This window comes from Sarcophilus harrisii, chromosome 3 (assembly GCF_902635505.1).
Source record: "Sarcophilus harrisii chromosome 3, mSarHar1.11, whole genome shotgun sequence".
NCBI lineage: Eukaryota > Metazoa > Chordata > Mammalia > Dasyuromorphia > Dasyuridae > Sarcophilus > Sarcophilus harrisii.
The window spans coordinates 262261448-262405626 of NC_045428.1; the positions used below are offsets into that span (position 1 = coordinate 262261448).

General features: G+C 32.8%; 1 protein-coding gene across 5 annotated transcripts; it reads right to left on the minus strand.

Moving 5' to 3' along the window:
• Nucleotides 1-37682: 37682 nt before the first annotated feature.
• GK (glycerol kinase) lies at nucleotides 37683-110934 on the minus strand. 5 transcript variants are annotated; one of them, XM_031959454.1, is made up of 21 exons: nucleotides 110599-110934; nucleotides 93360-93433; nucleotides 89411-89517; nucleotides 86722-86799; nucleotides 77356-77432; nucleotides 75122-75259; nucleotides 63152-63261; nucleotides 62183-62249; nucleotides 58723-58740; nucleotides 57134-57169; nucleotides 56764-56831; nucleotides 53703-53745; nucleotides 53289-53369; nucleotides 49026-49104; nucleotides 47664-47760; nucleotides 47064-47148; nucleotides 46472-46592; nucleotides 46202-46345; nucleotides 45598-45678; nucleotides 41676-41762; nucleotides 37683-39979 (listed from the first exon to the last, which is right to left on the minus strand). In XM_031959454.1, exons 1-21 carry the CDS (start codon nucleotides 110674-110676, stop codon nucleotides 39969-39971), a joined length of 1680 nt encoding a protein of 559 aa, XP_031815314.1. In that variant the 5' UTR covers nucleotides 110677-110934; the 3' UTR covers nucleotides 37683-39968. The 5 variants fall into 5 exon arrangements, with proteins under 5 accessions (XP_031815314.1, XP_031815313.1, XP_031815316.1 ...); XM_031959453.1 differs by having other exon boundaries at nucleotides 41676-41765; XM_031959456.1 differs by lacking the exon at nucleotides 58723-58740 and having other exon boundaries at nucleotides 110599-110933.
• Nucleotides 110935-144179: the final 33245 nt, after the last annotated feature.

Sequence of the window (144179 nt, forward strand, 5' to 3'; positions counted from 1 at the left end):
AGTTCAAAACAGGCTTTAACAAAGGTTTTTAAAAAAAAAGACTGATCATAGAACAAGTCATAGTAGGAATGTCTAAAACCATGAACTAAATTTTTAAGGGAGATGTCCATGTCTCAAGGCAACTAAGAAAACTCAACATAGATACTTGTGAAGTAAAAGACCAAAGTGATACTAACATCAACTCAACTAGTTTCCCAATAATCTGTTTCCAATGTCCACTTCCAATGTCATGGATCCATTTCATATTGGATCTACATGTCCTACTTAATAATTTGGTCTAGGAACATCTCTTAAATATCCTGGAAGTCCTCAGGATAGCTCTAAAGTGATCTCCCTGTTAGTAGATATGATTCTCTGGTTCCATATTATTTATAGAAATTCTTAGATGTTCTTGCTAGAGTCTTTATATTATAAAACAGATTTCAATAAAATTTAGTAGAGTCTCTTAAACATTATTTTTTCAATAATTAGTTAAACCCAACTTAAACCTTGTGGTTCTGATACTAAATTACAAACCCAGCACTCATTTGAAACTTCAGAGCATTTCAGTTTTTAAATACCTCTTGTTCTTTACTATCCTTGTTTAGACCTTGTACCCATCATAAACATTGCTATAACAGGTACTTAAAAAACTTATGAGAATCTGACTTAAGACTTAAAAGTTACCAAGGTTAGACATAAAAACTAAAGCTAAAGGTACTTTTATAAATTAGCATTGAATCTATTTTCATTTGTTTTTACAGTATAAATTAGCAAACTATTACTTTGAAAGATTTAAGAAATTCAGATACAAACAAATCAAAAGCTAAATTTAAAATATCACAGAAGGTAAATTCTTAGAACTTTTAAAATTACAAACAAATTTGATCTTGTTTTCTCACTTTAAAAATATTTTTATTTTTCCCAGTTACATTTAAAACAATTTTTTTTAACATTTGTTTTTAAAACTTGAGTTCTAGATTCTCTTATCCCCACTTCCAGCCCCCATTAAGAAAGCGTATATGAAGTTCTGCAGAACATTTTCATAAAAGTAATGTGAAAGAAAATGTAGATCTTCTCCCCGCCCCCCAAAAAAAAACTTCCAAGAAGTAGAGAGTATGCTTCAATCACTAGTCAGACACAATCGATTCTTTCTATGGGTATGGATAGGATTTTTCATAAGTCCTTCAAAGTAGTCATGGATCATGGTACTGCTGTTTCTCAAGATTTTTATTCATTTTTTTACATATTAATTATTTAGGACTCCAATTTTAAATATTACTTAATTTCAGTGAAGTACAGTTCAATTTCAATTTGATTAATTTTAATTCTCCCCATAAGAGAAGTAGAGACTAATAAGGATTTAATCCTTATATTAAAACATAAGTAACAACACCTTTCATAAGATCTCTAATATTACAAAATTAACATCATTTGTAGCAAAAAAAAAAAAAAAAAAAAAAATCCTGGGGTGGAATGTGTAAATATACTAAGTATTTAAATGCAAGATAACCTACATGTCAAATAAGTTGTTTATAGTAAAATATATTTGCATCACAGGATATGCTCTACAAAAAGGTGTTAATCCCAAACTAAAAATAATAAACCTAAATAAAATACTTTTTCTTTGAGGTATTACAAGATATTCTATTACTCTCCTCTAAAAATAAAATTGAACTTAAATTTTCATCCATTTTCTGATTTTTAACCTGAACTTATTAGATTTATATTTTAGTCCAACAAACTCCTACATCAGTGTCTAATCTGAAAAATTTAAGGATTTTTTCCAACACACAAATATAAACAGGTATGATTTAACAATGGACATATTCTACATAAAAGTCACAACTTAACCTGCCTTTGTTAGAGAGCTTTGCCATGAGAGGAAGAAGCAGAGATATGATTATAACAGCATTAATGCTTGTCCCCCAAGCCCACTCTCGAATGATTTAGGACATATATAACATGGTTAAATACCTTCAATTCCATTCAGTTTCAGGTAAAATAATAATATATGCAGTCAAGTGGTTGAAGGCATACCATATCCAAACTCAGAATTAACCAGGTAGAAAAAGTCTTGTATAAGAAACTAAGTCAGGAGAGCCTTATCTGAGTCTTCCTAAGGTCACTCTCCTAACTTTATTACTAGGGACAAATATCTATTGGCTTTAAGATCTCAGAAATCATTCCCATCAAGCTGCTGAATTTTTCCTTGAAGTGATGAAACAATGGAACAAGGGACACAACAAACCTGGAGAAAAAAAAGCTGAAAAAGAAAATTCAAGAACCCAAAAGATTTCACTTCACATAATACTCTCTTGAATCACAGTAGGGCTAGAAAAAATTGTTAAAACACTGAAGTTATTACAGGAAATTAGCTAGCAAAGAAAAATAATATCAGGTCTTCTAAAAATACCTAACATTCTTTCCTCCTATTTTCCTTTTTTCAAAAACAGCTTAAAACTCATCCTGATGTAAAAAGCCCATAATTAAAACTTAATATATTGTATTTAATCCTTTTAAACCAAAAAGTAAGCATCAAAACTGGAGTCTGCTAAGTTGGTTTAAGATGTTACTTCAGTACAGATATAACTTCATAATTCACATAATCACAAATCAGCACATAAAATATAACTAAATTATAGATACACATAAAAATATTTCCCTTTATTCAAGGAGTGTTTATTTTAGGGGAATAGGGGATCCTATTCTTCAATCTTTCACATAGGTGATGATGATTTATGACCTTGATGAAGCTGGAAGGTTTACAAATGAAATTTTTTAAAAATAAGATCTGTCTCCCACTTTCCTAATAAGCAAAATGCTTATTAGATCAATTATTATTGCTCCTTTTAAAAATATGCCCAATTAAATACTTAATGGGTTTGTAATTAACATTGGTCTCCAACAACTTCCAGTATTCAAATTAAAAAGAATTAAAATCTTCAGTGTTAAAAAATTATCAATTATCATTTCCTTAACATACAATAGTATGTTATACAATTGTGTATCAGAATTCACAACACAGGAAAATTTAGAAATACAATACAGGAATTTAAAATATGAAATAAAACTCCATACTAACTCGATATTAATTCAGTAAAATGAATTTCCAAATTATCTTCATACAAAAAAATCATAGCTGATCACAAGTAGTTTTTGAAATCATACTCATCATATGTTAGAAAGGCATTAGTACAAAAATACATTTCATCAAAGACCCAATTATCAAAAGGTGATTTCATAGATATTCAAATATGTATGTGTCACATATATATGTGATATATACATCTGTATTCCAAATGAAATCACATAAACTGAATAAAACTTTGATTTAAATTCAGTATAAGATTAATTCAAAATATATGTTAGGCTAAAGAGTATATATAAACTATTAAGTATATATAAACTATTAAATAACTTACTCCAGGGGGCAACTAGGTGGCACAGTAGATAGAGCATTGGCCCTGAAGTCAGGAGGACCTGAGTTTAAATCCATCTTCAAACACTTAATACTTGCTAATTGTGTGATCCTGGGCAAGTCACTTAACTCAGCCAAAAATAAATAAATAAAATACTCCATTTGCAGATAGATAAGATTTCATTCAGATCTTCACTACACAGATGAGTACTTTTCAATGCACTCTGCAAGGTCAGTTAAATTTATTGAAGCAAGAATAGTGGTTTTTTTTTTTTTTTATTTTAACCCATTACCAACTAGCTAATAATCTCTGAATTAAGTTCAGAGACAAAGAGCCATGACTTAAGCAGTTACAGAACAAAAGCAATTTTAGGACAAAAATCAATTAAATTTAAATAACATTAAGAAAATGATACAGGATTGATCTCAATCTCCTCAGAGTTGTAGATCATTGTATTGATCATAGTAGTTATATCTTTCACAGTTGATTCTCATTACAATATTGCTATTGGTGTATGCAATATTTTCCTAATTCTGTTCCCTTTTTACTTTGCATCAGTTATACATAAATCTTCCCAGGATTTTTGATCATTTCCTATAGCATAATATCACAATATAACTTGTTCAGATATTGCCCAATGATGGGAATCTCCTCAATTTTCAAATTTTTTGATAGATAGTTCTAGATTTGAGGAAGGAAGTAATAGCGGTTGTTTCCATGATGAAGCAGCAATGACAAGAAGCTGGGATTAATATTGAGAAATCTGCACATCCTCCTATAATGACATTAGTCATTGTGTGAAAAAATAGTTGCTGGTACCTGGAAAGACTCATCACATTGTCTTTACTTGGATGTATTTCCAAGTGTTTTAGACTTTTTGCAGAGACAATAACATTGTTGTGAGAGATTTTGAATGAATGAAAAAGCATTGATTAGGCACTTACCATGTGTCAGTCATCATCCATAAACATTAGGGATACAAATGTTGAACGACATTTCCCTGCTCTCAAGGAACCTTAGATTTTCATTGAGGAGAATCTTGAATTGTCCAGGACAAAAACATTGTGACTGTTGGACAATTCAAACTACAGAAAAGTTATTCTACATGTTCTTCAATCTTCAAACCAATGTGATGGTTTAGTACTATTGTAAAGATTATTTAAAGTATACAGTTTTGGGTCAGGATACACTTAAAAATTTGAGGCAGTTTAATGTGAAAATAAGTTCTACATTGACCCAGGTTTGCCATCATGATCTTGTATTCTTCTTCTGGAAACAAACATCATTTCTTCATTTGGATTAGTGGATATCTGAACTTCTACATGAACCAGAAAATTGGAGATGATATGAAGAAAATTAAATACTAAAAAAAAAAAAAAAAAAAAAAATCCTAAAATCAGATCTATCTTGGTAATTTTTTTACATTCCCTTGGTCAATCAAATAATTAAACAACCAGAAGTCATTAGATTGTAATATTGTAATATTTTATAGTATCACATGTTGAAAATTAATCTCTCACATATAATTGTTACAAACCAGAATGTACTTTATGGTATATGAGAAGCAGTGCTATGTAGTGGACAGGGAGTCAAGAAGACCCAAAGTTCAAAGCTTCCTCTCTTACACATATTTGTTATGTGAGCCTGGGCAAATCACTTAACCTCTCAGTGTTTTGGGCATCTCTTAAAAATCAAAAGTTGTGGAGAAGGTGCTGATCTGCTTTGTATAGGAGTCTCCTTATCCAGGAACTCCCTATAATAATGAAATCACAGGTCCAATCCCTGTCTCTCCATGATTTTTAAGGAATCATTTCTTTCCCCATGTGGTAAATGGAGATATGTAAATAAATTAACTCTGCAAATATCTTTTAATGTTTGCATTCAGATTTTTGTCACCTAAATAGTGCATGAATAGAAGAATTCCATATTTATTGTTTACACTCTTCTATTCTTCATAACTATAATAAACACTTAGCTTTTAATTTACTTTTTTTTTAATGAGGATAGACAAAATGCTCTTTCCAGCTTCAAATCCTGGGATCCAGAATGATAGAATGTTACCAAGCACAAGGTGACTGTAAATTGTAAACAATGGGGGAGACTGCTTAAGGTTTCATATTTACTCAATTGAGAGTAGGGAGTGGCCCTAGTGCAGGAAACATCAAGGAGAAAACACTGCAAACATTGGTTTTCTTTAAGGAAAAAGGAGGAAGATCAAATCCTATGAATGTTTAGGCCTTAGTTATTGATAGCAACTAATCTTAGGGACTACCTGAAAAAAGGAAATGTTATTGAACGTGTTGTAAGGTTTAGGCGTTCGTGCTGGCCATGAGAACAAGAAAATAGTCTGTTGACCAAAAAAGTGATCACAGATATTGCATTAAAGATTTATAAAGTGCTTAGCATTGTACTTGGCACATATTAGGTGCTAAACAAATTGTGAGTTCTCTTCTCCTTTTCTTGTATAAAAATGTAAGGTTAATTAATGTCATTCTTGGCTATTCATACCACTATCATTTCCTCTTATATCTTTAGAACAGTGACAGATTGATGCCACTGGTAAAGATACATGGAGAAGTATGTGTATATAATTATCTTCAGTTTTTATATGTTGACAATGATGATAAACTGCTACAAAGACAAATGGACCTTGATGATATGCAGCTGACAAATATATATGTTGTGTCTCCCACTAGAAAGTGAGATGTGTGAGAGTATTTCCAACATTTAGCACAGTGCTTAAGTACTTAGTAAGATTAATATTCATTAAAATGATTCAAATGAGAAATAGTCCATTTTAATTCCATGTGATCATTGTCTTAGTATTGGTCCTTACAACATCACTAAACCAAAGATTTATTATGTTAACTGTATTGAGCAGGATTGAGGTTTGTTCTTCACATTCTCATGTCTCAGGATTTTCTAAACGCTTTCTTATATTGCAGTTGTTCCTAGGCAGATGAACCATTTGTACATAAAAATTCATTTCTTTGAAACATTTAAGGGTATGTGGGGTACTTTAAACCAGAGCAGACTCATTGGATTTTGAACTGCAGATATTATGATAAATGTTCCTGGAATGCTGAGGTTAAACATGCACTTATGGTTTCAAGTAGAGATGTTTATATACCTTCCAAATACACTCCAAGAACTTTTGTTTTGGGGCCTCATATTTCTTTGTTGGGTAGGTTTCAGCAAAACCTAGAAGACCCAAGCCCCAATACCTAGAAGGCCAAAAAAGTCCTTGCCCCAGAAATTTTGAGAGTAAATGTTTCAAGTTGAATAGGAACATAAATTTAGGGGCCCACTGAGTCCAGTGTCATTTCACAGATAAGGAAAATGAGACTTAAGAACTTTTTTAACTGTAAGGAAGCATCTTGCCCAGAGCCACATAGTTAATAAATATCTGAGGCAAGATTTGAACCCATGTCCTCTTCAATATAAAATCATTATAGAAGTCAGTAAGAATATAAAATTTGGGTTCTAAATGACAAGAGAGGAAGCTTGTCTATTCCTTTTCTCTCTTTGACCGCATAAATACCAAAACTACTATTTCCTTTTGCAAGGGTTACAACTCTTTCTCATCTTTTTAGGAAAATCAGATTCTCAAGTCTTCTTTTACAAACTCTGTAATACTTCCCCCATTATAAAGGAATTAATACTGCCACTATCTTTCCTCTTAAAAAAAAAAATGGTACCTCAGTAAGGTCTCTTTGGAGCAATTGAGAAGAAGGGACCCTTGAGCCCATGGGGTAGACTGAAGACTGAATGACCCCCCAGAAATCTCCAGTTCTGAGATTTTAACCCATAAGTACAACAGAAACTTACTTTTCCCCTATTGACCTCAATTTAATGATTTCTTGCATTTACACCTGAATGTCAAAACTGGATATGTTTTACTGCTTGCCCCAGGCACCAAAATTGCTAGTTACTGCTCTGGGTTTCAGGCAATGTCAAATTGAGGAACTTTGAGTGAAATAAAAGGTAATAGTGAGTGATAAATATATAGAAGACACTAAATTGTATGCCTAGCATTTAGGCAGCGAAGGAGACAATGATGGTGTGATATTGGAGGAGTTAGGGAAGGGGAAAAAACTTTTATAGGGACTGATTAATTTGTACTATTGCATACTCAGAAGATACAGATATGCTCATGTAGATTCAATACCCTACAAAGAAGAAGAATCCACTATTGTATCTGCTTCCTCCTTCCTGTTTAACATAGGTTATAAATTTCTAAGGAAAAGCATATATAATTCCTTTTATCCAACCATAACCTGAGGACAAAATGTTGCTTGAGGAAGGCTAGGAACTGAGACTGAAACTAAAACCTCAAGAGTTTTATACTTGATAAAAATTACTAAGTCCTCTATACAAAGGACCCATCTAGTTGGTGAGTACCAGATGAAAATTTAGAAAATGATACAGCTTCAAGGCAAGACTGCTTGTGTGCAGTGTAGAAGCATAGTCCATAAGACACACATCTGTAAGTACTACTATCATCAGCCCTGAATCCAGTACTGACCAGACCCCTAGAAATGAGTTGCTAAATCTAACTACAGGTGGATAAAAGACAGCTGGTAGTTAATTGGATCAGAGTAGCCTCAGAATCCCCTATGATGTGCCAATAAATATAGACTCAGAACTATTATTGGTATCTGAGGAAGTGGTCTGTTTTCTCTATATCCCATGACAGAGTCCTCTACGGCAAGAGTGCTATATTTCTGAATTGACCTATTTACTCTTACTTAGTCTATTTTCTATTAAGGATTCAGGCCATTAGCCTTTTCCTCTGAGAAGCTTATAAAACCAAGACTGCAGCTAGACTTCTACTTGGTCCAAATCTTCCTGTTTTTTTCTGTTTCTCTTTAGCTTTCTCAGTTATAGTAGTCCTATGCTCTGTCATAGAGCACTATACAGATGAAAGTGGTTTGAGGTCAGAAGATTTACCAAGCGATCAAATAGGATTGATATTTTCTTAAGGCCAAGAACTGGAGAAAGGTCTTGAAGGGTTCCTAGTCCTATCCTTAGGAGCAATAAGAGGAAACTTGAGTCCCCCAGGATAGCTCCTAGGTTCTAGTTCCACAGAACGACAGAGCAGTTCCCTTTTGATTCCCTTTAAATTCAAAGCAGTGGAAATTCTTAATTGACTCTTGAAGAGGAGAATGGGAGACAAGAAGATTCTGTACTGGAATGACTTAGGGAAAAAGACTCAGTAATCTTAACCTTGCTAGTGATACATGCTAAAGAGCAAGAAATTCTCAAGGTGGAAAAAAAAACCAAACTAATAACCTCTTTAAATAAGAGATAACAGCATTTTATACTTTGAGGACATAAGGGGTTGGCAAGCTGCCTATAGGGCAGGAATAATACATTCAACTACCAAATGAAATAAACATTCCAACAGTTAAGTTATAAGCAGTTGTGATTTTTTTTTTTGCATTGCACATAAAAGTTATGGGTAATTTTATTCACATGGTCAATAATTCTTAATAGAATATAGACAAAAAAGTATTAGATATATATCTTATCAATATATCTATGATTTCTATGTTAGGAAAACTGCTAGATTTCTCAGTCTGTTCCTTTGATTACTTCTAAGACCCTGGGCAGTAGTATAAGGCAGAGTTTGTTTTCAGATTATTTTTTCAGGTTGGTTCTGGCCATTCTGGATGTCCCTTTATCGGGGAGGTCTTATTACTTGCCTCTGTTTATCATGCTTTCTGGGAGTATATCATATTCTGATATTAGCATTCTCACATAAGATTCTTGATCACAGAGGCTTCCAAATATTGAAGGATGCGGTGTAGAACTTAGTCACATAATTATTGCTTTCCTTTTGCTGCTAGACATTTTAATCTCTGCCATCTGTATTCTTGCTGAGCAAATTTCCTCTACTGATTAGTTTAGTATTATTTAGAAAAGAATTCAAATTAAAAAAAAAAGTTTCCTTTGGGGTTGCTCTCAAAGGAAACTATTTAATACTCTCCAGACTCCAAAATATTGATCTGAATTCTATATCCTAACAGAAGAAGAAATCTAGCTTTAAAATAATAAATTTTTTATAAGGCAGTGTGCTCAGAGATGTGGCTAACAAAATAACATTCACATTAAAAGATTGTTTGGTAGATGTGATCTAGAGTGGGACAGGATCTCATTTGGTCTTTTGTCAAGAGAAATACTGAGTCTGATGCTGAAAGGATACAAGGGAATAACAAACTCCTTAAGAGGAGCAAAAAATTCTATTATTAATAGAGCTAAAAGTCAAAACTGTTTTTATCCCATTTACCAAGAGTCCATCCATAGTTTAAGGGTCACCTTTTGTACCTCTATTTATACCAACTGGCCCCTTTTTATAACAGATAATTGATGGTCCATGTTGTCTTGGTGACTGCATGCTGCATGTCCTATGTGTCATCTGATAACCTATGTATGGTCTGATACTAAGGGTCTATCTTGCTATATGTTTTCCTTAATGCCAAAACCCAGTCCTCTCAGAAGTTATTTCTGTGGGGAAAAAAATCTGCTTATTTTTGTGTTCTTTTTTTTCTACTGGTATATTTACTTCTTTAAGTCTCAACTAAAGTAAGAAAACTTCTAGCCCATTTGGAAATGGACTTTTCAGTTTTGAGACATTTGAAATACCCTGGTGCCTGTTCTTTTTGTAGCTTCTAATGGTGAAAGACATTTTGGGATTGGGAAGAATGAAGGTTCACCAGGCATGATTATTTAGGGGATAGAAAAGAGAAAATAGGGTGATTTAGACTAGGGTCTAGCTGATCTGTAGTATTTCTTTGCCCTGGTTTTATGATAATCTAACTAACAACTGTTGAGAGAGAAAAAACATAAATATTGTCTTCTGCATTTAAAGTATGTCTTGCCAAAAACAATTTTATTTATTCTAAAATTATTACAAATCTAAGTATTTCTATTTTCTAGAATTGACCAAATAAGCATAGATGAGTTTCCTAAGTTGCATTCCTTGAGAATCCAGGAACAAACTCACCCTAGAAAGGATCAAATAAAATGAGTAGCCAAATCAGAAGGAAAAATAATATATTCACTGGGAAAGATTCTCCTCAGACTTAACAGCTTTAACCTTTTAAGGTACAGATTAAGTTTTTTGAAGTATTTTAGGTTGTTGTGGAATACACGACCAATCAGTGGCATTCTATGGCAGAAAAAAAATGGGGGAAGTGAGCAAACCCTGGAATCACAGGATTTGCTAAAGGTCAGATTTGTTCCTGTTGGAAAATGTATTTTCCCATGCTTAGTGTTATCAGAAAATCTTGTATTGCCAGTAAACCTCTTAAGATAGTGGAGGTCTTTTTTGAGATAGAATCAGTTTGGCTCATTCTATTGTCACCAGTTAAGATGGGAAGCAAAGTATAAACCCCAGATTTCTATTTCCTTGGCCTCAGAAATTACTTTATCTGGAGGGAAGATGTTTTACCAAAACTTATAAGATTAATGTCTATTTCCTCCACAGAGATCTAACTAATCTAAAATCATATTTATTTTCTAACCTTTCCAGTTGAACTAAAAATGGAGGATTTTTTATATGCTTCAACATTTCTGATGTCCTATAAGGATTGTCACATAATTCTCTATAATCACAAAATGAAATTTTGCCCTTAATTTGCAAATACAGGAAAATCCTTTGGGGAGGGCATCAATATTGGAGTCTGAGGAAAATCCCACCAAGATCATTTTGTAAGATCCATGTTACAACTGGTTTTATGTAATTTCTTATTCAGAGACATATGCTTGTTTTTTCTGTACATGACTAATGTAGGGAATTGTTTTGCTATATTTGTTATGAATGTTTGTTTTCCAGTTGACTCGAGAATACAACAAAGAAAAGGGCAGGAAAGAAGGCTATGCTTTGAGATAGACCAAAATAACTAGCTGGAGCTGGGTCACCCTTTCCTTGGCAAACTCCTATGGGCAAGTAGGCAGGGAAGCCTACAAGGAGTACACCAAACCTCCCCTGCTGTTTCCTCCTTCCTCACTTGAACCCCCCACAGTCAAGTCACACACTGTCCTAGTTCAAATTCAGATTCGTTTTATCAAGTGGGAGGCAAATTTTCCTCTCAAACTCACGTTCTCTGTCACATTCTGAAAACTTTGTTACACTTATTTCATGTAGACAGTCAAATTCAGTGGGAGAGAGAAAGAATAACTACTTGTAATAGTGAATGAATAAATGTAAAAAAGAAAACTTGGATTTAGAGAATCTACAGAAAGATGTTCTTGCATAAGAAATGACAGAATGATAAAGAGTTTCTAATTCCTCCAAAAATGCTTCAGGAAGGACAGTTCTAGTATTTACTTTTTCAATCTTGACTTTTCTTAGTCACTTAGTCCATTAGCAGGGGAAGTAGATGGTTATGAGGATGGAATAAAAAGAAAAGGCCCTTTAATATGTCATGATCAGCTTGACCTATTGTATTAGGTTATATGAGAAATCTAAGCACTTAGCAGTGGTCCAGAATATGAATGGAAAAAAAAGCAGGATGAAACAAAGTGTCTTGGTAACATTTTTCCCCCCTCAGGGGAGGGGATGGGATAGAGAAAGAGTATGCAGGAATAATATGTCTATAGAACTTACATTACTTTATTAACATAATGTTTTCTTTTTTTAATTTGTATTTGATTCATTTAAATAAAGTTTAAAAACCAAAAGAAACTACATGCACTATATAACTTAAAAGCAAATTAAAATGCAATCTATACATTTTATGGCACCAGATTTATTAAAATTCAAATACTGCTAGTAGAGATAGCATCAATTTATCAAAATAATTTTGCCTAAATTTAATAAATATTTAGGTTTACATATCGAAAACACTTCAAAAGTAACTAAAATGTTAATCAATTTAGTGGTTTTGAAATCTAATTTATAAATATAAGCCTTTTGATTAAAAAAACATACAATATATTTTATATACATATTTATACACACAATATATATTAAAACCTACTACAACATATTTTCTAATGCATTGGACTTTTTACACTTATTATATATTTAATGGAAAATTTTTACATATTATTAAGAGTTTTCTTAAATTCTGTAAAATTTGTAAAACCACATCTCTAAAAAGTTAAGACCTTTGGTTTTTAATCATTTTAAATGGGTCCCTTTTAACATCTATCTTTTTGAATACTTTTTGTCAGGATTCTCATCCAATTATCTGCTCCTGACCCCATTATCCTCAGAAACAATGTGATTAGACAGAACTCACATCAGAACATCAGGAAGCCTGGGTTCTAACCATTTCTCTTTTACTTATTAATCATGTGGCCTTTGGAAAGTCACTTAACCACTTTAAATATTAATATCCTATATCTGATTCTTAATTCTATTACTAGACATATTTATGATAGTGAGAAAATTGCTCAGCCTCTCTGTGCCTCAGTTGCCTTATTTATAGCCTAAAAAACTTATCACTACCTGACCCAAAAACTTTTACAAAAATATGTTTAAAAGTATAATTATAGACATGTGGTTATATTGAATCTGATAGTTTTTCCTATTTATTAAATGGTGATAATAGTAATAGTCAATATGTGCCATGGCTTCCTTGTATGGATCTGATGAAGCAATAAATAGAAATTGCTTTAAAAACTAAGGTGTCTTGTAGTAGTTTTCCTATCTTAGTTTCATTGAGAGCCCACAGAAAATCTCATCTCTCCTACATCACAAACAACCCTATTAGATTTCTAAGGCTGGGTTTTTTTAAATAGAGTGGCTAAACTGAAAGGAAAAGAAACTTATTAAAATGCTAAGGAAGACTGCTCTGCCTGGTTGCTGCTTCAAATTCTTTTTAGAATTCTAAAATTCTAAGAATTCTTAAAAAAGCTAAAATTCATAGCTTTTTTTTTAGGCAAGTTTAGAATATGTAGCTAACCAAAGCTATCCACAACAGAAATGAAATGGGGCTTGTGGGTGAGGTAGGGGTGGGTCATGAAGGCTCATCATCATAGGATTTGATTAAAGATCAGGTTTGTTCCTGTGAGAAAGTACATTTCTCTTTGATCCGTAATCTCTAAACTAGCAGAGGTCACGACCTTCCAGATGGTCTAGCTCATTCTATTGTTTGCCAATAAGAAGAGGAATAAAACATAGCCTGACATAAAAATCCTATATAGCTCCTTTTCTTTGGCTTCAGAAATTTTTCTGTGTGAGATGTATTCCCAAACTCACAAGACTCACATTTACCCTTCTCCTGTACAGGTGCTTGGCCAACATAAGGTATTATTTTGTTCAAACCCTGCTCCTTATTTCAACATATATGGTTGTTCCCATGTGTGGTCTCTTCTTCAGCAGTAGCCTTAGTCCAGGTCCTTCTCCAAAGCTTTCATCACCGGGCTGTGTCAGTCACTGTTCCTCCAACATTTGGTTTCCATTGGATGGTTTATACATCCAGACAATAGCTATGACCTTTTTTGTGATTTGTGTCCTGAGTTCCAGGAAGGCAATTGTTCTGCAATTTATAGTCTTAGAGAGTTACTTTGGGCCCTGAGAAATGAAATTACTTACCTAGGGTCACACAACAAGTATGTATCAGAGGTAGGACTTGAACCCAGTTATTTCAGACTCTGAGCAGGATTGAGGCAAAATGCCTCAGGTTGGGCAAGATTTGGTGACTATCGAGGATTGGGCATGACCCATCAGGTGAGTGCCCCAGTGAGGCTGAGGGAAATCATAGATAAAAAAAGGCTGAAAATGAAGGCCTCCTTTGGGTGGAACAACTGAACAAGATTCCCTCCATTCTTTTTAGAACCATGCAAAGATGAAGGCATGGCTAACAATTGTGCCTGAAAAGGACATTCCCTTCCCCAAATTTAGGGCAATCATTTGGGATCCAGGAGGCACTAAATAAACTGACTACATAACTAGTTGATATGTATTGATCCTCTGCCAGAGAATATGTTTACAAATAAGATTTTCTAACTTTTTCATTTAGTGACAAAACTGATTTTTACAACTGCTTGCCATTTACAATTGTTGTTACCCCTCCCCAATGATATATGAGTTGATGTCTTTTAAACACCATAAAACTTCTTTATTCTGCATGGTGTGGGTCTAGTGTTGAAACCAAAATGGAGCCTCATTTTAGTGGTCAGAGATCAGTGCAGACTCAGCCTGGCAACCGGAGCTCATTAGGACCTCAGCATAGTGACTTGGACCTAATAGAAGCATGGTTCTGTTGTATTAGTTTGGTGGAACTGTTGCCCAACATTCCAAACTAGTTGGATGTGTGCTCTGAGCTTCTTTGTACCTTTAGATTTTTGCCCGGTAATCTACATCAGGGAAAGGTTGTGAGAGAGCCATGGGGGTCTAGTGCAGGACTCAGTAATGCTCAAGAGCTGGGTACGGCCCCAGTTGCTCATTGGTCTAAGGGCCAAGGGGAGTTAGAGCTGGTGAAAGTTTGGCCCAGAAATGGGGACCTGAGTAACTATGATGAGTTTGTAAAGGAAGCATCTAGGTGTGGCTTGAATTTCAGAATCCCAAATAGCCTTCCTGGTGGTCCAGGCCCAATGGAGATGTGGTCCTGGGATTTGAAGTTCTTAGTAGCTTAATGTTTGAAACCTAGTGAAGATGAGGTCTAGAAGACCCTCTGCAGATTTTAACCAGTGCTTAATGATGGGTACCCAAAAGAGTAGTAGAATAGTAGTCACACCCAAAAATGAAATTTACTCCATTGTAGAGCCTATTATTTTTAATAGCTGGGCTTCAAAGGCCATTGTATGCTATGTCCAAAGGAGATGGGAGCTAATGGTCAAGGCCTAGTATGTCCTTAGGGCAGTGCTATCAACCTATATTGGGTTTAACCTGATGGTTGTGCTATAGAAGATTTATTATCCTAGTATTCAAATTTAGGTGTCATCCCTTTAGGTATTGATACTGACAAGTCCTGGAAGGTCAATGCCAGTTAAAACTTGTGACCATTCACTTGTAGTCTCATTATTTAGAATTGTTATATGAGCTTATTGTTGTACCTGGTACAATTAAAAAACTTAGTGAGTCCTAAGTGTCTTTAAAATTGGAACAAGAGCCTGCTAGAGCCTCCATTATAACTATAGTTGGTACTTGTGAAAGGTACCAAAATGATTGATTATAGGGGAAAGAACCTATGGAAAAGAGAGGACGAGAGAGAAAGGCAGAACAATAGACAGAAGATGACAGAAAAAGATGGACCAAGAGAGAAAGACAAAACAATGGAAGTTAAAGTCAGGCAAAAAGCAGATATATTTAGTTGTTCTAATATATATGCAGATTAGAAGCAATAATAAACCTAGCATTTTTTAGAAACTCCAAAAAAGATAGCCCACAGACATGATAAGTCCTGTACAAGTCATTTTATTTTTCTTCAACCTTCAGTTTCCTTATCTGTAAAAGGAAGACTTTATAATCTAAATTATTTGCTTTATAGGGACTGTTGTGAAGCTCAAATGAAACAGTATATATATATATATATATAATTTTGCAAACTTTTAAGATACTATATAAATGCCAGTCTTTGCTACTATACTATAGATTAGAAGTTATTAAACCATTTTAATATCATGGACCCCCTTTGTTAAGACTGGAGAAGTCTATGGACAACTCTTTTGGGGGGGTATGGTAGAGTGTTGGGGTGTTTGCTTTCAAATATATGAAATAAAATACTTGGAAACTAAGTATATTGAGTTTTCAAAATACATAAAAACAAAAAAACAAGCTTATTGATTCTAAGCTAAAAATTGCAGTAAAGATTATTTTAGAAGGAAGAAAAGATTAATGGTAATGAATTAAGATGAAGACATTATCTCTTGAAAAAGGTTGCGTCCAGTGAATATCTTTTAAATCAAGAGAATGGATAAAGTGAAGATAGGGCAAACTCTCTTAGTACCTTACTCTTAGTATTCTTTTATAAGTTATAAAAGGGAAGAAAGAATTGAAGAATCAAACTGGTTATGGTGTACAAAGTACTGTAACAAGCACAAGCACTAAAGATACAAATATAAAGCAAGACAGGCCCTGATTTTAAGCAGCTCCCATTCTAATAGAGTGAGATAATACATATGAAGGTGCAGTTGCAGGCCAGATGGAAAGATACAGTATTCTTGTGGTAGAGAAACAAGGTAGATTATCCATCTGCTTTAGTGTTTACATTGATAAAATCCTGTCTGTTTCTGATGATGAACTATTTTACAATTTCAATGAGAGCTTTCTTTTTAGGGTTTTTAGAAACTGTTATAGTTACTGACAAGATCAGAGCTAAAGCAATTAGGAAAGTAGTTGTCCAGTTATATTTCCAATTAGGAAAATAGTTGTGCAGTTGCATTTCTACAAAAATTGTTCTCCTGACTGAATCCTGCCCTGGAAGAGGAGTCTGTTGTCTGGGGCCAACGAGAAGAGAGAAAAATGGAAAGATTGGAGGAAAAGAGAGATCAGAGGAAAGTAGAAGAGGGAAAGAGTGGAGAGGACAGGGAGGAAAAGAGATTATAAAATATGCAGTGATAAAAGTAATATTGGACAGATTAGCCTTATATATTTAATATATGCAAGAAAGTTATTCATGGCAAGAAACCAGAATGGGATTAATGGAAGAAAAAATGGCAGAGAAGAAATTCTGGTGTAAAGGAGGCAGGGAAAACAACAAAATACTTTAATGGAAGAAAATCTAACAAAGCAAATGGATAAAAATTCCCAATAAAAATAATTTGTTGCATACAATAAAAAAAATTACAACCCAGACACAGAAGATTAAATGATGTAATATTAAAATGACTAATCTTAAGTGATTTAAAAACTTCAAAAGTTGTAAACAAATTTTAGATAAAAGATAATTACTGATAATGTCAAGAGGGAAGTTATATTATATGCTTAAAGACAACATAGATACTGAAAAAACAATTTATGTGCATGTGCCTCATTTGGCATAGTTTCCAAATTATTAAAGCCAACTGAACAGAAGAAAAATAATAGTAATACTATATAATAGGAGATTTTACTATTTTCTCTAAATTAGATAAGTCCAAAATAAACATGTCCAAGAAGGAAAATAGAAATGAACTGATTTTGAAAAAAAAATATTTGGATTATCTGTGATAATTTCTGAATGGGAATATTAAAGCACATGTATATTTCTCTGTACCACATACCTTTACAATAATCTGTCATGTTAGAACATAATCTTTACCCCTTGAAAAATATTGCTTCATTCTTTCTATTTAACTTTCCAATGCTTTTGTTGATTGATTAATGTACTAAAGCATAAAGAAATTGATACTAAAATAAAAAGGCAGAAATAGTATAAAAATAAACATTGATAAACAAAATAAAAGCAAAAGTTAAATGTAAATTGAAATTGAAATGACATTTTTATACTAAGTGGGTCATAGGAAAAAAATATAAACTATGTTCAAGAAAATTTTAACAATAAGACAACATAAGAAAACTTCCAAGATGTTTGTAATACAATCCTCAAAGCAAAACTTATCTCTGAAAATATATGTAAGTAGAATAAAAAATAAAGGATTAATAAAATGAGCATGCAATTAGAAATACTAGAAAATAAATTAGCAAACCTAAAACAAACAAACAAAAAATAGGAACAAATGTGGAAATTAGATAAATAGAAAAAATTGAAAATTGAAAATTTTGGAATCTGATAAAAGTAAAACATGTTATTTTAAAAGTCTTTAACAAAATTAACAATCTAATCAGAAAAAGATTGAAATCAAATTACCTAAAAATAAGGTTATTTCACAATAGTAAATAAAAAATATTAGACATTATTATACAGAATTGCATACTAGCAAAACTTGACACTTCTTATAGAAGTGGATAATACATGCCAAAAACACAAAATATTCAAAGAAAATTTTAAAAAACAAGATCTTAAATTTCCTAGTCTCGGAGAAATTGAACTATTCCTAAATAACTGATAGAAGTTGAATTTGGCTCACAGGAAAGGATGACTTCTTCAAATAGATTTACAAGTGAATTATATTATACATTTAAAGAGCAGTTTCTATACTATAAAAATTTCCTCCCAAATAGAGAAGGTAATTAGCAAACTTATTTTATGAGACAAATATATGTACCTGTTATCTAGCCATGGAGAAGCAAAGCAGAAAGAGAACTACAATCCAATTTTACTATGAAAACTTTTTTTTCTGCAGCAATATTATTAATAAAATATAAGCAAAGAGATTACAGAAATATAAATAATAACATACAATTACCAGGGTGTTTAATGCCAATGACTCAAGGACAGATTAAAAAAAATTAAGAAAAATCATCTAAACTATAGATACTAATATTTCAAAAAGGTTGAAAAATTCCTTTTAACAAAACACAACCTATTTTATTTTTGTTAAAACCTTAAAAAATAGGCATTAAACTGCTCCCCTTACATGATCAGTTCAACACACACACAAATAACATAGCTAGCATTATTTACAGTGGAGAAACACTCAGAATAAATCAAAATCCCCATTTTCATTATTTGATAGTTCTAAAATTATTAGCTATAGCCCAAAAAACTACAAAATCAAATATATAAACTTTGGCAAAGAGGAGGCAAAAATGAAACTATTCCTATTCTCATGGAACTTAGATTTTATTAAGAAGAGATATTTCTTATATTGAAGTGACATCAATGCCATAATTTGATTTTAAACAGTTGAGTCCCTCTGGATATAGATTGACTACTCCTTGAATGACTTTTCTTCTCTTAAGTAAACACTAGATAAATATTTATAAATTGGTAAAATCTGACAGATGTGGCATAGCCTGTAGAATCCACAAACATAACATCACAATAAGACTTAGTGGAGGCATTGTTCTGTAAGAGATAGAAAATATATAGGATATTATATGAACAGGGATATTCTCTCTCTCTTTCTTTCTTTCTCTCTCTCTCTCTCTCTCTCTCTGTCTGTCTCTCTTCTTCCCCCTCCCCCCCCACCCCCCATAGCTCTCCATTGCCTTTGGGAATAATGCTATTTAGCATTCAAAACCTTTCATAATCCAGTCTTCTACATTTTCAGTCTTCTTATACTTTATTCTCTAACACATTCTCTTTGATAAGTGGAACTAGCCTCCTGGCTATTCCATGAACAAGACACTCCCATCTCTCAATTCTGGCATTCTTTCTGGCTGAACTCCAGATAACTGGAATGGTCTTCTCTGCTCTGCCTGCTGATCTTCCTGGCTTCTTTTAGAGACCAACAAAATTTTGTCTTCTACAGAATGTCTTCTCAATTTTTCTTAATTTTAAGGTTGATCTATATTTATTAGAATGCCTATTCTATATCTTCTCCATTGAGAAGCAGGGACTTATCTTTTGTCTCTTTTTGTATCTGGGGTTTAGCACAAAGTCTAACAACATATAGGTGCGTAATTATTATGATTCATTGATTGATTTCTCAGAGCTGTAAGAATGGCTAAGTCATTGTAGGTAAAGAATCATTATTAAGGTCTCCAGATGATATAAATGTGTTCCCTTTTAATTTTGTAACCATCTTCAGCGTTAGAGAACAGTAAAAATGGGGCTTCAAATAAGAGATATAGCAGTTGTAGATATTAAGAGAGTTCAAGGAAAACCTGAGTCATCAGAAAAAAATAAAAAAAAGTAAGAATAGTGGCCATTTAGGGACAAGAAAGTGATATATATGAAGCTCAGTTTTAAGCTCTCCCTATTCTCCACTCATAAGGCTTTGCTCTGGGCTCTTCTGACTGCTGATTTAAGTCACTTGTCATTTTTAATTGCAATGAAAACAGATGTGAAATTAAAACATTTAGTCCATTTTTATTTTTTTACTAGAGTATATTATAGTGGCAACATTCCAACTGATCATCCTTGATCTGAGAGGAACAAAGACTGCTTCCAACCTTGATTGGAGACAAAACACAAGACAGTGATTAAGAACTACAAGAAAAATATAATCATTCCAGGCCCTCAGAATAAAAAGAATTGAAAATAGAAAGAATGCTTACTACAAGCATGTCACAAGGAGGGGGCAGGTGGAATTTACAAAGAAGGATGAAGACCAACAAAATCTGAGAAGAGGCATTCAAAGAAGAATCTCAAATCTCTCTCATGTTTTCTGACAAAATTTAATCAAAATGCTCTGAGGAAAAAAGTTTAAGGGTCCTTTAACAATGGAACAATTCTAAGAACTGCCAAAATGGTTTAAAGAGCAATCAAAGAATTAAGTGAAAATATCAATGAAATAGTTGTAAATTTGATATATTCAAAGAAGTTATTAGCAAGTATAACCAAGATTAGAGTATTTAGGACAAAAGAAGATATTCGTCATAAAAATAGATTCTCTGAAAAAGAGGATAATCAATCATTGTAAGGTAGAAATGTAGATGAAGGAAGATTCATGGAATAAAATAGAAAAAGAAAATGGCTGAAAGAACACATGAGAACTCTACATTATGAAAGAATTTTTGAACTTTAAAGAAAGGATATGAAAAAATGGCTTATGTTTTATCAGTTTTCCAGGAAAATTCCAGGAAAAAAAAATTCAAGAAAAAAAATATAAATATAAAATTGGAAATCATATCACCCTCCCCACCCCATATCCAATTTGTTGCTAAGGTCTATTGATTTCCCCTTTTCAAAGTCTGTTGATTTCCCTGTTTCACCTCTCCTTTCTCTTCTCTGACAATACCACCATTCTAGTGCAGAACCTCATTACCTCATGCCTGAACTATTGATGGGTGTGCCTGACTCAAGTATTTGCCCACTCCAATCAGACTTCAATTAACCACCAAATTTATTTTTCTAAAGCATAGTGTCACACCACCATGTTTGGCTCATCCTTTCCATCCCCCACTTAATAAATGTCAGTGACTCTCTATTGCTCCCAGAACAAATACAAAAATGCTAAGGTTAGCATGCAGTCATTCCTACCCTAACCCCTTCCTACCCTTTCAGTCTTCTTGCACATTACTCCCCACCCTGACACTGGTTTCCTTGATATTCCCAAAACAAAACATTTCATCTCTTTTAACCCCACATATTTTTCTTTGTTTGTCTCCCTCATGAATATAATGATATATCTATCCTTATCTCCCAGATTTTCTTGGCTTCCTTTAAATTCTAACTAAAAAATCCCAACTTCCACAAGAAGCTTTTCCCACATCCCTTTAATTTTAGTGACTTCTCTCTGTTAATTATTTGCTATTTATCTTGTATATAGCTTGTTTTGTATGTTTATTTGCATGTTATCTTTTCCTTTGAAGTGTAAACTTCTTTAGGATAGGAATTAGCACTGTGCTTTGCACATAATAAGTGCTTAATAAATGGTAATTTATTACTTAATTATTAGTTGACTGAGAGACTTGTGGCTAAAATTAAATGTGAATCATAAGTATATATTTTTTAAGCTTTAGATGGTATCTTTATAAAAACTGACTGTGTGGAATTAACTGAGTGAAGATTCTCTCATGAGAATATAACCTTAAACTATAGCCTTAATTGTGACTTGAGACTTTATCATAACAGAGATATAGCTAAAAGTTACAGGTGTTTGTGCCCTCTTATTTCCCATTACCTCTTTATTAGCATTTAAGTACTTTTTATTAAGTACTTCTTTTAAAGATCAATGGCTTTGAATTCTCTTTGTAATGCCAGAGAAAATGAGCAAGACAGAGATTAGAGAACAATTTAATAATTTATTAAATGGAAAGATATATTGGGACCAAATGGATCCATGGTCCAGGGCTGAACAAGACTATCTTCTCAAAGAATCGGCATTGAGTATCAGAACAGCAAGATTTTTATAGGATAACAAGAACAATGACATAATGGGGGAGGTACCTGGATGGGGATAACCTAGTAGGGGGAAGCACCTAGGATGACACAATGGAGGGAGCTACTGGAGAGGTTACTAATATTCTAATGTCTAAAATGGATAGACCTTTATCCAGTCAAACATTATAATGAAGGAATGATTATAGCCTAAAGATATAAAACCTTTATCTCATCAAAAATTAAGAGGGAAAAGTTATAACCTGAGGCAGAGTAATTAAATAGGACAATTGAAGAAACTGGGTCAGGACATTAAAAGGGAACTGTGGCATAACATCTTATCCAAGGATATCTGCTTGTATAGCTGTTCCTAGGGAAATTTAAGAGTTTATTATTGATTTGTATTTTGTTTTATTTCTGGATTAGATTTCCGAATTAGAATGTAAAACCTGGACTCCCCCAAACAATGGTAGAAAAAGCCAGGCAGAAATGGGGACTTCTGCATTCAAGGTATTTAATCCTATGTTTTGCAGTTTTTACTTTGCACTCCCTTTGCTGACAAACATCTTATCATATGGGAGATGACCTTTCTCAAAAGATTTTAATAAACCCCTTTTTGTTTTTTCTTACTCTGAGAGTCTCTGATTGTTTTTTGTGATCAATACTATCCCATGCACTGACCATATGCTATGATGGTATTAACTAAATAAAAGCAAAAAGACACATATTAAACATGTCTTTTATATATCATAGCACATCAAGTTGTTTTAAACAATACAGAAAATATTATGAAAGGATTTAGATTTAAATGGAGACAAAATAATATAATACTCCAGAATGAGTGGAAAAATCTAGGGAAGATCGTACATTGATCTTAGGTAAAAGGATCTGCTCCTTCATTTGGCACCTTAAATCAACAAGAAAAGTATGTAATGATACAACAAAAGTTCCAATAAAGAGAAAAGATGGAATAAGTCAGCACAATAAGCTTCATCAGGAAATGATCCAGTGTGGGATTTTAAAGGATTGTTTAATGTGCTAAAACAGTGAAATGTAACTCTGATGAAGGTGAAAAGCATGCAGAAAGATATTATGCCCAGGAGCAGTGAAATAATAGCCCCCATAATCATTCCATGCATTCAGTGCTGAAGTCACCATTTAGGTGGCATCAACAAGTCGAGTATTCTGAAGAGGGCATCCAGTGGTGAAGGGACTTGAGATCATACCAGGTAAGAAGAGGCTGAAGAAACCCTGCTTATATCTCTAGCAGATTCCCCACAATCATTCATTATTTTTCTCTGTAATATCCAACTTCTTCATACCTAATGGTTCCTTTCCCATTGCCTATAGACATACTTATATCATGCTATTAACCCATGATGGAATGTGCAATCCATTTAGCTATCTGGATCATTTTAATTTAAAAACTGCCATTTCATCATTCCCACCTTGTGGTGAATTGTTTCACTTAACCATCCTTGTGGGCATTTGTGTTGCATTATTGGGCACTATTCCTAATGATTTGAAGTAGCAAATGGAGGAACAGTCCTGTTGAGGTTGAGAAGGGGACTCCAAAAGTCCCAGATCGATGTCCAAGGTATCTCAAAAGAGTTTGCAGGCTTGAACCCATCTCCTAGGCAAGGGGCAAAGTTTATTAAAAGCAATGTGACATTTCATTGCAAAAGCAATGAAAAAGGTTTGTGGGAGTAGAGAGGGTAAATGGTCAGATGGGCAGAAGGGAGATAAGTAAGGAATCTGATGAGATGCTAATAGTGTGAGAATTGGGGTGGGGAAACCCCTCTGGTCGATGCAGATCCAATGCTAAAGAATTCATAAAACCAAAAAGTCTGCATGCCAAAAGGAAATTTTACTGGCACTGAGAAGACAGTTTTACTAGGAAGACAGACTCCTCAGTGGCAAGGTCCTGTCAGAGAAATAACAAAGGTTAACACTGAGAAGAGGCTATCTTCACAGAGGGCAGGAGTCCTGGCAGGCAGCCTTGCCAAGAAGAGAGCTCCACTGGCAAAACAAATTCTTGTTTCAGACTTCTGCAGAGATTGGGAGTTCAAAATTGTCTTTTATTAGTGGTCTGAGGCTAGAGCTTCCATTCAGAATTGAATGAAAATCCTTCAATGTTGTCAATGCCCCCAGACCTAGATTTCCAGTTGAAAAAGAGAATGAATACTTTTTTTGGTGTTTCAAGCCACTCAGTAGGAATATCAGGCCCAAATTTCCAACTGAATGAGACCACTTAATTGGGACTGGGAGTGGTCCCAGGCTAATTTTCAACTCAATAGAGGGTGCAACTAGTCCCCACCAAGATTTCCAATGGAATAAAACCACTTAACTTAAAACATCCTGGGGGGGAATATAGGAAGAGTAGGTTAGAAACAGTGGAAAGAAGAGATGGAGTAGAGCATAGAAGGAGCATCTTACTGATGAGGTGGGAGAATTGAGGGTAAGAGATCCCTCTCTGGTCGATGCCACAGATTGTTTACTAAAGAATTCACAAACCCAAAGTTTGTGGCAAACGGGGATTTATTTATACTAAGATAGCTTGCTAAGAAGACAGTAGTGCAGTGAATCAGGAAAAGCCTGTTGCAGAAAATGGATTTTGACCTAAGTTTTAAAGGAAATCAGGGAAACCAGGAGGCAGAAGTGAATGGGAAACAGTGCTTTAAAAGTTTAGAGCTGAGGGATGGGTGTCATATTTGATTTCCAGCAAATAGGTCAATATAGTTGAATGAAAAAGTGAATAGAGGGGAGTAATATGTAAGACTACCCAGAGAGTAGAAAGAGATTAAATTGTAAAGGGTTTTCTATGCCCCCCCCCAAAATTTTAATTTTTATATTATGGTATAATTATATATGTAAAATGATATATATGTATATTATATCAAATATTTGATCCTTGAGATAATAGGGAGCCACTGGAGTTTATTGAGTAATGGAGTGACATGGTCAGATTTGTACTTTAGGAACATTCCTTTCATAGAGGGGAGCTCTACTTGGCACCAACTATCATCAGCCGTAAAAAGAACAGAACTCTGAACATTTCAGAGACCAACAGGAAGTCACATCTGGCAAAAACCACAAGTTATACCCCTCATGCTTGGCAGAGGAAAAATACCCCGAGAAACCAGTGAGAACAAAACAAATTAAATTAAGACATGTACACTGATAATGCTGAATGTCTGGGGAGTAGCCTTGTAATACCAGTTGAATGCATGGAGCAATAATCAGCTGCAGGATCATCAGAAGTCCTGAGGAGCAGAGAGAATGACGCATCTAAAAATAGAATAAAGAATAAGCTGATACGTCTGCACACTTAAGAATAGAGTTCCCTTATCAACCCTGAGGAAGCCCTCTTGTTCCAAATTATTGGAGCTGGGTGTCCTTGCAAACTCCAGTCAGAGGAAACTTGTTGTGACATAATTGTTTTCTACATATGACCCAGAATGAAAGCCCATTTGATATCTGGCACTTGGCAGTAGGTCAAGCAGTCAACACCAACTTCTCTAACCCTACTGATTACAGGGAAGTAGCATAATCTCTCATTTTCCCACTAGGTGGTAGTATACCACCATCACAGCCTCTAGGGTTACTTTTGCAATGCAGGATAGTCATTGCCAAAATGCTGTAGCAATATCTCTATTGGCCACAAGATGACAATCTTTTCGCATATGCTCAGGCTACATACAGCTCTTCCAAATACCATACATATATTTATTCATTCATTCATTCATTTATTCACATCTATTTAAAAAAAAATATATATATATATATATAAAATTAAAAATAGAGAAATTCATGATTCCTATCCCTGTTCAGGATATTCTAAAAGGGCAAAGGGATTTCCAAGAAATTTTCAAAGTGAAAATAGAACAAAATAAATCTAAACAGAAATAGAAAGTTTATGTAGCCTGAGAACCTCCTTGGTGGAACATTGTCATATTGGGGAGAATACATTTATGTCATCAAATGGAATAAACATAAGGGAATTTCACCTCCAAAATTTGGTATCAATTGTGTTCTCAGTTATGTTTCATAAAAATAGTGTAGGTCATTCACATATCCAGCAAGTCATTCTTAAGAGACTAAAACCTAGAAAGCATGAAACAAATTTCCATTGGAAGCCTATATTTAATTCTCACAATCTGAGCACTGCTGGATATTCCAGAAACTGCTCCCTTGATTACCTTATAAGACTTTGGACCACATAAATCAGCATTTGTTTTATGATTACCATCCTGAATTTTTCCAATATCAATAAATTGTACTATTTGAAGGTTTTTTGTTTGTTTGCTTTTTGAGGAGGATGGGTAATGAATGCTTCATACCACATTTTACTTTGTACCAAAGGCTCATAAATGTAGATACTCACCAAGTGATTACGGTCTTCCTGTTGCTCCTGCTACTGGACACTTTTATAAATAGCTTTCAGACTTCTACTGGATGGATTTCTTCCATTTTATTAGTTAAGTAATATGTAGGCATGTTCAAAAACAAAAAAAAAATTTTTTTGGAATATTCCCATAGGATCCTATTTAATAATCTTTAACCCTACTAAAGGAGACCTAACAGGAAAACCTAGCTATAAATTCCTTTAATAATTTTAAGTGGACTGGAATTAGTAATAAAAATTACTAAATGGACTCTACCTGCTCCTGCCTGAATACTTCTATCAGCTCCAGCTTGCTATGAAGGCCAGCCTTAGCAGGCACATTACAAACTGTCATTAATGTGGCTCTATAGGAAGGCCTTCCATCAGTTCAATTACATGCATTTCTCAATAGTATTTTTTATACTCTTCCTGGACATATTTTTCAATGGTTAGACCTATTCATTCTTACTCTCCTCATCCTACTCATTCTGACCCCCTATTTTTGTTCTCAATTGCCTGTTCCTTCAATCTCATCCATCTCCATCCTATTCCCCAAATTTCTATTCCACATCTGTCCCTCCCTTCCAGTATGCTGTTAAGAATGGCTGATCTATAAATATTATGGTGGTTGTTTGGTAATTTTCAGTAATGTCCAACTCTTTGGGACTCCTTTTTGACAGATGAGGAAACTGAGGCAAACATTAGCTGGGTGATCTTGATTGTCACTTAATACTAAATGTCTTGAGACCAGATCCACTGCATCACCTAGTTGTCCTATAATTAATAGACTTGTTTTCATTTGCAAATATTGCCTTTCTCTTACATTCTGCCCATCGACATTGCTTCCCTGGTTACTATCTCCAGTACTAGCCACACATTCACTCATTTCCTCTCATTGGTCATGTTTGATATGCTGATAATGGTACAGAACTCATTGTGACCAAGACAGGGAAGGAATTCCTTTCCATTGGGGCACAAGTATTGGACCAAAGAATCCTGTTCCTAGCCCTGGTCAGAGGCTCATGGATCTAAGGAACATGTTAGGAGAGCAGTTCCATTGTAACTGACACATTAGGTTTAGGCTCCCTACCTTTGCAAACTTTAGTAAAGGTAGAAGTCTGGCTTGTCTGAAGGTATGGCTATCAAGAATACTAGTCCCAGCCCTAGTCAACAACTTATGGGTCTAAAGGGAAGTATTAATAGTCCAGGTGCAACCTATTACTCATCCAAGTGATTTAGGTTTTAATAGATTCTGACAGGAAAGGACAATTCCAAGAAGTATTATAGAAAAGAAAAAGGGGACAGTAAAGAATAAGAGACATCGGTAGTATGAAACAATGAACATAAACTTGAACACAATTTTGAGAGAGAGTGGAGAATAGAAGGCCTGATCTGCTATGATCTACAAGGGTCACAAAGAGTTGGACATGGTAGAATGATTAAGCAACAAGGTTCCTTTTAGGGTAAGTAGCACATTAGGTCTTCTTGCAATATTTCATATAACATGCTAGTCTAAATATAACTTCTGCTAAAACTGGAAACAGCTTTTCTAATTCTTATCTAATAGGAAATTTTCCCCCAGTTATGAGTGTAATTATTAAACATTAGGCTACTGTGGGAAATTATTGCTTCCTTTTCTTATCTAATTTGTTAAATTGGCCCATTATATTCACAAAGATAAACAGAAGTAGAAGTAGAAGGCCTACTATTACTATTTTTTTATATCTTACATGAAACTCATCAAGATGTGTCATTCTCACTTCTACTTTTAAAATAATAGCAATGGGTACAGCTGAGTTTCATTTTCCCAAGTCGCCTTCTTGGTTAACTTGTGCAGGTCATAAGATAGGGCCTTTATTTTTGTTACAGTTTCTTCTCAGTTGATCATTCATGGAAAGGAAGAATGGAAAATTTATAAAAGAGTGGAAAATAATCCCATTTGCATTTGATTTTGGCAAGCATCTTTGTGTTTTTTAATATGGGCAGAATATATATTTTAGAAACATACAAATATTTCAAACACACTAAGAAAGATATATTGTAAAGATAATCCTGCCTAGCTGCCTCATATCACCCTCCTTTCTAAAATACTTTGGGAAATAGTTCAATACCTCTTAGACTATAAGGCAAGCATAAGATAAAAGTGGCTCTTATTGCAAACTTGCTAGATTATCTTGTGCTGGGTTGGAAGATTGTTTTTAGCTTAAAGATTCTTTAAAATATGCAACTTATAAGCATCAGACCAAGTGTCTCTCTTAAGCCTGATTCTCCCAATTTGTAAAACACAGATAATATCACTTTTTGCTTTCTCACAAGGTTGTCTTGAGGATTAAATAAAATAGTAACATCAATGAAAATTACAAGTATTTTTTTATGGGCACTATATGTAAGCATGATGTTGGCAATCAACTAATTAAAATTGAAAAATAATATAGCTAGGTATTTCAAGGCTCAAAATATATTATCTAGTTTTGAAATTATCAAGAACCCAAACTGTCAAATGTATTTTTAAATTTGTGTTTTACTGGTCTTAATTTAAATCAGTTCTTATAAAAAAATTAGTAATTAATGGAAACATAATTAAACCCCAAGAGAATGATTCCTGCTTTGATTTTGTCAATCATTTGTCCTTTGTTCTCAAAGAGGTCCAAAATGACATCACTATGTTAGAGTCCAGTTACAGTATGCCCAGCTGTGGCTGATCAAACCCAGACAAGCTCAGATTGCTCTGCCACAAATCAAACACAAATAGTTTGATGAACATTTGTAATGCTATTCACCATATATTTTTCATCAGATTTGCTGATGAAAGTGGTGAGAATTTTGTGGCTTCACACAAGAGTAGAAAAAGTGGTTTTCTCTATTGGAAACTAGTGAATAATGTATAATGACCTACTTTAAATTTGAACTATCACATTACACTATGATAGATGAGCAGCAAAATGATTGAATAATGTTAGTAATAAATAACATTTATGTAGCATCTACTGTCACAAGCACTGTTCTAAGTACAATATGTCATTTGATCTCACAACCACCATAGATTGTAGATGCTATTATCCCCATTTTATAGACAGAGAAAGACCGAGATAAACAGAAGCTAAGTGACTTGTTCAGCCAGGTTCACACAGCTAGTAAATATCTGAGGCCATATTTGAACTCAGGTCTTCTTGACTCCAGGCCCAGCAATCTAACCTCTGATCCAATTTGATAGTAAAATGCAGTAAAACTAAAACTGTAACAACTATTTAGTTTAGAAAATGGATTTTTTTTAAGTTAAAGCTTTTTTTTGGCTAAATTTCTGTAATATATATATATTATATAAACTATATTATATATACTCAAAAGTGTTAGCCCAATATGAAACTGATTTATATACAAGTTATAAATATATTGATAGCCAATCCAGAAATGTATCCTTGATTTAGTATTAAATAATTTAGTTATCTATGAAATATACCACAAATGTTTATTACTATTTAGTCATTTTAGTTAATTTTTATGTATAAACAATACAATAGTACTGTAAATTGTTCATTGTTACTATATTACATACCCACTTTCTACATAGAATGTGTGTGTATGTATATACACATTTTATATGTGTATGCACACATATACATACATATATTCTACTAAAGATTCTTTTATGGGTTTGCTACTTTGTTAAATATTGAACAATATGCACTTGAAGGAGATTGGAAAGAGACTAAAAAAGCATGTTTGGCAGGACTGAATTTTCAGATATTTTTCTTTCTCTGCAGTTGGAGTAAATATTCAATATGTTGAACTTTATTGAAAACACTATTCTTAAATTGTTTATATTTCAATGTTATGTCTTGGAGATTCTGAGCAAGAGTTCTACATGAAATGATGCTCTGCTTTCATATGATTTTACTTGCTGTGTTGTCAAAAATATTTTAGGGCTTGTATTTATGATATAGGGATGTTATCTCTTAGTTGATAAAGGATATTGAACTTCCAGTGTTATAATTCTAGCTACCTGATCACATTTTCCAAGATGGGATCATAATATTCAATAGATGATAAATTTTTTTGAAATCTGAAGCATGGTTTCTACCTTTTCATTGACTAAATAGTATCAATTGACAAATCCAGGATCCTTATAACATTTTTGTAATTTCTAGGGGCAATATCCTGATTCTGGATCACTATTATAAACCTTTTACTTTAAAAAAGTGTTTTTTTTTTTTAAATATATTTCCTCCCAGTGCCCTTTCCATTCCCAAAGAGCCATCTCAGTTAACAAAAAATATTTTAAATGTCAAAAAAAAAGGAGTGATACTGAAAGCACAAGTGATCAATGCTTTGGAAAACTCTGAAAATCTGTACAATAAATCACACTTGTAGACCTCCCACCTCTGTAAAAGGGTAGAGTAAGAGTGTCTATCATATGTCTTCTTTGGAGTCAGCTGTTCTTTTTAATTTTAGTATTTTGGTGGTTCTTTTTATATTATTAGTGTCATATTTTCTTAATTCTGCAAATTTTACTCTACATCAGTTCATGTAGATTTTCCCGTGTTCTTCTGTATTCATCATGTTCTTCTTTATTACAGAGTAGTGATATTTTGTTACATGCATGTGCCACCATTTTTAAAGCTATCCCCCAATATGTAGGCACATATTTTATTCCTAACTTTTTACTATCACAAGGGGTGCTGATCTAAACATTTTAGTACAGATGGGGAATGTTTTTTATCAATGACATCCTATGTGGTATATGAATCTCTGGATCAAAAATTAGGTTATTTATTTTTGTCATTTTATTTTCAGAGTTCCAATTGCTTTCAAAATAATTGCGTTGATCTACTGACAATATACTAGTATACCTATCTTCCTACAATCCCTCAAACTTTGACTATTTCCATCTTTTTTGTCTTACTAAAGAATACCAAGTTGTAAAATATTGACTGTTTTTATCTTTTGGTTTATCTTGACTCTGATTCAAATTTACAGATTTTGATCAACTTTATATTTATTGTGGGCAAATACAAGTTGATATTGGAAAAAGTCATGAAATGAAGTAGTTGTTTAATGTGTTTTTCAATAGAACTCTATAAATTTTGAATTTAATTCCCTCTGATTTGAAAGTCATGCTTATTTCCATTTAGAAATATAGTTGATTTAAGGGTAGACAAAGCCAAGGTGAGCTTATAATATCCTTTTGAAAAATACTGTACTTTATATTAATAATTGTTAACTTTATTATATTGGCAATATATAATGGAGGACAATTTTTGATATGAACATCAAATACTCTAGCATTGTGACTAGGCTTAGGTCTATTTTACATATTTGCAATATATATTTAAGCCATGATTGTGGAACTGCTGAAATGTTTGTGGTAATTAATACATATAAATGTTACGCTGTTAAATACACTGTTCAATATTCACTGAAAATAATGCATTTTATTTTTACCTATATAAGGTCTTTTAGTACTTTTTTTTTTTAATCTAACAAAACTTATACATACAAAAAAAAAAAAAAAAACCTAAGCTATATAAACTTTTAGTCCCTTGTATAAAATGCATAAACACAAAATTTCCTAAATTTGAAAGTCACTGGTAAATTCATCTTTTTTTCATGTCTGATGCATTCCAGTAAGAATGATGGTATTCCATTTCCATCAGAGAGCATGCTGGTCCAAATGCCTAGCTAATAATTTATTCATCAACAGTTTTGAGAATTATCACTTTCTAGTTTTGCAAAGCTCAGTTCCAGTAACCTTACTCAATGTAACCAATTTTAAGCATGTAGGGTTTTTGTTTCACATTTGATCCAACTCATAGTTTCATTTTGTTGGACTTTTCAAAAGAAAATTTCCAGTTTTGGGAGGTGTTCATGCTTCTCTAATTTCTTTGTTCTCAACATATAACATACATAACATAGCTTTTGATTGATGTTTAATTGCTCATTTCATTCTTTATGCTGCTTTAACTACTTGTGGTCATCTTAACCTTTTGGTTTTCATTGGCAGTTGTCAATCTAAGATTATTAATATTTTCCCATGAACCTTCAATTCCACTTCATGTTATTTCCTTCTTGATTCCTTCAATTGTGATGCCATTCAAGTTTTCAATTGTGTATGTTGAGCAGTGACTAGAATAATTCCCCGTGTAAAAGAAACATGTTGCCTTTGTTCACATTCCCCAGAGTTTAGCAGTGTCTTGCATGTAGCATTTAAGAAAAGCTTGTTGATATCTTCTATTTTGTGAATCTGTACTAGTTTTCTTAAATTTAACCTTCATGATATGCAATATGGATTCGTAAAGACCTCTACCTTTCTTTCTTAGCTTGCAGTAAGTATTACAACTGATGACATTATATAAAGGTCTTGAAATGTTTTAAAATTCTTCAGATATTGTGAGAGAATGTTTATGATTAGATGCCAGATTTTTAAAAAAAAATTAACACAAAAATTTTTTAAGTTTTAGTACAATTTATCTATTTGACAATACTGATAAAAGAGCTATTTGAAAATCCATTCTATATATCTCATCTTCAAAAATCATTTGAGGTATTGATTTCATGTTGGGTAGCACTTTTGAAATTTGTGAAGCATACATTTTCATTCTCTTCGGGTTCTTTCTACTTTCCCTCTTTTTTCCTTTAATTTCTATCCTTTCATATAATTTGGGATAAGAACAAAGTTTTTCTGAGTGCCCTTTGTTGCCCTGTGATATTGCTGTATAACTTGAAGGAAAGGATATGGACAGAAATAAAAGCCCTTTTCATTTTAAGTCTAATTTTTATGATGTATTATTGGCCCAAAATGAAAGCATATAAATTTGAGATTTCTTGCTTTATTGGTATCTGTACTAAAATATTGAGTAGGGTATTATTTGATTAGTTTTGATATAGCCATTTGGATAAGTCTCCACTCACACATTATTCTTCCATGTCAAGCTAATCAATATCATTCTACCAGTCTTCATCTCATATGCTTCCTATTTGGAGCAAAGAGGGACCCTTAGAAGTCATCTAAACCTCTTAATTGAACAGATTATGAAACTGAAGCCCAAAGAGGTTAAGTGATTTACTGATGTTCATACAAAGAATGAGCAGTAAAATCAGAACTCAAACTCACAGATCCTATGATAACAAATATTGCATCATTTCCACTGTATTCCACTTATTCTGAATCTCCTAAATCACTGATTCCAATTTTTCTCCAAAATGGAAAATTAAACTGACAGTTAAATGGGCAAAGGTTTATCCTAATCTTGTAAAAGTAAGCTGTTTAATAGAAAAGAAGCTGAAACATGAAAGTTAGCATTAATTTATTGATCCAGCAGGCATTTAGTAAGCTATTGTTATGTCAGGCACTGGACTTCATGCTAGGGAATACCAAAGCAAAAAATGAAAAAGTTCCAATTTTCTAGGAATTTAGATTATTCTGGGGGGGAAAAAATATGACCTTGAAAAAAATTTTAAACAAAATATTTGCAAAATAAATTCTATAGAAAGGGCATTAACAAAATGGAGATTGAGCTAGTTTTTATTTAGGCTGTGAAATAAGCTATGTATCAAAGTAGGAATTCCAAAAGTTAGAGGTAAAGGAGTAGATTCCATCTATGAAAATAGAGGCTGATTAACCAATCAACAAGAATTTACTGAGTAATTACTGAACTTCTGCCCCCAAAGAAACATAGCAAACAACATGCACGGATAGTTATTCTGCCACTATTCCAATCTGCTCTTGACAATTTTCACATACTGGAAGAAGGAAATGGCAAACCACTCTGGTATACTGTGCCAAGAAAACTCTATGGACAGAGTTGAACATTACTGCACAATAATTAGCTTTTAAAATGAATAACTTAAAAATCAAGTATTTAAGAAAAAAGGGATTTTTTTTTTAATGGTCCTAGCTGTTCCCTTAAGTGAGTTGAATTTTTGAAGTTTGCCTATTACTACAGTTCAAGATTAAATGATCTTTTTTGCAATAAATCAAACAATAAGCACTCTCAATGTTACACTGAACAGTCATGTACTGAATTTTCAATTTCCTAAAACTCTTAAGATATTAGAAAAGATTGTCTCTAGAATCAAAAAGACTATAGTTCAAATTCATCTGACATTCATGTCTTTTTGATACTAGCATTCTAACCATTGAAACCAATTTTTTTTAAATAGTCATTTCTATAAAGAACCTTCAGTACCCCAAGCAAACATCTGGTACTGTGTGTGTGTACACATGTGTATGTGTGTGTAATACTATCAAAAATATATGTACACATATATTTCATTTTTGATAGCATTCACCTATGCAAAACTTTTTATTCCAAATTTTTCTCTTTCCTTCTCCTCCCCCTTCCCTCAAGACAGCAAGCAATCATATAGGTTAAACATGTGCAATGATAATCATGCCACAAGAAAAATCAGATCAAAAGGGGAAAAAAAAAGAAAACATGAGAAATAAAAAAAGCAAACATGACAACAAAAGGTGAAAATTAACTATGTTTTGATTCGCATTCATTCTCCATAGTTCTTTCTCTGAATGTGTGGATGGCATTTTCTATCACATTATTGGAATGGGATTATTTCAAGAGGATTGTTGATTTGAATTGAAAGAAGAAATTTCCGTAACAGGAGTTTCCAAATATGGACTTCTTTCCCACCTACCCACTTGAGTTTCTTACACTTGCAAAAGATATAATGAAACAGTCATTCTTTTTTATCAGGTCTTCAAGAAGGCTTAACTTTATAAAGGTAGCTCAAAATTCATGGATTTCTAATGCCAGACTCAAGACTTGTGATAGTTTTCTCCATGAGCAGCAAAAAACATGTCAACATGTTCCTGAATGAAGCTTTGCTTTTATTTGCTTTTATTGTTTCAGCTTTAATACTGTAAACAATATAGTGTCCTTCTCATAGAATATTTAGTTTCACTTGATACTTCTTTTTGTCAATTTCTCTGTTTAATATGGTTCTTGAACATGGTCTTCATAGTGTTCTTAAACACAAAAAGCTTGTGATGAGACTTAGAAATAAAATATATGTATTAGATAAACCTCATTCAAGTATTAAGTAACAGTCCTGATGACCATTAGTTCAATGTTAATGAATCAACAATAGAGCTCATCTAGAGAAAGGAAGAAGAAATTCTCTGATCACTCAGGAAAGTGATTTTAACCAGAGGTGAGTAAAAATCTATCTCATTGTCTTATGAAACAATAGTGTAGTATGTTTACTGTTGTCACTTTAAAAGAATAAAAATACAATTCTATGTGAATATCTGTTGAAACTTTCCTCAATCTTAACTTAAATGAATGTTAGCAAGACAAACAGCCTCCACTCCCATTGCCCATTCCAGGATAAACTGAATGTATCATGGGCAAAATGACATGCAATTTCATGGGAAGGCTAGAACTAAGCAGTCGAAAGTAAATGAAGTGAGGAGTTTGTGTAATCTAGTAAAGCCTATGAACTATTCGGAAGAATATTTTAAAATAATGCCTAGGATTACAAAAATCAAATACACTTACTTAAAAAGTTATCAATTTTAATGTCACAGATCCTAAGTTAAGGGCTTAACTATATTGTGAGTATAACTGTAGGTTATAGTATAAGTAGATTACAGGAAAGCATTTGACAAAGACTCATAAACGTGTTGGAGAAAGGTGAGAAAACTGTCTTTTAATACAAGTTTCAATGTACACTAGTTGAAAATAATTACATTTTGAAACCAATTGAAAGAATGGACCCTCCCAAATAGTTAATTTGTTGGAAGTCTCTAGTGGAATGCTTTAGGATCTGTCTTTTCCTTTCTGGTAGACAACATTTTAATCAGGACATTTAGATGAAGGCATAGATAACTAGTTCCACAAAATAAAGATGACTGGCATAAATACTATGTTAGATACCAGAAGCAAGATCAAATGAGATTTTAATAGATTAAAATGATAGCCTATCTTTTTGAATCCAAGTATAAGGCGAAAGATAAAAGAGCTTTCCAGTAGTTAATATGAATTATTTTGTAGGCTAAACATTCCAGTCACTTACTATTTCCCCCACTCTTCCCTTTCACTTTTGTATATTACCTCTTGCCATTAGATTATAAACTCCTTCAGGGCAGGAGTTGTCTTTTTCATCTATGTACCTCCCAGAGCTTAGCACATTGCCTGGAATATAGTAGGTTTTTAATGAATTTTATACCGTTCATTACTGACTTTTAGACAAAGATAAAACTTGAATCTAGATCTTCCTGACTTCAAAGGAGCTTCCGTTGAGATACTGTATCTACTTCTTTAACAATACCTGAAATAAAGTCTAAGTGGTGAAAAATGAAAATCAATTTACTAACTTTCTCCCCACCAAAAAGTAATTTATTTTTATCATTAGTTAATCCTCCATTGCCATACATGGATCTTCTGTTAGCTTACATAATTTTAGTTATTTTACTCCTTCCAGTTTTTGAAAAATGGTATTTAAAGATACTGGCCTAGATGGGCAACTTTAGGTTCAAAATATTGAATATCTCCATCTTGAATTTTTACTTTGTTGTTGTTGTTGCTGCTGAGGCAATTGGGGTTAAGTCCCTTGCCCAGAGTCACAGCTAGAAAATGTTAAATGACCGAGGCCGAATTTGAACTCAGGTCCTTCAGACTTCAGTGCTGATGCTCTATCCACTGCACCAACTAGCTACCTCCAAAACTTTATATTCTTAAAAATATTAAAAGCAGTTGTTGAGAAAAGTTGACCATTGTTTAAGAGATGTTCTTTACCTTGCTTTCTATTCTTGACAATAGTTCAGTGCAAAAAAGTTTTCAAGAGTACCCTTATAATTTCATAATAGAGAAAAGTTGGAAGCTTATCTAATTAATTGTATTTGCGTGTGCAATTAGACATTCAAAATCCTTTTCTAGTCAATATATCTCCTAAAAGCAGGCAAGTGAGACCATGTAGTTTTTTTTCTCATAAAAGAGTGTTAGCTGCTCACTATTTCAAAAAACAGCTACTTTAGTTAATAAGTTCTTCAAAGTATGCCTGATTATATAGCCAAATGACTATTTGCAGAGTAATTAGGAAATTTCCTAATTACACATTCTTAAATTTTGATCCAAGCCCTATTCTGTAAATGAAAAGTGCAAGTAAGAACTATGGGGCCAATTTTTAAAAGTAAATTTATTAATCATATTTTGATATCATTGTGTACAATCTCAAATAGAAATTATAAATCATGAAATTCATATAAAAATTCACAAGATGCTAAAAATAATTTGAACAGTATTTTTTCATTATTATTACAATTAATTCAACCTACCTTGGTAGAAATGTAATTGTGTTAAAGTAGCTTTCCCTCTTCCCATCTCCCCCAAAATCTGATCATTTCACAGTAACTTACTATGATAGCATTATTGATATCACCTGTCTGAATTGGAACAATCATTGTAACAAAAAACAGGTGGGAAAGTAGTAGCATGATCAGAACTATAAATGAGTATCATCAATTTTTAAAAGGTAGTATAATGAAATTATTTCTACATTTGATTTTAAAAGCTTTGTTTTTAGTATCAAATAATGAAATTATTGGGAGGTAACAATGAGCAACAAATAAAAACTTGAAAAATTTTTTTCACATGAGTTGTAACTTGTCCAAGGTTTACCCAAGTAAAATGGGAAACATTATCAATAGACCAGTAAATAGTCAAGATTCAGATACAGAAAACAGTGTGAAAAAGAAATTCACATTTTATTGGTCAGCCCCCTTTTTATGCTGTTTTGCAAACAAATTTCAATACAAACATAAAAATAGGTCTTGCTTATTAGAATATCACTTAATATTTTGGATAGTATTTACAAGAAAAAAATTTTGCACAAAAACGTACATCCAAGAACTATGGGCATGTCTAATAGTAAAGGCAGAATTACTTACTTTCCTTTCCCCAAACATGCAAACATCCATAAACATATTCAATGAAGGAAAAGTGCTTTTAAGAGTGAACATTATTTAAAACCACAATCTTAGACTTCATTGTACTTGATTATAAAAATACAATTAAATTATATTCTATGGAAACTCATTGTCTATATTGTACTAAATATTTTCTCATTGTCATTAAAGAAGAAACACAGTTAAATTAATTTTAAGATGGTTTTAATTAGTTTCAAAAACGACTAGATGAAATCTTTAAAAGACATAAAACAGGAATAATTCTGTCTTCCAAAGTAAAAATTACTACAAACTCTGAAGTTGGTAACACATTTGGACCTAATGAAATGTTTTGACTTTATGTCCAAATTCATTTTTTTTTCTCTTAAAAATGATTCTCAATATAGCTAAAATTGAGTCAGATAAGTCTTTATTTGGACCAATAGTTGTAAATTCAACAATGTTCAGCATTTATCCAATTATGACATCTAAGTAAAAATGTATGACACATAGTTGAATCCAGAATAGGGTATGTTTTCATCTACTGACATGGAATAGGTATTTCAATTATAAATGTTGTTAGCTCTTCAAGAAAAAGTACCTTCTGGAGATTAATGTGCACAACAACTCTCCCTTTGTGTACATAGTCATTATCCCCCAAATATTTGTGTACATAGTAGTCCAGCTAAAACTCAAATCCATTTTCACTGAGTGAGTACAATGTACTCTTTATTTTTAGGTACTACACTGTATATATACAATTTGTGGCCATACAACGTAAAAAACACAAAAAGGAGAGATAAAAGAGAAGGAACCAAAAAGGAAGAAAAAAGTCCTTCCCTACAAGAGCTAGGCAAAAATATGGGATGTTTTAATTATATTGGTGAGAATACTTAAGTAACTGAAGAATTTCAGTTAGGTGAAATAAATTTCAGGAAAATATTTAAACTATGCTGTTATTAAATTTCCCCTTTTTTATAATTTAGAATTGTTCAAGTATAGAACCTTTGGCCTTCCTATCACATAGGAAAGAGGCCCTTTAGGGACGCATGACAAAAATGAACCCTCTTTAAAAAAAAAAAAAAAAAAAAAAGCAGTGTAGAGAGGTATCTCAATTGAGTACTTGAAGCCAGAGTATAAAATTCCTAATCCATCAGCATTTGAAAATGTTTGAGAAGTCATCACAAATGGACTCTTAGTTTTTTCAAGATCCTGAGGGGAAGAAGGTAAGATGATAAAAATAACTGAGGGTCTTCAGTACCTTAAAGAATCAACCCAATCTTAATTGCTGATGTTAAAAAAATACACTATGTGTTTCTATAGTTCTTTCTGCTGTGTTTTCTTTAATTGAAGCCACAAGACTACCCATAGAGTTCTCATGAGTCATGCAGCATGTGGCTTATAAATAAAAATAAAGTTCTATTAGGTAGTATAACACAATAAAAGAAAGAATTGCTAGATTCTTTTGGTACATAAAAAAAGACTGCCTCCAGGGAGTCCATGGAATATATTCAGGTTATTTATGGAATACCTAAAACAGAGAGAAAAAAACAAAAAACAAAAACAAACAAAAAATATGTCAATAATACTTAATATTCAAGAGCTAAACAATGACTATTATAACTAAGAATAATGATTTTTTAATTTTCTAATAGCAAAAATAGAAGGCAATGTGAATTAAATTCAACTGCACAAAACTTTCATGCAAATTGAAAAAAGTTAATAGCTACTATTAAAGCATTTCACATTGGATTTTATAATTCTAAGTCACTGATATTCTCTGTTATCAAATTAATATATGTGATGTGACTTAACAGAATGATATCACCAAAACGGGGGAAAAAAAAAAAAGAAGACTATGACCATATTAGTTTTAGTAATGTAACTCAGGCTTTGAATAAGTGATATAAATCTTACAATCTTCCACAAATTATAAGATCTTAACTTGCTGTGCCAAAGTACTGAAAGATAGGCACAATTGATCCTCAGCAATTTTTCTCAATTTTTTTTTTTCTATTACAAGATATAACTGTATATGGAATTGTTTCTAAAGGGGTATCAAATTAAATTTAAAAGGCTTCCTCAAGAATATTCAGAATGCTTTCATTTAAAGGGCTAAGATATTAATTATTGCTATAAAGAAGCAAGACACCCTAAGGCTATATTATCCAAGGGCAAATTGAGTCTGGGTAACAATATAATCCTTGCCTCCTAAATTAAAATGCAAACTTATTAAAATTTTTCTCAATAATTAAATGATATAAATACTTTGAAAAGAGTCACTAAGAATGGTATCATGAAGGCATTTTATTTTTTTAAAAAATTCAAATACAAAACAAAATCTTTTCCTTATCCAATGTAATTTATATAATTTCTATTTTAACTTTAAATACAGTACTGAACTGAATACATGCCCAAAACTTTAAAATTTCTCATTCACAATATAAGAGGCTAAAGGATTAAGAAATACATCATGATTATGAGAAAAAAAAAATCAGAGTTAACAGTAGTGCCATTTTAAGATTATTTATTGTTGGTTCATTATTGCTATAAAAGTCAGGATGAAGAGAGTCAGCTATTATTAATAGCTGTTAAAAGACATTATTAATGTTCAAGTCAACAGTGTTTACCTTATATTTTTGAATCCACAATTCAATTTTCACTTGCAAAAAGTACTGCAATAATATTCAGCTTTAAGCCACAAGGAATTTGGGCAACAATTTAGAGTACTCATCCAATGGAATAAGTGCTTATTTTTAAGAATTAAGAACTGCTACTTCACATTTGGGCTTACTTATAAGAGGGATCCAGCATAATTAAAAAGACTTTTCAGTGATTTACTATAGCAAGTTTTCAATATCTACAAAAAATAATTGATTCCCATATATAACAATATTTTCCCCACAAAATTAGATACTAATTTTCAGCAATAGCCCTTTATTTTATTTCTTAAAATTAATAATATTCAATTTTGTTGGGTTCCTATATACATATTAGGATGCACCTCTCTCTGGCCCGAAAGCATAATCTCTCTTTACTACTACCGTTCTCTTATTCTGACTTTCCCTAGAAATAATGGGTCTAACTAAATAGACCTAAGATCTGTTTTCTAGGTTCTTCCATACTGAAATATCAAAAAGTACTGAAAACCTTTTTCTGCTGAATTATCACAGACAAAATACATTTAAGCTACCTAATAAAATGTTCTAATTCAAATAATAACTAACCTGAGATGTACCTTGCTCCGATTAACATTACCATGCTAGTCACTATAAAAAAGCCCAATGGCACACTACAGAAGATATTAGGGTCACCTGCTGTCATCCAAGGAAGAGGGAATTCCAGTCAAGCAAACCGAAAGAGAGACACATTAAAAAGTGCAAATTTGTGTTAAGAATATGAATAGCAAAAACACGAGTCACAAAATAATATATAGTATATTTTCAAAAGCTAGCAAGGATATATTAAATCAAAAATATAATCATTATAGAAAGCTTATGACAGTTGGCAACCAATACAGAAAGCATGCAACAATAAATATGCCAAGAATAACCTTGTATATATGCTAGGCAAATACAAAAAAGAATTTTGGGGGAGTTGAAATTTTAAGTTTAGCTTTGCTGCTGAACTATAGAATGTTAAATGAGTGATAAAGGTTTTCCCAAAGTAAGCTTGAATCACTCTCAGAATAGCAATTCTTTGGATTCCAGGAAAGAGTTATATTAGCTTAGTGAAAATAAGTCAAAATATTGGTTTATTTTATGAAGATATTAAGACTTTTTTTTTAAAAAATGAGTATGAAATAGAATTTGAATATGCAGGAAAGTTAAGTGACACTCTAATTGAAACATAGAGCACTGAAAAATCAATATGATTGCTTAGAATAGAACCTAAATAGAAGGTTGTGCAATTCTGAGAAATTTGGAAATTTTAAGATCGTCTTTAATTTGGGTAACAAAAACAATTTAAACAGATAATATTATACTCTTTCCCAGACATCGAGAAAATTTCACTTGATCATATTTAGTTTGATTTTTAAAAAATGCCATTTGCAGAATATTTTACTATTATAAAGAAGTTACTTGAAAATAGAGTCTGATAGAGAAGTATGTAAAGCAGAAGGAACTATAACTCCCATTTTATCTGTACACAAAATGATAATTTCTTTGTCTTAATAATGCAATGTTCCCAAATCCCATCTTAATATAAGGATATACTAATAGATAAAACAAAATATAAAAATCTCAAAAACTAAGGGGCAGCTAGGTGGATAGAGTACCAGCCCTGAAGTCAGGAAGACCCGATTTCAAATTTGGCCTCAGACACTTAAACACTTTCTAGCTGTGTGACCCTGCCTCGGCAAAAAAAAAAAAAATTTCAAAAAAAAAAAAAAATCTCAAAAATAAATATCTGACAATTGACAAAATTGGGCATAGCAAGAAAGAGAATTCTGTCTTAATAAGTACCTTTTACAATGTGTCCTGTCTCACAAGACTATTAACATCTCTACAATCCATTCATAATATTTTAAGCATTAGGTACAATAAATGCTACTTAAGGAATCCTCAGACATTTATACATTCATAGATCCTCAATTATTTTGATAAATTTAAAGTCTGCAATCTCCTGTATTAGTAATTAATTTCTTGACAATACTGATTGCTCCCTTTCTTAGATGATATATAAGAGCTACTATGTCTAAATCTAGTAAGCCTCTTATTTAGTATCAAATCTAAGAAAGAGTTTATTGTTTTGGTAGGGTAGCATATTTACATTTGAAGATATTTACAATATGTTAAATATTCTGGATAAATTAGACATTTGTTTCAAAATATTGCTTTCTGGAATGTGAAGTTCTGGAGATTTGACATTCTGTTTGTACTTGTCCTAGAAGTTTGTGCAATAAAAAACTTAAGTGGATCAAATCAAAGTCATTAAAATTTGTAATGTGGTAGTATAATAGGTAGTATAATATATATGTGTGTGTAATGTGTATATGTATATGTGATATACACACACATTACACACACACATATATACACATATGTATACATATATACATATATGTATATATTATAATTTTTAAACTAGTTTATAATGCTTAGGGCATATTTATTATCTTGCAAGTTCTAAGAAATCAGTAGTGAATAACAGCAAATCAGGAAGAACTACCAAATATTAGTATTCTCTCCCACTCTTCTTCAGAAAAGAAATCCTCCCAAAGAATTTGAAAGAATTCATCTCCACAATGTTTTGAAAATACTTGTTAAATTCTATAATGAATTGAAATGCAGTTTCAGAAGAAGCATTCAAGGTAGGAAAGACATTAAATGGCACAACAAAGTTGGCATGTAATTCCATGTATTATAAAAATAAAATTCAAATCTCCACAACTAGACACTACATAGCTCCAAGCCAAACAGAATTATAACTTGTATAAGTATCTATTATCAAAGGGAAACATTTCACACTTGACTAATTGAGAATTTTTATCCTGAATATGTCATACCTCTGGATTCCTTGGCCAGAAAAAAAGAGCTGACTAAAGTATATGCAAAAAAGTTTTATAAATTTGGTTTTAATTTGATATGCCATTAAAAAAAAAACCTATTGTTTAAAAAACAAAATTAATTAAATTAATTAAAACACATTAAGAAATTTAATTGATTATGCCATCTGGAATATTAGCAAATAAGGACTACCAAATTATGCAATATTTTTTGCCTTAAAGATTTTTAATATAAAATTGGAGACATTTTTTTCTTGGCAGCTAAAATCTCCAACACAAAAACTATATAATTATTATTGTCTTATTAAAAAACCATGAGTGAATCCTAGTTAGCAAAAAAAAAAGTTGCACACAAATAAAATTCTTAGAATCATAAATGAAAAACTATATTAAATTACTTGAATACAAGGGCAGTAACTTGTATGCTCCCCCCCCCAAAAAAAGTAAATGCTTACAATGGATATTCAGTGAATACTGATTATCAATATTCAAGTAACATCAAAACTGCAATAAACAATACTGCCACCGCTTTGATATAGAAAACTTAAGATTTAAGATTTAAAGAAATGGGAAAATTAAGTTGATTCAAAGGGGAAATATGGATTCAAACAAATGCTTTCTAGATGGCATAGTGGAAAGAAAGATTCAGGCCAATACTAATAAAAATGAGAATAATATTCCATGTAAGTACAAAAATGAACTGAATTAACAATTGTAATACAGCAAGGCAAGGGTTCTTATCCTGGGATTCATAAACTTGAAAAAAACAAAAACAACAAATGATAATTGTATTTCAATAGAGTTGGTTTTCTTTGAAATTTTAAATTTTATTTTGTAATTAAAAACATTATGCTGAGAAAGAATTCAAAAGCTTCCCTGGCTACCAAAGAACTTCATGACATATATACAAATATTACTCCACTAAAGAAGCTGTTAAAAATAATAAATCCTACCCTATGCTGTTTTATTATCTTTAGGAAGATAAAAGCTTGTGTTTTGGAATGTGAACAGAATTTGTTTACACCACTTTTACTAAATTTTCTTATAAATTCATTTCTTCATGCTCTGAATATCACTTTGAAAATAAGGAACTATTAAACTTAAGGGCCTGTCTATAAAGAGTTTACTTTGGGTATAGAGATCCTACTTAAAGGTACTAAGATATTTAGCAACTTTCTTGTTTTAGATTCTTTGAAATTAAAAGGCAAGAAATTATTTTCAAACTAAGTTCTATCTGCCAAAAATCATTTTATGTGGCCTTAAATTTGCTTTTCTTTATGAAAAATATTCTGAAATTAGAATGTAGCATTATGCAATGCATCATTTACTTCATTCATACCTGATCAGTTTAAAAAATGGTAATAAGGAGTTTAAAAAATGGAACCCATGAATTTTCTTTATTTTTCCTTTTAAAATTATACTACAAATTAAGTTTTTTGAAATGGTAGTAAAATAGTAACTTAAAATAGATAAAAGTTTTAACTAATTTTGATCATGTTTTTATATTTTTAAATAAATGTTTTATATATATGTTTTTATATTTTAGAAAAAAATTAGAAAAATCTAGAACACCAAATTGCTAACCAATTAAAATTACTTTTGAATAAAACAATATTAATAAAGGTAATAATTATCTTTACCATTTGCAGGAGACTCTCCCGTAGCCCAGCCCATTGATTTCTGCACAGCTTTTTTCCAAGTGGCATAACGAATTTCACTTTCTAGGATTAAAAAGGAAAATTTAACTTTTACTATGACAATCAATATTACCCTTTATTCTGGCCAAATTATTGTAAATTACAAACCGATACATCTGTTATAAACTTTATCAAAAACTTCTGGTTAGCTCTCTGACCTAGGACTAAAGCTGTTGTGAAGATCAAATGAGATTGTGTATATATACACATACACACATATTATATAGTATAAGAAAAATGTAAACTGATATCAATAAGACCCCATGCATCTAAAAATATTTTAAATAAGCATATATTATAAAATATGTAAAAACACATCGATTCACATTTTAAAGCAATCACATCAAACTTTGATGGATTCCCTGTGGGCCACCTCTTGACTTAAGAGAACCACATATTAACATCCACATTGTACAGAGTATTTTTTTGTTTTATTAAGTATTTCCCAATTACATTTTAATCTGATCAGGAACCCCTGGGGAATTTTGTGGCAGCTTGGCAAAGTCTGCTGCTTTAAAGCATACTTTTTGGAAGAGTTTGTCTTTACCTTCTTCATTGATCTGAGGTTCAAACCGTTCCATTGTGACAGCTGATAAATCTTCAGGCTCCAGACTCCAAACCCCAACTCCTTCTGCAGCACCTGCTGCCATGGCAGCACCCAGTGCTGTTGTTTCAGGCATCGAGGGCTTTACTAAGAATATAAAAATGCATATCAGTATAAGTAACAGTTAAAAATACCTAAAACAGCTTTTAAATTTATACTTTTATTCCTATCAATTTGGGGGCTCAAAATTTTAAGGCAAAAATGTTTACTAACCTACTGGTATACAAAGAATATCTGCTTGAAGTTGCATGAGAATTTTATTGTTGGTCATTCCTCCATCTACTTGCAAATGGCTGAGTGGAATTCCACAGTCTTTATTCATGGCATCCAAAATCTTAAATCAATATAATTTTCTAATTAAAATATAGTATCAGATATATTATAAATAAGCTTTACAATATTCAAAGAGAATTTTTTTATTTCTAAAAGAATTAAAGTTGAAAATACAGTTCAATTTCAAATATCTGCACAAAAATTATCTACTCTTCTCTCTTCTCTACTACCCAATCTATTGTACAAACTAGTTATGCTATTAGCTTAAGAAATACAATTCACAACATCTGCTGCTTTCACAACTGTATACACATGCACACACACACCTACATATATATATATATATAGAAAAATGGGACTTTATCAGTGTGAACACATTCACATTGTGTTTCCGAGGAAATAAGCAAATAAACCTCTATAGCATTCCTCAATTAAGTTTAGTGTACAAAATATTATGTATTCATTAAATAGTAAGAAATAAAGAATAAATGATAAACACGAGTTTTTTTTTTTTATTTTTTTTTTTTTTTACCTCTCTTGTTTGGAAACAAACAGCTTCTAATGCAGCAAAAGCAATATGCTGTTTATTGGTGAACTGAGTAAGGCCACAAATAATTCTGAAAATATAAACAGAAGTTTTGAAGATCAGAGAATTAGAAGGTCCCCTGACAATAAAGAAATTTTTTTTGGTGGGAAGGGGGATAGGGGGAAAGTTGAATTCATTGAGAATATATCAGGTTGACACTAAAGAAATAACATTTCTTACATTTCCCCTAATTTTATATATAGATATACAAAATAAAAAAAAAAAGTAACCTAAGAAGTTGAAATATTGAACTATTCTACTTTGATAATATCACTGCCTATATAACTTCTCCACAAACATGAGGAATCAAAGATATTGAAAAATAAGATTTTGCAAGAAGCTCTTATTAAAGGATCTGCTATTTAGCACTGCCAAGTCCTGGAATTACATTATCCTACACATTTTTTTTTTTCCATTGGCTAGGCCTGAAAAGTTTCGCTCAAATTACTTAAAATTGATTCTAAAATAGCTTTAGAATGAGGATGCTATGAAATAATTCAATAAAAGCCTCAAAAGAGAAATAATTTATTTTATTTTCATCCATACCCTCTTGCACTGGGCTCCCAGTATGGTGCATATAATCCTGAAAATGCTGGAACAAAGTAGCAGCCATAAGAAGTGCCCGCCTCTTTAGCAAGATTTTCTAATATGAGAAAAAAAAATCCATAAAAAGAATATATAGAAATACAATAAAGATACTTATTGTTGGTCCCTGCCCTAATGAAACTAGTACAAAGATTTTTTGTTTCCTATCATATAGTACAGCATATGGTACTCTTTATTTTAAATAATTTTAAATAACTACTATTCTATCTTATAGTATAACTGTGGCTTCCATCACCACTCCAGGTAAGGATTATACTACAAAAGTAAAAGGTGCAATATTAGGTGGTTCCTACTTTTGTTTTCAGTAACTCAAATTGTTCCTTCTAATTGCACGTAAGTGGTATATATCTAGTTTTTTTTTTTTTTCATTTTTTGTCAATCATTTAGTCAGAAACACTTTTGGATATCACTTTACTATGTCAAAAATCAAGAAAATAAATTGAAGCATGCAAAGTTTTATCAAAAGTTTGTTTCATGGGTTTTTATCACCAAAGAATTTATCAGCTACTGATGAACTCTTCTGAACTAACTAGTTAGTTGATCCTCCCCTAATAAAACTTTGGGAGCCCAGGGTTATCTTGACACAGTGATCAGGCAACAGAATTGCTCTTTTGTACACTGATAAAGCTAACATAAAGAGATTAATAAAAATTAAAAAAAAAACAAAAAACTTTTTAAAGCTTGTTATTTAAAGAGAGAACCCAAAAATCTGCAGCGTTAATCTGAATTATTTAGGCTCTTCTTTGACATTTTCTCAGATAATTTGAGTTTTGCAAATATTATTTTTGGAAATTATTGGATTCATAATAAATGTTTGTGTGTAGGGTTTATAGTCATCAGACTTCATGAAATATTTCATTTTCATGCTTTTCAATTCTTCAACACATTGCTTTCAATTTAATGGAACAGAATTACCCCTGTACTAGTACATGTGTAGAAATATTAAAAAAATGATGCCATGAATTATGTATAATACATATTTGCATGCACGAATTTATGTATATCCATACAATATTTGAAACGTTAACATAAATATTTATAATAAAATGTTAAAGAATTTCCTGCAGTATAGTAGAAATAATCCCCAATGTAGATTTTTTCATGCCTGGTTTTGAATTCGGCCTCTATTGCTTTCTAGCTATTGATTAGGGACAAGTCACTTCAACTTTCTAAACCTTACTTTCCTCATTTCTAAAATGGACTAGATGACCACTAAGCCCTTTTAGCTGTAAATCTATGAACCTCGATTCAGATTTTCTAAAACTTTATTTTAGGACTATCAAAAACCAAAACCACACTCACCAATTTCCTCTGAAGACTCTATAATACCAAGATTGTCTCTTAGCCAGCGAACGACAGCACCAGCTATAGCAACAGATCCCTAAGGGGGAAAACAATCTTAAATGGAATTTATTCTTAAAGTACATGAAGGGATATTTATCACTTATCAAAAAAGTTTTTTTTTGCCTCAGCAGAGTATAGATTAGTGAAATAAGATTCACATCACTTTATTGCATGTGTTTGTACATGTACATATATGCATGCATATATCTATAACTCAGCTAGGTGGCACACCAAATAGACAGAATACCAAACCTGAAATCAGGGAAGATTCATCTTCCTGAGTTCAAATCTTGCCTCAGATACTAATTACTATTGTGACCCTGGCTAAGTTCCTTAACCCTATTTGCCTCAGTTTCTTAAATCTATAAAATGAGTTAAAGAAGGAAGTAGCACACCACAACACTATGTCTGTCAAGAGAACCTCAAATGGGATCACAAAGACTAATGTGACTGAAAAATGCCTAAACTAAATACACATCCATCTTCTTATAGATTATATATGTTAATATGTATTAGCAAAGGGGAGTTAATAAGATAGATTTTTATCATACACAAAGAATTACAACATAAGCCATTGTTACTTTGTCTAAATACAAGGTTATTTTTTTTTCTGTGTTTTAGAAAACTGAAGATTTTAAACTCTGATGGACTTGGCTCTTTTCAACAATGAGATGATTCAGAACAATCACAATAGACTTGTGATGGAGAGCCATCTGCATCAAAAAAGAGAATTATGGGGACTGAATATGGATCACAACATAGTATTTTCATCTTTCTTCTTGTTGTTTGCTTGTTTTTTCTCATTTTTCCCCCCTTTGATCTGATTTTTCTTGGGCAAATGATAAACGTGGAAATATGGTTAGAAGAAATGCATATCTTTAACCTATATTCAATTGCTTGTTGACTAGTGGAGGGGAGGGAGGGAAAAATCTGTGAACACAAGGTTTTGCAAGGGTGAATATTGAAAACTATCTTTGCATGTATTTTGAAAAATAAAAAGCTATAATTTTTTTAAAATGAAGATGTTTAACGTAACCTGTACATATATATATATATAGTGTGTGTGTGCGTGTGTGTGTGTGTGTATGTCTTTAATGTAAACAGCAGTAGTTGAATGTTCAAAACAGCTGCAAATTCATTATTATGATAACATTTACAGGTCAACTTTCAAATACATATACGGACACTTTCCTGATTTGGCTTCAGTAATATTGTTCCTGTTTGATGTTCCTGTCTGTGTTACTATTCCTTTTCAGTATTCTTTGTTGGATCATTATCCATCTCCTATCCTTTACTATGAAGGTCCCCTTGGGCTCTTCCCCCTCTTCTCTTGCTACTTCATCAACTTCCATGAGTTCAAATCTTAACACTAGAGAGGAAGATGATTGTCTTTTTATATAGGTAAAAACAAATGCCCATACATATACATAAATGTGTGATCTGAAATGTGTGATCTGCACTCCAAATACAACATTAAAAGACTCTCAATTGACTTCCATTTTATTTAAACAATCACCAGATTCATTTATTAAAATAGTTCTGACAATGAGATAGGAAAAATCATTGAATCTTTAAACTATAAACCTTAGGGTAAACTCTACCACCAAATTTTCTTTTCAGATCATCAGATTTTAAATCCTAGATTGAATGGCATGATAGTGAAAAAAGTACCAAATTTGCAATCAAAAGAGAGATTAAAAACCTAGCCCTGTTGAATACTATTTGTTTGTATGAACTTGGGTAGTTGATTTCAGTCAATCAATAAACATTTATTAAGCACCTACTATATGGAAGACACTGTGCTATGTTCTAAAGATACAAAAAGAGTCAAAGGTGTCCTCAAAGAATTCACAAACTAATGAGGAAAACAAGTAAATATTTAGATGAACAAACAAACTAAATACAGAGGGTAAAGGGGGAAATAATTAACAAAGGAAGAAAAGCATTCTAAGTAAGAGGAGTTAGGAAAAGCTTCCTGTAAAAGGTAAGAATTTAGTTGGGACTTAAAGAGTTGGGGTGGAGGAGAGAGAACATTCTGGGGATGAGGGACAGAGAGAATGCCCAGAATGGAGAGATGGATAGTCTTGTTTATGGAATATCAAAGAAGCCATTGAATGAAGTGTAAGAAGCCTGGAAAGGTGGAAGCAGAGTGATTTGAAGACTGAAAGGGAAAAAAAAAAGATGTTTGCTATTTTACTCCCCCAAAACAAGTTTCCAATAAAGCTGATAGGTAACTAGCTGATTTCACTGTAATAGAAAAGATTTTTATTGAGAACTTGAATAAGATTACTTATTAGCCTTATTAGTCTTTTCCTTCTAAATGTAAGACATTATTTCCAACACAAATTTCAATTCCAGCTTTCACCGGAAAAAAAAGGGGGTAAAAGAAAGAACTGAACAAAATAAGAAGATAAATTAGTGGAGAAGTAGAAATTAGGCTTTGGAGAAATTGAGAAAAACTTGAGGCAGAACAATATATATGGGGAAAAAAAACAGAATCAAACATGATCACAAGTAATAAGGATCTGGAGAGACTCAAGATTGTCATTTTGTTTGGCAAATAAGAAAAGATAAGCAAACAAGTGATAAGTTTAACACAGGTAAAGTAAGATGTTAAGAAAAACAAAGTGATGAAACAAAGGGGTTAATATGAAAAAGAAAGGTAGAATAGCAGTTAAATTACCAGTAGGTGTTAAAATACTAAATAAACATCTTAAAGAGTGCTGAGGTGGTTAGATGTACACGCTGACAAGTCTTTAAAAAAAAATGAGAACCTAAATTAGTGTGGAGAGAAGGAGGAATTCTGCACTAACTTCACTGAGTTTGTGGATGTCTATCTAACAACACCAAGTCACTTTATGAGACACAGCTAAGTTCACAGTAGACAAAATCCAACACAAGAGAAGCTACTGGACACTTAATAGGCTATACACTAATGCCTAATTCAAGCAGTAAGAAATAGAGGTCATACATATATCATTGTGACAGTGATGAAATTCTATTTTATACCTTATTCAAAAGAAACAGTATAAGTAAAAGGTAAAAAGTATGAAATGGGAGCAGCAATCAAAGGAGGGCAACATTGTGAAGAGCATTTGGGTGAAGATCAATGAAGGCAAGTAAAAATAGCCATTTTGTCATTGAAATACACTACAGACTGCCTAACCAAATAAAGGAAACAAATAAGGAATTTCATGCTGTTGGTGAAATTATAGACTTTCTGGACATACTGGATATCTAGACATTTGCTGGGGCTCTTTCTCTTCAAAAAAAAAAAACAAAAACAAAAACAAAAACAAAACCCTCATTTTTTGATTTGCCTTAATGATAATTTTATCCTTCAAAATAAAGAATAATCAATAAAGGGAAATCCCATACTAGATCCAGTTCTCAATAACAGGGCAACAGTGATGGAAACTTGTAGGGAAAAGTGACCAATTACTCCTAAATTTTGTAAAAGAAAAGGAGAACAAAGTCAGACATAATCTGAGATATAGCCTAAATTTTAGGAAAGTAGATACATATGAAAGTATTATGCTATATAAAATGTGGCAAAAGAAAGCATATGAAATACAAATTAAAACTCTTACACATCTAGGAAAAGATTATAAATTATAGAATAAAAAATATTAATTTCTAAAATTTTAGATTGATATTAGTTGAAACAGCATAAGGAATCAATTATTTATCAGGTCCAGCTGCATAAACCATTTAATAAAGCAACTGAATCTAAGAATAATTCATAAAGGAACCATCTGAATTTTTAAAAATCAATTTTTAAAGAAATTTTTTAACATATATGTAGCCGTATGTATAAGCATTTATCATACCCAAGTACTTAGATCTGCTCCCTAGTTTTTTTTCTATTATGAATTAAATATACCTGGAAAAAAAACTTTTGTTTGTTGGCTCTTTGAAGTTTCTCAATTTCTTCTTCTGTATTTCAAATTACTAAGTGCCATAGGAAGTTGATTACAATAATGAGATAAGTGATGATGATTGCCCTGTCTCATACATCTAAAAAATATCAGGGATTTTTCTTGATGCATACAATATTATGTCAAGAGCCACCTTTTTTGTTACCTTTCAAAAATCCTTAAAGCAGATATTAACCTTCCAAAGTTGTTTACTAAGATTTTGAGGTAAGATTTTAGAATCCACTGTATATTTTGATGTTTTAATAAATTATCACATCATAAAAGTTTATAAAAATGAACTTACTTCCAATGCATAGCATACTGGCTTGTCTCTGCCCAGTTTATAAGCCACTGTGGTAAGAAGGCCATGATCAGAAAAAACACACTAGACAAAAGAAAAATATTTTAAAGTTAAAGAATGAACACACATATGCATACATATACCATGTATAGCTATATTTTTATTTTTTTTATTTTTTAGTGAAATTTTCCAAGTTTCATTGAAGTATCAATAAAGTTTTTACAAACAAAAAAAATCTAACATAAATGCTTGCTGTTCCCAAAAGTTAAATTTTGTGACTTTTCCCCATGTTTGACTAGTCTCAGCACTTTAAAATTTACTTACACAAAAAATAGGTATAAACTTTGTAACAAATTATGCTTAATAGTTTTTTGCTTTCACAAATAAAAGGGGGAAAAAAAAAATCACAAACCTAACCTTTTGGCCTGTATTACAAAGAAGGAAACAGCCTGTTCCATACCTATAGTTGGTGAGAAGGAAAACTAGAATAAGTAATTTTACTTAAACAAATTCCAACAAGTTAATCAAACCAACATTTAATATACTAGCATAATAAAAATGTATTAAAACTTTTGCTAACTTCTAAAATTAACTTTAATTTTTAACTTTAAAGTTCTAAAATTAATTTTGTAACTCCATCTCAAGCCTCCTTTCACAAGGACAAGTGGCTTTCACCTTGGGCAACAAATAAACTGAAAAGGAGGCAAATGAATATCAGGGTAAGTTAATGATCTAAAATCAATGATGAAAATATTACTGGCTGCATCCTGTTCCCAGGGTCTCAACGACAAAGATTAATTCCAATTACTCTATGATAACACTACTACCACTTTGCTGCTGGTACTCTCCTTTTTCTGTTAATTCACTTAAGCAAGGTTGAAAAGGGGGTTCCTAAAAAGTTTCTCATTGTTTCTGGTAGTTGAAGCCTTAATAAAAGCTGCGGTCAGAATATATAGAAGACAACCTATTATCAGATTGCTTGCTGTCCTAGGGAGAAGCGAGGCAAAGAAAAGAGAAAAATTTGAAACAAAATGAATGTTGAAAACACTTTTTGCATGATGAGATTGGAAAAAACTACTACTGAGTGGGGAAAAAAATGGCTTTTAGAAAAAGCAATGTCAAATTATACATAATAGATTTGTGGTTTCACGTACATGTCTTTTCCCCTCCATTCTACTATGTTATGGAAATACTTGTTTTATTTTTAATTTCAGAATAAATAGAAGATTTTATAGGAAATTTATTCTGACAAAACATTGAATCGAGTTCCAATGGATGCTTAATTTTTCAACATCATTTTGAGCTTTTATACTATCAGCCCAAAAACCAATTTTCTGAAATCAACATTCTGAATAAGAATAAAGGATATCAGGGACAACTATTCTCTTCTTATCCAAATCTTATATATTCTATTCAAAATTCCTCCCCCCCCAAAAAAAAACCCAAAAAACACCTTGACAAATTTAGTTCCAGTATTATTTTTCCTCTAACAGCCAGCTAGGTGGCACAGCGGTTAAAGCCATAGAACAGAGTCAAGAAGACATGAGCTCCAACTCTGCCTCAGACACTAGCTATGTGACTCTGGACCAGTCACTTAACTTCTGTCTGCCCAAGTTTCCTCCTCTGTAAAATGAAAATTATAATAGCTTGGATTTGGGGTAGGATAAAATTAGATATTTGTAAAGTGTTTTTGCCAATCTTAAAATACTTTCAAAGACAGATACATAGAAAGATAGTAGCTCTCTATAAATCCTATTATTAAAATTATTAATGTTGTTGGTTGTTCAGTCATTTTTCTGTCATATTCAAATTTTTGTGAACCTATCTGGGATTTCCCTGGCTAAGATACTGGAGTATAGTTTGCCATTTCCTTTTCCAGTTCATTTTACAAATAAGGGAACTGATGCAAACATGGTTAAATGACTTGCCTAGGGGTCCCAAAGATACTAAAAATCTGGATTTAAATTTGGGAAAATGAGTCTTCCTCAATTCTGGAACCTCTATACACTATGTCATTTAGCTACCCTATAATTATTAATACAGAGATTTAATATATATCATGCATGTGATTTATACCATACATCTAAAAATCATTACTTCAACTGTTAAATTACCAAAAACTATATTTGAATTTCATCTGTTGAATCAAGTACTTTGTAAACCAATGCAGTCACAACTAATGTGATTAAAATAGCACTTATTTTCTTCCTATAAGCTCATTTTAAATTATTTTAACAAATTTTAAATACTAAGCAAAGAAAATGTGATATTTAATCACATTTAATTAGTAGTTATACTTTTATAAGCTAGTACCAATTCTAGCTATAAGAAAACCAAAGCAAATTTATTTAATATCTTACTCAAGCTTTAGATTAAGTATACATCTAAAAATCAGTTTATCATATGCTAATGTGAATAAGGGTAAATCATAAACATACATTTCTACAGCAGCATTAAAAGAGGAAAAAAAAAAGTCATCTCCTACAAAAAGATTTCATAAACATTATGAAATAATCTCTATGGGTTTTAAGATTGAGAAGCAAATCTAATAAATTATTGTTTTAACCTTGTTCTTTACTTGTTACTTTCAAAGATAAAAAATTTGGAAGTTCACTAGTAAGATTCATAATTCATTAAGATTTATCATTTTGTTATGATCAACTGTGATGGACTTGACTCTTTTTCAACAATGAAGTAATTCAGGCCAATTACAATAAACTTGTGATGGAGAGCTATCTGCATCCAGAAAGAGCACTATGGGGAAAATACTAAAAACTAAAATAAAATAGTATTTTAATTTTTTGTTGTTTGTTTTCTTTTTTTTTCCTTATTTTTCTTTCCCTTTTTTATCTGATTTTTTTTTTGGGGGGGTGTAGCATGATATAAGTGGAAATATGTTTGGAAGAATTATACATGTTTAACCTGTACTTGATTATTTACCATCTGGGCAAGTGTGGAGTAGGTGAAAAGGAAGAAGAAAACTTGGGAACATAAGGTTTTTCAGGAGTGAGTGTTGAAGCTATTTTTACATGTATTTTGAAAATAAAAGGCTATTATTACATTTTTTTTAAAGATTTATCATAAAATTGTTTTAAACTGTGATTCTCACTAATTTTGAAATCTTGTGCTTTTAATATTTTACTTATATTTATTAATATACTAAAACTAAAATTTGTACAAATTCTAGACAAGTTGTTTGCAGTGGTGGCAGTTCCCTATATTAATGAAATCACAGTTCTGCACTCTCATTTTACGATACTTTCAGTCTATGTTTTTATTTATAAGATTAAATATCTTAAGGTACATATCAAGAAGAAAAATATAAAAGATTCTATGTTAAAGATATTCTTATGTTAAGTTAGACTACTTTCATTATTTATATACTTCAAAGCTTAAAGTACTAAACAATAACTTCAAGCTATAATTGACTTTTAAAAAAAAAACTAATTGAGTGTTAATTTCTATTCCTATAACTCACGTATTTTTGGCTTGTCCATCTTGGAAACACATTTGTCCAACTAAAGCAGCAGACTGGTCTCCCAAGCACTAGAAGCACAAATGCATAAATAAGAGTAACAAAACACTACCAATGGGAACAATGTAAACAATTCACAGATGATAACTTACACACAAAAAATAAAGGAATGCATTCCATCTTTTGAGTATTTTATTATTCAATACTACTATTAGTTGATAAAGGATATGATAAAGGAGGGTAAGACAAGAAAAATTTGACTAATTTTTTTTTGAATGAATTTTGCTTTCATTACTTTTCTCTAGATAGGAAGACTTTAACTGCAGAAAAGGCTTATCAAAGGAAAGGTAAAAACATTGAGCACGAAACTCACCCCTGATAATGGCACACCTTCCAAGGCCCCAGCTTTCTAATGAAATACAAAAATACAATTATGATATAAATTTAAATGATTTACCTTAATATGTTACAAAAGGATCAATGTAAAGTCACATGCTCTTTGTGCACAAGCAGACAAGACAAAGTAAAGTGCTCTGACTACACAGGTTGTACACTTTTATGTCCTAAAAGAACAACTAGGATAATAGTAATACTATGATATGGCAGAATAGAGGTAACACCAAAATGAGACTCAAAAGTCTCACTTTATCTGAATGCTAGTCCTAGTTTCATGAAAATTATCTGAGTGATTTTGGGCAAGTCACTTTTACTACTCTAGGCCTCAGTTTTCTCACTTTAAAATGAGAAGTTGTGGGACTAAGTAACGGATGAAGTTTCATATAGATCCAAAATTCTAGGATTCTATGTTTTTATTATATGATTTAATACAATTATCAACCAAAAAAAATTCTTTTAAAACATTTATAAACATCATACAGCTTTAGTAAATATTCAACCATTTCCTAAATCAGTTATTTACTGATATTAAAACATGTTATCTATTTTAGAGGATTTATATCCAATTCATTGTTCCTATGACCCAAATAACTTTTAAGATAGCAATTAAAAAATCTTTCTAAAACTTGACTGAAACATCATATATTATATGACTTAATTATTCCTCAAGTTAATAAGTAATTATATTAAACATGATAGTTTTTTTTCTTACAAATATAACAAAAAAACAAAAAAAAAACCCAATATTTTAAAAATGAGATGTATGGTGAATGAGCGGCATTTTACAAAATTTCAGTTTCATTTATTTTTTTCAACATGCCCAACCACAAATTTGATAAAATCTTTCTTAATAAGAAGAGAAGAAATGCTTCTTGCATCACTCTTGCTGTTTAGCTAATGAGTTGTTATTTAAAACTAGAAGTAATGTCTTTATACTTTAATTATGGAGATGTGATAATATGCCTAAATAAAAGGCAAAAAAATAAAAAAAAGAATAAAGAGGGGGAAAAAAAATTAAGCTTACTATTACTAAGTAACATCAGAAAAAATCTTGCTTCCTAAAAACTAGTATATTCTCTAAGGATAATTCTCTTGTGGACATAAGAATCTAACTTTAGTGAAGCATGCAAAGAAAGTGACAGTGTATTTCCAACTAGGACATCTTAGATGTTGGATACAAAATATTTTTTAGGTAAAATTAAGAAAAAGATTCAAAACATCTAGATATAATTTACATCCAATGTAAAAAAGAAAAAAAAATTATACTATTATTCTGGTGACTAAAGTATTCATAATGTATGCTATAATTTTAAAAGCAAACTATAATCGTTTGCTTCAGAATGACTTTTAATCTTTTAAATTTAGGGAGAGCCACAAAAACCACCCCTCGATACTCCAGATTAGGTTAAAAATCCCTTAGTAAACTCAATGCAATTTTGGTTAAGCAAAATTCTAAATATGCCAAATTATTTCATAAACATTTATGTTCCTAAAATAAGTGGAAATACACTGTTATCTTTACCATTTGGATGGATGGAGAACATAATTGTTGGATGACCTACTCACCAGGCTATGAGAGATTTTCTACAGCCAGCAAGAAGGAAGAAAAGGCATAGAAACACATTTCAAATGCAGTAGAAAAATTAGCTAATCTAAATGTTGTTCAACCTTTCTCTCAAACTGTTGTTCATGTGTACAGTTTTGGATATTTGACTTTTTGATCAGTTGAGTGACAGCTCCTTATAATTTCTTAAACATGTAAATTAACAATTAGCATTTTTAAAATATCTGTATAATCTTCCTGTTTCCCATAGAGATTTATACATAGAAGCGATAATGTTTTAAAATCTACTTAACCTTAGACTTCAATTTTGTTATTATCAAAGTAAAACTATCAGTAATTTCCAATAGCATGAAATGTTTTAATAATTTCTTTCAATCATAATTATATTCCATCTCTACTTTAAGTTGGATTTTAGGGTTTTGAAACTTAAAAGGTTTTTTTATTTATTTTTTTTAAATTAAAAATGCATTGCAAGTACATTTCATTGCTGATAGGTTGGGTCAATCTGACTGAGCCAGGGTTCTTCAATTATAACACTATGGTCCCTGTGCTCTGCTCAGGCTGTTTTCCATAATAGTAACATAGTCCTTTCACCTCTACCTCTCTTAAGAGTTCCTGGTAGTCTTTAAAATTAACTTAAATGGCTCCTCCTATTTGAGATCTTTCCAGTTCTCTTCAGTTTCTAGAGCTGCCTTTCCATAATAATTTGAAATTTATTTTATGTTTACACATAGCTGCACATCATGTACACAGTCACCCATTCTCCCTAGATGGTAAGCTCATTGAGGTCAGAGACTATTTCATTTTATCTTTGCATATCAGTGCCATGCAGATGCCTGTTGATTTGATTTCACAATAATTTTATTTAATAATGTAAATGAATTACATCATTTTTAAAAATACAGAATTTAAGAATTATATTCTCTAACCACAACTTCTTGTTCTTGTCCTTCCACCTCTTCTCATTCTACCTCTCTATTCTTCTCATTGTATTAAATACAAACACACACACACACACACACACACACACACACACACACACACATATATATATATATATACATCCAAATCATTTGAATCATTTGTATTCTCTAAGCTAATCTTAGCTCTTCTAAATTTAATCATACTCCATAGCCAGCCTTAATCTCAAATGTTTGCAACTCTGATGCGTTCTGGACATTCTATAATTTCTGTCCACCTGGCCTTGACTTGTGTTTCCAGATTCATAAATCCTCATTTCTCGGCAACTCAGCCGTTCAATTTCTCCATTTCCTCTTTGACACTATTATGTATCAATAGAGAAAGTCAGTAAATTAAACCAATTTCACATTCATTTATGGTATACAATCCTTCTGACTTCCAGAAAATCCTTTTACTCTATATTCTTATTAACCTCCTATTGTGTTCTCCATAGCAACCATTCTAAATTTGTTTTTCTTCCCATTTCCTGACATACCTTTAATTCCCCCCACACTTAGATGAAGTTGACTCCCACCTCAATGAGAAAACTACCATGACATCAATTCCCCACCCTTCTATAATCTTAAGAACTTCCGTGTATCATCACCTGTTATCTCCCATCTGAACAAAATATACACCTATTCTTTAGGATAATGCTTCTTTCCTGTGCCCCATATCCAACTCCCTTTTCTTCCAAGACCTTTCTGCAGCAGTGAGTGATCCTTTTTCTCTACTAGAAATCCTCTTAAAAAAAAAAATCACCTCCCAACTTAAGGACAGTCTCCCAAATTCTTTTAAAAAAATTCCTCCTGTATTCTGTTTTTATCCAATGATACAAAAAAAAAAATTATTGTCAATCAAAAATAGAAAAGATAGTATGTGAAACTCTGAGCTTATTTAAGTACATTTACATTTTTCAAAAAGTATTTGTCAAATTTAATATGACAACAAGACTGCTTTGCTTGACTTTGTGTCCTAAATTATGACAAGTGATGCTTAATGATTTTTCCTTGGTTCTTCTTGCCTTTCATCTACACTTTCTTCCTTGACTATCCTATTCACTCCTACTGCCTGTACAATCATCTTTATACAAAGATGTGAAATGTACATTTTCAGTTCTGACCTCTCTTTTGAGCTCCAGATCTGTAGCTCTAATTGCTTCCAGGGCACCTCCACATGTGATACTACCATAAAAACATATGTGAAACAGAATTTTGATTTGTTTATTGGTGGTGTTAAAAGTTTTCTCCTCTTTGCTGTTTTTATGTCTGGCAGCCCCATTTACCTGATTTCTCTTAGGGTTAGTTTTGATTCTCCCTCTAACCCTATTATCATATCTAGTTATAACATCCAGTTGCAACATCTCTTGCTTCTACCCTTCCAGTTATAAAGTCAATTGATTACTGACACCTTTGCAATCTCTTGTTTCTAACTTACTATCACAAACCCTCATTCCCCACACCCACTCTCATTCCCTTTAAGGTCCTCCTATCTCTCCTCTCTCTGTTCTCAAGTATTTCCTGAATATTCATGCCAAAATAATATTCCCAGTGAAAAGATATTTGATTTCTCTGCTCAAAAATTCTCAATCAATCAAGTAAAGTTCAAAATCCTTTGCCTTGGCTAGCATTCAAGGTCGTCCATAAGACTCTTTTCTTTCACTTGAACTATCCCTCAAAATGCTCTCTTACCTGTTTTTCACTGTTCTCTTTCTAGAATAAACTCTCCCTCTTGTTCACCTGTTAGATATTCCTACCTATCACATTCAAAGTGCTCCTTCCTTTTTTAAGTCTTCATTAATAGTCCTATGTTCCTCCTATAATTTAAACCTCAAAGCACTATTTTTACAACTCTCTTTTGTACTAAACTATATTTTTGTTCCTATCCCTCTATTAAAATGTAAGCTCCGTGAGAGTAATGACTGTCTAAATCTCCCTTAAGGCTTACCACAATACTTTGCACATAGTAGGCATTTAATAAATAAGATTGGTTAAATTATGATACTACAAATCAGAAAAGAAAACTCTTTGATTAGTTTTTGGTGAATGTTTGTCCAGATCTACTAAGTTCATAATACATAACTTGGAGTTGTTTACTTAAAATGAGACTGACTAGAGAAAATCACATTTTTACAGTGTGGTGACTCCCTCTTGTCATTTAGGGGAAATGACCACAATGACTTAAGTTATTTGAATTAGAGAAATAAAATCTTAAACCTAACTATCAAAGGTTCTCATAGCATCTTTCACAATTTTAGTAATGCTATGAAAAGGGTTAGGATCTATATTTATCATGGCCATTTAAAATGTATGAATTCCTTATCAAAATGATTTGGTAGTATAACTCAGGCTTTTGCTAAATTCATCAGTTTGCCATTGCTACTCATACACTACCCAAAAGGAATAACTAAAAATTTAACAAATCCCTTAAATTGGTTAAACTTGATTTAACTAAATTTGGCTTTCAAATCCAGAATAATGATGTTTAAAAATTATTATTTACCATTAGACCATAGATCTCAGAAGAACTCCGGATATTTGGAAGTATTGTCATAGGAATCTCAAAAAACCTAAAAACAATGAAATATTTAGGGGTGTATGTCATTGTTAAATTTAATACTAGGCAATACTTTACCTAAAAACTAGGAAATATGGAATGTATTTGAACACAGTTGTACAGTAAGGAATGAACCAAGCATGGTTTTAAGGTCCCAAGATTAGTAAAAAGACAGTATCTCATAGCACAGTCCTGGTCATGTCATTTACTAGGAGGGAAAGGGAATAAGCATGTATATAGGGCCTACTATGTGCCAGGCACTGTGCTAAGCACTTTACAAATATCATCTCATTTGATCCTCACAACACCCTGTGAGGAAGATGCCATTACAATCCCCATTTTATAGTTGGGGAAACTGAGGCCAATGGAGGTTAAGTAACTTGCCCAGGGTCACACAGCTAGTAAGTATCTGAGGACAGATTTACATTCAAGTCTTCTCAGTTCTAGGTCAAGCGCTCTATCTACTGCGCCACCTGATTCACTTGTTTTGTGGCTTTGGGAAGTTTATTTAACCTTTCTGCCTCAGTTTCCTTACCTACAAAATGAGATAAAAACATATACACTCTTCTATATCACAGCAATGCCATGAGCACTTTGTGAATTATAAAGTGCTATATAGAAGTGAACTATTATCATCACACATTATTTAGTATTTATTACTTCATCTTCAAATAAATATTTAAAAGGAACACACATAATGAAGTACCATATTAAAAGAATCTTCCCTATAAATATGCTCATATAACAAACATATCCCACTAATCATTGACAACCTATTAAAATATTTGAGCAATATGATAACATAATTAAAATCATAGGAACCAAATAAATTATAAATAGTGCAAATAACTACATTCTTGCCAAGTAATTTTTAAAAGTATACTTTAAATTAATACAATCCCAAACAAAACTCACTCGCACAGTTCTATATCCCATTCTAAAGAATGAATGTTGAAAAGCATTGTCCTACTGGCATTTGTTACATCTGTACAATGGACACCTCCATTAGGCCCTCCTGTCAAACTCTGAAAATAGAAAGATAAAAAATATATATCATTATTTATGGTTCTAATGAGATTTCTCTTAAGTATTTAACCAAAATCATTGCTACCTAAGATTTCAATTAACCAAGAAAATACTGTTGTGAAGGTTAAAGAGTTAAAGGTTAAAGTTTAAAAAAGGTTACTGAAAAATGCTAATATTTACTAGTTCATTTTTTGACTTAATAAAAATAGAGAATCTAACTGAATTTCTTTGATCATTTAGGATATTTCATTAACCTGGGATCACTATTTTAAATGTTATTTGAATATATCAAAAACTGATTGGAATCTGACTCTAAGACATAATCTAGAAATTAGTTTTGAAATCAATTCCAGACACCAACTTTTCCCATTATTTGTATCTCTCTTAAACAAAACTTACTTAAATAAAATTATTTTTATTGGATTTTAATTAACTGAAATGTAATTATATATGAAAAAAAGAAGAGAGACCCACAATGCAACTTCAAGTAATTTTAAACTGCTTAGTCAATCTCAAGTATCTAGTTTGTTGGTTTTTAAGATTACATTAAAAAAATTTTTACTTTGTTGTTTTTTAATTGAAGTTTTATTAAATATGAAAAAAAAAAAGACCAAAATTTCATCTCAAACATTTGATAGTCAGGAAAGAAAACCATCCCTTTACTTCCTTTTGAAAAGAATAAAATTTTAAGCATTCCAATCACAAGAGATAGGTGTGTTACAGAATTCTTCATCCATAAGAAGCAGTGAAGAATGGAAATAACATTAAACTAAATCAGAAGAAACCCTGGTTTAAAACTACATCTAGCACTCGTAACTTCATGACACTAGTTAAGTCACAAAGTCACAATTTCTTATAATTACCTCACAGAGAGGTAGAGAATCAAATTATGTATTTAAAGTGTTGTATCAATCAACGAATTAATATGTATTGAAGCATCTGCACTATGCCAGGTACTATGCTGAACACTGAAGATAGAAAGACAAAAGTAAAATTCTTTGCCTTTATATGTTTAACCTGTCTGCATATGAAATTGCTATGAGACACTGAGGTTCGTCAAGAACTAATTTTCAAGACAGCAAGAAATTTCTGGTATTTAAATACCATCTCTCACACATATTGGCTATGTGGCCCTAAGTAAAAGTCATTTGATCCCTCTCTATGCAGCTCTGAGACTCTTAAGTTATCAAAGAAATACTGATTTGTATTGATAAGTTTTTTTCCTCAAGAGCTCCCTCCCAGTATTAATGGAATCAAAAGTCTAGTCCCTATTCCTGTTATTGACAGTCTTCTGATATTGAAATTTTATTATCAATATTCATTTTTTTTCTTTACAATGACTTGAATATCCTTCTTATTTCCCATTTTGCTATATTACTACCACCCTAATTTAGATTTTTAAACATCATGTCTAATCTAACATCATAATATTTTAACTAATCTCCCTCACCATTAGGAAGGTTTTTGATTAAATACATACTTTAAATATAACTGCCTGAAGGAACTAGAAACTGAGTGGATTTTCATCAGCTGGAGAATGGCTGAATAAGTTATGGTTTATAAATGTTCTGGAATATTATTGTTCTATAAGAACCAATCAGCAAGATGATTTCAGAAAGGTCTGGAGAGATTTATATGAACTGATGCTAAATAAAGTGAGTAGAACCAAGAGAACATGGTACACAGCAACAAGATCCAAGAAATTATTTTACAGATCTAGAAAAAATAATAACAAGATGTCAAGAATTTCAAGGGAATTAATGGAAAAAGTGAAAATAAAGGTTGCCTGATTGTATCCGATCTAAAACTATATTATAAAGCATCAGTCATGAAAACCATTTGGTACTGGCTAAGAAATAGAGTACTTGATTAGTGATTCCACTAGGTTAGGTTCACAGGAAAAAATAGACAATAACTATAGCAATCAAGTGTTTGACAAACCCAAAGACCCCAGCTATTGGAAAAAGAATTCACTATTTGACAAAAACTGCAAGAAAATAGGAAAGTAGTATGGCAGAAACTAGGCACTGACCCACACCTAAAACCAAATACCAAGATAAGGTTGAAATGGGCTTATGATCTAAACATAAAAAATGATATTATAAAAAAATTAGAAGTACATAGGATAGTTTACCTCACAGATCTGGGAAGGAGGAAGGAATTTGTGACCAAAGAAGAACTGAATATTATTGATCACAAAATAGATAATTTTGATTATATTAAGTTAAAAAGCTTTTGTACAAACAAAATTAATGCAGACAAGATTATAAGGGAAGCAATAAACTGGGAAAACATTTTTATATTCAAGAGTTCTGATAAAGGCCTCATTTCTAAAATATATAGAGAACTTACTCAAATTTAGAAGAATTCAAGCCATTCTTCAATTGATAAATGGTCAAAGGACATGAACAGAAATTGAAAACTATTTCTGGTCATATGAAAAGATGCTCTAAATCATTATTGACAAGAGAAATGCAAATTAAGACAACTTGGATGCCACTGCATACTTCAGATTGGTTAAGATGACAGGAAATGATAATGACTTAAGTTAGAAGGGATATAGGAAAAGTGTGACACTGATAGACTGCTGGTGGAACTGTGAATGAATCTAACCCTTCTAGAGAGCAATTTGGAACTATGCCTAAAGGGCTATTAAACTGTGCATACCCTTTGATCCAACGGTGTTTGTACTAGGCCTGTATCCCAAAAAGATCTTAAAGAAAGGAAAGTGACCCACATGTGCAAAAATGTTTATGGCAGCCCTTTCTGTAGTAGCAAGAAACTGGAAAAGTAAGAGGATGCTGATTAGTTGGAGAATGGTTGAATAACTTGTGGTATATGAATGTTATGGAATATTATTGTTCTGTAAGAAATGATAAGCATGATGATTTCAGAAAGGCCTGGAGAGACTTACATGAACTGATGCTGAATGAAATGAGCAGAACCAGGAGATCATTGTACATGGCAACAATAAGATTATACGATGATCAATTCTGATGGATGTGGCTCTCTTCAATAATGAAATGATTCAGACCAGTTCCAATGATCTTGTGATGAAGAGAGCCATTTACACCCAGAAAGGGGACTGTGGGAACTGAGTGTAGTTCACAACATAGTATTTTCACTCTTTGTTGTTGTTTGCTTTCATTTTATTTTCTTTCTCATCCTTTTTTCTGATTTTATTTTTCTTGTGCAGAAAGATAATTGTACAAATATGTATACATATATTGGATTTAACATATATTTTCTACTATGTTTAACATACATTGGATTACTTGCCATCTAGGGAGAAGGAGGGAGAGAATTGGAATACAAGATTTTGCAAGAGTTAATGTTGAAGAATTTTCCATGCATATGTTTTGAAAAATAAAGTTTTAATAAAGAAAGAATTTTTTTTAAAATAAAAGATAAAAATTATGTGATAAACAACTGTAATGGACTTGGCTCTTTTCAACAATGATGTGAATCAGGCCAATTCCAACAGACCTGTGATACAGAGAGCCATCTACAACCAGAAAGACAACTGTGGGGACTAAACGTGGATCACAACATAGTATTTTCACCCTTTTGTTTGTTATTTGCTTGCTTTTTTTCCCTTTTTGATCTGATTTTTTTCTTGTGCAACATGACAAATGTGGAAATATGCATAGAAGAACTGTACATATTTAATCCATATTGGATTACTTGCCATCTAGGGGCGGGGGTTTGACGAAGGGAGGCAGCAAACTAATTTCTTATGATTTAGACATAACTACTTTTAAAAGCACTTTTAATCCCAGCTCACTACAGGTTTTTTACATCCTCTCAACTCTATTCCCAACTTTTAAAAAAATACTCCAACTTGGTTTATTAGCTTTCATTAGTGTTTATCCTTTCGATGATTGGGTCAATTCCATATTTTGACTCTACCTTGGTGATTCCCAACCCCTTTGTGTTTTTTCAGAGTTCTGATAGCTTCTACCTCTTTGTCAAATGTGACTTTGGCTCCTCTTGGGCTTGGCTATAACAAATTTCAGAAAACCAGTATGCATTAATTTTTCTCCCACTACTTTTAACAAGTACTGTCTGTTCTAACCAGGTCAATCTATTTGGTCTCCTTAAATATAATTTGTATTATCTCTCTCTTCACCCTTGCACATATCTTCCTTCCTTCCTTTTAGAATGATTTCATAAAAGATTTCCTATGGTATTGATTAAATTTTAATTTTTTTTTATTTTAAATTTTAATGATTTTAAATATGCCTTTTTTTTCAACTTTTTAATTTTTTTCCAAGGACAGATAAAGGAATGAGTTAAATTGGTAAGGCTCTAAAGTAAAGTTACAATTATGTGATAAGAATCATATAATTTATGTTATATAACATGCACAATATAAATTAACATTATAGGCAGGGGAAAGATGAGATTAGTAGTCAATCAGTATTAATTATCTTGTGCCAGGTTCACTGTATACAAAGACAAAAATGAAATAAAATACCCATCCCTTAAAAGTTATGATCTAGCCAGGGAAGATAACATGAAGGTTCAAAAAAAAAAAAAAGTAAACAAAGTAATTTGAAAGGAAGCCCATTTAAGATATGTACAAGGATAGAGAGGAGAGATGAATCACATGTATTAGGAACAACAAGAAGGCTGGACTATAGAATTGAAATGGGAGATAATGTATGATTAACTGTTTGGAATGGTTGTTCAGAAGGGCTTTAAATGCCCCCAATAGAAATTTGTAATTGATTCCAGAGGCAACAGAAAATCATTGGAGTATATTGAGCGGGAGTATATTGACCTTCTCCATTAGCTGGTTCCTATTGCCAAATTTTCACTAATTTTATCATATTTCCTAAAGATGAAAAATTGAGTAAGAATATTCAAATGTGGAAGTAAAACTATTGAAGGGAAATTAGTCAAGAATTACAAATTTTCTTTAATTTTGATTTAAAAAGTAGAAAAAGCTTAAGAATCCCTGCTTTCTGCTATAACTAAATACTATTTTGCAACTGATAAGTTGATGTATCATAGTGTATGCTATGTGATAGTCCACTGTTATTGAACATGAAAATAGTTGCAACAATATATATAGAAAAGCTTTTCACTCTATTTTTTTGGCTACTAACATTCCAATTTTATATTTAAATGACCTTATGATTTACTTTAATTTAGTTGGTCTCAGTCCTCAGCCATCCTAATATTTTTTTTCCTTTAATATATCTCATTTTTATAAGGAGATATTATTCAATATTCCACTACCCTACTACTTGTTTTTGTAAACAAGTTTATATTTTTAATCTGATATTACATTTGGAAGCTATTTCTCTGTATGGCAAGAAAATTGGTTGGATAAAGCAATCTGTAGGCTTTCTTGGTCTCATTATAGATCATGATTTACATCAAATAAATATCCTTCATGATAAGTTTGTATCAATATGGTCTTTCATCTACTTCTCATCACTCACACCTTTTCATATCATTTCATCCAATTTGATGTTTAGTTTTATATTTATTCTAATAAATTTGTTCTCTGATGCACACAACTCATTCAGGATTTCCACATTTTGGGGTCATCCTGTCTAGTGACCCAAAATAGATTTTCATTTTTTTGTCACATCCAGTGATTCCTGAATTTTCTTGAAGTTTTCATGACATATATATGCAGGTGATGCTTCCATATAGTCTACAAAACTTTGGTCTCTCATTTCTTGCTTCTAAATTATATTACTAAGAAACTTTAGTTTGCACTTATTCCCACCAGAAATTCTAAAAGTATATGCTGATTTGAACTGGGGCCTCCCAAATTTCTCATAGAATTTCTCTACTATTTTATCATATGCAATGAACAGTGAGCTTTAGAGCAAAAGAGGAGATTAGAGGGGTTAGAAAAGGATGTAAAAACCAAATTTTTTTAAAAAGAAGGGAAATTGTGAGAAATGGATGGGCATTTGTTTTCCACAGTTATGAAAATTAAATTGGAGAAATGAAACATATTAGAAAACTGAAACCCACAAGGACATCAAAGAATAATCAAAGGTGGATGTTATCTTCCAGCAAAACGTAAGCTCCTTGGGGGCAGGGACTGGTTTTTGTATTCAGGAGTGGTGGCCTGACATTGAAAAAAATCTTTTGTACTTTTCCTTAGCCCTCTGCTGTTAGCTTCCTCCTTCTAGAAAGGAAATTCCTTGAGGTGGAAATTCATGTCATATAACTTCTATAGCATCCAATTAATGGGGAATCAGGGGAAGGACTTGTGTTTCAGGATAGGAAATAAAAGTACTGGAGTTTCAAAGGCATGTCTACTCACTGGTCACCCTTTCTTGCAATAACGTTAAATCTTTTCTGCATTAATCGGCAACACAGTTGAGTTTTTGTTAAGATAGTTTGTTTCTTAAAATGGAGTCACTATCTAGGATCCAGACATTGTGAGTTGGAGGTAGTCCCAGTCAAAGCATGAAGAGATGTGTCCCATTGATATTTCACACGATATCATGATATATCATGGCTCGGCTCTGGTGTCCCCTACTCAAGAATGCCCAAGATCCCAGGGCCATATTGCTAAGTAATGTCACCAATGAATCCAGGAAATCAGGAAGGAAAGTAAAAGTACATTCTCCAGCAGCCAAGCAACTCTGCCGATCTAGTATTGCCTTTGGTGCCTGGAGACATCTTCTGGGGTCAGAGATGTCAGGCAGGTTAGTTAAGATGGGGAATTTAATGGCTCCAAGGACTGGGGAACCCCTGGGACATATACTACTCTCCTGGAAGAAAGAGAATATCAAGAAACTCTAGTTAAAAAAAAAAGATGTGGGGTTCCAGAAAAAAAGAGGTTCCCCAGAAAGTAAGGAACAAGTCAGTACTAGACAGAAAGAAAAGGAATTTAAAATTTTGTGTTTATGTGTGTGGTGTGTGTTTTGTTTTCTATGTTTCTCTCAGTTACAAAGGAAAAATGTGGCCATTTTAGGATTTAAAATAGCTTGTAGGGCATCTTTATTCAAACTAACCTAAATTTTTCAAACTTCTCTCCCTAGGTGACTAGGAATGACTAGGGCTGCTGTGTGTGTCCAATTCAGTCCAGCCTCTCCAAAGAACAGTAGGCTTCCCCAAAGCCCCATGCTCTGGAATCTGTCTCAGTTTCTCACTAGATAGGTTCCTATGTTCCCCAAAACTCCAGAATCCCAAAACTCTTCTCAGGATACTCTAGATTCCATAAAATTTTATCTCCACATTGCTCGAGGAAATCTAGGGACATCTATTTTACACATTAAAATCTTTCCCCCTTCCCAATACACCAGTCCACATAGGGAAGAATATAAAATTTAGGCTGAGGGAGAGGATAAAGGGGGCAGGAAAAAGAAGGTAATAAGAGCGATTGTCATTTTGCTCCCAGGAGCCTGTGCCATCATCTCAGGTCTCAAATAGTTCACTGCCATTTCAAAGATTTCGGGCAGTCTAGGAGAATGGAGTTTTTGAGGTGGAAGAGTTTTTTCAAATATGTGACCTAAATTACTTTGTGTTTAAATTTAAATTGTATTATGATAGAATTACTTTCAAATGGTGCATTTAGAAATAAGATTTTTAAAATGTGTGCATTAATATTGAAGTATCACTACTAGAAGTTTAAATCTATTAGATTTGATTTTAAATTTAAAAATTGGTTATTAAACAGTTATCTGCTAACTTATTTAGAGGAAATATGGTACTTACTAAATTGTATATCGGGCAATTTGTAAAAATTATGAGCTATGCTTTAAAATTGTCAGCTCTGTTGTGTGTGTGTGTATGTGTGTGTGTGTGTGTGTGTTTTACGAAATTTGGTTCAAAATTATTTAGATATTACCTATATTGTGAATTTTAAGTGGTTTTAAAAACAAGGAACAAGAAAGATTTGTGTCTTTTTGTCATCAGCATTGTTAGCTACAAGGAGAAGTGAGGTTGGGAAGCATAATGGAGTTAGAAGAGATATTACTAGGCACAGGGGAAGGGGAAGGGGAAACACCCATGGGTGGACTGCCTTGGTGAACTGACCCACAGTAAGGCCATAGGATGGCCCACAAGTAGATTTATAGAGAAAATTTAACCTTAGGGACATGACTGGAATTTCTGACAGAGCATGCCAAGGTGAAATTGTTCAAGATCTCTATAGAGGTCTTGACATAACTTGGATTTCAGAATGGACTGCGTTCCTAAAGGGTGGGACCACGGAGCTGAACTGATCTCTCTAGGTGACTTTTCCCTGCCTGCATCAAGTGTTCTAAAGCGAGATTGGACAGGCAGGGGAGGTGGACTCAGGCACTGCTCTGGGATCCGTTCCCCTAGTTTGTGAACTAGTCAGGTTTGGAAAAAGCTTGGTTCTGGGTGTAGAGTTCCAGTTTCTTCACCTTTAGGTTTCTGGAAGTTTTTGATAGAGGTTTAGTGCTTAGTCCACCTTTCTCTCACTGGGTGTGGCCACTCCTTAGAAGTGAGAAAACAAACCCATTCACTGGAACTCACTCCCCTCCCTAGCTAGTTAAATGAAATTCCTCTAACATTAATTGCTTCTATTGTTTAAAGGAATAGCTAACATTGACATAGTGTTAATAACGAATGTTTGTTTTTATTTTTCAAGTCTGTGGTTGTTTTAAGGCAAAGTCATTTGTGATGCTGTATCAAAGGTTCTACTACTTACTGGTTCATTGCAAATTCTCTGAAAATGGTTTATTTCAAAAACCCATTCAGCAAATTATCTAATAGTTATTAAGTGCATCATGGTCTCCCTGTTAAATGAATATGATAGCAAATATGACCTACAGCTTTTTTGAAGTACCTAGAAAAGAATTTTAACCTGACAGTAACTGCATCTAATTTTGGCTGTGTTCTGTAGGCACATGGGATAGATAAGTTTAGGATCTAAAACCTCAGGTTAGTGAAACATGCTATCTGCTATCAAGTTGCAATCTCTTGGGATTATAATTCATTCTGTTTTGAGTTTTGAATTTGGAAATGATTATTTGATTAAATTAGTAACCCACCATTTGAGAGAAATACCATTAAGTTACTCAAAAACTCCCGGGTTGGCTAAAAGGTGGGATTGTTAGCTATTATAATCAGGCCCCTGCTTTTTCCTCTTACAGCAAATTTCTATATTCGGAGTAAGTGGTCAATAGAAGCCATGAGCACAGTTCAAGTTTGTAATATCTTGCTGTTTTCCATCTGAAAATATATGAAGTCATTATATCTCATAATTAGATAAATGAGTATTTGACCTACTCATTCATCTTTTGCCAGATGTATATGTCTGTATAAAATAAGGTCCTCAAAGGTTTCAAATGATTGATACAACTGTCTATGGCTTCTGTGACTTTATTGATGATTAAAACTAAAACAAACATCTTTAGTATAAAGTTTAGAGATGATTTTAGTGTATTCAACTTTTCTTTCTAGTATATTCGAGATGTAATTTATGGAACATTTTGTTACAATCAATGAGAAAGTTAACTTTATTTAAGTTTGTTACTAATCATTTGTATAGTGTGTCTTGTAACACAAACATGTTTTCTTTTGAGTAATTTATACGAAAAGCTGCTGGGCAATCTATATTGGCCTCTCCCAGTCCATGCTACTACAGAAATTGGCAAAAAAGGGAAAAGATAAAATATCTTCTTCCCCTGTTGAATGGTTTTATTTATATAGGTATGTATGTCTATACATACATACACACACACACATACAAACATAAACATATACTGAAAATTGCTTTTGAGATTTTATAGACTCTTCAGGGAAATTATAAGTATACCGCCCAAGAATGGAGGTTCTGCTCTTAGTGCTGTCTCATCCTCTCTCTCTAGTTTTCTTAGGTTTGTTTTCTTCTAGGCTTTGAGCAATTCACTTTAAAATTACCAACACTATACAGCTGTATTGATCAGCTTCAGGGATCTGACTCAACCCACTGGATCTTCAATCAGCTCAAACCCCTTCAAAAGGGATTCTGTAGAATGACCCAACTCAGCACCCATTTTCAGCAGGAGTAGTTTCAGAGGATGAAATCATTGCCTCAAACCCCAAAGGACTTTGGGTTCCATTGGTTTGGAAATGAACTAGAACATCACTAATTGATGAAGGGACCCCAAACTACCCAGTGTCTGAGTGGGTTCCCTGTAAGGAGTAAGGAGGCCATAAGCTGTGAAAAGGCGGAGGGTTATTAATGCTACTTCCTTGCTACGACAGTATTTGGGGCTTAGGATGGGGACACTACGTTAATATTTGGATTATTACTGGGAAAGATACCCCACAAACAATTCAGTCTGATGCTTGTCCAATTACAGAATTATAGAGGATTGACTAGCTAATAAGTGTTTGTGCCTAGTAGAGACAAAGGATTTTATGGAACTGCCTGTCCAATTTGGAATAACGTTTGATTTGCTACAATGGCTGGAAATTTAGAAAATGCAGATCAAAAAGTAAATTGGGAATAATAGATATGGATCTCTTAGGAAGATTAGGGATCAAGTCAAAAACTTAGGGCTAGCAATAGACACCAACCTATGGGTAGAATTGGGAAGGTACTTTGTAAAAAGTCTGAATAAAAAGCAATTCCTATGTTTGTGCTACAGGTTGCCCCATGCTCAGATAGTATCATTCCCTTTGAGTATGGAAAAAATTAGAGTAAAATCTTTCTGTTCCCAAAATAACATTCCTGGGGAGAATTGCAATTAGTACCTTTTGTTCCTTTTTCTGCCACCATTACCAAAAGCTACCAAGGACTAAGTAACATTTCATATTTTAACTCATTTCATGGATAGCCATGGCCAAAGAATTTATCACAAAGTATCTACACCTGATAGTGATGAATCTCTTTCCAAATGTAATTAAGATGGACATCAAAAAGGTCTAGGAGTATACCCCAAATCTTTTCCAAATTTTCCTCAAGTGACTACATGAAATCCTTAATCAACTCTATTGGCTTCCTCTTTCCTTTGGGTTAAAATATAAGCATCTCTATTAAGTTTCAAAAAACTTATGTAATCTGACCATATTTTAACTTTGCAAACTTTAAAACTTTCAATTATATGTAAACAAAAATTTTTTAACATTAATTTAAAATTATTTTAGTTTCAAGTTTTCTCCCTCCCTCCTTTAAAAATTTTAAGTTTTAATTTCTCTCTCTTCCCTGAGTCTTTGAGAAAGCAAGAAATTTGATATTATATATGTTTAATTATGCAAAACAGCCATATTTTTCTTTGTAGACCCTTTAGATATTACTCTCTATCTTGAAATATGCTGTCCTCTATGCTAACCCTCTCACACGTGACACCCCATATTCTGATTTTGTATATGCTATTTCATATACCTAGAATGATTTTCTTCCTTGCTTTTTTTTTTATCCTTTACCACAGGGTAGGTAAGCGCAAGCATTATCTTCTACATAAAACTTCTCTAGATCTTCCTAGTTCCTAGGTCTCCTTCCCAAATTATATGGCATGTTTACATTTATTGGCTATGTTTATATGGACATATATACATACATACTTGTCTTCGTATTAAATATAAACTGCCTGCAAGCAGGTAATGCTGCCTTCTTTGTTCTGGTTGCCAGTAATATAGTAGGCACAATACTTGTTGACAGATTTGGTACAATTTATTAAATCTTACTCTCTTCTAGGATAGAGTACAAGAACATCATCACCTCCATATGTGCCACAATATAGCATCAAACAAAATTAAGATTTTATAAAGTTACAATTTAAAATATTTAAAACAAAAAATTTAGGCATGGGTCATGCTAGTAAATGACTTTTTAAAAATAACAAGAATATAAAACCATATATGATGAAATTCTGAATAGCCAAAGAATTCCCTCAAGAATATATACTTTTATATATAAAAACATACCCAGATGAGCCATGAATCAATGGTACCAAAAAGAGCTCTTTCTTCTTCAACAGCCTGTTTAACATCTCTCACATTCTCTAAGATCCAGTGAAGTTTCACAGCGCTAAAATAAGTGCTAAGTGGGAGACCAGTCTTGGACTGTAAAATTTGAGAAAAATCAATTAGCATGATTCTATTTAAAAATTTTAATAAGACCTGTAGAAAGAGTAATAATTCATCCCACTAAGTTGACAGTAATGAGCAAAAAATTGGTTTTCCCATTGCATGCATAAGTAAGTATGTTCATGAGCAAAGGTTATAATAATGTTTGTGGTTCAAAGATCATCCACGTAATAAGGTCAAAGAAAAAAGGTAATGGATATTAACCTTTAGATAGTCTTCAGAGTAAGCATGTGTTATTTGTATCAAAGTTGTAGTCTATGTTTCTTTTGGAATTACTAATATGCTTTTGCCACATATATTATGAAGCTAACATTTATTTATAACTTGCTGTAGTTAATTTGGGAGATGAATTTATAATAACCAGAACATGTGATTATAGAGTTTATAACATTTATTATAGGCAAAGTACCTTAAACAATATTGAATAGATGTTAAGTGGTATAAACAAATTAAAATCAACTAGATAATGGATTATAAATCACCTACTCTATATACTACATACTTCACTGAACAAGTTTATTAAATACCCTGTTTTTAATAAAGAAAGATAAAACTTAATTGAGTTTTCTTTTTTTAAAGCAAGTATAGCTGATGGATTTATTGCAGAAATGTAAGTTCAAAATTAAGATACGAACTATTGACAAACTTGCTTTTTCTCAGCAGTTCAGTGATCCAAGACAGAGAGAAAACTATGGAAATTGAATGTAAAACATATGCTATATTCATTTTTTTTCTTTTTATTTTAATCCCATGCTTTTTTCCTTTTATTCTGAATTATCTACTAATAGGAAATAGGGAAAAAATGAATGTATATGTATAAGCAAAAAAATTGTTTCTTTATGTAACCGGGAAAAATTAAAAAAAAAAAAATTTAGATGAAGATACTTTCATTCAAGATTACCCGAATTTTATTTGGGGAAAAAAAATGTTCAAAAACATGACAAACATTTATCAGAGCAATTTTATGGGTTAAGAATATGGGTAGAAGATCTTACAGGAGATTTTGAGTCTCAAGAAGAAAATATAAAAGATTCTAAAAATGACAAGAGAAAAAAAACATTTTCAAAGGGGGTACTACATTTTAATATAGAACTTCACTTGCAACATATATGGGGTTCATTCATTCAGGTGCCTACTTTGATTATAAGCCATTATAATGGAACATGGAACCCCTCCCCCCCCCAAAAAAAAAGTGTCAATTGCCATTGGAGAGTAAAAAGGTAAAAAGTAAACAAAAACTATTCCTGTTGTCTTTAGGTTAAACTGCCTGGAGATATGCCTAGAGATCACAAATCAATCTCCCAAGGGAAAAAAGTGTTATCTTCTTAAACCTAAACTGTCATGTTCACCAAGTTTTCGTGATCATTTCCTACCCTGTGGTAAAGGATAAAAATAATAGCTATTTCCCAGATGTCTCAGAAAAACAAAACCAGAAAACAAAAGGAGGAATCCTAACTCTCCTCCTCTCCTTATCCTGCCTAAAGAAATATTTGAAATCAAAAGATTGAAAGCTTAAATCAAAATCCACGGTTTTTTCCCAGTCATTAACAGAGGAAACAGAGGAAAACAGGAATTTAGTGGAGTATACATAGCTCAAATCCTCAGAGCTGGATTCAAATCTCCTTTTAACATTTTAATCCTTCATGTGTTGAATTTTCTGTTCTCCAAATGATGAGCAAATGTAATAAAGCTTTGATTAGATCTGACTTGGTCTTGTTGATTACCTTTGGAAAAACATCTTTGTGAGGGAAAAGAGCAGGTAGATGGTACAGTGGATAAAGCATGGGTCCTGGAGTCAGGAGGACCAGAGTTCAAATCCAGCCTCAGACACTCAACACTTATGCCAATTACCTCCCCTCTCCTTATAAAAAAAAAAAAAAAAAATCTTTGGGATACCTGCCTCTTCTACTACAGGCAAGATGTCACAAAAGTCTTGGTGAAGTTTATTATCTCAGACAACTAAACAGGTGATAAATAAAAGGATCTATAAAGGAATCCTTTTAATTAAATTTGGGAATCTTCATTTTGAGCAATATGTCTTTTATAAAAGATAATCATGGAAACACCCTTACCTTGACAAAATTATTATTTCCTGGAATTCTTTTACTTAGTGTTTCAACTGTACCCTGGGTTCTTAGATCAAGCCACACTGGAAATCAAAATGCAATACATATAAAAGATCATTATAAATAAAAGTAATAATTTTTTTGATTAATGTCCAAATCGATATGCAGATTAGTTTCCATAAATAGCAGAAATTTCAAAAATTACAAAATTTTTTAAAATTAAGAATTAGAAATTTAACAACTTTTCATACATTATTTACAGTCTCAAATTATAAAATTAATATATCAAGTCACAATTAACCTTTTGATATTTTTCTGGTTTTTTTGATTAAAAATAAAGATTGAATGTGTCTTACATCTACAATGAATTGTACAAATTTAAAATAAATACAAAAGGGCTTAAGCATTAAGTTTGGCCACTTGTCAATGCCTAGTACAAAGTATCAACAAGTAAGAATTGTATGAAGTGCTACAAAATGTCTTTCTGAATTCTAATTCCTAAGAATCTCTCTAATGGCCTTAGAGAAGGAAACATGCCATTCATTCTTTCAAACATTAAATATTCAAGAGTGTACTGTTCTCTGGACCCATTAAACTATATAAACAAGATTAAAAAACATACAAAATTGTCATTATAAGAATTCCATTCCTTTTTGCTAGGTAAAACAAAGACAATTAGAATGAATTAGAGTTACGTTTTCAAAGAACAAAATCATTTTCACTAAATTCTTTCACTTTGGTCAGAGGCATCTCTACTTTGGTTCATAAGAGGAAACTTAAAAGACCAGAAGTTGCATAAAGCAACTATGAAAAGTGGTCAGTGGAATCCTCCAAGCTATTCTACCTTTAATGAAGTTTTATAATTAATGAAGTTTTATAATTACTTTTATATCCTTTTATTATATGAGACTCCAGGTCAGTCAACGTTTTTTAGGGTACCCACTAAAATCATAATGTACCTTGAAGTTGTACCAAGAGGTAGTGTGGTATATAGTAAATAGGGTGCTAGACTTAGAATAATTTAATTTCAATCACCAGCTTTGACTCAAGTCAACAATTTCTTTAAGGATCAATTTTCCCATCTAAAAAAATCAAAGATTGGAGTTACTCATCCCCGTAAGATCTTCTCATATTGCTAACCCTACCTTCCTAATAATGGTAACATCCTAATCAAATGATTACCTACTTTGTTTCTAAAAGACTCCATGGAAAGAGGATTCTATAAGCTTCTTAGAACACATTTGGATATTAACTGATAGGTAGGTGTGATTAAGTGGAACAACTTTTATTTTGCCAGTTTCTTTAAAAATCCATTATTTTCTGTGGGATACTCTAATTACTACTTTTAAATTACTTTTTAAAAAGTCATCTCCCTAAGAATGTTGATTAATTTTGACAGTTTCCTTACTTCCCACTAGATTGCAATGGGACTTGGGGATTCTTTAATGTTTCTCAATGTGTGAAACAGTGTGAAATAGTATAATGTATCTATAAATAGAAAATTTTACAAAAATGTGTAACATGATCATGGACATGATCAGAAATTTTATGCTCAAGAGATTGTAGTACTGTAATAGGAACTTATACAAAATTACCCCATGATATTGGCACTAAGCTATATAAACAGTATGATATAAACTTTTTTCCTATTGGCTGGTTTCCTACATATAGCTATAACTTGCTTCAGTGTTTAGTGGAATAATTAGGGGGAAAAAAGATTTACTTCAACATGATCAAGGTACAGTTTTATTGAGTATTGTCTTCAAGGTTTTAGAAGTTCCTGCCCCTTTTAATGAAAATCTGGACATCAGATTTCCTCATTCATTAGCCTGTTATACCATCAGGACAACTTTAAGATGTCTCTTTGAAACTGCCTTCCCAATTACCCTGTGCTACCCAGTAATAAGTAGTGGGATCCAGAAAGGTAATTCTTCACCAAAAGGAACACAGCCATCAACATTATAGAAGGCTGAAATGATATCTGATATTTATATTCAACGTTTGTTAGAAAATAGGATGTGAAATAATTGGTAGAGCTATTAAGTAAAAAAGATACTATTTAGGAGAGTATGGTATACTTCATCAATGTACAGATATTAATTGAACTGAAGCTGCAGGAAATCAGAAGCAAAAACAAAATATTTTAATTATGGAAGAAGTGTTGAATGGAAAAGTATGAATTACAAAATGGAAGTGAAATAGATCAAAACAATAGGAAGAACCCAAGTTGTAAGACTGAGACCAAAGTGCATTATCATTGAGTAGGTAGATTTATTTATTTTTAGAAAAAGCAGATCCAGAGCCAGCCACAACGACAAAATCTTCGCATTTGAAGCGTAAAAAAAACACCCCATGAAACAAAGCAGCAATAGCCACAGCACCAATACCTGAGGAAGGCACAGCAGCTGAATCTGCAGAATCAGAGGAAACAACAGCAACTGGAACTGAAGGACTAGGAAAAACTGGAGCAGCTAGAGCATCAGAAGAAATAATGGCAGTTCTAACTGGGGTGGGCCAGATTCAGAGCTCACCTGTTCAACACCTACAGAATTACTGATTGGATGAAATGATCAGAAGAATTAACTAAGATAAATTTACATAGAGAGAAAGAAAAGAAAGGGAAAAGGAGAAAACAGGAGAAACACAGTCTCTCCTGTTTAATAATCCTTCAAATTTCTGACCAAGACCAGCCTCTTTCTTGTTCTAGGACGTAAAAAACTTTTTTTTTCTTTTTATGAAATTGGAAAAATCTTTGCCATTTATAAAGGAAAAGCATAAGAAATGAGCTTGATTAGTTCCTGTCAGTGAAAATACAATTGTAGTACCCCAAAGAGATCATAAAAAGAGAAAAGAACCAAAAATACTTATGGGAGCCTTTTTGTGGTTGGCAAAGAATTAGAAATTGAGGGAATGTCCATTAATTGGGAAATGGCTAAACAAATTGTGGCATAGATATAGATATAAATATATATATATATATATACATATGTAATGAAGTACTATTGTGTTATATATAAGAAATGATGAGCAAGTAGATTTCAGAAAAACTTGGAAAGACTTATATGAATTGATGCTGAGTTAAGTAAGCATTACCACGTGAACACTGTACAAAGTAACACCATGGAAAGATCAACTATGATTGACTAAACTCTTTTCAGCAATACAATGACAATTTCAAAAGACTTTATGACAGAAAATGCTATCCATATCTAAAAAAAAGAAATATGATGCCTGAATGCAAATCAAAACATATTATTTTCACCTTTTTGGGTTTTTTTCCTCCGTTTTTTTTTTCTCTCAGAACATGACTAATATGAAATCATGTTTAACATGATTGTACACATATAACATATCAGTTGATTACTGTTCTGGATGAGGGAAGAAGGAGGGAGAAGGAAGTAAAGGAGAAAAATTTGGAACTCAAAAACTTATAAAAATGAATGTTGAAAACTATCTTTACATATAATCAGAAAAAACAAAATACTATTTACAAAACAAAAACATAATTGTAATGAAATGATGAATATTGTGGAAGCACATTCTAATGGAACATTAAGCATTTTGCTAAGATTTCTGGTGTGAATTTGTAAAAATGGTCCAACAAGGTAGTAACACCAAGAATGAATTCCTTTGGTCAGGATAGAATTATAGGTCAAAGTAAAAAGAAAACACTCTCCAAAACTAAGGAAAGCATTAAATCCCTGAAGTTTGCCAACAAAGAATGCCTTTCAGGTCTATAATTTTAAATGTCTAAACCCTCAACTAAACAATGACAGAAGGCCAAAATTGGACAAGATTTCATATCATATCATAGCCATCCTAATTAATCACTAATGATTGATGGAACTTATGTTCTGCATTTTACATAATGTTTAAAGAATAAAGAGAGGCAGGTAGATAGAAGAGTGAATAGAGCACCAACCCTGCAATCAAAAAGACTCACTGAATTCAAACCCCGCCTTAGACACTTAACACTTATTAGCTGTAAGTCACCTAACCTCAACTGCCTCCTGTAAAAATAAATAAATGAAATAAAAAAATAGAGAATTCATACCTTCAAACAAGTCTGTAGTGTGTGTGTGTGTGTGTGTGTGTATGATTTAGTATATCATTTAGATATACTACATATACATTTAGAGCTACAGAAGGTACAAAAGGAATTATCTGAAATCTTTAAATAGTAGTTTGCAATACATAAAGCACACTTTACATTAGTGGACATTGTGGCACAGTGACAGAGCACTGGCCCTGGAGTCAGGATGATCTGAGTTCAAATGAAGTTTCAGACACTTGACATTTAATAGCTGTGTCACTATGGGCAAATCACTTAACCCTAATTGCCTCACTAAAGAAAAAAAATTAAGGAAAAGAAAAAGAAAAGGAACTAAATGAGCCCTTGATATAATGGAAGGGAAACAAATGGCAATAATAAAATTTTTGAGGAATCTGATCTTTATATTTGGCTTTGATGCTAGTATATAATCTTAGAAACAACATATTCCCATTTATTAAGACAGTTTTGTTCAGCAAATTTTGAAGAGGAAAATAAGTAACAATAGATTGTACATCATAAGTAATGAATAATGATAGTATAAAATAATTCAATCCATTTTCTTTACAGGGAGAGAAGGTCTGACACAGGGGATAGCAAGCTGAACTTGTAGTAAGGAAAATAAACAGTGCCTTTAAACAGTTATTAGTTATGTGACCATCAGAAATTTATAATCTTTCTGAGACTTTGTAAGACATTGAATTGTGTATTCTAAATTATGTTCTAAATTTCTCTTCCCAAGAAGCCAGCAAACAAAGTAGAATATTTTCAAAGCTTAAAATATTCATTTCTTAAACTGCCTAAGAAAAACTTAAATTATATTTACAGGTACTTTATACAGTTTATACAGTTAACTATCAGATATCACAAAGTCAAAGCAAAAAATACTTTTCTGATTGAATAAAAAAAATTCCCCCAGAATCAAAGAATGCAACAACAGTTTTAAACTAGGGCCATACTTAAAGCTGAAATACATATGGCATTGAAGCAGTACTATAAATTATAAAATCTATGCATTGGAAAAATTTCAGTATCTAAATCAACTCGCCATATTAAAAAAAAAATTTAGAGCAACATAAAAACAAAATGTGTAAGTCAAAGAAACTTAGTAAGCTTTGCTGGGATGTAAGTTTAAACCTGGGATTTAAGTAGTATGGGAACTCCCTCTACCAAGGCATATCAACAACTCGGTAGTATACAATCTTAGTGCCCGTGGGTACCAGGAAATAACTTATCCAAGGTCACACAAAATGAAACCAAGTCTTCCTGACTCCAAAATTATACTTCTGCTGCCTCTTAAATTTGCATTCCTTATCATTTCTTTTGATATTAACACTTTGAAACACAGTCCTGCTTCAAGAGAAAAGAACACAAAAGTTTTCCTTGTCCCGATTTGATGAGTATGCCAGGTATAATCACTGTTAACCAGTTGTGCAATAAAAGGTAAAAAAGGAGTTTCTATGCCCACCAATTGGAGAATGGCTGATAAAATTGTGGTATATGAATGTTATGGAATATTATCGTTCTGTAAGAAATGACCAGTATGATGAATACAGAGAGGCTTGGAGAGATTTACATGAACTGATGCTAAATGAAATGAACAGAACCAGGAGATCATTATACACTTTAATACTATATGAGGATCCAGCAACGAGATCAACCAAATCATTTCTAATGGAGCAGTAATGAACTGAACTAGCTATGCCCAGAAAAAGAACTCTGGGAGATGACTAAAAACCATTACATTGAAATTCCCAATCCCTATATTTATGCACACCTGCATTTTTGATTTCCTTCACAAGCTAATTGTACAATATTTCAGAGTCTGATTCTTTTTGTACAGCAAAATAACGTTTTGGTCATGTATACTTATTGTGTATCTAATTTATATTTTAATATATTTAACATCTACTGGTCATCCTGCCATCTAGGGGAGGGGGTGGGGGGGTAAGAGGTGAAAAATTGGAACAAGAGGTTTGGCAATTGTTGATACTGTAAAGTTACCCATGTATATATCCTGTAAATAAAAGGCTATTAAATAAAAAAAAAATACTATATGAGGATCAATTATAATGGAAGTGGCTATCTTCAACAATGAGAGGATCCAAGTCAGTTCCAATTGATCAGTAATGAACAGAATCAGCGACACCCAGCAAAAGAACACTGGGAAATGAGTGTGGACCACGAAATTGCATTTATATTCTGTTATTGTTTGCTTGCATTTTTGTTTTTCTTCCCAGGTTATTTTTACCTTCTTTCTAAATCTGATTTTTCTTGTGTAGCAAGACAACTGTATAAATTTGTATACATATACTGTATTAACATATACTTTAACATATTTAACACATATGGGACTACTCGTTATTTAGGGAAGGAGGGGAAAAGTTGGAACAGAAGTATTTGCAAGGATCAATGTTGAAATATTACCCATGCATATGTTTTATCAATAAAAAGCTGTTAAAAATTAATTATTTTTTTATAATTTTTAAAAAAGAATTTCTGCCTCAAATTCTGAAAAATAATATTCTACATAAGTAGTAAAGACATTTCAAGATTTAATACACTAATTTAAGAGTACTTATTATTTGGGACTACCAATAACTTTAGTAAACAGTCTTTGAGACCACAGCAAACAATACTAAACATGTCCCAAAAAAGGGACTTTTATTTTAAATGATAATTTACGTGCTCAGCATAAAAAGAAAAATTTAGAGGTAAGTGAATAGTTTTGAGGGGTAAAATTTTACATATTGTAAATTTATTCAGTGATTCCTGACTCTCTGGAAATTGAAACTTTTGGAAAACTCATCAAGGTATTATTTTTACATAGTAACCAGCAGTTTATACTTGCCAATAACTGAATAAGGTTTATGTAACTTTTGTATTGTCAAATCTGTCAAGCAACTAAATCTAGTAGGAAACAGATTAAGGAAGAATGGGGGAGAATTAAAGAGAATGATAAGGAAAAGTAGAGAGGATACTAAATCTGAAGTTAGAGCACCTGGGCTGGAATCTCAGTTCTACTTGGTATTTGTGTGACTAAGCCTCCATTGGCCTGAATTTTATCTATAAAAAGATAGGGATTGATCAAGCAACTTCTATAGTCCTCTCCTATGAAATAGAAAGATAAAATTGGTTTTGCTATTTTTAATACGCCTGATTGCTGAGATAGACCGATTACAAAAAATGTAAAAATAAACATGAAAATTCTGGATATGTTAATGACCAATGAATCATTGATTTACCCTTCTCACATTAATTTATGATTATGCCCACTGTTTTCTTATCTTTCTATGGCACAATTAAAAATTCATAAATTTCTTATGTTATATGGGGAAATGACACAATATTTATTTCACTGATGAAATGTGAAGAATGGGGATGAAGGAAAATGAAAGTTAAAAAAATATAGTTGGAGAGAAGAGAGAAAAGTTAAGATGCAAAGATTAAGGGAGAAGTTTAAAAATCCAGTAGTTTTACAGCTTGTTATGGTAAAGTAATGAAATCTTGACAAAATGATGTGTCCTGATACAATATTAGGAAGCAATTATATAAAACAGCTTAACTCTCAAACTCAAAAAATATCAAGCCTCTTTCCGAAATGAATCAGAGCTAATGAGAAGCAGAAACATGATTACTAAGTGAAATAGGTCAGATTGTCCAATTTCTATTTTCCCTTTTAAAAGTATAGTTTCATAAGTACAAGTTTCTAAAAACTTCAGTGATGAAGAGCTTGATAATTAGAATATTTAGTAAATCAGTAAAATTATGCCAACTATGCTTATACCATTTCATTAAATTAATTTTCAAAAGAGATGTATGAAACTAAAACATATACCATAGTTTCATGGATTTAGAAACTTGAAAGAAATCATCTAGAAATTAAGTGACTTGCTTAAGGTCACAGAGATAGTTTAATGGCAGAACCAAGCTATGAATCCAGATTCCTCTAATTCCAACGATCATTTTTCTCTAATATACTATCACTAAAATTTAATGATCAATATAATTAACCATTTAAATTAGGGGGGGAAAAAAAAAAAACTAAGATAATTAGCTAATCCTAGACCTACAAAAGGAGTTTTAAAAGGTACTAAATAAAGAAGTACCAGATCATTCTGTTGTCTTACTATCCATGCATTGACATTTCTATTTTCAGTTTGCATATTTGCATATATTCAAATCATATAATATGTATATGTATATATAGTTTAACTCTTGCCAAAACATTCCATATCCTACCTGTATTCTTTGTCCTGAGACATATTCTATTTGCTCCATATTGATTTCTTCCATACTTTTAACTTCTATTATTTTTAGTAATCCAGATCAATGCTTAACTATTGTTTAATTTTTTAATATGAGGTTCCAAATAAAATGAAAGTTTCTTTAAGAAGTTGTCTTGTGTTTCCTAGTATATTCTTTAGCAACTAAAACACCTTTACCTGGAAATCTTTTACTTAATTAGCTCTTATGAATTAAGAATTTATTCTTAAGAATACTATTTATCAATTTAACAAGAGAACAAATTCTTGTACGACCATTTGTTACTATTCATTTTTTAAAAGTATATGTATGCAAACATTCATAGCAATTTTACAATGCTAAAAAGTACTTAAAACTTTGGTTCATTTTATACACTAACAGCATTATCATCTGAACTATACTGAATATTATATCTGAACTATCTCCTGTCCCTTACTATATTCTGGTTTCCCACCCCCCTCCCCAAAAAAATCTAAAACTAAATAAAGAACTGAGATATACTTAAAACACCACAAACCAAAACCAGTTCTGAAGTTCTATCTTGATGAATACAGAAATGTCATGCCTAATCCTTTTTGAAATCAAAGGGGCAGTTAATATACAGAAAACACTGAGCAGAGTGGGTCATGGAGCTAGTAGTATTTCTGAGGAAGATTGAAGAACAGGCTTATTATATTAAACTGTGATGACATGGTAAAAAGTGATTTTAATGTTTAACAATGCTATCACAGAATAGCTGTATTATGAAAAGCTGTGACCCCACACTTTTACAAAAAGTGTTATATGAAAACTTCTCATACCAACACTTTTCTTTTACAAATTTTACTAACTGATGCCAAATTATAACTATTTAAAGTGTTAAAACTGGAGAAAAGGGAAGTATAAATGAGAATGAAGTTTAAATAATTTAAATAAAGATAATGAATTTTCTCTTTAAAAGAATTGCAAGATGAATTAGGATTACCACTTTTCAACAATACATATATATTACAGATAAATATCTACATTATAAATATACATACATGTTAACTAAAACAATATACATAGTACCTTACCAACAGCATTGTAGAGAGGTTCTCCAGTATATTTGTCCCAAACTACAGTAGTTTCTCTCTGATTGCTCACGCCAATAGCTTGTACAAAATTAAACAGAAGATAGTGTGGGGAAAAAAAGCAGAAAATTGGCAGTAAGTTTAACAATCCTAATTTCAGGCAAAATTAAAGATCACAATCACTGTATAAAATTACTAGAATATTTCTGAATATCTGTCATATATATAGTTCTCTTTAGTGGCCTCTGAAAATAGACTAGTGATGATCCAAGGTTATGATTTTGTATTGTAACCAAAATGAATATGGTATAATGGAAAGAGTAGTAGATTTAAATTCGAGGGATGTAAGGCCATATCTTGATTTTCGCTTTTACATATATGCTCTTGGATAAATCTGTTAATCTGTCATTTTACTATTTGATGGTTTTTCCATCACCATTTACTCTGGATGACAGTGACTGGAATGGATCACATATTGAACCTACCAAAGATTGTTTCTTTGGCTCCAACTCCCTTTCCCCTTTTCTAAGGTGCCAATCTTTCACAGGATTTTCTTGATATACTACCTGCACAGCTAGCTGTTTAAAAATATAAAACTGTATTAAATAGTGGGAAGGAATTGGGGGATTCAAATATATACAATAAGTGTAGAAAACCTGATTAAAAGTATGGTGTTATGGAGGGGCAGCTAGATGGCACTGTGGATAGAGCACCAGCCCTTCAGAAAGGAGGACCTGAATTCAAATATAGCCTCGGACTTTTTAATACTTACTAGCTGTATGATCCTGGGCAAGTCTTGATCCAATTGCCTCAGGGGGGAAAAAAAATAAACATCTGATATCATAGTCAAGTGCTCGATCTATAATTAGGAGACTTGATCCAAAAGTTGATGACATTGGTATCACTGTATCAAAAACATACTTTTCAAATATAGGCCAGGATTTGAATTTGACTAAATAAGCTACCTTCTAGAGGCCTCACAAGGCCTGGGCCCTTGGAAACAGAGGAGGAATCATGTGTTTTAGTGATCTAACTTCCACATTATTGACTCACATTATAGGAACCAATCAGCAATAGAATGTAAGCTCCTTGAGAGTAGGGAGTTTTATTTCTTGTCTTTGTATATAGGACCTAGTATATAGCAATTAATAGATGTTAGTTGATTAAATGATTTCATAGGAATTAAAAAGGAATGGAGTATTTTAACTGAAAGTAAAAAAGGGGAAAAAGAAAAATATCACATTGCTATACCATTTCTATTATTTCCACATCCAATAAAGAATTTTCCAAAAATGAAGTATGGTACTAGCACAAAAATATTACATATTATGGTAAGGAATTCTAAACACTGTTAGACCTATAGTAAGTTTGGAACATACCAAAAAAAAAAAAAAAAAAAAGCTGTGAATAGAGGAAATTCATGGTCTTGTATATAATCTTCTTTTTCCGTTTTGTTTTGTATAATGAAATGTTCATGCTTGTTGATATTTGTCAATTTCATAATTAAAAATTCTTTTTTAATATCAAGAGAATGATAGATGAAAAATATTATATATACTGCACGTGTAGTTACTCTGTTGGTTCATTTTGCTTAACTCTTTTGTTAAAAGGAAGGGTCAAAGACAGAAGAATTTTAAATCAGAAAATGACTAATCCCAAAAATGTTTTCTGGCCTGCAGGCCAGATCACGTAATAATTTTGTATGTCCTGCAATTAATATTATAAATATTCAAATTATCCTTGGCAGAAAAAAAGATTTCCCACCTATCTAAGACAGAGATGACTTAATTGTAGTTGAAAAAAACAGTAAGTATTTAGATGCAGAAATGGCCTAAGGGACTGACAGCATGGTTTCAAAATCATTTTTTTTAAAAGCAACATTTTAATTAAGATAGAAGTGTCATATTAAACTAAGAATGGTAATTATTAAAAATTGCATAAGATTCAAATCTTAAAAACTGCATAAGGTTCAAATCTTAAATCTATATCTTTTACTAATATGAAAAAGTTATAAATATTTTAAGTACTTATTAAATGGCCGATTAATGAACAAATGTATCATGATTATGATTATGCATCATTAATAATTAGTATTCCTAGAACAAGACAGAGTTCATACAATGATTTTTTTCAAAATGGTAAATTGTGGAAGGGAGCATTTAATAGTATGCTGCTTTTAAATTGGGGGTGGGGGGGTAGAGAAGAAATTTCAAAGATGAAACAGCCTAACCCTAACACACAATAGTAAGTTTTTGAGCTATTACTCAAACTCCAAGTTCAGTGGTTCTTACATCAATCACAGGCATTTTATCATGTTTATATCTTGAGAAAGAAGTCCCTTTCATATCAATAATCTAATTAAATGTTTCAACACAAAATAAAAGTTAAAAGATGAATTCTAGAAAAGGAGAACATAGAGAGGGGGAGGGAGGGAGGAAGAGAGAGAAGAGACAGAGAGAGAAAGAGAGAAAGAAAGAAGAGAATTGTGAAAATGACCATACAAATAATCTACCATGGTCAATTTAAATTTATTTTTAATAAAGCTTTTGCAAGTGATGTGATTCACTTTACCACTATAGAAAACTTTTAGTTTCCTTATTACTATAACTGATGAAATGTAAGCCCATTAAACTGAAAAAATTTTGATGAGTAAGACCCATTCCACTCATTTCCAAACTCCCCAAAAGAATACCTTTGATAGCAGAAATGTCAATATTCAACTCCGTAAGTTTCTCACAAGTTCTTTCTATACATTCATAGACAGATTGCAGAATCTCATCAGGATCTTGTTCCACCCATCTTTGAACATAAAAACACATCTAATTATTTATCTGGAATGTGTTATAAATAAAACTGAGCTAATAGTTGAAAAATTGTAGTTGGAACAGCTATTTTTAATTTAAAAATCACTGCAAAACTGATTGAATATAAGGTAACATATTAAGTGAGGCTACATAGTCATTTGATCAGAAGTATGCTGGAGACAATTTTAGCTGATCAAGTGTTAATTTCAGTTGAAGCATTTAAACTTCAGAAATTGGCAGTTATTATAAATCAAGACTTGATTTATTGTTTAAATGTCTAATTTAAGAAAGTGATAAGAGAAAATGTCAATAATACCAATTAAGTTTACGAGGATATCATGAATATATACCTGTATATCACCCCCAGACCCTCCCCAATATTTAGTTGCTAAGTCGGTGTCAAAGCAGTTTCTTTGACTTTGAGTTTGTGATCAAGACAAAATACATCAGACCAACTAAAGAAATTAAACAAAAATACTGCTTTTTCTCTACAGTACATTCCTAATTCCAAAGCAAAAAAAGAAATATTACAGACATGTGTGTATACATAAATTTTGAAACCCAATTTATTAATCTAATAAAAGAAATTCCTTGCCCAAAAGACAATAAACTGTGAGAATTCAATAGATTTTAAATGGCGATTTTGTTATTTCTAAGTAGATTTAAAATGTGATTCATGAGACAGAAATTCTGCTTTATACTGATAATTATGTAGATTGCTAAAAAAAAAAAACCATCAAATTTAATAACATATATTCAAGGAAAACCTCTAATTAGGAACGCTCTCATTGAAAGACCTCTCAGTATAACGAAATATATAGAATGTTTACATTTGACACTATATTCAAAATACAATTACTATATAAGCATAGTGCTCAAAAGGATAATATTTTTGCTAAATCAATTGAGGCCTAATTACAAACTTAACAATTTATCCTCTTATTCCCTCTGCAGGAGCCCTCAATCAATAGAATCTGTTGAACTTAGAAAAGCAAAATATCATTGTTAGACCTGGAATCAGGAAAGAGCTAAAGTTTGATACTATTTGTATGTGACCTTGAGCTATTCAGTAAACCTTCCTAAGCTTTTGTTTCCTCTTCTGTAAAATGGAGATAACTATAATTGTACTACCTACCTTTATACAGAGACTATTAATTTTTAAACCAAAAAAGCACATAACAAAAAATAAAAATCAAAACCTGCCAGTTCGATATTCATGATCTTGGAGGGTGGGTAGAAGAGGAGTACACATTTAGATGATGATTTAAGGATTTATAGGACAGGTAGATAGTAAAATGAGAAATAATGAGGATCTAAATTGGTTGGGTTGCCCCTGTGAATAGAGAAAAATAGGAAAAGGTGGGGAAAGAGGTAGAATCAGACTTGGCAACTGACTGAGAGTAAGAGGCAAGAGACAGTAAAGAATCAAGGATAACTCCAAAGTTTTGGGCCTGAATATCTGGAAGAATAGTGTAAAAATAGGGAAGTCAGAAAGTGGATAATGAATTATGTTGGTATAATAACTTAGAAATGTCTCAAATGTTCAAGTGGAGATGAAAAGGCAGATAAAAGCTGAATTTGCAGATTTGGAAATTAGCGATAATGAAAACCATGGGAGCTGATAAGATTCTCAAAATAAAAAATAGCAGATAGAAAAAGGAAGAAAGCTTAGGATACAGCCCTAGTATTTGTCCATGCTAAGGGGTAGGAAATACAGTAGACTGAGAAAAAAATAATAATGCAGGAAGTTAGAAAACAAAAGAGAAAAGTGTCACAACAAAATTCAGGAAAGCAAGAACGTCCAGAAGGAGAATATGGTCAATGATATTAAATGTCACAAAGGAATCAAAAAGAGAAAAGGTCTCTAGATTACCAAGAGATAATTATTGGTGATATAGAGATAAAATGAATGGCAGGATTGGAAATAGAATTGCAAAGAATTAAGAAGTGGGATAGGAGGTAGATGAGACAAAAAATACAAATGACTTGTTAGAAGTTTGACTATTTGAGGGTAGAAAAATACATGATAATAGAATTAAAGAATGTCAGGGTCAAATGAAGATCACCTAAGGATGTACAATATCTACAAGTATAGACAGTAAGAAAGGAGCCAGTGATAATGAGGTTACAGAGATAAAGAATAATTGAAGGGGAAAGCTCCTGAAGAATAAATTTAATGAAAGTATGGATGAATCACTTATTAAATGTGTAGATGACAAAAAGAGATGTTGTTATGCCAAGTTCAATTAAAGCGACAGTTTTCAAACTTTTTGGTTTGAGTACAGTGAAACCCTAAAGAATGTTTATTTTTGTGGGTTGTATCTCTCAAAATTTGCCATATTAAAAATTAGTTATCATGAAGAAAATAGTTCTGATCTCGTAAAGCCCTAAAAAGTGATCGTGATCTCTGGACCACACCTGAGAACTGCCAAATTAAAAGATCTGAAGATGTCTAACTCAGAAAAAAGCACAGAAATAATATCTACTTTAATATTTTAAAGACTATCTTGTGGAAGAGTAGTCTCATTCTATTTAGTCTCACAGGGGAAAAAAAAAGTAGAATGGGTTGCCCCAGGAAGCAATAAGTTTCCCCTCACTAGAATTCTTCAAGCAAAGGCTAGATGGACACTTGCTTGTTAGGAAAGTTTTATCAGAGATTCTTGGTTGGCTACAAGCTAGATTAATTGGGTTTTAAGATCCCTTCCATTAAGAATGAAAGTTTAACTTTTCTAAATTACATCTATGTTACTTTATCTATGAAATGGGAATAATGAATGCCACTAACTACCTCAAAAGCCTGAAAGGAAGTTGCTTTAGGGTCATGTCACACGAGTTCAAATCTTTACTGATACTTATTATTTTCAGTTGCTCTCTGTGACCTCAGAGATAAAATACAAATTTGGCCTTCAGAACCTGGATCCAATTTACCTTTTCTGATATATTTTATATAAACGTTTTTCATGCATTCTATCTTCCAGTCAAACTGGACTACTAGCTGTTCAAGTTCAGCATTCACATATCACACACATCATGCTGCTTCCCATACTTAAGATGTTCTCTCCTCATCACTATCTTAGAATTCTTTCCTTCCTTCAAATTAAGCTCAACTACCACCTTCTTTATGATTTCCCCCAGTTATTATTGTTCTCTTACACTTCAATTTATTTTATATTTATTTGCATATGTATAATTCTGCCACCCCTCCCCAGCAGAATAAAAGGTATTTTTAAAAAGGAATTGTCTTTTTATCTATGCCACCCAGGACTTTGAATCCCTTGAAGTAAGCTTTTCATCAATATTTGTGGAACTAAAGTTGAATTACTATGACCTGTTCAACTCAAAATGGAAATCCCACTTGTACATACTCATAAAAATATTTGTTGAATACCTAATTTGACCAGTTTTGTTTTAGAGGTTATAGGAATTGCAAAAATAAAAACTTCTGAAAATAATGTTTTTTTGCCTAAAGACATGTATCTAGTTAAAATATCTATGAAAGAATGAAAATCTTATTCAGAATTCAAGTACATTAATGAAAAAGAATTCTCACTCTGTAGCTTGAACATAATTTTACAGTATTTAGAATAAGCCTACATTTAGGATTAGTATTTTTGTACTTTTCAATATCCTTTAACAAATAATTATCGAACATTTCTGAATATCAAATTCTTCTATTGAACAAACATGGATAACTAACAAATGGGTCTGTCTGGGAGTTCAAGCCTCCTAATACTTTGGTTATAAATATACATGACAAAAAATAAAATATAATATAATATAGTTAATATGCAAAAATGACTATAAAAAGTACAAACTTCATGACCATTAAATACATACCCTTCTTTAGGGAACTGCTGTTTTAGTTCCACTTGATGATGACTAAGTAGTTCAGCTGTTTTTGAATTGAAAACCTGAAAAACATTGAAAAATTAGGGAAAAAATGTTAATACTGAAATATGAAGTTAATCACAAACCAAATGAGCTGTTAAAATTCTTTCCAGTTCTAGATCTATGGTTCTATGAAACCATACTATTCTGAGATTATTTTGTTGTTAAAGAAAGGGCAAAGAGGGAAATATATCAAGTTAAATAAAGCCAAGTTTTAGAAATACTGTTAGTAAATTCATAACTTAAAAATATTTGGAATATCTTTAAAACATCTTTTTCTGGCATCAGAAATGACTGATCAAAACCCTTTAAAATGGACCAAAATTAAGAATAAGAATGTGAAAGAAGTAGGGGTGGTTTTTTCTTTCCCTTTCTCCCTACTAGAGTTTAATTTCATTTAATGTCACATGTTTATGTAAATATATATGCACATGTATATACATATACACATAAACACATATATACATATGCATATATATTCATAAACACAAAAACACACACATATTAAATACATAACAATCTTTTCCACTGGAGGGGGATTGATGAGATAACACATTTTGCATTTTTTCATAATATCAAAGGGCACTCAATTATGCCTAAAGGGCTACCAAACTGTGTATACCCTTTAATCCAGCAGTGTCTCTACTATGTCTACATCCTAGAAATCATAAAAAGGGGAAAAAGAACCTACATATGTAAAAATGTTTGTAGCAACCCTTTTTAGTGGGAAGGAAGTGAAAACTAAGTGGATGCACATCAGTTGGGGGATGGCTGAATAAGTTATGATATATGAATGTAATGGAATGTTATTGTTCTATAAAAATTGATTAGCAGGATAATTTCAGAAACGCCTTGAGAGTCTTACATGAACTGATGCTAAGTGAAGTGGGTAGAACCAAAAGAATATTGTACACAGCAACAAGAAGATTATGTGATGATCAGCTATGATGGACTTGGCTCTGTTCAGCAATGAGGCGATTCAAGCCAATTCCAATAGACTTGTTATGGAGAGCCATCTGAATCCAGAGAGAGGACAATGGGGATTGAATATGGATCACAACATAATATTTTCACCTTTTTTTGTTCTCTGCTTGCTTTTTTTCTCACTTTTTTTTTCCTTTTTGATCCGATTTTTCTTGTACAGCATGATATAGAAATGTTTAGAAGATTTGCATATATTTAACTTATATTGGATTACTTGCAGTCTAGGAGAGAAGGGTGGGGAAGAAGTGAGATGGGAAAATATAGTGTTCCATATATTGTATCTAGGATATACTGTAATTTATTTAACATGTATAGGACTACTTGCCATCTAAGGGAGGGGGTGGAGGGTGGGAGGGAAAAATCGGAACAGAAGTGAGTGCAAGGGATAATGTTGTAAAAAAAATTACCCTGGCATGGATTCTGTCAATAAAAAGTTACAATAATAAAAAAAAAAAAGAAAGAAAAAAGAAAAATATAGTGTTCAAGGTGAATGTTGAAAACTATTTTGCCTATATTTTGAAAAATAAAAAGCCATTATAAAAAATATAAAAAATAAATGAATAAGGTAAAGTTATCTTAAAAAGAAGTACCCAAAAGAGGGTCAAATTTAATTAATATGTGGACACTGAAATCAAATGAATCAGTCTGCATATATAAAAATTTTAGGAGAAAACTACAATGTATTGGCAGTGGGCATTCAATGTGGATATCAAAGGATATAGTTTCAAATCTTGGCTTAGTTAATTATTCTACATGCCCAATTTGTGGGCACTTTAGTTTCCTTATGTTTAAGATATTGCTACTATATGAAATTGATACAATGCAAATGAAATTGCAGATACAGTTGTGGATCAGTTACCTTCCTAGGGATCTCATTCTTAGCTATTTTCTAAACTGACTCAATACAAAGTCTTTGGTCTAGTCTTTTATTCTTGAGTAGTAAAAACAACAGCAACACTATCTCCACTCCAACTTAACAATTAGAAAGATTTAAGTGAAAAGCACTTTTACATATAGTTGCATTTGAAAAGCCCTCCCCCAACAATCTCTTGGTTAGAAACTTGTGTTGTAGCAATGAAAAAGTTAATTTTATTCAAGTTTGTTACTAATGTGGAAATAACATGTTTGTACTATTTGTTCTGTCGTACAGACATGCTTTCTCATAAATGCCTTATTTCATATGTACTGTTCTGAAATTGAGCACTTAAAGTACCCTCCCCCAAGTCTTTTACAGGAGTAAAAAGGCTCTACTAGCAAGGGTATTGTTACTCATGTTTCCATACCAACTGTTATTCAACTTTTGTCTCTTCTAGGCTCCAACCTTGTTCAATCTGAATACCACCAGTTACCTAATTCTGAGACTGAGCACCCCTTGGATGATACCATCATCACCATCCTCACATAACTCCCTTCCTTTGTCTGGACTCTACCAGGCAGGGCTAGCTCTACCATCACTGGCTGTCAGATAACAATCTGTTAAGAGTTTCTGAAACAAAGAAGTATATACCACACCATTCCTCAACTCTACCCCAAAGACCACTCTTTAGCTCCACCTCTTAATCCATAAAATTAACATGTCAGTAACATGAAGCACTTCTGTCTCTAATGTTTTCCAATAATCTTCTTGCTAAATTCTTTTTAAACTAAGCCCACTCAGCCCTTTTTGTAATGGCTAGAAGTTGGAAACTGAGTGGATGCCCATCAGTTGGAGAATGGCTGAATAAATTGTGGTATATGAATATTATGGAATATTATTGTTCTATTAGAAATGACCAATAGGATGATTTCAGAAAGGCCTGGAGAGACTTACACGAACTGATGCTGAGTGAAACGAGCAGGGCCAAGAGATCATTATATAACTTCAACAATAATACTAGATGATGACCAATTCTGATGGACCTGGCCATCCTCAGCAATGAGATCAACCAAATCATTTCCAATGGAGCAGTAATGAACTGAACCAGATACGTCCAGCGAAAGAACTCTGGGAGATGACTAAAAACCATTACATTGAGTTCCCAATCCCTATATTTTTGCCCACCTGCATTTTGGATTTCCTTCACAAGCTAATTGTACAATATTTCAGAGTCTGATTCTATTTGTACAGCAAAATAACAGTTTGGTCATGAATACTTATTGTGTATCTAATTTATATTTTAATATATTTAACATTTACTGGTCATCCTGCCATCTGGGGGAGGGGGTGGAGGGTAACTGGGGAAAAGTTGGAACAAGAGGTTTGGCAATTGTCAATGCTGTAAAGTTACCCATACATATAACCTGTAAATAAAAGGCTATTTAAAAAAAAAAAGAAACTAAGCCCACTTTAATTGGCATTACAATTATAATAAACTTTGCTTCTTGATATAGAGATATGTCTAAGGCTACAAATTCTTCTTCAAAATTTTTTTTTTTGCTGAAACAATTGGGGTTGACTTGCCCAGGGTCACTTGCTGGTTAGTATTAAGTGTCTGAGACCAGATTTGAATTCAGGTCCTCTTGAATTCAGGGCTGGTCTCTATCTGCCGAGCCATCTATCTGCCCCCGCAAATGTTTTTGGGATGCCTCATGACGCTGGTCTGGAACCCTAAAATTTTAAGAGTCCTCTTTTCTTCATTCATCAATCATATTCATAACTATAGTTTTTCTGATTACTTGGGTCTTCGTGTTTTATTAAAATTCAGTGATATTTTCCCCTAAAAATACAGATCACAACTTTCTCTTTCCTAAAAAATCACAAACTTTACACAGCAATTTTAGATGAGGCAATAGTTAATTTTTACCTCAGAGATATTAAAAAAAAAAAAAGACCACATTAATGTTAATAACATACAAACATTTTAAATAATTTATTTAAATAAATCACGTCTTCGAGGACAATTCACAAAGTATATAAACATAACTCCGAGATTGTTAATGCTATAAAGTCACTTTTAACACATATGTTATACATGTGATTTCTAGAATGACATTTCTCAGGTTCATCATCTTAAATCTGGATTATTAATTTGCTGGTTGGTCTTTCTCCTCACCCCAGTTCATCTTCCATTCAGCTATAAACTGATTTTTTTTTAAACAAAAGTCTGAACATGTCACTTTCCTCTCCTCCCCATATTCAGCAAGTTCCATTGGCTCCCATTACTTCTAAGATCAAATATAAAATTTTATTCTGATCTTTTAAATCTCTTCATAAGTTAGCTCATTCTTGCCTTTTCTTTCTTATACTTTATTCTCTTCTCCACATACTTGAGATGTAGTGACACTAGGTCTCTTTGCTATGCTTCCTCCTAAAGTACATTCCCACTATATTTTCACTAGCTAGCCCTTTGCCTGAATTTTCTCCCTCATCCTTATTTTCTGGATTCCTTAGCTTAGAAATTTTAGAAAATCAAAGATGAGGAGAGTAGAAACAAAAAGAAAGAGAAAAAAAGCCTACTGAATTTATGAATAAAATTAGGATATTTGAGAAAAAAATAACTAATTTGATCTTTAGAATCAGAAATGACGACAACACATTGAAAAGATTTTTACACTATTATCAAGTTGAATTTGTATAAATGTAGGATTGGTTCAATATTATAAAGATTACGAATGTAACACAAAGCAATAAAAAATCATGATTATTTCAAAAGATACATAAAAGGCCTTTAAGTAACCTCAACCCCAATTTCAATTTATAACATTTAAAAGGATCTTTGCTTAATATCTTGAACCAATAGCATTATCTGTAATGAAAAAAATGCTAAGAAATCTTTCCAATAAAATCAAGGGCATCATTATTAGTTTATCAAATTCTAGAAAAGTTAGCAAAGAATATTAGGACAATAAAAACAGACAAAAAAGAAAATTATCACTTATTTAGCCGATATAATGGTCTACTCAAGAATTCAACTAAAAACTAATTGAAATTATTACTAACTTCAACAACATCCCAGGATTTGAAATATTGCCCACAAAAATCAGCAAAGAGATTGAAGTGGAAACTTCAAGTTTCAAGTGGAAAATCCAGCTACTGAGACAAGCACTGAAATTACATAAATACATTTACAAAACTCTACAGAAACAAAGTGAGCCCTAAAAAAATTATTATTATCTGAGATATTAGCATTTATGTAATAAAAATAACATCACTACCTAAATGTACTTATTAAGAGTCATATCAATCTACCGAGCTTGGAAAATCACGGAATTTAACAAAATTCAACTGAAGAAAAAAAATTAATCAAAATTCTCAAGTTTTTTTTTTAAACTGAAAAGAAAGAGACTTTCAGGACTTTTGTACTAACCTAAAAAACAGAATTAATCAACACCATAGATTCTGTACATGCGATTTTTAGAAGGAAACAATACCAGAGTATCCAGTAAATCCAAAGAATCCCACTATTCATTTAAGTAAAAATTCATTCATTAAAAAAAAGGGGAAATTGGAAATTTCTCATAAATTAGGTTTTAATCAGCATATCATATCACACTATATATAATAATAAGCTCTAAATAGAATCTAGGTATCTAAACAAATAGAAGACTGAGGGAGGTGATATCTTTTACTACAGAAAAGGGAAGATTTCTTACAGAAAACAAAATGTGTAATTGCAATCATTATTTTCACAAACAAAAGCATGCAGTCAAACAGAAAGAAAAGTTAAGTGGAGGGGGGGATTCTTTATAGTAAGTTTCTAACAAAGGTCTAATAAAAGGAAATAGTTCAAATATATGCTTAATAATTCTCTAAAAGATAAATGGATATGAACCAACAATTTTCAAATTTTCAAAAGATAATAAGCACGCTATCAACATATGAAAACAAATGTTTTAATCACTAAACAGCAATAGAAATACAAAGTAAAAACAAATCTCAATCCTATCAAATTGGGAAAGATGACAAAAAGTGAAAATGACTATTGTTAGAGTAGAAGAACAGTTATATAGCAAGACAAGCTCAGAAATAGTTTAGAGCTGCAAAATGATCTAGTCATTTTGGAAAACAATCTTCAAACTATATCAAGTCATTAAAATGTCCATATTCTTTGCCTTTTTTGATTCCTCTAGTAACAGATCAATGACACTGGATTTTCCAAGATAAAAAATTTGAAATCAAACTATTCAACTGAAGAGTTCAAGAATACACATTCATTCATTCACTATACGCTTGACTTGGAGTTAATCTTAAATGAAGGCCTATTTCTGTATTCTAAAAAAGTAAAGGGTGATATGGGACCCAACAAAAAATGTTCTTTGAATAAACAGGGATGTTATGAAAATAAAAAGTCAGTTAAAACTGGTAACTTCATACAGATATACATATGTATATATTTATACATATTTATATTATACATTATATATTACACATATACATATTTATATATGTACATATAGATATACATATGTATATGTGTATATTTGTAATATTAAAAATTATGTGTCCATGTGGTATTTGGGTTATTAATATTAAAAAGGATCTATCACCATACATAGCATTTGAATTTTTGAAGCAAGTTTTTCTCTCTTCATAAATTTACTCTGACGCAAAATAAGCTGATTATACCCATATCAGAAAAAATTATCTGAATATTCTTAAGAGAATAGCTAACTTCAAATAGGGCAATTTCTTCTATTATTAAAGAACACTGCTTTTCAAAGACTTCCTTTAGGAAAGATCTAAGAGGAAAGCAAGTTATAGTATAATACATTTTTCAAAATAAGAGACAAGTTGGAAAAGGGGATAAAAAGTCCTTTCACAATATTTACATTGGATAAAAGGTCCCGATTTTTCCAATCCATAGTAAAAGGAGAAGAGACAAAAATTTTTAACATTCAGTATTCTGTGTATACTGTCTAACCAACAGACCCTAAAAGCTTTCCATTTGTACATAATTAGCAGGTGGAGAAAAGAATTCAGTACAAAAAGTCAAAGCTAAGCAAAATAGGCAGGAATAAAAACAAATTGTGAGTGATGAAGTTTTGAGAATTTGCATAATGTACTGGTTTTATATAGTCATGCTTGGGGATTGCTTTTGCTCAAGAATTATTCACTAATCAAAGGGAGGGTATTTTCATACCACTGTCAGTTGCTCAGAAGTATTATTTGAGCATTGAGTTGATGAGGAAAGAGATTAGTATATGCGTGACAGAGCAAATGCTTTAATAAATGTATGTTGACTGACAAGGTAAACTTTGGAAATGATTCACTTAGGTAGTTAAAATTTTTCTGAGTTTTCATTTAATCAGAAGTTTGATTAAATTTTATCTGTTTTTATTTCCACATTTATCCCTTAAGTTAGCTAAATGATAATGTAATACGAATAATATTTGATTAGGAAGCTTCCCAAATGGATGTAGAATTTAAAAGAATGTATTTTGATCCAGAAAACTCAGATAAACAAATTTCAAAATTAGCATGAAATGAAGAATAGTGGTGAAAGCAATTAGAACATGAAAACCTACTTTTGAGAGGACTGTAAGCCAGCCAAGGCTAGGGAATTTCAGTTAAATTCCCCTGGGTATGGGATTGATGGTCTGGGATTGGACAGGGGAGGAAAAAAAATCTACTTTTTCTTGCAAAAAAAGGAAAAAATGCAGGTTTTCATTATAGAGTATTTCTAAACAAGATATAAAAGGAAAAGTAGAAAAGAACTGCTTAAATCTAGATATGGCAGCAAAAACATTAGAGTCAATTAATCAGGATTTGATCTCAGACTCAGAATCAAAGCTTACAAGAATCAAGAAAAGTCCAAGAGGCAAGATGCTTCAAACTGAAGTTCAGTATCAGCGAAGTTTATAAGTCAGCAATGTCCTCTGATCTATAAGAAAGATTGGTACTCTACAAAACTGCCCTTAGGTCAGTGATGCCAAAGGCTCAAGGGTAGATTCTTTACAGAACAAAACCCAATTTCCAGGCTATCAGCCTAGGGAGTGGGTGTGGTTTGCTATTATTGCTATTACTTAGATTTTAGGATTTAAGGGACATTTAGGATACTTTATCCAAGTTCCTCTTTTTTAGAACTAGAAATTTTCACCAGTAGATTTTATAGTATAAACTGGGACTGAATTTCTAAACCTACTCTTACCTACTTTATCTCGATTATGTGGCTAAATTACAGAAAATAGAAGACATTAAATCACTAAAGGGACATTCAGAAAACAAAACAAACTACAAGTCAGAAAACTAAACATATTTGACACACAATTCCTACCTAGATATTTTGGTGTATGTGTGATATTGTCCATTTTGGTATTTGTATCTCTTTTCATAGATTGGAGGGCTCCCTCTAGTTCTATTAAATATCAAGTACCAATGTAGCACTTGAGTCTGCTTGTTATTTCACATGTTTACAACATAAACAATCTGATTTTTTCCAGATCAAACAGTCCTTAGTAACATCTCACCTTATTCCCATGCTAATTGTGCATTTTTCCCTATTGTTATTAAAATTGTCTGTAATATTAACTACTTCAAGACCATAACTAATTCTCTCAGTCACAGTAATGTAAGCATCATCACATCTATTGGAACTCATACTCCAAAGCCTCATCATGACATGGAGGTATCTCTGGGTCCTAGAAAACTAACAATAGAAATCATATTCCAACAAATTCTGTCCAGTTGGAATAAGGGAATGGTAACAAGCTTATTTTTCAATAACTCTTAAAATAAACCAATATACAGCTGTATATGTAAGGAATAATTTCCCTAAAACTTGGTCACTGAAAAAAATTTTTTACAATAAAAACTGAAAATTTGAAGGAACAATAAAAAAGTTAACCACATAATCAAAATTATTTCTCTATAACTTAAGTAAATAAAAAATGAATACCAAGTAAATATAAAAGGCAGAATTCAAACTCAGACCTCTTTGATTCTGAGGTTCAACACTTTTTCCATTTTATCAGACTGCTTAAAGTACAATACTCATGATACAAAAAGCTTTTTAATAGAGATTAATCTAAATATGTTTTACATATATATTTGTAAATATTTACATATATTTGTTTTACATACTGTTTCATACCTGATAGGCATTTAACTATAGACCGAGATGAGATTTAAAGAGTTCATACTAGCCTGATTGGCTGAAATTTTGGAAATATTACTACTGACATATGAATAACACTTTCAGGTTTATAAATCTACTTAAGTATACCTCTTAGCTTAAATCCTTTATTGTAAGATATAGAGGCGACTCTGAGTAAATGAGCAGACTATTATTTCTGGAAGGTGCCATCAAGCTGAAAATATTCATTACAAATCTAATCACACACTGTGTGTATCAATTGTCCAAGAGATCAACAAGTTATCAGAAACTCATCACTAGATTGGCCAGGATATGGTTTCCAGGAATAGCCATTCTACTACCTAGCTCTGATTCAGTATCTTATACTAAATCCAAAAGGGTTGCAATGCATATAACTGGAGGGCAATGATGAAACTATGGATCACTTTGGAATTGGATTATTTAAGATTAGGAAGCCACTTAGTTTCAGCTTAATGGCTTTGAGAGGAAAAAGATACAAGTATCTTCAAAGATGGAGAACCTGAATTTGTCAAGGGTCATCTTCACATAACTATGTCAGAATTAACCTTCTGAATCCAAATTCAAAGATTTGGCTTTTGAACTCAGGTCTCTGAAGGCTGAAGTCTAAAACCACAGAAGGAAATGAGTATTTATTCAGTATATACTATTTACTAGGTATATTGCTTAAGTGCTTTACAATTATCTCACTTGATCTTTACAACATTGGAAGTCAAGTGCCATTAGTTGCATTTTAAATTGAGGAAATTCGAAGAAATTGAAACTATTTCTAGTCATATGAAAAGATGCTCCAAGTCATTATTAATCAGAGAAATGCAAATTAAGACAACTCTAAGATACCACTACACACCTGTCAGATTGGCTAAGATGACAGGAAAAAATAATGATGATTGTTGGAGGGATGTGGGAAAACTGGGACATTGATTCATTGTTGGTGGAGTTGTGAACAATCCAACCATTTTGGAGAAGTAGTTTGGAACTATGCTCAAAAGTTATCAAACTGTGCATACCCTTTGATCCAGCAGTGTTACTACTGGGATTATATCCCAAAGAGATTATAAAGAAGGAAAGGGACCTGTATGTGCACGAATGTTTGTGGCAGCCCTTTTGTAGTGGCTAGAAACTGGAAACTGAATGGATGTCCATCAGTTGGAGAATGGCTGAATAAATTGTGGTATATGAAAATTATGGAATATTACTGTTCTGTAAGAAATGACCAACAGGATGATTTCAGAAAGGCCTGGAGAGACTTAACGAACTGATGCTGAGTGAAATGAGCAGGACCAGGAGATCATTATATACTTCAACAACAATACTAGATGATGACCAGTTCTGATGGATCAGGCCATCCTCAGCAACAAGATCAACCAAATCATTTCTAATGGAGCAGTAATGAACTGAACCAGCTATACCCAGAAAAAGAACTCTGGGAGATGACTAAAAACCATTACATTGAATTCCCAATCCCTATATTTATGCACACCTGCATTTTGATTTCCTTCACAAGCTAATTGTACAATAATTCAGAGTCTGATTCTTTTTGTACAGCAAAATAATGTTTTGTCATGTATACTTATTATGTATCTAAGTTATATTTTAATATATTTAACATCTACTGGTCATCCTGCCATTTAGGGAGGGGTGGAGTAAGAGGTGAAAAATTGGAACAAGAGGTTTGGCAATTGTTAATGCTGTAAAGTTACCCATGTATATATCCTGTAAATAAAAGGCTATTAAATTTAAAAAAAAAACAAACAAACAAAAAAAAAAATAAATAAATAAATTGAGGAAATTCAGGCACAGGTTAATTACCCAGGGTCACATAGCTAAATTCCTGAAGCTGGATTTGAATTCATCTACCCTGATTCCAGGCCTAGAGCTCTATCAATTTTATCACTTATATGCCTTTAATAGTCTATCCACTCTTAAAATTAATTTTGAGATTAACCAAACTATTTTCTAAATCTAGGTATTAAGAATAATTGTACACTGAATATTAGGGAAGCAGTGTAGCCTTTTGTTAAAGGTGGGGGAAGGGGAGGAGAGATGTAATTAAGAGATCTAGGGTACAAATATCAGCTTTGCCACTTACTGGATGTGTACTTGATGGCTTGGAGCCTTAGTTCCCTCAATTTTATGCAACGGGGAGAGTTGTACTAGATGATCTCAAAGTTATTTACCAGACATAAATGATAAAGTAATTAACTTAATAAAGTTATTGATGTTAGTCTCACTGGTTAAAAAAGGCAAAGGGCAAGTTTAAAGATGACACGGAATACAATGTTGATATTACTGAACACAGGCATTTATTATTATTATTATTATTATCTGATCAAAAAGATTTGAAGAGAGGAATCAGGGATAGCATTAGTTGAATCTACAAAAAATTCAAAAGTTGTGATTTAAACCAGTTTTAACCTCCTTCCTCACCCTTCAGGAGGGGAAGGAAAAAAACTTTTGCTAACACTTTCCTGTTACAAGAAATTACAAATTCCAACCCCTCTTTTTTTTTTTTTTTACTTGAACAATTCTTTGCCTCTAGCCCCGATTTTCTTTAAAGAAATCCATTTGAGCAGATTTAAATAATTTGTGTTAATCTATATATATGGATATATAGACATATAAAACTTTTAAACTAAATCAAGGTAGAAACTAAATATGGGTGACAATATATACCAGGCTAACCTATGCTTAACAGGGATCAGCTAGGTAATAAACTGGTGTTTTATTTACATATAAATATTATGATTTCTAAATGTAAAATTTTATGTAAAGTATTGATGTTTCAACATATAGGCTTTATAATTCATTTATATTTTGTTATTGTTACTGCTCAGTTGTGTCTGACTCTCAGTGACTACATTTTGGTATTTCCTTGGCAAAGATATAAAAGTGGTTTGTCATTTCTCTAGTTCATTTTACAGATAAGGAAATTGAGGCAAACAGAATTAAATGACTTGTCTACAGTCACATAGCTAGTAAGTAGTTCGTGAGACCAAATTTTAACTTGGGTTCCCCTGATTCTAGACCCAGTGCTATCTATATATCCACTTCACAACTTAAGCAGCCCACATGTTTACATGGTGATTCATAATTTATAAAACATTTCAAGTAAACTAAAACTCAAAAGAGGTTTAATTGTAATGTCAGTATTCTTTTCATTATGCCATCTTCCTTAAGATACCTGAGCAGCTCATCCTTGGGCAGGATACCAACCCTTTGTCTAGGACCCCCACCCTGTACTGTGTTTGCACAACCCTGCCTCCTTTCCTGGTGATATATATATCTGTACTATTGCACCCATTAAAATGAGGCTTGATCAGATTGTTTTGTCTTGCCTCCATTCTTTGCCGTCCTCTGTCCCAAACTCCTCATCTCTTTTCTTCCAGGGTCCACACACTCTGCCTCGAGGGCCGAGGCATAAGCCTGGAGCCTAATGGACTTCAGTGAGCAAGTCCAACCCTCTTTATTTATACATGAAGAAATGAAATAAGCATTTATGCCAGGGTCTCAAAGTTTAACAAGAGCCAAGATTTGAACAGATTCTCTAAATCCAAATCCAGTACACTCTCTTTCCAAATACCTGTATCAAACTTAAAGTTTAGAACTGGAAATGAACGGGAAAAACAGGTTCAGAATTTAAGAAAAGAGAAAAAAGGGAAAAAATATACACATCTACAAGCTTTGAGATGCTTATTTCATTAAGTCTAATGAAATAATTCTTACAGAGCACAGGAACAGTAGTTTTATTCACTAATTTATCAAAAGTAATCATTAGAATAAAATTTGGAGCTGGAAGGGACCTTAGATCATCTGATTCAACTTTATGATTCTACTTATGAGGAAAAGTAAAATTCAAAATTAAATAGCAGGTAATTAGTTTAGAGCTGAGATCTGAACTTTTGTCCTCATTTAGTGATCTTGTCACTCTACCTACCTCTCCAGTACTTTAATGGGTAGGTAAACTCAATGTGCATAATCTCTCCATTATAATACATCCATGCCATTTCAACCCCTGCTTTAGTTCTCCCATAGTTACTGGAGTAAAGACTAAAAAAAAAAAAAAAAATTAAAAAAAAATTATCCTGTAGAAGAGTTTGGATTCTAGTTAGGAAGAGCTTTTTTCATGCTAAAGATCCAATAAATAGAATTCATATGTATACTGCTCTTTATAATTTATATACAGCATCCTATTTGAACTTCGGAAATGGTAAGGCATATTGTATTATTGATATTTTTCTGATGAGGAAAGAGAAATGAAATTTCATCCAAATTCATAAAGCTATTAAGTGGCAGGGCCAAGCCTTCAGTTTTAGATAGCCTGACTCCTAAGCTAATATTTCTTCTCTTACACTAAACCACATCTATTAAACAGATTATCTAGTCAAAATTGTAAAGCAGGTTTTGCTTCCTGTGAAATTTGCCAAAATCCTCTTCTCTGCCCCAGTCTCTAAGTAAACATCACCCTATTGTAACACACACACACACACACACACACACACACACACACACACACACACATTCTTAAAAATTAAAAAAAAAAAAAAAAAGGCCAAATGCACCTTTCCAGTATCTTACTATAGAAAAGTAATTGACATTGGTTGGGACAATGTGCTACTCATGATGAGTATGATGAACTACCCTCCATGCTAATGTGTTGATCCTAGTCTAGATCTGTAACTGCGGCCTTTTATAATTCTAAGGATACTATCTTAATCTACAGCCCATACTCTATGACAACATATACCATAGAATGACAGTGAAGGAATTTTTTTTTCTTAATGAAGCTTTCATCATACTATGCACAAAAGCTCCAATTCAGGAGAGGATTAATAAAATAGAATCTTTACCAAAAATGGAAGGAAAGAATAGTTATTCAAACTATTAAAGACTAAATGAAATGAAGACTAAAAGAGAAATGATGACTAAAATTTAAGTACCATTATACAAACTAGCAACAAGAAAAATTTCTCGACAACTTTTCTCTATAGAAGTTAAAAAATTACAAAAACATAAAATGTCAAAAACAAACGACTCCAAAAGACCCAAGTTTTTTAAAGCTTCAAACTATTATAACAAAATTGATTAATATTTTTCAGCAAAGTTCAACACAGATAATTTTTATATCAATATCACAAGCATATGTAAGTGTATTTCCTTTAACAATGAAGAAAATCTATCTTATGACTTAGTAGATAAGTCTTCAAGAATTGCTATGACTAAAAAACAAACAAAAAAACCCCCAAAACAACAAAAAAAAAATCTTCTCACCCTGAAGCCAACCTGATGAAGAGGCTCTGCGGTAGGTAGAACATGCTAAGAGTTTTAGAGCACAAAAACCTATCCCCAAGATAAGTAATTTGGTGGAAAAACTTGGTTAATAACAAAACAAAGAAGAAGAATAAAGAAAAAAACTCCAATAATCAAGTAACCAAACTGAATTGAGGAAGTTGTTAAAACAATGACCTATGTATGTATACTGAACCCACAGCTCCCAATGACAACAAAATGGTCCCCTCCCTAAAACATTTCACTAAATCCTTTTCCAAGAAGTTTTATTATTTGCATACCAAATAAATGCATGCCAATGCCAACTCTCCACCCATACAAAGGTTAATAAATCCTTCTCAGGACAAAAAACGTTTGCACTGGTGACTCAACATTAATCCTTAATAGAATAATAAATTGAAGATAAGAACTTTCTGAAATTGTAAATTACAGTATTTCTCTTTAGTAATTCACTTTTAACATATCTAGAAAGCATAACAAGATTTCCTGAAGCAATATAAAAATACAACTTTGCCTACATGTGAAATTCATTTGACCCTTAAGAAAAATTAAACTATCTTAAAAGTTACCAACTTATTTTCAGTCTTCATTGTAAAAGCTCGAATCTTCAGTGAAAAAGTTCTTAACCGAATCCACCAAATAAGATCTTTCTTTAGCAACTACCTAAAATTTAAAAGCTTCTTTATACATGATTGTTATTACACATTTCATGTTTAACAGGGAAGGAGATTCACAATTATACTTCTGAATCATGATTGCATCAAAATACTGAATGCAACAACTTCTGGGAATTAGCTCATGACTCAAATCAATTCAACATATAGAACTTTGAAACTGTACTAGTAGGATCTTGTTTAGGGCACATACTACTAAGTATCATTCTCACCTACTTACCAATTACTCTAACAGAGCTTCTACTTTTCATTTAATTATATCAAAAGAATTGTCATTACAAGACTGCAAAGCATTATACAAGTTGGCATTTTAGAACTAAGATAGGAATATTTGAACGTTAGAATCCACCTTCCTCTTGAAAACTATGTATTTATTAGTAGACACAAGTCTTTTTTGATATACCTAAAAAAATCCATCTTCTATCCAATAAGTTTAGTTTTTATTAACAATCTTTCCTTGTATAGATATACTCAATAAGGAGAATTATTTTTTGAGAAACCGTCAGTTGAATGCAGAAAGTGATTCAAGTTTTCTTCTAGCAAAATGATAAACATGAGAAAAATTAGTTAAGAATAGAAGTGATGAATCATAATTTATTTTAACACAGTTGATTCCTCCAGCATCAATAGCTTGATTGATATAATCAGATATAATGCTGACCTTAATAATCATTTACTGGAGAAGATAAACCACCAGATTTTGACCAATAATTTCAATTCAATATACATGTGACTAGAAAGGTACATTTTAATTAAGTATGAATCAGGATTGTATCTGTATATTTTAAAATGAAAATTAAGCCTAAAATTACTCAAAGATTAGATTATCCAAAAGATATTGAAGAGATTTTTAAGGCAGTATAGCTATCTACTGGCAGCTTCAACGAAGTCAAAAACAACTGAAATTCTCTATTAGGATCATACTAGAGATTAAGACATGAGAGGCTGATCTCTGAATCAAGATACTAATTGCAAATTCCAGTAATGTAGCAAAAAGTACTGTGCAAATTTTTTTTGCTAATATTTACCTAATGAAAAAAATCACCTGTGGTAGAGGCAGAAATAATGAATGGGGAGGAGGGTAAAAAAATATTCATTATCTACACTTGAATTTGTTGTTAAATAACCACCATTGAAAGCAGTAGGCAATTTCACAAATCCCATTTAATAAACTTAATAACACTGATAGTAGCTCGGTTTTAAGGCATGTTTCCTTACTGTATGAAACTCAGCTTAATCTCAAAGAACGGTGAGTAAGACCATAATAATGTAATAAACGCTACTTAAAATACTTATTGCTATTTATTTTGCATTGTGCTTCCTTGATAGAGGGAAATCATCTGTTCCTAAAATCAAAACTAATGTAACCGAAGTGTCGAGAGTTTTTTTTTTAAACAATAAAGTCAGAAATAAAGCACAGTAATAGCCGCTGACCAAATTAATATTTTATTGTCTTGGCATTTTTTCTTAAAGTTGAGGATGACAGTGCAATAATGATTCTACTGCTCTTAGGGGAGCACCGTGTTAGGCTAGTAGCTATGACACAGCTTTCACCCCCATCCCAAGGACATCCAGAGACCAAGAGGCCAAATTTCCTTCATGCAAAGTCCTCTTGCAGGACAACCTGCAGGTCATACATTGTGGCCCAGGCAGCGAAGAAACTCGGGATCCGCGCAAAGTTCCTCTGCAAGCCACCCTAAGAGATTCCCTCCCCCGCTCCCACATTCATACACCCGTCCCAGTCTCTCGGTTTCCCGCGGCACAGTGGGGAGGTGAAAGTCCTATTTCACAAGGCCCCTCTCGCATTTGAGCGTGCCCAGGCGGGAAGGGTGTCCTGATAGAAGTCATGCCAGTGCAGGAAGGAATCAGAGGCGGGTGCAGGGGGAGGAGATGGAGAGGAAGTTGACAAGGTACGGGACTAAGAGGTTCGGGGCTGGGGGCAGCGATAGTCCCAAGGATTCAAGTCCTCCTTCCCCAGGAGTAGCCTTTCCCTTCTGCAACCTGGCGCTGTCCGAGGCTCGGACCCGAGGGTGGGCTGGAGGAGGCTGACGGGGAGCCGGGGGACAGCTGCCCCTGCTCCCTCCCCCGCATCGCTGTCACCATTCCCTGTCTGCTCCCCGCCTCGGAGGCCATCTCGCCCCCACCTCCCATCTCCTCTCCGCCCCGGGCCCGGGCATCCTCCTAATGTCATCTCCCAATCCCGGGGCTCACCAGAAAGCGCGTGGAGCTGGTGCCCTGATCAACGGCCCCCACCAACGGCCCCAAGAACTCATCGTTCACGTCTGCCATGAAGCCGGCTCCAACTCGGCCGGCGCTCGCGGCGCGTCTCCCGGGCGACGGGGGGGTGGCGGGCGAAAGGAGGGGTGAGTGGAACGCGAGGGGAGGCGGCGGCCGGCGAGGGACTGGCAGAAGCGGCGGCGAAACCAGTAAGGAGCTCTCACTCTCTCCCGCTGCTGGCGGAATCCTGGGCCGCACTCAGGACCGCCCCCTTTATCCACGAGGCCCACTCCCACCCCGCGGCCCCTCGGCTCCTTTCTCCGCCTCCCCTCCGGAGCGCCAGGCGGCTCCCTTCCCCGCCCCCTCCCTCCAGCCTCCGGCTCCCAATGGCACTCCACTTTGTCCCCGCCTCTCACCGCCCCGAATTCGCTCAGCCGAAGGCGTGACTGGGGGCGCTGTCAGAGAAGCTGGCCAATCCCGCGGCGGGGCGTGGAGGGGGAGGGGCGGAGATTAGGGAAAGCTCCGGCGTTCCAGTAAGACGTCATGGGAGCGAGGCGATTTTGCGGAGGAGGGGGGCTGGGCAGCGCCGAGAGCTGCTGGTGGGGCGGGCGTGCGCGTCAAGGGGAGAGGAGCGGAGAGTGTTTCCCAGGTGGACTGGTGGGTGGTCGTTTGGCCTAGCGAGAATATGGCCTCGGGGATAGGAACTCGCCTCCCACCCCTACCCCGAGGGGGCATCCGCTGTTCCGGGACTACACGCCTCAGCCGCTCTGCTTGCAAAGGGCAGAACGAGTCGTTGTCACCGCTACCCCGGGCACGTCCTCCCGTGAGAAATTGCGCGGGTTGCTTGGAGCAAATACTTCCTGGGGTGCCTCTCCCCTTTCCCTTAAATCAATTCTGTGAACTCTGAACTAGGAAAAGGCGACCGGGCGACCTCACAACACACCTGTGACCTTTGATCATTTAAAAAATAAAAGCTACTCCTTTTCTTCATGCTACAAAACACCAGTAGCTTCTGCTTTGGAGATTCCAAAAGATGAAGATGACTGAGTCTCCCTTAGCAACTGATGTGTTTCTTTTTTTTTTTTTTTTTTTTTTTAATTTAATAGCCTTTTATTTACAGGATATATACATGGGTAACTTTACAGCATTAACAATTGCCAAACCTCTTGTTCCAATTTTTCATCTCTTACCCCCCCACCCCCTCCCCCAGATGGCAGGATGACCAGTAGATGTTAAATAAGTTAAAATATAAATTAGATACACAATAAGTATACATGACCAAAACGTTATTTTGCTGTACAAAAAGAATCAGACTCTGAAATATTGTACAATTAGCTTGTGAAGGAAATCAAAGATGCAGGTGGGCAAAAATATAGGGATTGGGAGTTCAATGTAATGGTTTTTAGTCATCTCCCAGAGTTCTTTCACTGGGCGTAGCTGGTTCAGTTCATTACTGCTCCACTGGAAATGATTTGGTTGATCTCGAGCAACTGATGTGTTGTAAGCATGTCTCTCAAATAGGTTTCTGGAGAGCCTATGGACTCCAATGGAGTATAAGTTTTGAGCACTTTTTAGGATTTATTATTTTTATCTGTGTTCTCTGAAATATCATTGCATTTTAAAATATTCTGCTCGTCAAAGGAAGAGTCTGTGTCTCATTTTTTGACTAATGTGCATTAAAACTGAAAATTTTAATCGCTAGGTTAAAAAAATAAATAAAAGCTATTTAAATATTATTTGAGCCCTCATCCCTTCGCACACTCAGTTTAGCTGTCTTCTCAGAGATAGAGGATGTTTGTCAGTGTTTTTAGAACATGAAGTTTGATCAAAGATCAGCCCTTTCGCCAAGGAAAAAAAAAAACAAAACAACACAACGAAGGTCCCAGACAACAGATGATCAAACATGTTTTAATCCTCCTTCGACTAGAGAGGTTGGGAACTATTAAAGTAGAATATCATATACACTGGTAGATTTTGCTAAGTTTTTTTTTCTCATCAAAAGGTTCAATCTGGAGAGTATGTATTCTAAATGTCTGGTATAAAAACAAAAAGTGTTAATAAAACCATATTTTAAAAACTAACAAACTGAGCAAAAACTTTTTATTGACTGAAAAACTATTTGGAAGTGTTCTTAGTTCCTAGGTTTCCCTCTCTGGTTCTTCTCTTAACAAAACTTGAATCTTAGTACTTAATAAATGTTTATTCAAATAAGGCCTAGATGACCCTGGAAATGTTGCTTGAGCTCTCTCTGCCTTATAGTTTCCTCAGTTGTAAAATGGGGATTATAATAGATGTGAAGATCAAATGAGCTAATAGTCTTAAAATGCTCAGCATAGGGCCTGACATTTATTAATGCTTAACAATCCCCACCCCACCCCCAATTTCTTTAAGTAAAGAGTTTTCAACATTCATTTTTGCAAGACTTTGTGTTTCAAATTTTTCTCCCTCCTTCCTTTACCTCCCCTCTCCCCAACACAGCAAGCAATCTGATATAGGATAAATATGTATGATTCTTTTAAACATATTTCCATTTGTCATGTAGATGGAAAAAAATCAGACTAAATAGGAAAAACTGAGAAAGAAAAAAACAAATTTTTTAAAACCATGAAAATACTGTTTCTATCTACATTCAGTCTTCATAGTTCTTTCTCTGGATGTGGATAGTATTTTCCATCCCAACTCCTTTAAGATCACTGCATTGCTGAGAAAAGCCAAGTCCATCACAGTTGATTATCACATAATTTTGTTATTTTGAACAATGTTCTCACTTCATTTTGCATCAGTTCATGTAAGTCTTTCCAGACTTTTCTGAAATCAGCCTGTTCATTATTTCTTATAGAACAATAAAATGTCCACTCAGTTTCCAGTTCCATGCCACTTCAAAAAGTTGCTAAACATTTTTGCACATGTGAGTCCCCAGCTTCTTTACTATGGTTTTCAAAATAATAGAAGCACAAAAGAATCTCATTTTAGATTCATCAAGTGTTTATGTTACTCTTCTCTCCCTAGTTGGGACAGCTAAGTTATGCAGAGTATCAGGCCTCAAGTCAGGAAGACTCCTCTTCTTAAGTTGAAATCTGGCCTCAGACATTTCCTACCTATGTGATTCTGGACAAGTAGCTCAATCCTGTTTGTCTCAGTTTCCTCATTTGTAAAATGAACTGGAGAAGCAAATGACAAACACCCCAGAGTCAGACATGTCTAAAACAATGCAATACAATAATAATAATAATAAACTAATATGGTAACAATGCAATAAACAATAAAATTAATGTTTATAGATGGTCTAAAAAACTATGTGATCCTTAACAACCTGTACTCTCTTTTCTGCCCCAATATTCTGCCAAAACTGCAGAAGGAGGACACAGAATTGAAGGACAAGGAAGAATGGGACATGATTGAAAGACAACAATGCATCCACCCACCCACCCACCATAGAATATAAACTCATATCCTCAGCTCCTTCCACTCATTCCATTTAAAACAATTTGTTGCCAAATCTTGTCTTTGCTACCTCCTTGTATCTCCTATAAATCCTCTTTTCTTCACTCATAGCCACAATACTCATAAAGATTCTCATTATCTCTTGCTAGGACTATTACAATAGCCTCCTAGTCTTCAAATTATTATCTTGGTTTAATTTCTTTGCACTCCAATCCTCCATTTATCTTCTAAAATGATTTTTCTTAAATAGGTCCACCCATATCACTCTTTTCCATTCCTACTTAATTAACTGCACAGTCTCCTTATAATCTCTAGGATAAAATATAAAGTTCTTTGATATTTAAAACACTTAACAACTTGGAACCTGCTTTCCTACCATTCCAGTCTTTGTACTTTTTACTCCTAAAATACAGGAAATCTGTAAGCTACTTACTCTGACCTATTTGCAGTTCTTAGGAAAAGAAACTCCTATCTCCTTCCCTTTTGGGAGCCTTTGCATTGCCAAAGGTTCTTCTTTCACATCTCCACTTTTGGGAATCTCTATTTTACTTCAAGATTGAGTTCAAGTGGCATCTTCTATGAGAGAAAACCTGCTACTGTTTTCCTCTCTAAAGTTATTTTATCTCTACGGATACTCTACTTATCCTTTATATTTTACGTGTGTGTGTGTGTGTGTATTCAAGTCTTCTTCCTCAGGAGCTATTCTCACCTTCCTTTCTATCCTGTCACTTGGCAAAGTTATTATTCAGTTATGTCTGACTACCTGACTTCTTGGACTTTGTCCATGGGGTTTTCTTGGCAAAGATACTAAAGTGGCTTGGCTTTTCCTTCTCTGATGTGTTTTCATTTTACAAATGAGGAATCGAGGCAAATAAGAGTTAAATGACTTGCCTGGAGTCACATAGACAATAACCACATTAGAACTCAGATCTTCCTGACTTCAGGCCCAGAGCTTTATCCACTACACCACCTGGCTGTCCCTCCTGTCATGTCATATTAATTGCTGCTTCTAGACTCTGACCCTTAAAAAAAAAAAAAAAAAAAAGTTTTGTCTCTACTCCCTCTGTTGATTAACTTCCTTTTACTTTTCCAGTTCACTGAATACAGTAGATATTTGGCAAGTATTTAACTGAAGATACAGTTTCTTATTGCTTAACCCTCCTGGTTCTCTGAACTCATTGTCTTTAACAATGTTCACTGTGGGAATTTCATTCCACATTCCAGGTGCAATTTCAGAATCTGCCTTTGGAGATAGCAGATTTGGTATGATATTTCAGCGATGAGTCTGTTGAGGTCTAGATTTGAGGTACCTAAATGAAATTAGGGTTTAGTTAAGGCCTAGTGGCAGGTTTGGGATATAGGAAATCAAACAGAGTTCCCCTGCAACCCCCTTGGATTTGGCGCAAGGATACGGCGGTAAATGAGGTCTAGTAGCGGAGTGAGTCCCCAATAAAAGCATTTATTAGGCCGTGAGTCCCCAATAAAAGCATTTATTAGCCCGAGAGCTAGATTGATAAAAGAAGTTTATTATTGAGTCTAGAAGTAGGAGATAGGTGAAGGTAGAGACAAGGAGGGCACTGGACAGAGGGTCCTCACATGGCTACCATGTTTCAAATCCCTGCAAAGAGGGGTTCCCAGTGTGGCCCTTTTATAGTAGGATACTTAGCTCGAGGGGCTTTTGGGTATAGCCCCAAAGTTGGCTCAGATCCGGGTGGGGCTGGGACAGGTCCGGATCTTCTATTGGAATTCAAAGGGACCAGGATTTGTTAGTCAAAGGGTAATTTACATTAACTAGGGGGGGTTGGAAATCAAAGATTGGAATCTTTCCCACATCAAGTCCAACATCTTCTATATTTCCAATTTCATCCTCCAAATGGGAGAGATTTGGACACATAGAGTTAAGGAGAAACATTAGATAAATTTGACCATCCAAGCTTCCAAAGATCTTAATTATAGGATTTATAAAATAGTGGTCCTGGAAAATATTGAAAACAAAAATTATCGACTCTGTTACCTCAATTTGATGTGCTATAAAGCACTCTGGATTTGGAGTCAGAAGATTTGGGTTGAAATCTCAGCTCCAGTCCTACTCTGGAACATGACAGTTTTATTTTTCAGAGTTTTCATAGGCTATTTCCAAACCTACTCTTAGCATCCCCAAATTCTTTGCTCCCTTTAAAACTCTATTCAAATGCTACATCCTACAAGACTCTTCTCCTGATGCAACCCACATTTTTCTAATTGTGAATTAGAACCCACAATTCTAATTGTGCCAAACCCTCACACTAGAAATTATTTTGTATCTATTTTTTAATGTATTTTTTGCTTCTAAGTACCCTTGTACTTTGAGTAAGTCATTTAATGTGTCTTAACCTCCATTTTTTTGGAGTCATCAATTTAAAATTGAAAGGGATCTTAGAACTATCATCCAACTCAATACCCACACTTTAGACAAAGGAAAACTGAGACCCAAAGAGGTTCAATGATTCCCCCAAGGTTATCAGTGGCAAAGCTAGGATTCAAATACAGATCTTCTGTATCTTAATTCAGTTTTCTTTCTACTACACTATGCCCCATATTTTCTGTTCTATGATCCTAGGATCCCAACAGTAAAAAAGCTGAATTGATTAATAAGTTCAAACATTCATATACTGCTGATTTTTTTAGACCTTATTACTTGTTCTTGATAGTAATACATTTAATTTTTAGTGGGAAGGGACGACTTATTCCCTGTTTATTAGGGCACAGTACTCAGAAAGGAATTGTAGGATCTGCATCTGTGAGAAATAAATGTGGGGGGGGGGGCGCACAGTAGTTAAGATGACGCCATGATTTGCAAATGAATTGGATTTAAGTGAAGAAGAGGTATGCAAAGTCACCAGTCTCACTTTCTCCTCCAGTGCTGTCTGAGTCCAGGGGCAAAATATAGATCAGGACAACTAAAGATGGCCCCAGATACAGTAGGAGATATTGAGCTTTTTCTGGTAAGATCTTTCCCAGGTGTTGGTTTGACTGAAACAAGTCCCATTCAGTGATTAGGCTAGGTAAGAAATTAGATAATAATAGCCTCTTACCTAGTTAATCATCATCATCATCATCATCATCATAATCTGGAAGGGGAAGATGCTCAGGATTTCTGGCTCAAACAAAAACAATTGCTATTTAAATTCACTCTGAGCAATCTGGGCCCAAACAATGACAACAATGGATTTGGGGTTAGGACCTACCTTTAGCTAATTTTGGGATACTAAAACAGAAATGGAGTAATCTTAGACCTTCAGGTGCTTATAATTCCCTAGGAGGTATCACAAGCAAGTGAACACCAGGTAGTTTGAACTACAAAATGTATTAACACCAGGAAAAATCTGGTAAATTCTTGGTAGGTAAGAACTGTTTCTTTTTCTTTTTTTTGTCATTTATATCATCAGAAATTAGAATAGACAGCAAGTGCTTACTATAAAATTGAATGTTAAGGGAGACAAAATAATTCTTGCAGATGCTGCTTTCTTTCTTAGAGACAGAATGGAAGAAATAAAGCAAAAGTGACCTTATTTAGGAGGCTAGTTCATCCTTTCTTATATTCCTAGAATTTTTTAATCAAATATTATGGATTAGATCTGGATTAGGGATTTAGGATACAAAGACAGAAATGAAATAATCCTTATCCCTCAGGTGTTTATATAATACCTGGAGATATCTTATGTATACAAATAAGTGAAAACAAGGTAATTTAAATAGGAAGAAAGTATTCTACTGGGGAAGATTAAGGAAGACTGGGGAAATGGCACCAAACTGAGCCGTAAACAAACTATTTCCCATAAACTGCTTTGCTTGATTTGGAGTCTATGTATATTATGCTTCCCCTGAGATAAACTCAACACCAGAAATCTTACTCTTTCCAAAGTCTCCTTTTATGGAGGGAAGTCTTTAAAGAAGTTCCATTCTCTTCCTTTCTGCTTGGTTCCTCAACTTTGAACATCCGTGCTCCTGAGCCACACCATACACCTTCTGATCTACCTGCTCCCTATTCTTATTTTCCTTTTTTGTGTTCTCTTGTGAATTGTCTGTATTGTATCCTCATTGCTTAGCACAATGCTTGGCACATAACAGACACTGAATAAATGTTTATTAACTGGCTAACTGACTTAAAAGCTAGGGATTATAAATGGTAAAGATGAACAATGTTACAAACATAGTGCCTGGGTGAAGACTTGGAGACGGTAGATAAAATACCAAGTCTAGGAGACACCGAGTATGTCTAATTTATATGGAAAAAGTCTACATGAAGAGTGTTGAAATTTTGTTTGTTTTTTAAAGACAATTTGAAGCCCAACTGTGGAGGGCTTCAAAGAACTGATATTTTATCCTGGGAGCAAAAAGAAGTCACTGAATTTATGAGTCAGATTTTTATTTTAGGAAGATATTTTGGCAGTTCCAGGGAGGTTCAATTAGAGAGGAGTTAGAATGGAAGCAGGGAGAATATTGTTAATAGTCGAAGGGGAGAAAGAGAGAAAGGGAAAAGGATAGAGAAAGGGGGAGGGAGCCAGAGACAGAGCAGCAGAGAACTGATAAGAGTCTGAATAAGAATAGTTCCTTTTAGTGAGTAGCTACTTAATTTGGCAATACCTGGCAACTGATTGGTTATGGAAAATGGAGAGGAAGCAAGGCAAGGATGATGTCCTCGGTACAAAGAGGCAAGTTTTGAGAGAGGGAAGAGGAGGGGAAAAAGTTCTATGTGGAATAAGCTGAGTTGGAGATACTATAGGACATGTAGATGTATCTATCATCTGACAGCTAGTTGATAATGGAAGTCAAGAAAGACATTAAGAATGGATACATAGAGCTAACCATAAAATCTATGGGAACAGATAAAATCAGTAAGAAAGAGTGAAGATAGAGTATGAAAAGATGAGCCAGTAAAGAACCATCATAATTAGAAATACAGCAAAAGGACCTAAAGAAGATTTGAGGGAATGGTTGATAATATCACAAGCTACATAGAAATCATAGGATCATACATATAAAATTGGAAGGGACCCTTAGGCATCGACAACTCCAATCCTTGATTTTTTTGAGATGAAAAACAGAGATCCTAAAACATTATCTGACTTATCTAAGGTCATACAGATAGCATGTAGCAAGAACTAGAATTAGAACTCAGATTTTCTGATTAGTTGCACAGGGGCAACTAACTGACACAATGGACAGAGGTGCAGGCCTAGAGTCAGGAAAATCTGAATTCAAATCCAATTTCAGACACTCTGTGACCTTGGGCAAGTCATTTAACCCTATTTGTCTCCTCATCTGTAAAATGAGCTGGAGAAGAAAATGACAACCCATTCTAGTATTCTTGTCAAGAAAATCCCAAATGGGCTCATAAAGAGTTGGACACCACTGAACAACAACTTCTGACTTTGGTTACATTCCTGTTATCACAATACCATGCTTAATCTAGTTCATTTAAGTTTCTTGAAAGCAAGTATGTTTGTTTTAATATACATATTAACATGAAAATATTTGATAGGTATAGAAATAGGGCCAATTATATCACTAAGTTCTGCTTCTATCTATTATTAAACAATATGACACAGAGGATTGATTAATTATTGAACTTGGAATCAGAAAGGTTTTGAATCTTTTCTTAAATACTTACTAGCTTGTGACTTAGTTAAGTCACTTTGCCATTTGGGCATCACCTTAGTTTTCTCATCTGTAAAATGAGTGGGGTGAATTCTGTAGTATTTAAGGCCCCTTCCAACTTAAATTCTCTGCTTTCACAACATTCATTTTCATTCTTTAGTGTGTGGCAGACAAGATTATCTCTTTTTCTAAGTATAAGGTAAGGATAAAATATCAATGACAAATTTCTCAGTGATGGGAAACTAGGAATTCTAAGAATTATTATTATTTTTTTTTTTAAAGATGAGTGAAGTTTACTTGTTTTTTTTTTTTTTTTTAATTCGGTTTGGGTAATCTTTTCCAGAGTTAGTTTTGCTTTTGGTTGGTAGATGATTAAATGAAATGTATAAATATTCACTATGTGCATCTTTCCTTTTAATCAACTAAGATTTAACTAATAAGTAATCTAACACCACATAATAGCCTCTATGGGAATCCTTGAGGGATACTGTAGGGAGTTACTGTAATTTGAGTTTAAGAAGCATATGAATAAAAGGAATTCTCTCAAATAGGCTAAATTAATTTTATTTTACACACTTTTTAAAATGTCTCTATTTCAAGCAGACCAAAATTAAAAAAAAAACAAAACCATACATCATCAATCCAGGTTTGTCTAAGCTAATCTTGTATAGATGTTAAAAACAGCAGATGGTAATGATTACTGGTGATCCAAAAGTTTCCCTCTTCCTATTGAGGGCAACACCATCTTCCAAGTCCCCCAGCTCACAATCAAAGTGTCACACTCAACTCTTCACTCTCACATCCCCTTCCCTCCCACATCTAATGTTGCCAATTCTTGTTGATTCTATCTTCTATGTTTATGTATGTCTTTTCTCTTCTCTGACATTGCCATCTCTAATGTGCTAGGCTTTATTACCTCAGGCCTAGATCATTACAGTATCCTATTGTTGCATCCATGCTCTACTCAGTTATCAGAGAAGTCTTCCTAGAGTTTAAATCTGCATGATACCCACACCTGCCACATCCACTACCACCCACTCAGTAAACTCTAGTGGTTCCTTTATCACCTCCAGAATCAAATAGAAAATTTTCACTTTGTCATTCAAAACTCTTTATCACCTACCATCCTTCTACCTTTCCAGTCTTTTTAAACCTTATTTAACAACCTCCATTTGTTCTGTGATCCAGTGATATTGGTTTCTTTGCTATTAGAAGCACAAGACCATGCATCTTCTGATCTTATTATGTATCTTCACTGGCTGTTCCTCATGCCTGGAATTCTCTCCCTCCTCGTCTCTATCCCTTTTGTCTTCCCTGGCTTCCTTGAAATCATACCTAAAAACCTCACCTTTCAAAAGAAGCTTTTTCTTGGTCTTCTTTAATGCTAAAACCTTTTTTCTGAGATTATTTACAATTTATCCATTATATGAAGACTTCTGGTCCAAGGCATTTTTTTTACATGAACTTGGGTACATAGGCATATAAAATAAGTGTGCAAATGAAACATTTACTGATAATAAATCATAATTTTGTGACTCCACATGGAGTTGCAACCCACAATTTAAGAAACTTTATATATCTTGTTTGTACATATTTGCTTGCATGTTTCTCTTATATTAAATTCTAAGCTTCTTGAGGATAAGGCCTGTTTTTGTTTTTCTTTGTATCCCCAATACTTAGAACATAGGAACACTGCAGGTAATTAATAAATGCTTGCTGAATTGACTTTGCATTTCTTCACGTCTAAACCCTCCTTAAAATCATGAATGGTCATCATAGCATTCTCCTAAACAAGCAGAAATGAGAGGACTTCTACACTTGTGTGACATTATGAAACTATCTCCCTCTGAGAAAAAAAAAGTCAGAATCTTCCATAAGGATAGCAGATACCATTCCAGAAAATTGTCAGATTCTCCAAAGGCATTTGAATATAAGATATTTATTCAGAAAAGTAAGTAACAGAACAAATTTATTTAAAGATGTTTATAGGGCAAAAATGGGTAAATGCAACAGAAAAAAATAATAACACAGGAGCCCTGTATACATCCTAATAATCTTCATCTCCCAAGTTGTTCCTAAATTTCCTGAGAGAGCAATAATGAATTATAACAATAAAAATAACAATTCATACCATTACAAAATTTTAAGTTTCACAAAATACTTTCCTCACAACAACTTTGTGAAGTACAATAATGATATATCATTATTATCATTATACATGAAAAAACTGAGACTCTCAGAGATTAAATATCTGGATGGAATCTGAAAATAAACACAACACCAATGAGGGAAACTGATGTACTGATGGGGGCTCTTGAAGCAGAGTTTATGTCTCACCTCCTCTAGTAGAGCACAATAAAATAATACATTTGAGTTTCCTTGGTTCTGAAAAAAAAATTAAGAGTCTCTTTTTAATTTGTTTGTTTATCTGCCCCCAAATCCAGGGTTCCCAACCAGGAACCTCAATTTGACTTTTAATTTTAAATTTAATTAATTAATTTTGCAGTTTTAATTCCTTTGAAAACATTTAACATATTGTCTATACAACTATTTGCTGAATTTTTAAACCAAAAGTTTCCTGTTGCACAAGCCTGGGAGAATGGAAAGCAAATATCATTATATTTTTTGTAATATAATTTTTTAAGCTTTCCATGTCTTTTAATAAAGTCCTATTCAAAATAATTTTCTTTAAATTTCAAGTGTTTAAGTTCCTCTTATAAGTAATTCACCAAGAATCTACTTTTTAATCTTAAATATTTTACTCTAATCATATTATTCTTTAACTAAAGAATATAAACAAACATTTCTCAAAAGGAGAATTGAAAACTATTTACAACTGCAAAAAAAGATTATTCCAAATCACTAATAATAGTAGAAATCCAAATCAAAACAACTCTCAGGTTTTACCTTTACACATAGCAAATTGTATAAAATGATAAAAGATAGAAAGAATCCATATTGTAAAGCTTTTGAAAAAGCAAGTACATTAAGGAATTATTGGTGAAGCTATTTGGAATTGTGCTTTTAAAAAGTGACTAAAATGTGTGGAATACTTTGACCCACAGATCCCTATATAAGACGTTCATCCTGAAGAAGTCCAAACTTTTGAAATGGCAAATGTTCCCTCTAATTAAGTCTTTTTAATTAGATGGGGGTTTTTTGTTCATTCTCATTAATACAATAAAGACTTAGAAACATTAACAGAGAGAAAGTATTAAGAGATAAACTTTTTTTTTTTTTAAATAACAGCTCTCCATTTCTCAAAACATATGCAAAAATAGCCCTCAACTTTCATCCTAAGAAAACTGCATTTCCCAAACCCTTTTCCCTCCCTCCCCCAATCAGCAAACAATCCAACACAGGCCACACAATTAAGGGATCACCTTTTAAACTAGGGTGAAGAATGCTTTGTCCAGGGTACAGTACCCCAGGATACTCTATCCCTCTCCCCATCTGCGATTCTATGGTGCAGTTCTTATTTCTTTTCTCTGACTTCAGTTTACCTCTCCAACTCCCATCCTTCACCTTATTGCATCCTGTTTCCAAGGTTCATGAGTTATTGCCGTATGTGCCACACATTCCTGCTAAACTCCAGGACACCGGGGCCGCCTTAGCTCTCCCAACTTCTGCCTGTTTTTAGGATCATATATATTAAAGGAATTGGCGTCCCCTTTCATAGGGCAATGTCACCTAACCATCTGATATTGGTGAAGGTTGATATTTAAAAGATACAAGAGACCAACTAAGTCGCACAGTGGATAGAGCCTCCAGGCTTCCATTCAGGCAAATCTGAGTTCGAATATGACTTCAGACACTTTAGCTGTGTGACTAAGTAAGTCACTTAATCCTGTTTGCCTCAGTTTCCTTATCTGTAAAATGAGCCAGAGAAGGAAATGGCAAACCACTACCATATCATTGCCAAGAAAATCCCAAATGGAGTCAACCAAGAGTTGGACAGGGACAGAAACTACTGAACAACAATAACAAAACAGAAGGCTAGGGATTTTCTGCATCCTAGCCAATGGGAGGTTCTCACTTATTCATCAGTCCACACCTTAGTTTGAGACTAACACATTGGAATTGCTCTTTATGACCCTGGGAAGAAAGAATCACTTAACTTAAATAGTATGGTGATAACATTGTATTTGATTAGAGACTTAAGACATTTCTTTGTCCTTTGCCCTAGTCTATCTAAACTGGGTTTAGATAGCATCCCTCTGGCCCAGGAAGGGTAGACATATTTGAACTCTATCTTTAATGCTCTTCTTGCCGATGCTCCCTTTCTTTTTCTGAAGGAACTCTGACCTCCTGTCTCTTCCTGGAGGGAATTTCAGAATTTCTTCTTTGTTATATTATCTAGATATCTCTACTTTCCACCAGTGGTGGAAGGAACCTCTCCACCTTGAAGGATGTACATGGTCTTATGCTTCATTTGGATAAGCACTGAGTCATCAATTACAATGCTTTCCATAAGGGAAAGGACTAGATCTTACCATTTGCTCTTCTACAATGTCCTAAGATCCACTGGTCCTTAATGTAAGTCCTACCTTTTCATCCTCCAGACCCAACATCTCCTAATTGTATCCTCCAACAAGAACAAGTTCCTTGAAGTCAGGAATTGTCTTGATTTTTCATTTCTTTATTAAAGTACATATTTGTTGATATCTCTAAGAGATTTCTTCATTGCCTAAAATTATCCTTGCATCCCTCCCCTTTCTTTCCCAGAGAGTCATTCACGCATGTAACATTTTTTTTAAAGAAAAAAATAAGAGTAAAAAAAAAATCAACAAAATCAATCAATACCTCAAAAAATTATATATATCTGACAATATATGCAATACTCCATGTTAATAGACTCCTTCCCTAGTACTGCAAAAGAGTGGGACTGTCTCTTTTTAAAACTCTTCTTTGGGACCAAGTTTATTCTTTATAATTTTGTAATATTCTTTCTCGTGGTTTTATGGTGGTTGTTTCCATTTATATTGTTGTATGCATTATGCATATTGTTTCCTTGGCCCTGCTTACCTCATTTTTGCATCAGTTCATATAAAACATCTATGATTTACTATATTCATCATATTTGTTATTTCTAATAGCACATTAATAGTCCATGATATTTGTATACCACAATTTTTTTAGCTATTACTGAATTAATGGATATCTATTTTGTTTACAATTCTTTGCTACCATAAAAAGTATTGCTGTACAAGTTTCTCCGATGAAAGTCTCATTTCTCAAATGTATATGGAACTGAGTCAAGTTTATTTTAAAAAGAGAGAGAGGTATTCCCCAATTGGTAAATGATCAAAAGATATGAGCTATCGCCAAAGGTCTACAAAATCATGCATATCCTTTTGACCTAACAATACCACTATTAGGCATGAATCCAAAAGAGATTTTTTTTTTAAAGGAATGAACCTATACGGATATTTATAGCAGCTATTTTCTCAGGGTAAAGAATTGAAAATTGAGGGGTTGAACATCAATTGGGCAATGACTGAATAAATTATGATATGTGATTATGATGGAATGTTATTGTTCTATAAAAATGATGAGTAGGATACTATCAGAAAAATGTAGAAAGTCCTCCATGAACTCAAGAAAAATGAAATGTGTAGTGTATATAGTAATAGCATAATTGTGGGATGATGACTTTGCTATTTATTCTTAGTGATACAATGACCCAAAACTACTCTGAAGGACTTATAATGAAAAATGCTATCCATACACAGAAAAAGAACTGATTGTGTTTGAAAAGACTGAAGCATGCTTTTTTTAAAGCTTTTTTTTTTTTTGGGGGGGGGAGGAATGGAGATTTATACGTTCTTTCACAACGTGATTTTTTTAATTATAGCTTTTTATTTACAAAACATATGCATGGGTAATTTTTCAACACTGACCCTCGAAAAACTTTCTTTCTAAATTTTCCCCTCCTTCTCTCCACCCCCTCCCCTAAAGGGCAGGTATTCCAATACATGTTAAAATATATGTTAAATCCAATATATGCACACATATTCATACAGTTATCTTGCTGCACAAGAAAAATCGGATCTAAGAAGAAGAAAAAAAAATCTGAGAAGGAAAACAAAAATGCAAGCAAACAACAACAGAAAGAGTAAAAATTCAATGTTGTGGTCCATACTCAGTTCCCACAGTCCTCTTCCTGAGTATAGATGGCTCTCTTCATTGCTGAACAATTGGAATTGGTCTGAATCAATTCATTGTAGAAGAGAGCCACATCCATCAGAATTGATCATCTTATAATCTTGTTGTTGCCATGTACAATGATCTCCTGGTTCTGCTCATTTCACTTAGCATCAATTCATGTAAGTCTCTCCCAGCCTCTCTGAAATCATCCTGCTGGTCATTTCTTACAGAAAAATAATATTCCATAACATTCATATACCATAATTTATTCAGCCATTCTCCAATTGATGGGCATCCATTCAGTTTCCAATTTCTAGCCACTATGAAAAGGGCTGCCACAAACATTTTTGCACATTTGGGTCCCTTTCCCTCCTTTAAGATCTCTTTGGGATATAAGCCCAGTAGAAACACTACTGGTCAAAGTGTATACACAATTTGATAATTTTTTGAGTATAGTTCCAAATTGTTCTTCAAAATGGTTGGATTCATTCACAGTTCCACCAACAATGTATCAATGTCCCAGTTTTCCCACAACCCCTCCAATATTTATCATCTTTACCTGTCATCTTAGCCAATCTGAGAAGTGTGTAGGGATATCTCGGAGTTATCTTAATAGTGATTTGGAGCACCTTTTCATATGACTAGGAATAGTTTCAATTTCTTCATCTGAAAATTGTGTGTTCATATCTTTGACTTGATTGACTTAGATAAATCTTGAATTTATCAATTGAGGAATGGCTTGATTTCTTATAAATTTGAGCTAATTCTCTATATATTTTGGAAATAAGGCCTTAAGCAGAACCTTTGAAAGTAAAAATGTTTTCCCAGTTTACTGCTTTCCTTCTAATCTTGTCTGCATTAATTTTGTTTGTACAAACACTTTTTAACTTAATATAATCAAAATTATCTATTTTGTGATCAATAATGATCTCTAGTTGTTCTTTGGTCACAAATTCCTTCCTCCTCCATAGGTCTGAGAGGTAAACTATCCTATGTTCTTCTAATTTATTTATAATATTCTTTATGCCTAGATCATGAACCCATTTTGACTTTATCTTGGCATATGATGTTACGTGGGGATCAATACCTAGTTTCTGCCATACTAGTTTCCAATTTTCCCAGCAGTTTTTATTAAATAGTGAATTCTTATCCCAATAGCTGGGATCTTTGGGTTTGTCTAACTCTAAATTGCTATAGTTATTGACTATTTTGTTCTGTGAACTTAATCTATTCCACTGATTAACTAGTCTATTTCTTAGCCAGTACCAAATGGTTTTGATGATTTTTGCTTTATAATGTAGCTTTAGATCTGGTACAGTTAGGCTACCTTCATTTAATTTTTTTTTCCTTTAATTCCCTTGAAATTCTTGATCTTTTGTTTTTCCAGATGAATTTTGTTGTTATTTTTCTAGTCAGTAAAATAGTTTGGGAGTTTGATTGGTATAGCAATAAATAAATAGATTGGTTTAGGTAGTATTGTCATCTTTATTATATTCACTCCATCTATCCAAGAGCATTTGATATTTTTCCAATTGTTTAGATCTGACTTTATTTGTGTGGAAAAGTGTTTTGTAGTTTTGTTTATATAGTTCTTGACTTTCTCTTGACAGATAGATTCCCAAATATTTTATACTATTATGGGTTATTTTAAATGGAATTTCTCTGTATCTCTTGCTGTTGGATTTTGTTAGTGATGTATAGAAATGGTGATGATTTATGTGGATTTATTTTGTATCCTACAAATTTGTTAAAGCACAACATTATTTTTATGGAAATGTTTTGCATAACTTTACATGTGGCTTCTCAATGGGGGGTTGGAGAAGAAGGGAGAGAATCTGGAACTTCATATTTTACAAATAAATGTAAAAAAATCATTTTACATGTAATGGAAAAATAAAAATATTAAAACTTGAAAAAAAAGTACTACTATAAATATTTTGATATAGATAGAGACTTTTTTTTCATCAATAATTTACTTGGGTTATATGCCTACAAGAGAACTGCTGGCAAACAGTATGGCCATCTTAATTATTCACATAATTACAAATTGATTTCTAGAATGCGTAAAAAAAAGTATTACTTTTTGAACATTAACTATTCCATGTTTTATTATCTTTGTAAATTTGCTCATAGGTTATTTTGATTTGAATTTCTCTTACTATTAGTGATGTGAATCATTATCTAATATGTATGTTAAACTATTTTTCACTTGAAAAATGTTTTGTTTTGTTTTTTTTTCATATTCTTTGCTTATCTATTGGGGAAAGTTTTTTGATCTTATTTTCTTCTATTTTTTTACTTCCAGTGCTTAGTAGGCACTTAAATGCATTTTCATTTCTTCCTTATTCATTGTTCTGCATAAATTTTACCTCAGATACTTATTAGCTTAGTGACCCTAGATAAATTCCATCCTCTCTGAGCCTCAGTTATTTATTGCTATTTCCCCCCCCCCCCCCATCTATGTAATGCAGGAGAAATAACATCTTTTGCACAGTGTCATTGTGGAGCTAAAATAAGTATATACAGATAGTTATCTCTTCCCTATCACAACTTTTCTCATTTTGGTTTTCATATATCATGGTTAGGCATAACAAATTAAATGGGAATTGTGGGGGAGTTTTATAGACGTCATAGAGGACATGTGATGGCCAGTAGATGACACAGGAAAAGTTTAGAAAATCAGAAACAAATAAAATATACTTATAATATTATATAATATCAACCCAAATTTTAAGCTACTGTAAATATCCCATAAAAGAAAAAGAAAAAAAAAATTAGACTTCTCTAGTATAAAACGGAGAGCCAAAAAATGTTTCATGGATTTTCCAGATCTTGGTAGTGTTATAGCCATAACACCTCCCTCTACCTCTTACCCCTGATATAGAAGGGATAATTGTAAAATGATTTCCAAACCTTACAATGTTCTTTAAATGTTAACTCTTTAATGTTATTATTAGGCAGCTACAGGGCCTATTGTTAAAAAGATTTATTTTCCTGAGTTCAAATCTGGTCTTGGACATTTACTAGCTGCGTGATCCTGTATAATTTATGTTTTTGTAAATGTCTGTTCATTTTACTTTTTTATCTTTATTGACATAATGAATTAGTCAACATTCTCTCTTTTTTGTCCTTTCTCAGTTATTTAATTTTTAAATTGATTTACATTTTTAAAAATCAGATTAGCTAATGGCTTACCTACATTCAAAGTTATTTTAAAAATTGCTTCTAATTTTAGTTTTCAATTTTTTAATTGTAGTTTTTAATTTTGCTTTCCATTGAATTTTACAGTTTCTATTCTTGTATTGGGTTGTGTTCTTTCATTTGGTGCTTATCCAGTTTTTTAGTTATGTTCCAAAGTATTTTTTCTTTCTTTCTTCCATTGAAATGCCAATCCCCTCTCCCCACATGGCTTTGGAACATTGTTGCATTGTTATTTTATTTGATGAAGTTATTCATTTTTTTCTATGATTTTTCCTTTGACCTTTCAATTATTTAAATAAATTAATCTCAATTTAAATGTGAACCTTTCTTCAGAGGCCCTTTATATATTATAATTTTATTAGATTTTGATCAGGAAAGAATGTATTTGGTATTTCTGTAACTCTGAATTTGCTTGTGAGGTTTTTATGCCTTATCTCTAGTTAACTTTTTTTTTTTTTTTTTTTTTTGCTGAGACATTTGGGGTTAAGTGACTTGTCCAGGGTTACATAGCTAGGAAGTGTTAAGGCCAGATCGGAACTCAGATCCTCCTGTTCTAGTTAGCTTTTAATGTTATCATACAATATGAGAATTAGACATGATTCTTTTTATTCCATTCACTAATCTCAAAAAAATCAAACATATGTTACTTTTCTAAAATTATATTTAGGTTTTAAGCTTCTTTCTTGATTATCATTTTGTTAGAATTGTTTATATTTGGAAGGGATACATAAAGCCTATTGATTATGATTTTGTTGTCAGTTTCTCCCTTGTAACTTGATTTGTGGACCTCTAAATTTCTTTTTTTAATGTTTGTTATCATTTTTTAAATTTTTATTTCCCCCCATTATATATAAAAGCATTTTTATTATATATGTACATTCATTTTTAAACATATTTCCTTATGAATCATGTAGGGAGAGAAAAATCATAATAAAAAGGAAAAGCCATTAGAAGAAAAAAGAAAAAAGTCAATAAAGCATGTGTTGATTTACATTCATTCTTCATCCCCTAAGGTCTTAGATGGTATGTCATTAGATATTGATGTAATTTCTCTATCTATGATATATTTAAATACAATATAGAAGACAGAGCCAAGACATCAAAGTATCAGGAAGAAATACAATTGACCTCACAAAAAGATAAAACTAAACCAAATCAAACAAAAAGCCCTTTAAATCTGCGAAGAGATCTAGAAAATATATACCAAACTGAATCCTGATGGAGAAATCCAAAAAAAAAAAAATTACAAGTCATTTCTTCAGCCCCATTTGGCAGAGAGAGACAGAAAGAGAGAAGACTCTAGGCATTGAGAAATAGGTCTGGAGTGAGTATTCTAAAGACAGCCTAGATCCACCAGATCCAGAGGAGGTCCCAGATCCATGCTGAAATATTGTTATGGGAATGGGCTTGCTTTGTTTCCCACTACTATTGCTGTCATTGTTAGTGATATATAAAAAGATCATGAAAAATTAGAGCAATGCCATAAGAATGAGTAAATAAATGTCAGGATTTTCAAAAAAAGGGAAGAGAAAATGGACTGCAGACTAGCCTAGGGAGCTTGAATTATTTCATGGGAAAATTCTGAAACATATCATTAAAGATATGGTTGGTAAATATCTAGAAAGAGAAGCAATGATTACAAAGAACTAGTGTGTCCTAGTTGTGTTAGATTAACCTCATATACATTTTTTAGGACTAAGAGACAGGAAAAATGCTGTGGATATACTCAGATTTTAGCAACATTTTTAATAAAGTATGTCATACTAGTTTTATGAAAGAGAGACCAAAACTGATTGGATGGCGGGATTAAAAAAAAGTATAATTGTTAATGGTTCAGCATCAACATGGTGTAATCCTGAATACAATCCCTAAGTGCACTAGGAATCAGATTCATCTTTTGTTACCTGACTTGCTTCCACATTTTGTACATTTCTTTAAAAAATCTAAGTTGATTGGCAATTTTTTTCCACATTGGTTTTTTTTAAGACAAATTCCATTTTTTTCTCACTGAACTATTTCCCTTTGTATCTTCAGTATTTCATTCTCAAGCATATCTAATTCCTTTTTGGTTAATTTCCCTTGAAGCATTTTAGTCCATAGGCTCGTATCTATCTTTTCTCTGAACTCTTTACATCTTCTTTCCCACAAAATGTTGCATGTCAGACACACAGCATGGTCATTTCCTCCAATGTTACCAGCATTTCCATTCTGGGAAATAGATCCTCCTTCTTAGTTAGACTGAGATACATAAAAGAACTTTCCCTTATTAGTTCCTCCAACTCTTGAAGGATGAAATCATCACTAAGACAAACAAAGAAGTTTGTTAATTGCCCTGCTTTTGGCAGAGAGCTACTGGATGTCTGGTTGACTAAAGTTGGTTATCTCTACTAGATCATACCCCTGTGTCAAATTTGTCATCTCTTTCCCCAATTCCTCATTTTTTACTTCTTTCAATAAACTTCAGTGATTCTCTAATTACCTATAGGATCAAATATAGAATCTTTTTGCTATTCAAATCTCTTTACAACTTTGTGTCTTCCTATTTTTCTAGTCTTCTTATGTATTATTATCCTCCAAGCATTCAGTGGTCTCTGCATGTTGGTCACTTGCTGTTCCTCACCTATGATGCTTTATCTCTGGTCTCTCTTATTTAGTAGCAGCTATTTCCCATTTTTAGAATATTTCCATCTTCATATGTTCTTTTTAGAAGCTTTCTTTGCCTTCAAGATTCAGTTATACCAATTTCTGCTACAGATCTTTCCCCATTCCTGTAACTGTTAATGCTTTTCCCTTTAATACTTTCCATTTTACTTGTAAATTCCTCTATCTCTACACTTTGTCTCCTCCATGACGACACATTAGGATATAAATTCCTTGAGAGCAGGGACTGTTTTCCTTTTATTCTTCATCCTCATCACTTAGCACATGGCATAGCACATATTAAGTGTTTAACAAATCTTGCTGATTAATTTAATGGAACAAACATTTATGAAATGTTTACTAAGGGCCTGTTTTAGATACAGGGAAAGAATGATAAAGCAAAATGTTTTGCATATATTTATATACTTTATGCAACAAAGCGGTTCACCCCAAACAAGCTTGTAAAGTTTATAAATCAACTGTTAACCACATTTTATTTTAGTTAACTAGATGACACAGCAAATAAAGTACTGGATGTTTATTAGTTCTGTGACTCTAAGGTAGAAAAGTATAATTACAATGTTGAAATTATAGTTTTGCCTCTTCTTTTTGGATAGTTTACATTATTAATTTCATTCTTTTTATTAAACATTGAATCATTTAAATAAATGTACATATTAAAAAAGATTTTTAAAGCCTTTATTTTTAATTTTTGAGGGCTCCATCTCATTATACATAAGACACATTAACTAGAGATACATGGAAGAGACACAATGAATAACACTTCCCTCCACATTTACGTGTGTACTCTAATTTTATCTTTTTTCTATTGTAGATGAGAGATTACTTCACATATTTTTGATGTAAATATCAGTTTTGAGAATGCTTATGTGTTTAGTCAGAAATTGGCTTAACAAGAACTTAACAATCACAGAAACAGGCTTTTAGCAGAACAAGTGAAAAAGCTTTAGGATTTTAACCATGAACCTAAATAATGAAAAATGAAAATCTGAGTGAGGAAATTATGAAAGGGGAACCAGAAAAGATATTGAGTTAGAGCAAAAGTTGTGTAATTTGACATATGCATGGGACTAGGGATTGAATCAAAGTCAGAAGATTCTAAATGTTGCATCAGAGACAAGAACATCAATATCCTGAGAGTTTCACTGATAAATTTTAGTTCAAATATCATCTTTTATGTGAAGCTATTCCTGATCCCCTTAGCTGCTAATACCCACTTTTTTCAAATTATCTTGCATTTTAATTCTATGCTATGTTTTATATTATAGGGCATTTTATCTCCTAAGTATCCATGTGATTTTAGAAAAATGTGATTCTTATTGTCAAGGTTGTTCTTCCTCTTCATTATGTATTTACATGTATAAATGCCATCTTCTCCAATAAATTATAAGCTCCTTCAGGAGCTTTTGTCTTTGTCTTAGTACCCAGCATAGTATATGGCACAAATTAGTGCTTTTATAAATGATGGTTTGTAATGGGCTGAGGTTTGAGTTAATGCACTGAGGTCCCAAGCACATGAGGCTAAATAGGACTATACTCTATTATAAATATACATGCTTGGATAAAGGATAGCCCCCGCCCACTCTCTGTGGAAGTCCTGATGTGTTGTATAGGAAATGACAATTTTGGTGGGTGGAGGCAGAGAGAGAGACAGGAAGAGAAGCTGGGAGAGATTGGGCCTGGATGCTCCTAGCTGCTGGTCGTGTGGCTGCTGGTCTAGCTAGCTTCTTGACTCAGCTACACACATTGCTATTGCCCATTCTCTTCCACCTCTGATCTTTCTTCACTGAGAATAAAGACTGACGATTTTCCCCTAACCTGAATTCCTGACTCCGGCTGATTTTAAAATACAGCGGTCTTCACAATGGTTCATTGTTGACTTTCAGGTTTCCAAAAAGTGATAACACATAGTAAATTTATGAGATAGATATTTGGCCTCTACTCCTCTGCCCAATCTCAGCTTCCAGCCATTTTCAGATGAGAAAGCTGAGTTTTACCACTGTCAAATAATTTACCCATGGCCACAATGCTAGAAATTATCAGAGGCAGGATTCAAAACTAGGGTTTCTTAATTCCATGTTTAGCATTTTCTTCATTATTTCCCACTATCTCCATCAGTCAGCTTTCATTTTATAAACAAACTGAAGCCCAAAAAGATTAATTGACTTGCCCAAAGTTAACAGATAGTTAAGAGCTTGGACCAGGATGAAATTCTGTAATTTTGATTTAGCTTCCAATTTTTTTTTATTATATTACATCATAATGTACTCTTAGATTTCTTATAATGTAATAGAATTTTATGTTTTATGCTGGAAGATAACTGAGAGGTCCTTTTACCTTTTATTTTATAGATAAAGAAACTGAAGGACAGAATTGTTAAATGACTTATCTATAGTCTTATGAGTAGTAAGTGGCAGTGCTAAGTTTTGAATCCAGAGGCTCTCATTTTCAATCCAATTTCTTTCTACTTCAAACAATTCTTATACTGTTATTGATGGCTTGGGTAACTTGATTAACTCACTGGAAGGGAAATGACCAGAATTAAAGTAAATGCTTTTATCTCAAGGTTTCTGTTTAAAGAAAAGATTTCACTCCTTTATTTAGTGACAGTAAAGAAACTAGAAAGAAATACAAGGAACATTTTTGTTGGAGAATTCACTTGCTTTAAAAAAAAAACACTTTGGAAATTGGTGTGGATTACTCAGTAAATATGGATGATGAATCAACTTGGGCCTTTGCCTGAAAATCATTCTTCTTTAGTATTAGATTTATACCCAACTTGAGTTACAATTTATGGAAGTCAGATTACAGCATCTACAATGGTTTTGTAATCAAAAATAGATGGGGGAAAAATATATAGGAGACTTTAACCATTTAAATGCCTCCTTAGTTCTAACAATATACATAAGGGATTATTCATTGTACAAACTCTCATGTCTTCTTTAAGAATTTTATGTCATTTACCTACCAAAGATTAAGCATAAGGAGAAGCAATCACTTTCCTCTTCTTCAGGAAGACAAGAGAGAAAGTTATTCAATAGCTTTAATCTTTTTTTTTAATTCTTTTCTCTCTTTCCTCCTTGCTTTGTATTCCAAAAGAAGGAAGATTTGACTTGATAAATTCTCTCAGAAGGATACAAATGATAACTATGATTAAAAAAAAAAGCAAAGTACCAAGCACCTTTTGTGTTTAGTAAAACTTTTGATAACATTGATGACATATCAGGAAAAGAGTTATGTAACCAGATTGTGAAATATGTGAGAGAAAGTAATTTCACAATAGGATGTGTGTACATATCATTTTTTTTCCCCAAAGAGTGACTGTAGCTAAACCTGTCTGTCAACTTTCAGATACATATAATTGGCAATGATATTAATGCTCAAGTACAAGATAGGAGATTTTTTTCATCCTATATTCTAAATCACAAGTTTATTGATTTGAACAAGGCTGAATATATATGCCCAAAGTGCATGGAAAAGCCAGAAACACAACTAGTCCCCCAAAACATTTGATTGTATTAAAAAGGCCATTGACAGAAAATGTTTTTATTTTAAATATTCAGTCATTCATTCAGCAATTATATGACAGACATTTTGCTAGATATTAAGGATGCTAATAACAAAGAATGAAGCTGTTCCTGCTCATAAAAAGTTTGCAATTTGTAAATCATAGTTTTGCCTTCATATATATGATATTCTTTCCTGATTTAAAGCTAGAAAGATCAGCTAATATATTGTATATATTTATATACAATATATATATATATGTCATTTGGGGACCAGTTTGAAGAGGCTGATCATTAGATGTTTGGCAACCAGGTAAAACATTTTTTGGCCACAGTAATTTATGAAACTGTCTATTAGGGCATCTGTATGATAAAACAAATGGAATGGTAGACCTGAAGTGAGAATGATTGGAGTTCAAATTTGGCCCCAGACAGTTATTAGCTATATGAACTTTGACAAGTCATTTCTGTTTGCTTCAGTTTCCTCATCCAGAAAATGGGAAATAATAAAAAAAAATTCTCACAGGAAAGTGGAAGAATCAAACAAAATAGTATTTATAAAGAATCTGACATACCTGGCACATTATAGGCTTTATATAAATGCTATTTATCATCATCATGCTCATCATCACTAGGGTGATGAGTGGTAGTGTTTGTGATCTGTCACTGGAGTGAAATCATATTAATGAAATTATAAATCTCTAAATATTGAAATAAATTATATATATAATATATATAATCACTAAGTGTTAATACAAATAATACCCTGCTCTAAGGAAGAACAAGATACAAAATCCTGAATTATTGATATTTACACTTATAAATAAAACCACCATTTTATCTGTTTTCTGTAAAAGATTCTGCTTTTTCCCTATCCCCTCTTCTTCCTCAAAACTATCCATTTGGAGATCTCATCAGTTCTGATGGTTTCAGTTATCTTTCTGCAGATCTATTTGTCTAACTCTCAAACTCCTGATCCCCAGTCTTACATCTCTAATTATCTTTTAAACATCTCATACTAAATGTCTTGTAGACATGTTAAACTCACCATTTCTGGTGAAATAAACTGATTATCTTTTTTTCCATACCCTCCTCTCTTCCTAACTTCCCTATTGCAGTTAAAGGTATCCCCATCCTCCCGGTCTACCATATTTTCAACTTGGTTGTCTTCTTCTTCATTCCTTTTAGCACCCATATGCTATCAGTGGTAAAAACACTGCCATTTCTAATTTCTTAATTTTTCTTAAATATCCTCTTTTCTACTCTGACACTGTCACCATCTTTGTTTAAGTCCTTATCACCTCACAACTAGACTATTGCAATAGCATACTTGGTCTCCCTATCTCAAAATCCCTCTCAACTCTGATCCTTTTTTTGCTCAGCTATCAGAGTGATTATTCTCAAACACAGCTATGATTAATCCAGTCTTGCTCCCATTCAACAAAATTCCAATAAAGTCTATTATTCCAAGATATAATATAAAATTATCTTTTCAAAGCTCTTTTTTCCCTGGTCCCTTTCTACCTTTCTTGTCTTCTATCAACTTCCTTCCTTCCATGTTCTTTATATAACCCAAAGTGTTGACATCCTTGCTGCTTCTTGAAAAAGACATTACAGCTTTTAGTTTTATGCATTTTCACTAACTGGCCCTTGTAAAACTCTCTCCCCCATATTTACCTCCTAGATTTTGGGCTTCTCTCGTATCTCAACCCAAATCCCCCTTATATAAGAAGCATTTTCTAGTCTTGGTATCTTCCCTTTGAGATTATCCCTGATTATATATGTATATGTGTTTGTCTATCTATGTATGTTTTGTTTTTACTTTATTGTCTCCCTCTATCAGACTGTTAACTCCTTGAGAGTAGGGACTACCTTTTTCTTCCCCCACACTGTTTTTGAATTCTCAGAATTTAGCACAATACCTGTCAAATAACATATTTAATAGCTGCTAATTTGAATTACTAACCAACTGTCTTGATTAGGGCAATTTGGCAATTAATAGGAAATCAAAATCTTTGAATTTCATTGTGGGAGCCCAAACTTGGACAATATTTTTACTTGCTGCAAGCAATACGATCAATAATTACTTATTTAGAGAATAAATGATTATCATATTATTTGTGAAATAATAGACAAATAGATTGAAACACAATTTGAGAATTGATGAATTAAACAGTGTTAGTGAAAATTTATTCTTATATGATGTCTGTTCTTCAAGCACCAATATTGTCATTGAGATGTGCTTATTTTTTTAAACTTAGCCAATTATCTAATTCCAGGAAGATGGGATCACCTACATCCCCCAAGTAATAATAAGTGTTCTAGGAGGATCATGCTGGTAGGACAATTTCACTTATCAGTAGAAATAAAGGAAGTAGTATCTCTTTATTCATCTGAAGACAAGGACTATATGAACCATCAGATGGACACCAGTAATTCCTAATGATAGTTTCTCTGTGTTCTTGACCATTAGAGCTTTCTCAGCTTACCAAATGTGTTGGCACTGAGCCTAGACTTAGTTTGTAGTGTGATTATTTTGTAGAAGTAGATTCCTGCAACTTTGATAAAGTCATCCCTATACTTGCATGTATTACTTACAGAATGGATTTTTAGATCTACTGAGTGCTCTTGGGGAGAAGGAATGGAGACTGTAATCTATAGAGACTAATCTCCTATTAATGGAGTTCTCCCCCTCAAAAAAATAACAATGGCATCTTGTGATGAGGATTGAGATAGACCTAACTAAGAATTGAGAATAACTTGAGAATTATTACCCATTTGTATATACAAATGGGAGAATCAGTTGATTATGACAAAAGAATTAAAAATGTATTGTTTTTCCTTCTCCTTTCTTTGATCAAGTTGAAGGATCAGAGCAAATTCAAGACTTCCAGAGTTTTGTTGCATAGCTATAATGCCCAACAGGATTAGCTACTTCAGGTTTGCTATAGTCCCTCCCCTAAACCAAGGCAAATGATTTCCTGAGTCAATGGATAGAGCAGCTAGGTGTCTTTCTTAGAGCCTAGGAGAAATTTGCAGGGTTTAGAGGACAATTTGAATGGAAATTTTCTTCATTCGTTCCAAACATCTTCACTCAGCTGGCCACATAGATTATATTATAGGCTGTCTGGGGGTGCTTCTTAGTAAATTTAGCTTTACCTATCCAAGTTGAATTTCTTGAATTATTTTGGTATATTTATAGGTATTCCTAGAGAAATTGAAATGTTGAGGATATTCTTGAAAAATGTAGCCATTATGTTAGGACTCTACCAGTAGAGAGCAACCAATTGCTTAATCCCATCATCAAGGTCTTCCAGATCTGTTCAGTCTTTTAGTGACAGTCTTTTTCATGAAATATTGCAATGGGCTAGGAGTGAAGGAATTTATGGAGCATTATATTAGAGTTAACCATATATTTGATTCTTTCTACTTTTCAAGAGCTTATCAAAATGGCAATGATTGCAATGAGGATACCATAAAACTCAGTAATTCAAGGAAATTTCTGTGTAGACCACAGGTTATAGAGGCTTTATCAGTCTCTGTTTGGTAATCCCTGCAATGAGATTCTGGAATAATCCAGAGATTGCTGCCCTTGCGGTTGAGATTGAAGAAAAAAGTTTTAGAACTTAAAAATAAGCTTTGGCTCTCAGGAAAATTCATGAGAATTGAACAGTTCATTTTTTTGACTAAAATGAAAGTATAAATGTATAAATTAGTATATATACATTATATATATATACCCAATGCATACATAAATTAGTATAATAATTATTACCCATTTGTAATGCTGCAGAATTAGGCACAGTCCCTTCTCTCTAAGAATACTTGTAACATTTTATATCTATTATAATATTTTGTGATAAGAATTTAAGATTCAGATTTGAGGATGTTATGAGCTAAAAGAGATCTCAGATACCATATGGCCTAATCTCTTCATTTTACTGGTAATAAAACTCAGAAAAATGGAGTGACTTATCCAAAGTTATAAAAGTATTTAGTGCCAGATACAGGATTTCAATCTGGGTCCTTTGATTCCAAGAGTTGTATTCTTTCCATTGTATCAGATAATCCTGTCCCCAAATTGAACATGTTTACAAAATATGCTCAGGTTTGGGCTTTTGAAAAGATCTTTTGGCTTACTAGTAAATCCAGATTTCTATTACCTGTACATTGCTATGGAGGAATGTCAGGAGTTAGGAGTTAAGCAGAATTTGGGACTAGTTTGAATGTATAACTATGTGAAATGAAGTCTTGGCTGGGTTAGAGAGGCAATAGTGGTGACGATTTCCAAGTACAGTTGTTGAAAACAGGGCAGTGCCAAAGTGATTGCATAACTCTAATTCCAAAGTCAGCCCTTGGAGTTTGTGTGTGTGTTATAGGCATTTAGCCAATTGAGGCCTTCGGGGGCTACTCAAAAGGGCAGAGTACATAGCACATATTTTGGCCATGAGTGATGAAACTAAAAATGTAGGGCTAAACTGAGGTGACTATTCTAAGATAGGAAATATAGAGTGAAGTCTGGGAATCAAAAAGAGTAGGTCAAAACAATAGTGAAGCTAGAGTGGGTGAGGAATTTGGTCAGGACTTTTTGTTATTCAATTGTATATCAATTGTATTTTGTTATCTCAATTGATCCCATTTAGCATTTTTTTGGCAAAGACACTGGAATAATTTGCCATTTCTTTCTATAGACCATTTTATAGCTGAGGAAACTGAGGCAAATCTAGAAGCATGGGGGGAAGATAGGGGTGTATCTTTAGCAATTTTCCATGGATATCTTCATCTAAAATATTTAGAAAGAACCTAGTTATCTCATTGCACTTGTACCAGTATATTGCAAATTCATGGCTCAGAGGCTCTCAGCTGATGAAGCCAGAGTGGAACCCATTTTCTAACATGCTTGGCAAATGACCAAAATATCTTGGGAAAGATACTGGAATGGTTAGAACTAGAGAAGGCAGCTTTTTAAACATAGGATCAACCATTTTAAATAGGAATTGAAATCTTACAACCAGGTCAATGCTGTTGACTACAAAATTCTGCTGGTAGTTAACTAGTTGAATATTTATTTTTGTTATTTTTGTTAACCCAATTGAAAGGCTGAACTTCAAACTCTGTTAAGATCATGTCTTTATATTTGTGAGAAACTCTTAAAAAAAAAACAGACATCCATTATCCGCTTCCTTTTCAGTGAAGCACCTCCAATAACTACCTTAAATTCCCTTTTTTAAAAAAATAGATTAAAATCCTTGATTGTGGGTTTCAAGGATTATTGCCAGTTGGACTCTCCCATTTTCATTTCCATCTGCTCTTTTGCATGCATCATCAACTCCTGCCAGACAAATTTCTTCACCCACATCCCACATGTCTTCATCCCACATATCTTTTATCATCAATCTTTCACTTCTTAAAATGAGAATCAGAATCAAAAAATAAATAAGCAATTATTAAAAGCCTACTATGTACCAGGCATTGAGCTAGGAAATAATCTTCTATTATATATAATACTCACATAATTTGAGAGGAATGTAGTATAATGGATAGAAAAATAGAATACCTGAATTCAAGCCACCTCTGACACATATAAGTTGTATTACCCTAGGCAAGTTACTTAACAATTCAATGTACCGATAGATCTCTTCTGGTAGAGAGAATTTCTTTGTTGGAAGTACCATATACCAATGAAATTTGAGGTCTAATCAGTGACCCTATGCCATAACACTTAGAAGATCATAAAATGCTATTCACACATGATATTGTTTAATATTCACTACATTAATAGAAAGCAGCTAGGAGGCATAGTGACTCATCTTCCTGAATTCAAACCTGGCCCCAGACACTTACTAGCTGTGTGACTTTGGTCAGGTCACTTAATCCTGTTTGCCTCAGTTTCCTCTACTGTAAAATGAACTGGAAAAGGAAGTGGCAAACCTGCTTATCTCCAGTATCTTTATCAAGAAAACTCCAAATGGGGTAATGAAGAGTCAGACATGCTTGAAATGACAGAACAACAACATTGCTATAATAAGTATTTCAGAGATTATCACCCAGATGAGAGGCTAAATAACTTGCCCATGCTGACAAAAGCAATCCCTTCTGACTTTAAGATCAACACTCTTTTCCTTGAACATTGTCTCTCAACTAATTGGCTTACATCCAGGATCTCTCCATATATTTAATACTTCTCTGTTTGAACATGGTTTTTATCATTTAAATATTTCATAAGCTATAGTTCTTCTTTTTTAGGAAACCTTTTGGTCTTAGGTTACTTTATTTTAGGAATCTATCATTAATTTGTCTTTTCCAGTATTCTTTCATAAATGTCATGCAAGTAAAATACTTTTACTTTATTTTTGCTAACAGGTGGTATTTTCTGTTAAATAGACTACAATTAAATAAGAGCAAATAAAGGGGAAAGAAAAAATGAATAAAAAATAAGAAGGAAGATACACGCTTTTGTAAGAAGAAGAAATATGTCTTAAATGAAGAAGTTGTTCTAGAAAAACTAAGGAGGACGATGGGAGAACATAGGCACTAGAATATTCTGATGGATATATTTAAATACCTAAGAAAATCCCTAAATTGATAATTTTCCCTAGCTAGAAGAATGGAACAGATATAAATTTGTACAAGCTATGGTAGGGAATATCTTATTTGAAATTGGACTGAGAGTCTTGAGAGTTTTTTCAGCTAACATGCTGGGGGGAGATATTAAGTTTGGATTCTGAAGTGCTTCAAGGATTTGTGTTTCTAAGAAAAGTGAGGGGATAGTGTTAGGCACTGGGCCTATGATTTCACTGGTATAGGGAACTCTGGTGAAAAAACTTCCTTACTAATACTAGTTGGCACCTTTTCTGAAACTTCTCTTAGAGAAAGCATTGAGTAGTGAAGTGATTTGCCCAGTTACATAACCAGTAAGTGTCAGAGTACTTGAATCAAGGTTTTATTGGTTTTAAAGATGATTCTCTATCCATCAAACTACGTAGGCTGTCTTTCTACGAAAGTAAATTCTAAAATGTCTGTGAATATTATTGAGGGATTTGTTCTGAATTGGTCAAACTAGGGAAAAAATGTATTTCTAACATAATCCGTTATTCCTCTCAATAGGAATTGTTTTTGCCTTTTTTTGAATGTCAAATTCCTTAAAATATTTTTTTGTTCTTTTCTTTGAACATAATTGAATGGAAAAGGATTTTTGCTCTGTGATTTTCAATAGTGTCACTAGAGGGCAGGAATAATTAAGGGGGAAAATATAGAAATAGTTACCAAAAGATTCAAATCTATCACCCAGATTCTAGAGAAGAAAGTGGGAGATATGGAACAAGGAGTAAATTGTGGGTGGTTAGGAATCACAAAGGAGTAAAATAATAATAGAGAGAGCTATAGTTGATTCCAGAGAACTGACAGAAAAAGGTGGGGATTTGGAGAGACAAAAAGAGAAACAGAATGCATGGTGGGTGTTAAAAATTATGAATACCTTAATTTTACCTTTATCTTAAGGAATAATAATTTTGTACTTGAGTTTATATATAGGTTTGTGTGTGTGTGTGTGTGTGTGTGTGTACACACACATATTTAGCTAGTTACAATATTTATAACAATGTTTTATGTGGAGATTGCATTTAGGATTCAAATTTGAGAATAGTCAGACTTAGACTAGAGGACTAGGCAGAATTGCTTCCGACCTTTGAATCCAAATCACTATTATGATTCTAGGGAAAGGTCTAGGGAGGAAGATGAGCTTAATAGGTATGGACAAGAATTCTGACATGAGGAAATGGTCAGGGAGTAAAAAAAAAATTAGGAATTTGGATTGGAGTAGTTTGAATGACAGTAGTTTGGGATTTGTTTTTGTGTGAGGAATGATGTTAAAGGTAAGAAGATTGAGGAATCCTTATAAGAGTTGAAGGAGTCTACTTCCATATCTTGATAGGGCAAAGTCCATTGTGGATATCAACTGAGTTAAGATAATCAGTATCCAGCCTCTGGTTGATGGTCCAAGTAACACTGGGATGTCATTAGCAACAGGGAAGAGAGGAAAGAAAAAGTGTACAGAAATAGAATGAGCTTTGGGAGATATGTTCCTCCATCATTGTAAATCTTCAAATGGAGATTATACATCCACTTGCCAGGTACATTATGGGTTCTTATTTAGGTTCTGTGAAGTCTAGATAAACTTCTATAGTTGCTTCCAACTCTGACATTCTATTATTTTTTTTAGGGAAGGAAACTCCAAATGATGAGGAAATGGAATTTCCTGATATCATGTATGACTGGGGCAGGTGTTTGTATGTAAAACATAAAAATTAGGCACTCTCTGGGTACTTTATAAGCATCAATCATGTTCAACATAAAAAGTGCTCTATTTATAGAGAAGAGAATCTAATATTAGGTATAATTACAGAGTTTCACATAAAAATATCTATTCTATCAGTTAATATAATATTTAGCCACACTATTTAGTCACTGTCAACAGAAAGAAGAAGTGAATCCTCTAATTCTGACTGGTCACAAAGCTGCTAAATAAAAAGAGAGAACAGAAATGGTTTCACTATTGTACCAGTCAACATATTCCAATGCCTTGTCCTCTTTTAGCAACAGGTGCCATTTTTTTCATGCCTAATTCTAAATATATAACCATGTTTTATTTTCTCATACACTGACCACAAGAGCTTCCCATCTGAGTTTTTCCATCTCTAGATTAAAGTACCACATATGAATCCTGAAAATCTGATATTTAATTTAGATATGAGTTATTTGATCTCTCTGTATTTTTAGAGTTCTGGATTTATTTTTGAACTGGTCTTTTTCTACACTTGTTTTCCAAAATTTTGAAGAAATGTTATTCATATTTTTTGCCTACTATGTCTGATTAAGTTACTGTCAAGAATAAAATAAATATTTGATTGTGTTGTATTTGAAAACTTTTGTCCCTACCAAGGTGCTGCAAAGTAAAACTTGTATCTGAGACAGAGT

Coding starts and splice junctions, on each gene's coding strand:
- GK (XM_031959453.1), bottom strand. CDS start 110,676: ATGGCAGACGTGAACGATGAGTTCTTGGGGCCGTTGGTGGGGGCCGTT. Junction 47,149..47,663: donor TGGGAGCCCAGTGCAAGAGG/GTATGGATGAAA, acceptor TTATATTTTCAG/AATTATTTGTGGCCTTACTC. Junction 46,346..46,471: donor TATTCTTTGTATACCAGTAG/GTTAGTAAACAT, acceptor TTATATTCTTAG/TAAAGCCCTCGATGCCTGAA.